Source organism: Nyctereutes procyonoides, unplaced genomic scaffold, assembly GCF_905146905.1.
Source record: "Nyctereutes procyonoides isolate TBG_1078 unplaced genomic scaffold, NYPRO_anot_genome, whole genome shotgun sequence".
Lineage (NCBI taxonomy): Eukaryota > Metazoa > Chordata > Mammalia > Carnivora > Canidae > Nyctereutes > Nyctereutes procyonoides.
In genome coordinates this window covers 5602655-5744879 of record NW_026575024.1, presented here as the reverse complement: position 1 = coordinate 5744879, position 142225 = coordinate 5602655, and the positions used below count along the sequence as shown (strand labels likewise).

At 53.7% G+C, this 142225-nt stretch overlaps 1 protein-coding gene across 2 annotated transcripts; it reads right to left on the bottom strand.

Moving 5' to 3' along the window:
• Positions 1–45638: 45638 nt before the first annotated feature.
• On the bottom strand, positions 45639–137262 carry BMP7 (bone morphogenetic protein 7). 2 transcript variants are annotated; one of them, XM_055346203.1, is made up of 7 exons: positions 136324–137258; positions 102787–102979; positions 74998–75146; positions 59533–59730; positions 51200–51276; positions 49586–49696; positions 45639–46247 (listed from the first exon to the last, which is right to left on the bottom strand). In XM_055346203.1, exons 1-7 carry the CDS (start codon positions 136739–136741, stop codon positions 46098–46100), a joined length of 1296 nt encoding a protein of 431 aa, XP_055202178.1. In that variant the 5' UTR covers positions 136742–137258; the 3' UTR covers positions 45639–46097. The 2 variants fall into 2 exon arrangements, with proteins under 2 accessions (XP_055202178.1, XP_055202187.1); XM_055346212.1 differs by lacking the exons at positions 45639–46247; positions 49586–49696; positions 51200–51276 and adding an exon at positions 57412–59285 and having other exon boundaries at positions 136324–137262.
• Between the last annotated feature and the right edge of the window lie 4963 nt (positions 137263–142225).

Here is a 142225-nt window from a genome sequence, read left to right as displayed (position 1 = left end):
CAGACTCCCTGTGGGGAGCCCAATATGGGACTGGATCCCAGGACTCCGGGATCACGCCCCGAGCTGAAAGCAGATGCTCAACCCCTGAGCCCCCCAGGTTCCCCTATTTATATGTTTTTATAATATGTGTGGAAATACACACATATATACATTTGTTGTACAAAACAGCTCCTTTCTTTATCCTTTAATACTTTGCATTTTTATTCATATTATCTGTAGAAATACAGACCTAAGTTTGAACCGCATGACATCACCAATATCCAGCTGTTTTGATCTATAACACGGCAATGCTACATCGTTTGGCCAAACACATAACTGGTTTTTAATGACTGGCTACTATTTCATTTTGTGACTATGCTACTTTTTTCTTTTTTCCTGTTACGTCCCCTGTCACTGGACATTTGAGGTATTTTCAGTTTGGGATCTATTCTGAGCCCCTACTATCCTGAATGTTTTTTGTGTTGCTTTTTTTTTTTTAAATACCATCTTTGTAAGTCAGCCCCATTATTTCCAGAGCTTTCCTTAACCATGTGGCTCTGCTGGGGCCACCAGAAAGCAAGGATCAGCCAGTGATACAAACTGATTCCAGCATTTGAGTGAGTTCCCTGCTCCTGTCGAGGAGAGTGTGGGGGTTCTGACCCCTTCACTCCCGGCCAGGAATCAGTCGCACCCCGCAGGCGACCTGAGCTGGGGAACGCCTGTCTGACCTGGGGCTCCAGGAAGCTAAGTGTTTAACACCTGCCCAGAAAGGGGCAGGTCCCCGTGTGATGGGGAAAAAGCAGGTGCCGGCAGCCTTGAAGGTTAATTTCCAAGTCTCCAGGATTGATGGCTCCCTCTCAGGAGCCCTCCATGGCTGCATGTGAACAGAGGCTCCCTGCAAAGGGAGCCTCCTGGGGCCTCTGACCCTACACTGCAAGCTGGAACCCCAGCCCCTGCAATCATTGCCAATGTGATCTGGCCCTGGAGGAGGACCCTGAAGACCAAGCCACCAAAGGCCAGTGGTCAGGACGGCAGGATACGCTGCCCTCCTCCCACAGCCTGGGAGAGGTCCCTCCCCTGCCCCCCCTACCTTTCACCCTGAGCTGGGGGTGGGTAGGAGGGCGAGAAGCCAGCAGTGGCTGGGCACCTGCTCTGTGCAAGGCGCTGCTTGCTGCCTCAGATGCCGTCTATCATCATTCTAGTGGTTTCTGAGCAGGGACTCCTGTTCATTGGAAGACTTTGGGTTCTGAGTGCCTTTGAGGCTTTGGGCCAGAGAAGGCAGGACCTGAGCTAGGGACCACTCCGCAGAACTTGGGGAGAAGAGATTGGAGCTAGAGGTTGGGGGAAGGTCAAGGCAGGAGGAGGCCAAGATGGGCAGGGATGAGCAGGGAAGGCAAGCGCTGACCATCAACCTGCAGGACCCGACACCCACTTATCCGAAGCCCGAAGGCAGATGCAGACTTGGCAGCGCCTGGGGAGCAACTTCATCACCCCACATGGGCTCTTGTTGGAGACAAGAATCTTGATTGGAAATGAACTAAACTTACAAGCTCACAGAAAGCTTGCGTCCACCTCCTTACAATCCTGGACAAGCCCCACCATGAGTCAGGCACAAATGTCATGCCCCAGAAGGACATGCGACGCTCTTTTTCCGTAACTCCACCCGCTGCTTCCCTGGGCCCCTCACTCAGTTGGTGTGGGAACTCTGTATCCGCCCTCGATGCGCCTGTCCGAGGCCACATCTGCACTCTGAGGCCCTTGCGGGGGGTGCCGTCACAGCTGGGGGCACACCAGGTCGCCGGCCGTCATCACCACAGGCCAGCACCCACTGGGATGGATGACATCACTCCCGCCCTGGGTCACAGGCTCTCAAAGGCAGCATCCGCAGCATCTTCATCCCTGTGTGTCCAGGCTCCCGTCTCTCCAGGGCCACTCTACCTGCCGCTGCTTCTGTGCATCCCCCGGAGACTAGGGGGACGGCGACTCTCCACCCAGGGAGCTGGGCCAGCTCTTCAGGCAGAGGTGGGGCCTCCGCAGAGGCACGGAGCCCGGCAGCCTCATCTCACCTGATCTGTGTGTGACCAGGACTAGCCAGGGTCCGCCACGGCTCTGGGTCCCACCCAGAGAGCACCTGCTGGGGCCTTCCTTCTCTGTCCTCGAATCCCACCCCGACCCCTCTCCGGGCCTCTGATACTCTGTTTTTAAGTTGGAGAACTTGGAGCTCCTCCAAGGAGGCAGACAGCACGCATGCTTCCCACCATCAGGTCCTGCCCTTCCGTGTCCTCACCCTGCGCCCTCCAGGGGCGACCAGGGACACGGGCTCATGCACACTGTATTCTTCCTATTTTGAATTCTGCGAGGATGAAAGCATTAAAGAAATTCCTAAGTTTTTGCAAATGGTTCCATTGACCGTTGGCATTTTGGAAGGCCAATAAGCCAAAGTGGTTAACCCGTAAGCAGGTGAGAATCACTTTACGAAAAGGAAAAGTCTGAAATACTGCTTTGCACGTAGAACCCAGGCACAGTCGTGTTTTCCCACAACAAAATAAAAGGCCTTTTGATTTAGCTAGGAGAAACTTCCCGCAAGTTTTTGAACCCGCACTTGAAAAACAGATTCAATCGCCTGACATTCTGTTCGAGTAAGCATTCACGGCTCCGTTTGCCGAGCGGGACTCCCGATCCCATGCGAAGATCTCAGTTACTGCTGCTCCATTCTTGCAGTTGCTCGGGCCAAAAACTTAAAGTTATTTCTGACATTCTCTTTCTCTACACCTCATATCCAATTAGCAAATCCTGCCAAGTCTTCCTTCAAAATATATCCCACAGGATGAGTTTGCAATTTGGAAATATCATTTGACAGTAAAGATGAAGCTGGTGGCTCCCCTCAGTGGCTTCTCATCCACCAAGAATTTTCTGTTCCTTCTGCTTCTAAGTTGGAAATATCTTTGGTTGTGACAAGGACCTTGATCTGGCTTAAGAAAAAGGTATTGGGGATCCCTGGGTGGCGCAGCGGTTTAGCGCCTGCCTTTGGCCCAGGGCGCGATCCTGGAGACCCGGGATCGAATCCCACGTTGGGCTCCCTGTATGGAGCCTGCTTCTCCCTCTGCCTGTGTCTCTGCCTCTCTCTCTCTCTCTCTGTGACTATCATGAACAAATAAATAAAATCTTAAAAAAAAAAAAGGTATTGGCTTATGCAATTGAAAAATGGAAGGGTAAGGGACGCCTGGGTGGCTCAGTGGTTGTGCATCTGCCTTCGGCTCAGAGTGTGATCTCAGGATCTGGGATTGAGTCCCACATTGGGTTCCTTGCAGGGAGGTTCCTTCTCCCTCTGCCTATGTCTCTGCCTCTCTCCCTCTCCCTCTCTCTCTCTCCCTCCCTCTGTCTCTCATCAATAAATAAATCTTAAAAAAATAAAACTTAAAAAAATGGAAGGGTGGGCAGCCCCGGTGGTGCAGTGGTTTAGTGCTGCCTGCAGCCCAGGGCGTGATCCTGCTGATCCTGGATCGAGTCCCACGTCGGGCTCTCTGCATGGAGCCTGCTTCTACCTCTGCCTGTGTCTCTGCCTCTCATTCTCTCTGTGTCTCTATGAATAAATAAATAAATAATCTTAAAAAAAAAAGTACTTGCTATAAAAAAAAAATGGAAGGGTAAGTCTTGCAAGGAAGCCTGGATCAGAAGCTTATATAACAACAAGATCCATTCTCTCTCTCTCTCTCTCTCTCTCTCTCTCTCATTGCTCCACTCTTCCTTGTTGGTTCTCCTCTCAGGCCCTTCCCTCATAGCAACAAAATGACTGCCAGCAACTCGAGAGCCTACATCCCCTTCAAGCTCTTGCTCCTGCTTGAGCAGCACCCACATCCCCCGCCAATCCCTGCAGGCAAGGAGCATACAGAGTCTCAGTCAGGTGCTCAGCCTTTAGAAAAAGGAGGGGCAGACAATAAGCGTTGCTCGGATCCTGCAGACTGAGATTGGGGGAACGTGGGCCCGCAGAAGGAAAGTGGGACACGGTCACCGGGGGGGAGGGCACGCCGAGGTGGGGCAACCAAACACCAGCAGCCATCACACCGAGGACGCTGCCCACCTGCCTCGGAAGGAGAAACAAGAGTCTCCAGCAGCCCGAGAGGCTCACTCAGTGCAGAACTGGAAACATTCCTGAGAACTGCTTTTTCCGAGATTCGGAGATTTTTCCGATGCCTATCACCTGCCTGGGGATCCTGCCTCCCAGCAAAGGTGACTGTAATTTCAGCCTTTAAAGAACGTCTCATGATAAGCAGGAGAGCAAAACAGCGGCCACGGCAAAGAGCTAAAATATTTCTCCTCAAGCCATCCTGCACTTCGACGCAACAGGAAAGCGATGCTTTGGCACCTGCTGCTTCTCAAATGAGTCTCCGGTTTACTGGGGTGGGTTCCCGAAAACTCTGGCTGAGAACAGCAACACCTTCTCCCTCCAGAGGGATGATGCTGGCGCATGGTGCTCATGGCGGGGGGTTTTGCTTCGGGTTGTGGGCCTGTGTTGGTCTATTTGGGATTGATGGTGCCATGTGGCAAAAGAGAGAGGACAAAGGTGGGTTTTGTAAAGACAAGAGGTGGTGCAGATGAATAGCCTGTAAATTCAATATCACGGGGCGGCGGGGAGGGGGGCTTGTGTGTCTCTCCGAGGGGCGCAGCAAGGTGGGGGGACCCTGAGAGTTCACTGCACCTGGGCCCCAGGCCACTTTTTCTCCACAAATCAGGTGTTCCATGTGAAGATCAAATGATGTAGAGCATGGAAAATACTCAGGTCAGTGCCTGACATCTAGTATGTGCTCAATAAATGGTGAGATTTAAAAAAACAAAATCATCCTTACAGTGAGAGTTAGACTCATGAATATGAAAATATTTCTGCCCCAGCTGCACCTAGACCTCCCCAAATTAATTCAAAATATTATATTTGCCAGATATTTGGGAATGAAAAACTGAACAATGGTATGAAAGTGCTCACAACCCAGCTAGAGAAGCCATTAATCTACATAAGGAAGAGCCGCGGAAGGGGACAGAGGTGAGGGGGATGGGTCTGGCACATTTACAGGTGGGTAGGGGGGAGGCTCAGATCAACTGAGTGGTGCCAGGGAAGTGGGGGGGGGAGCATTTGAGAAGTGAGGTCATGAATCGTGAATTGGATACTTGTCCATGTTCTTTTTAGAGATGCCCGTGGACATCAGAATGCCTTTTTAATAACTTCTGGTCCCTGGCCTGTGCTGCTCTGTGTGAAAGTCCATGCTGAGACTGGGCCACGAGGAGCCCAGCTGTTGTTAGGCCTACGCTGCTGATTGCTTTTTAACCCTAAAAAGGAAGTTAAAAAGGAGCAGAGGTGCCTTCGGTTTGCCTCAGATGATGGGGATCTGTTTTCAGGACACTCAGGGAGGTAAGAAATTCAGAGAAGAATCTTAAAAGCAGGCATCACAGCGTAAGACGCTTGCTTGGGATTCCAGATAACTGTAGGGTCCCAGTTATACAGTTTCCCACACAGAAATGGTCTTGTCATGACCCTAATTTAACGGGTCACCATTGTGAGTCAGCCACAGGCTTTCTCTTTTGAATGCTCCTTTTTGAGCTCCCTGGGAGAGATGAGCTGATTGGTCATCACCAACACCCAGGTGAGCCCAGCTGTCTGGCCAGGCATCAACGGCTTCTTTTGGGATCATCCTGAAGGCCTGTGGTAGATGCCATGATGTGTCTGGGATCCTCCCTGCAGGGCTGTTGGGGTGTCAATGGCCCATCATTCTTAGCTGAGTCCCTCTTTAGGAATTGCCTTCAGCCTCTGACAGTTACAACCCCCATGGTCAGGCCCTTTCTTGGGTGTCCGGTGTTTAGGGACTGGCCAGAGAGAAGGTAGAAAGGACCAGACCCATCGCCCTGTTCCTGAGCACTCTGTAGAGCATCCCCACCCAGAGCTCCCACCAGGGGTCAATGAGGCCTTCCTTGTGACCACCCTGCAGCCCATCCCACCTCCTCCCACGTACGTGTCTGTCCCCCCCACCCACCCACCCACCATGAACATCCTAAGAGGTTCTGAGGCACTAATTTTGTCTGAGTCTGCTTCCTCAGGAACCCAACCTGTAAGGATCCCTACTCCAGTTAGGGAGAGAGGAGCGGGGTTGCCGGATTTAGCAAAAAATAATTCAGGATTCTCAGGTAAACCTGAATTTCGGGTCAGCAGTGAATAACGTATTAGTATAAATACGTCCCCTGCGATATCTGGAGACATACTCATACTTCAACATTATTTATCGTTGATCTGAAGGTCAAATATTCTATATTTTATCTAGCAACCCTAGAGGGACTGTGGAGTATAGAATATGGGGTCTAGATCCGTCCAAGTGGTCCAGGTGCCATAGCACATCTTTAGAGCATCACGGACTCCTATTCTACATGCATGTCAGCTGGGTTCCTTTTGTGAGAAATACAATAATTCAAATGTGACCCTATTTTTACTTACAAATAATACAAATAAGTGGTGGTAATAACCACTACTTATTGAAGACTGACTGTCTCTGACCAGGTATTAAGCATTTTAAAGCTGTTAACCCCTCTCTGAACACATCTAAACTTCACGAGAAACTTTGTAAGTGAATGTATTAGGATCAAGTCCCACATGACTGACAGAAAACCCTGACTATGAGTAGTTTAAATAAAACTAAAATTCCAAGGCAAACAGTGCAAGAACTGGAACTGGTGGACTCCCACCCCTTCCCTCTTGGTCCACCCCGTGTGTGGCCTCCATTCCTAAGGTCACCTCATAGGCCAAAATGACTGCTGGAGATCCAGCCATTACATAAAATCCCAGCCAGACAGAAGGAAGAAGCAACAAAGAGGGGCACACACACTGCCAATGGACATTCTCTACATATAAGCATGTTGGTTTTTGCCCCCTTTGACAGAACTCAGTCACAGGACTTTGGTGTAAAACAAAACAAAACAAAACAAAACTGCAAAATACAGCTTCTATTTGAGCTGGCCACAGGTCTGGGTAAGAATCAGAGTTTTTCTTGCGAAGGTAGAAGGGGGGGAGAACAAAGTGAGAGATAATTAGCAGATTTTGCCATAAATAAATGTTATTATCATCCTCATTTTTGGATAGAATTGAGGCTCAGGAAGATAAAATAACTTACCCAAGGTCACTCAACTGACACCCTGCCCCCAGAGCCTGCATCTGTAATAACCACCATCCTATAATTGAATTTAATCAGACTTCATCAATGTCAATGATGTGAGCAGGATCTGCTCATTGGCAAACCCTGTTTTTAGAAATATAACATCCACACAAGTCACGGACATTCAAATATCAGTACTTTGTGAAACACCCCAATGATTGTGGCAAAGGCACAAACCCCAAGGCAAAAATGACACACACCGAGATACGAAAGAGGGAAGAGACTGCATTCACACAGATCAGGGATCCTGCCCCCGGAGAGGAAAGCCCGTCCCATGTCCCAGAGGTCAGCGTAACGAGGACAATTCAAAGGGAATGTCAGACGTGCTGAGGTGGCTGTGGTCTGGGCAGGGGATGCTTGAAATCAGTGCCCATCTATGTGGGAGCCCTTGGGCAGGAGTGAACACTGCGTGGCTCTGTGGGTTCAAGAAATACCATTCAACGACGCCCTGCAGTGTCTTTGAACCCCTGGGTCTCAGGGAAATGGCCTTGGGAACAAAAACCTTCTCCAAGAGAAATATTGTTTGTATTGTACGGTTGTAAAGTGACTAGCCCTCCCCCGACCCGAAGCAGAGGAAGGGAAATTTGAACCGTGTAATTTAGAAGCTGGGCTATACGTGGGAGGGCCTGACTCCCAGGGGGAGCCGCCTGGGGCCTCCACGGGCAGGTTCTAGAGGCAGAGCAGCTCTCACTATTGGGAGAAATGCTCTCTGACTCCACAACCTGCTGGGATTTGGTTGTTCACAAAAATCATGATTTCACAGGATGCAAAAAGTGGACTAGAGCTTCGAGACCATTCTGGCCTCTGAGTTCAGCGGGGTCCCATCCTGTTCATTTCTGAGCAAGCGCTGCCGGCCGAGCTGAATTGAAGGAGATGGGTGCTCTGCTGTGATGGACGGCTTCTGCGGGCACAGAACGGAATGGGGGCAGCCCCTGTGCCCTATGTTTCCTGGCCCTGAACTTGGCAAAGACTTTTATAGAGGAGGTAAACGAGGCTCTCTGAGGGAGGCCGACCGCTCTGAGCTCTTTGGTAGCTGAGTAGGAATGAGAGGCACCTTCTCTTGAATTCCGGTCCTATCTTCCTTTTACCATTAGCATTTGAGGTTGGCAACCGGAACCTTCTCCAGAGCAGTTCCAAACAGGCATCCACACCTCCACCCAAAGAGGAATCTCTCCTTCCAAGAAAATCTATTTCACTTTTCCTCGATTTACATTCGGGTCTGCGAGGGGCGGAGGAGGGAAGGGGGCAGGACAGAGGGTTTTGCGCTGGTAGGTTCGAGGCCCAGCGCACACGGGCTGCGCTTTCACAGGACATGTGAGCGCTACTCCCCCGGGTCGGAGGACTCTTATTACCCTGCCAAGAGCAAGTCTCCGTGCTAACCTGTGACCTCAGAGGCGTTGCTGTGCTCTTGAACACTCTCTTTTGATCACTCCCCCCAGAGCCGCATCTCTTCCAAGGCCTGAAGACAAACTGTTATTTTTATGGGGTCAATTTTACTCCCACCAGAAAATAAAACAAATGCATGACATTGTGTTTTGGGAAACCTGTGCAATTCTCGCTGCTGCGCCTCCCTTCAGCCGAGAGACGACACTCCTTCTCCGGACGGATCTGCTGGCCCCTTTCCAGCCGAGTGAAGGCTTCCTCCCACCGCCAGCTCGAGGGGCCCTGCCCTCTTGTACCCCCATTTCTCGTCCGGGTGTCACTCTCAGGAAAGAAAGCAGCAAGCCTGGATCTGGGTGCATCTCAACCAGGCCTGTGTGCAGGGAAAGGACGAGAAACTTTCAGAAACCTACAAGATATGGCTCTGGAAACAGCGATTATTGCACATCTCTTTATACCAGAGAGAAAACTGAGATGCTCAGATGGCGAATGCCACAGTGGCGCAGCCTTTAGGAGGCCACACTCTGCAGCCAGGACAATGGATGTGGAGGGAGCACATTCACTAACCTGGAAAGCCATTTGTTTTACCTCCAAAGGGAGGATTCATGAAGGAGACTCTGGCCAATGCTGCCGGGGCCCCTGTGTTCCCCCTGGGCCTTCAGGCTTTCGGGGCATGTGACCCCCCACCCTCCCCGGCATCCAAGGCTACCTAGCACCTGCGAGCACTCCCGGAATCACCCTCTGGCCACCATGAGGGGGGCACATGGCTTAGAGGGTTGGCCTCCTCACAGGTAATTCAGCCGCACATCCGATCCTGTCTCCCAGAGGCCCCGGCAAGACTGCCCCCCAGGAGCTGCCAGCAGGAGCCTCCTCACTCCGCCCAGGACATGGGGAGGAAACGCCACTCATATTAGTTTCCTATTGCTCCCCAAACAAACTACCACCAAATTAATGGCTAACACAACAATCATTTATTATTGGCAAACCGCAGTCCCTTCCGTGGGTCAGAAGCCCTCGGCTTGCAGCTCACAAAGCCCAGGTCCAGGTGTCAGCAGGGCTGCGCTCTGTGCTTGGGGCTCCAGGGAGGAATCTGCTTCCAGGCCCATCTGGGTTGCTGGCCAGTTGCTGGTGGCTGGTCTCCCTCCATTCCCTGCTGGACGGTGGCTGGGGACAGGTCTGTGCTCCTGGCCACTGCTTTCCACGTGGCCCCTTCTAGCAACACCGGAGAGAGCCCCTCCTGCCTCAGATCTCTGTTTTCCCATTCTGCCACATCTCTGACTCCAGCCAGAGAAAGTTCTCTGCTTTTAGGGGATCATGGGATTGGAGTGAGCCTACCTGAAAAACCGAGGCTAATCCCCCTATCTTCACATCTGTAACCTTAATCAGGTCTGCAAAGTCCAGTTTGCCAGGTGACATCCCGTACTCTCAGGTTCCAGGGACCCGGCTCAGGGCACCTCTGGGAGGCTGGATCACAATGCACTTCCCCGTCTCCTGTCTCAGCTCGAATGACTCTTTACTCAGAGTCACTGTGCTGAGGCCCAAAGGCAGAGGAATCAGGCCTGCAAGGACTCGATGGCAAAGACTTTCCTCCCCGACAAGAGCAAGCTGTGGGAGAAGAGCCTGCCTCACTCCCCTGCCCAGAAAGCCACCAGGAGATAGGACCAAGCATGGGGATGGTGGGCCTGGAGGAGCCCAGGAGGCCGCTGCTGACCTTAAGGCATCAAACCAACCCTGGGACCATCTGTCTCCAGATGACTGGTGGGATTACTAAATCTGTTATAAACTACGATGAGATGAGTGTTCTGTCCTTTGCCAATGAAAGCCCTTCCGGCAGACGGCATGATGGTTGTGATCACTGCTGATGGGTTGTTGTTCAGCACTCTCGCCCGTCTCCTTCACGAGCACAATATTCCTCCCCGCCCTGTTTGCTGTGGACTTGGCTGTGGCTGTGACTTGCTCTGCCTGGTGAACATCAGTGGATGTGACCCTGGCGGTGGCCTTCAGAGTGCTTACATGCTTTGGCTTGGCCCTTGTCCCAGTGATCCGCCATAAGAAGACTGTGCCCAGCATCACCTGCTGCCACTGGGCCTCCGAGCGCACACCTGGGGCTGAGTGAGACCAGTCCTCCCGCCGTCACCCAGCCCAGCAGACCCTCAGCCTGAAGCACAGGCCCCAGCAGAGCCCAACCCACCAGCCAAACCACAACCAACCCCGCTTGTTGTGCAAGCCGCTGAGCTTAGGACGGTGTGTTCTGTGGCGTTACCGTGTTGATACCAACACAATAACGAACATGCCAGAGGTCTGCACCCTTCCCTCTCAACAGGGCTCCCAACGTTGCGTAGAGGTGGGTGATAGAACTTCCCATTATGCTGGGGATCCAAGAGATGCCAGCCATTCGTAGAAGAGGATCCAGGGAACTGGTCGACTCTCAGCACTCTCCCCAAGCCACACAAGGGGGGCAGCTGTTGAAGAAATGCCTGTTGGGTGTGCTTGGGAGCCTCACAGGGTTTTTTTGGCTCCACAGTATCCAATATGCCTTGGGCTGCTCTGCCAATTGTGGCCCTGGGACCCAGGACCCTCGGAGAAGCTTTGCTCCAGAGATGCGGAGGGTGCTCATAAGGCCGGTGAGCACTGAGGGAAAGGAAGAGGGCTCGGCGGGTGCCCCAGGGCCCTGGGGACAGCCCGGGCCAGCTACCTACTGCCACGTGATCTCCCTCAGCAACACTCCAGGGACAGGAGGAGCCCGAATCCCTAAAGTGAGATTTCTGCCATCTGGCCTGCGATGGGGAGCTTGAAGAGAGATTCACTGCAGTCGGAGTGACAATCCTTGCTCACCGGAGACCTGACACGGGAGCTCACAGTCACTCCGGACAGGCAACTGACTTAGTCTCTGGCTTAAAGTGGCCGCTGGCTTCAATTCCGTGTCTCCGTTCCCACCGGGCTAAACCAGGGCCTGTGGGCTGAATCCCACCTACTGCCTGTTTTTGCAAATAAAGTTTTATTGGAACAGCCTTGCCCATTTGTTTACATACTGCTCAGGGTTAAAAGGTGGGACTGAATAGAGACAAAGCTGAAAATCTTTATCAGCTGCTCTTTGCAGAAAAAAGGTTGTTACCTCCTGCATCGGAACGTCCCTGCCTTTCCTACTTACCAGCTCCAAGTTCTAAAGCCCCCACCTACCGAACTGCGCTTCCATTACAGTAACTCTGCAGAGGCTTGGGGACGATGCAGAGCATTAACAGGAATAAAACCGGCTTTATAAAAGGAAACCAGACCCTTCAGTGGGCCAGGGAGCGATTTCCCACATACCACAAAATTCTTCAGACTTCCCCCTCCAATTAGCCAACGGGATGTGTCAGGGGCCTGCCTGGATCACACTACGCTTGTACCCATTCCCGTCCAAGAAAAATGACTTTTCCTCTTAAAGCCCGCACCCCACCCCCTCCTCCGAACGCCCCATGGTCCTCCCTCACCCCAGTGTTCCATAAGAGAGGCCGAAATGAGACGTCGCAGGGTTTGAGCAGCTCTGGCCCGACTCCACCCAGCCCCGTGGATGCCAGCAGAAATGCGATGTTTGTCTCTATTCACCACAGACAGAATCAGCAACTTGAGCCCTGTGCACCAGAAATGAATGGAAAAAGTGCAACCTGACCACAAAAGTATTATTTTATAAATAAGGCCCTTCAGTAGTGGCTAATTGGATACACATTTTGCAAGATTTGGGGAACATTAAAACTATCGTACTCCTGTTGACTGGCTGGGTTCAGATTACAGCGGTGGCCATCTTCTGCATGATGTCAGGCCCCAGGTTGCAAATTCTAGCTCAGAGACTTTATTTTTCCCTTAAGGATGTCCCTTCTCTTCCCCCCAGCCCTCAAAAAAAGGGGAGGGGGAAGCAGATTGATTTAGTGTATATTTAACAGCTCCATAAATCACTCAACATGCTTGAATCTCATCAAAATTCTACCAGAAGTGATTTTCCCTGAAGCAGATGGGCCTGTTTGGGAAACTAATTTGGCATGCTTTTATTTCCTCCAAATTTCAATGAGCTCCTACTGTGTGTCAGCCTACACCTAGCGCCCGAAGGCTCACCCAGGGGAGCTGTGTCCAATATATGGCTCTGTGTCCCGGAAGCGAACTGAATGTGTTGGAGGTAGAAGCTATCCAGGGGGACAGGAGCCAGGCTCCCAAGATCGAAGATCGTGAGACGCAGGTCACGCTCCCATTTGTTCTGAGGCCGTTGCAAATCCACACACTTCTCATGAGGACAGAAGATCAAATCCCAGCCAGGCACTGAGTGCCGTCTGCCCCGTGCTAGCACTCTGCGTGTAGCACAGGGACAGTGAAAGGGACCCAGGTTCATCTATAGCATGCAGACTGGAAGGAGGGGTGGCATGCTGGGGAGGCCAGAAATGGCACCCTGATTGTCTCATGGATGCCTCCAAAAGACTAGACTCCATGAGGTAGACACGATTATGGTATCCAGTTCACAGATGAGAAGACCAAGTGTCTCAGGCTTCTCAACATTTCCATCAAAATGCTCCTGATCACGCACGAAGAGGAACATAGAGGCTGGGACCCGGAGGTTTCCCAAACCCGCCTACTCCAAAAAGCAGCACTGCTCTGAAGTTCCAGTTTTTTTTTTTTTTAATTATTTATTGAGTTTTACACTGTGCTCTGTAATACAGTTTCTTTTAATATAAAAATGTTTCTAGTTGTCTATCAGTGAAATCCCACAAACTTTCTTTCAAAAAAACTTCCAAAGCAATTATCTTTCCCAGAGGATGTTTGTCTCTTTTGAGCTTTTCTTTTTTTTTTCCTTAGATTTTATTTATTTATTCCTGAGAGACACAGAAAGAGAAGCAGAGACACAGGCAGAGGGAGAAGCAGGCTCCATGCAGGGAGCCCGATGTGGGATTCGATCCCAGGAGCCCGGGATCATGACCTAAGCTGAAGGCAGATGCTCAACCACTGAGTCACCCAGGTGCCCCCTGTTCTGGGCTTTTCTGGCTCCTTCACTCACTGACTGTACCTGGAGGCTGAACGTGCTCCAATTTAGGAAGCTCGGCTGGAGAGCAGTGCTTGTAAACCAGTGGCTTTTGGGCTCTTTCGTTTGGTTTGGCATATATAGTATGTTTAAGTTTTCACCAAAATAAATAGATAATCCAGATTACCAGGTTCTCCTGAAAGATGGTCCTAAAACAGCCATCATGTGGCCCCGAGTAGTGGCAGCCCCTTCTGGCTGGGCGTCGGATCTGCAGTGTGCCGCAGTCCCCACCACTCCCTAGTGTCTTATACCTCAACTGAGTCACTGGTTTACACTTTCATTTGGACCTCCGGCAGCACCCTGGAGGCATTGAGGATGTGTTCTTGTCTTGCAATTACTGGTATTAGGGGTGCAAGGTGCTGATCCCCCCCAGGAAGGCAGAGAGGGCCACAGGAGAAAGAAAGCGAAGTCCATTCACAAAGAGCCTTGCAGAAGCATATCAACATAGAGGAAAACAACCCAAATGATGCTCAATGAAGCCTTTTTTTATTTTCCACTCTACCTCTGATGCTGCTTGAAGTGTTGGATGGGAGAAGTTCATTTCCTTTGGTAGGGGGGGTGGGGAATTAAGAAAGAAAGAAAGAAAGAAAACCAGAATGCTAAAGAAAAAGGCAATGTTTAATAAAACACGGAGGAATGACGCAATGGTGCTCGGAACCCTCGGGGTGGAGCTGTTAATTGCTTCCTTCCCCGGGATGCTGGTTAGCCCTTCTCTGGTGGACTTGGATGTGTTTGTCAAAGAAAGTATCAACCCCCCATAACTCTCCGAAATGATACAATACATCACTTGAAAGTAAGCTAGGATCAACACGTTGTTAACTGTTTGATCTCACAAGTCAGAATTAATGATAGGTATTTTGCACAAAGAGAAAAAAATGAATGTTAAAAGCCTATTTATGTTAACTAAAGACATCCCTGCAGCATCAGGGTTGAGTTGGAGGCGATTTCCTGCGGCACAGCTGTTCCACGTTTGTTAGTCTGCGGGTGGGTGGCAGCAACCGGTAATCAGAGCCAGATTGAGGGTGCAGAAGCTGAAATGATGGGGGGACAGGAATCTTCAAATAGAAAATCCCAGTGACCGCCTGGAAAAAAAGGGGGATCCCGCATTAGAATTCAGTATGAACGCCTTCAGAACTTTGGGGAGAGTAGAGGGTCAGTTTCTTTACCTAAAAAACGGACTTCATTTATCCGTTCTGAAAAATACTTAGAGCTTGGGCTGTGCATGGGGATCCAGTGTGTGTGGGGGGCAGACCAGGTCCTTATTCTCGTGGACCTCACAGTCTGGACAAAGGCACTTTAACCAATAAGGAAAGAAACAGATTAACAAATAAGAAAACTCCAAGTCATGATGAATTGAATACGATGTGCCCCCAAAGGGACCGAGATGAGCGGTCAGGGAAGGCCTCTCCGAAGAGGTGACACTGGAGTTGAGCCCTGAATGAAGTGAAGATAGGGTGAGCTAGGCAAACACTCTAGAACAGAACATTCTAGCAGAAGCTGAAGGCCGTGCAAAGGCCGGGAGACAGGAATAGGCATCGGGGTGTTAAAGCTGCTGCGGAGTAGCTCATGTGCTGGAACTAAGGGAGGGGGGCAGATGGAGAAGCCGGGACGACAGTGTGACGCTGCGGAGGCAGAGTCTAGCTGCTGTTCTGAGTATGAAGGCCCCATTCAAAGAGTTTGGGTAGGAGAGTAATAAGATATGATTTTCATTTTAAAAATTTCCATGGCTCTGGGTGGAGAATGGGTGGCTGGGACCAGGAGGAGCAATGTAATCAGGGGGATCGGTGTGGGTATGGGTGTTGTCCAGGCTGGGGGGAGGAGGAGGAGGAGGAGGAGGACTGCGAGAGCTGAGCCAGGCAGCCCAGGGCCAGCAGCCGCTGAGCCGGGCTGGAACTCAGGGAAGGAGGCGCCGGCAGCACTTACCTCCAGAGCGATGTTTAAGATGGTGGAGAGCAACTGCCAAAAATCTGACGAGTCAAAACGAACAAAGACACCATCAGTATTGCTGATTTTTGCTTCTGCTTTAGGTTCCGGGCGGGACAGGTTGGCAGAGCCCTGTGACCGATCTTGTCTTTAAAGTTTTGATAATTTTGTTCATCATGGATTTTTTTTAACATTCATTACTTTTTATCTTTTTTTAAAATATTTTATTTATTATTTCATGAGAGAGGCAGAGACACAGAGGGAGAAGCAGGCATCCTGTAGGGAGCCCTACGCAGGACTTGATTCCGGGACCCAGGATCGCATCCTGAGCCAAAGGCAGACGCTCAACCACTGAGCCACCCAGGTGCCTGATTTTCTTTTTTTTTTTTTTAAATACTGTATCAAAACATTATCTGGATGACTGTAGGTTTGGTGCGTTCACAGTCCGAGGACCTAAGTGCACTCCTGCAACTAAGCAGTCGACAAATGTTGAGTGATCTCTGTCCTTGCTGCGGTTCCTTGGCTCCTGGCGAGTGTGCAAGATCTCACCTGGCTGGCAGGAGACGCAGGTGCACCAGGGCTTCTGGAAGCTTCTTATCCCCCACCCCACCCCACCCCCAGCTAATGACCGAGGTGGAAAGGAGCAAAGGGTCTGGAGCCATGTAAGGCGCCCCCCCCTCCCCGCTCCACCCTGCCCCCCTCCCCACCTCCCCAGAGCTCGGAGGAGGGAACCTGCCAGGCTGCTGGACCTGTGCTGGCCGCCCACGAGTCTTCACCTGGGGCGCTCCTCAGTTATTCGGATGCTCAGGCCTCATCCCAGACCAATCGGTGAGAAGCCCGGGATCCGGCCCCAGGCCCCCCGAGGAGTCCCGACTTCCAACCAGATCCAGAAGGTGAGTCTGCGCAGTCCGGCCTTCGTGTGTGTGCGAGGGGCATGTCTGTGGACCTCCACTCTTCGACTTCCATTGCAGAAGGATTCAAGGGGGGGGTCCTCGGGGTACCAGGGCCTGCCCAGGCTCCGTGCGGGGAGCCGCAGCCAGGAGGACAGACAGACGCGCCAGGACGGCCCCTGGGGATGCTGCCCACCTGCCCGCCTCTCCCCGGCTCAGCCCAAACTGCGCAGAGCGAGCCTCTGATTGGACCAGTGCGGGTCACATGATGCCCCCCCGAGCCAATCAGCTGCGGCCACCCAGGCACCCTTGCGGCACAAACATGGCTGCGCGGGGGCCCGCTCTGCTGGGTGGACCTTCTCCGAAGACAGCGACGGGGCTTTGGGGAGGGGGCTGCTCCCAGCCTCTGCCCTTACAGCAGCGGTCGCTGCTCTCTGGGGAGCTGGAGGCTGGGCTCCAGGAGAGGCTGGGGCGTTTAGGGAAAGCCATTTCTGAGAGGTGAAGGGGAGCTGAAGCAGCTCTGGGCGGCAGCACGCCCAGAGGGTCGCCTCCTGGACCAGCGAGGCCCTTCTCCTGCTCCTTCCTCCTGGGACCGCGGGCGCCTCGCCCCGAGCACCGGTGATTTCCCCGGACTCGGCAGGTGTGCGGTGCCTGTCCCACAGAGGAGGCCTTTCTGGAGAGTCTTGGGGGCTCGAGAGGGCTTCGCGGCTGGCGGGTCCCCCGGGCGGTCCCCAGGCGCTGAGACCCAGAAGGCCCCTGGATGCTGAGGCTAGAAGGCCCCCGGGTGCTGAGCCCCGACGGTCCGCAGATGCTGAGGCCGGACGGTCCCCGGGAGCTGAGCCCCGACGGTCCCGAGACGGTGAGCCCCAGAAGGCCCCTGGATGCTGAGCCCCAGAAAGTCCCCGGGTGCTGAACCCAGACGGCCCCTGGGTGCTGAGCGCCAGACTGGCCCCGGGTGCTGAGTCCCAACGGTCCCGGATGCTGAGCCCAGAAGTTCCCCGGGTGCTGAGCCCAGAAGGCCCCCGGGTGCTGAGCCCTAGAAGGCCCCCGGGTGCTGAGCCCGGACGGTCCCCGGATGCTGAGCCCGATGGTCACCGGATGCTGAGTGCCAGACGGGCCCAGGTGCTGAGCCCCAAGGTCCCGGATGCTCAGCCCCGCCGGTCCCCGGATGCTGAGCCTGATGGTCACCAGGTGCTGAGCCTGGATGGTCATCGGGTGCTGAGCCCCAGAAGGCCCCCCGGGTGCTGAACCCCAGAAGGCTCCCCGGGGTGCTGAGCTGTAGCGGGGATTGGGGTGACAGTGTCCCACTTCTGCATCCCCGGGGGCAGGGCAGTGGCGGGAGCTCTGCACCAAGGCACAGGTGCCCAGCAGCCAGCTTGTCTGTCTCCAGTGCTCCAAACCAGGGCTGATATCCAAGATGGGTTCGAATTGATACGTCCTGTCTTGAGTTCATAATAATGTCGTTTTCTATTGCAAGGGATTGTCACCTGCATGAGTTTATGTCGGTGTTTTGCGGAGGCTGTTCTGGACGCGCCTGGTTGCGCACACGCCTGATGGTTTGGAGGAACACACGGAGACCGCTCTTTTTCTTTTACCTATATGCTGTGAACTGTATGGGAAAGAACCTAGCAAGCACAACAAAGTCGTGACTTAGAGGTGATTGCTGAGCTTGAGAGGAAAATGGGTATTTAAATGAGAAAAGAGAAGGAGGTAGAGTGGTTCTATAAAGTGTCAAATAATGATATAGTTATTTTATGGGGACAAGTAGAAATTGGAAAGGCAAGCGAGGAGAGTTTGGGGCACAGTTGTTCAGTTGATGGCCACAAGTTCTGGAGAATCCGTTGGGCGTGTGCTATTGTGCAGGTGACAAAGGAGGAGACAGAGGGAGGGCAGTGACAAATATGCATCTCAACCACACTTATGGTGATGAAGAGCCAGGGCCAGAATGCTGGTTTTTTTAAACTCTTGGTTCAAAAGTCTTGTCACCTCCTCTAAACTGAGAAGTCATCTTCATCTGTCACCCTAAAACGTGGATTTTTACAAACTCATCCCAATGTAGTGTTTCTCAATACTTCTCTCTAGAAGCAAACACAAAATCCTGTAAAGTGTGGTGATTGTCACTCTGTTCCCATTTTTCCTTCTTTAGCAGTGTTTCTCAACCAGAGGTGATTTGGCTCCCAGAGAACATTTGGCAACGTCCAAAGACATTTTTTGGTTGTCATGAATGAGGGTGGGGTGAGGTGGGCAAGCTGTGAGTACAGGCCAGAGAGGCTGCTGTACATCCTGCCGTGCACAGGACAGCCCACCCAGCAAAGGACTCAGCCCCAAACATCAATCGTGCCAATGTTAAGAAACAGCATTTTGAGAAACAAAATATAAAATAACCGTCTATAAAAATATGATACATCTCACTTCACAAACTCAAATCTCAGACGGAAGGATTAGAAATATGTCCCTCTGTTGTATTCGTGAAGCTTGCCCAGAAATTAACTGGTGGGTTTTTTGTTTTGTTTTGTTTTATTTTTGGCTAAAAAATAGAAAAATATTCTACAAATGGCAATCATAGAATAATACCTTTAATCAAGAGCTAACATTCATAGAGCCTTCATGTTGTGCCCGATGCTGGCCTGATGGCTTTGTAGGTAATCCTCACACCCACCTCATCAGGTAGGTGCAGGGGGTCTGGGGCACAGAGAGGTGAAGCCACCTGCAGGAGGCCACACAGCTCAGTGCTCTCCACTACGCTGTTACTCAGAACAGCATGGAGCCTAAATTGTAAAATTGTATATTTCTATGGGACACACTTTAATGATTTTCATCATTAAACGGGGGAAATGCCACACAAAGACTTTTATTTTTCCTGAGTTTGGTCTTGGTGAAGAAAGAGGACTCACTGCTGTTCCAGCTTATTCCCTTTATTGTGGTTATGTCACCTGCAGTTTCCCTGTTTGGCCTCAATTTCCTTTTCGTCCTCAAGTGCCATGTAAACTAGATCGGTGGAGTTCACGAAGAGGGCTTCTGTCCAGCCCAGGACATGTCGTCAGCTTCTCAGAGCGAGATTCTCAGGTTTGATGGCCTGAAGAAAGGAGTTCTAGAACCATGCAAGTCAAGCATCTGCCTCTAGGAAGCTGAATTCAGTGAGTCCTTGTTCCAGGCCGGGCATTGGGCAAACACCTCACGAGTGTGTCTCCACATCAGACCCAGCTCTTTGAGGGTACGTATTGTTTGGTTTGGGTTTTCATTGAGGTGAAATCGATATAACAAAATTCAGCACTTTCACCATTTTGAAGTGTGCAATTTGGTGTCTTTTCATGATTTTGTGTATCACCACTATCTCATTCCAGAACATTCTCATCACTCTCAAAAAAGAAGCCTCATACTCTTTAAGCAGTGGCTCCCTGTCCCCCCCCCCCAACCCCTAGCAACAGCCAATCCACTTATTGTCTCTAGGGGTTTGCCAGTTCTGGACATTTCCTTCAATGGAATTATAAAATCTGTGGCCTTTTGTGTCTGGCTTCTTTCACTTAGCGTCATGTTTTCAAGGTTTATCCCTGTTGTAACAGGTGTCAATCCTTGCCACATTTTTAGGGCTGAATAATATTCCTTTGCATGAGTAGACCACGGTTTACTTACCCGTTCATCTGTTGATGGGTGTTTGGGTTGTTTTCATGGTTTGGTTATTGTGAACAATGCTGCTGTGACCGAACCTTCATAGACACGTTTTTGTTTGAACACTTGCTTTCAGTTCTCTTGGGTGTATTGTTGAAGAGCAGAATTTCTGGGTCACCGGTAACTGTGTGGTAGGTATGGTGGCCAGCTGGCTCTAGAGAGGAGAAATCTGAGTCACAGTGTACACTTGTCCAAGGTCTCAGTAGTAAGCATTAGGGCTGGGATTTGAACCCAGGCCACAAGGGCCTAACCTCTGGCCTCCCCTGCCCAGCATAAATGAGGCTTGGGAGAAACTATAGATGAATCACATGACACAAATCCTCCTCTATTTTAACTTTTTTATTTTTCACTGTGATTTTATTTCCTTGTAAAAGTTCTGTGCTCATTACAACATCTCAAATGATTTTTAAGAGCAAATATATTTAAGAACATACACTTGATAGTCCACATGCTCTCACTTTTTAAAATAAATATTTTATTTAAATTCAATTTGCCAACGTATAGTGTAACACAGAGTACTCATCTCATCATGTGTGCTCCTTCATGCCTGTCACCCAGTTACCCCATCCCCCTCCCCACCTCCCCTTCTGTAACCCTTTGTCTGTTTCCCAAACTTATGTCTCTCATGGTTTGGCTCCCTCTCTAAGTTTCCCCACTCAGTTTTCCCTCCCCTTCCTTTATGGTCCCTTTCACTATTTCTTATATTCCACATATGAGTGAGACCAAATGATCATTGTTTTTCTCCAACTGACTTATTTCACTCAGCATAATACCCTCCAGGTCCATCCACATCAATGTAAATGGTGGGTATTCATCCTTTTTGGTGGCTGAGTAATATTCCATCATATATATACACAGTGTCTTTATCCATTCATCTGTCAAAGGACATTGTGGCTCCTTCCACAGTTTGGCTATTATGGACAATGCTGCTATGAACATTGGTGTGCAGATACCCCTTGTTTCACTACATCTGTATCTTTAGGATAAATATCCAGTAGTGCAATTGCTGGATCATAGGGTAGCTCTATTTTTAACTTCTGGAGGAACTTCCACACTGTTTCCAGAGTGGCTGCACCAGCAGTGCAAGAGGGTTCCCCTTTCTCCACATCCTCACCAACATTTGTTCTTTCCTGTCTTCTTAATTTTAGCCGTTCTCACCAGTGTAAAGTGGTATCTCATTGTGGTTTTGATTTATATTTCCCTGATGCTGATGATGAGCATTTTTTCATGTGTCTGTTGGCCATGTGTAGGTCTTCTTTGGAGAAATGTCCTGTTCATGTCTTTTGCCCATTTCTTGACTGGATTGTTTGTTTTTTGGGTGTTGAGTTGAATAAATTCTTTATAGATTTTGGATACTAGCCCTTTATCTGATATGTCATTTGCAAATATCTTCTCCCATTCTGTAGATTGTCTTTTAGTTTTGTTGACTGTTTCCTTTGCTGTGCAAGAGCTTTTAATCTTGATAAAGTCCCAATAGTTCATTTTTGCTTTTGTTTCCTTTGCCTTCATAGATGTGTCTTGCAAGAAGTTGCTGTGGCTGAGGTAAAAAAGGTTGTTGCCTGTATTCTCCTCTAGGATTTTGATGGATTCTTGTCTCTCATTTAGGTCTTTCATCCATTTTGAGTCTATTTTTGTGTGTGGTTTGAGGAAAAGGTCCAGTTTCATTCTTCTGCATGGGGCTGTCCAATTTTCCCAACACCATTTGCTGAAGAGACTGTCTTTTTTTACACTGGATATTCTTTCCAAGCAGCTCTCACGTTTGAGCTTTCTATCATCAGTAAATGCTGTATGGCACGATGTGCCCACAGAGCAACACTTGGGTCTAATCATTTTAACCTTTGGGAAGGAAGGACTGATCCTCAGTGGCCAAGGGCTGTGCCATTCCCATAAACATGAGAAGGGGGACCCTTGGGGCCTGAGCCAAGTCATCCAGGGAAGCTCTGTGCCCTCTGCAGCCCCTGAGGCCCAGCCACCAGCACTGGTGACCCTGTGCAGTAGTACCACCTCCCACTTTAGGGCAATACCATCTGACCTACATTTCATTCTCAGGAGAATGGCCCTTTTTCCCTCCCACTTTTTAGATGAGGAGACAGAGCCTCAGGCAGGTGAACTGCCTTGCCGAGTCAGAAGGAGGGGGCTGATCTGGGAGTCAGACCCAGCTCTTCCTGACCTGGAAGCCAGAGATGCATATTTCGTATATACTCTCTGCCTTTATATGCCTTAGCATATTGACTCACAGCAGTCCCAAGTGTAGATACTTTCATTACCCTTGTTTTGTAGCCAGGGAAACGGAGGCTCAGAGACAGGGAGTGATTTAACTGAGATCACTTGGTTAAAGATAGAGGCGGGCTTGAACTCTGATGCCAGATCTGAATCTCTTTTTATTATGAGAAAGTGTTTTCTTGCAATTCAGGTGTTCATGAAATGCCTCTTTGGCTTTCCATCGCAGTGTTAAAAGCTTCTAGGTTTCCACCTTGATTAGCCGGGTGGGCTTTGGTGTCATACAGACAGGGCTTGGTTTCAAATGCCAGCTCTGGCAAGTTGCTTAATGAGAAGTCAAACTAAAGAAATTAAAGCATGTGTGTTCCATGGAGAAATGACAAAGAAATAGCCAACTTGTCCAAGGAGCTTATTTGGTGCCAAAATCCAGGCAAAGCCCTTTCTCTGTATTAATTAATTTAATTCTCACAACAATCTTTTGATCTAGGTACTGTCATTATTCCTATTTCATAGAAGTGGAAGCTGAGGCCCAGAGAGGTCAAGTGACTTGCCTGAGGTCACCCAGCTCCCAACTGCCAAGGCTGGAATTTGCAATCCAAGCAACTTGGCTGCAGAGCCTGTGTTCTCAGCCACCATCGCTTAAAATCATGCTGTGAAACTACATCCACCAGCACGGAAAGCTCCATGAGTTCAGCTTGAAAAGTAGGTCACAAATCAGCACGGATGGGCCTGTTTATTTTAAATTTACGTGTAACACTATGTTTACTGAGTGCTGACTATATGCTGGGTGCTGAGGCTGGCACAGGGAGCGTGTTGTTCAGCTTAATCTCCAAACAGCCCTTAGAGGAAGGCGCCACTCTGGACGTACTCAGAGGCAGAACTGAAGACTCAGAGGGGTTCAGTCACTCAGCTGTGGTCACACAGCCCTGCGAGTAGAAGCCAGGATTCAGAGCCAGACACTCAGGCCTGCAGAATCCCCCCACAAGGATGCACTCACTGCCTGCTGGCAGGAGCTCTGAGCTCCTTCTCTGTGAGCCCGTGGCTGGCGGCTGTGATCTCTGGGTACCCGGCATGGCCCTGCATCACCCTCACTTTGCAAGATGCTTTTCAAAATATTTAACAGCACACAGTTGGAGGATAGTGCTGCCTGCCCTCATGTGCAGATGCTGCTTCCTTAGACGAGGAACTGAAGGGGGGCCCTGAGGTAATGGGGGGCCCTCAAGGGGCTCAAAGCAATGCATTTTGCCAACTTGCAGCTTTTTGCTGCAGCCCCGTTGAACACGGGCCTGTTCTTTTCCCTCAAGAGCCGGCTGGGTGCCAGGGCTTCCTGCATCTTCCCAGGAGCCGCCTCCAAGCCAGAACTCCAAAGTCCCTCCGCATGCAGAGCTAGAAGACAGAATCTGGAAGATGTTGGGAACGCAAACAGCTTTGGAGAAGTGGCAGAGGGGACACGGAGTGGGGACCGGCTCAGATGCCCACCCCGGCATGTGCAGGCCAGATGCAGGATGGGAAGCAGGAACCACATCAAAGTGGCAGGCACTCAGGCTGGAGTGGGAGGGGTCCAAGGAAGTGTACAGCATGGTGATAAAAACCCAAGCCCTCATGGCCACCACCATCTGCAGGCACAGAGCAGGGGCCAGCCCTGATCCAGGGCGACACCGAGAGTTTGGGCTCCTTACATCTTGGAGCTGAGAACATGGGCTGGTGTGCCAGCAGGGCCATGGCAGGGTTGCAGCTGCACCATTGCCAGCAAACGGGTGGGGCTGGGCCCAGCAGAGTTTCAGAGCCTGGGCTGTAGACCCAGATGGTGTGGATGGGAATCCCAGCCTGATCGGTTGCTGGGATTATAACTTTACAACAGTTATTTAGCCTCTCAGGGCCTCGGTTTTCCAATCTATAAATGGGCATGGGCAGCCCGGATGGCTCAGCGGTTTGGCACCGCCTTCAGCCCAGGGTGTGATCCTGGAGACCCGGGATTGAGTCCCATGTCAGGCTCCCTACAGGAGCCTGCTTCTCCCTCTCCCTGTGTCTCTGCCTCTTTCTCTCTCTGTCCCACATGAATGAATAAATAAAATAAAATAAAATGGGCATAATACCTAAACTACAGCATGGAGTCGTGGTGGAGAGGATCAGATGTGTTTAGCACAACATGAGGCACACGTAGGGAGTGCTCTGGGAGTCAGCACCCCCAGGGAGCAGCCCCCAGCTGCGGTAAACACCCCAGGATCCACATGGCTCTGGAGTGCGTGCTCCACACTGTCACCTGGGGGCCCCAGCAAGATAGAGGCCTGGCAGCCTGCCACTAGCTATAAGCTGTCCCTGTGCTGGCCACCTCCCCTCCGTGCCTGGTGTCCCTGCTCCTGGGCCTCCCACGCACCCTGCTTGCCTCACGCGGTCACTGTCATCACCATCTCAGGGTGGGCCCTGGGAGGAACTACGTGCATGGCATGGACCACAGCTAACATCACCCACCGTCCGTGCTGTGAGTCAGACCTCGGTTCAAACCCTGTGCTGCCACTTGCACGCGGAGACGCAGGATGAGCCAAGCAGGGTCTCTGAGCCGCCCCTGCGCATCTGTAAAATGCAGACGAGAATGGCAGCCGCCCTCGGGGTTCGTTTCAAGACTTGGTATGTTCCCTAGGTCGTGGGTCTGGCGTGGACCCTGGCACATCATCTCCGCTCAACAAGCATGAGCTGTTACTACTGTAGTCAGGTAGACGTGGGGCAGCACTCAGGGCGAGAGAGCGAGGTAGTCCCAAGGTCCTTTGTCTGGTTTCAGGCTCTGCTGTCGCCGTCTTGAAATCCATAGGAATTTTGAACAAAGCATTCTGTTTTGTCCATTGGACCCTGCTGGTTGGGTAGCCATCCCTGGGAGACCTCGTTGGGCCTCGGTTTCCTCGTCTGTCAGGCGGGGGTGACAGCAGAGTGAACTCTACCCTGCAGCAGTTATGTGGGATGGAAGTGTGGGTATTTCAAAGGGCGTTGCTAATAACAGACGAATAACCCGATTAAAACACTGGCAAAGGAGCTGAAAAGACATTTTTCCAAAGAAGATGTATAGATGGCCAAAAAGCACATGAAAAGATGCTTCGCGTCACTAGTGTACAGGGAAATGCAAATCAAAACCACAGGGAGATGGCTTCACACCCATGGCAATGGCTGGGATCCAAGACTAAAGCAGGTGCTGATGAGGATGTGGAGCAACCAGGACTCTTCCGGGCGGCCAGTGGGAATGGCTCATGGTGTGGCCAGCTGGCGGTTCCTCAAGAGTTAAAATATAGAGTTATTATGACCCAGAGATTCCATCCAGGGTACAGCCAAGAGAAACGAAAACATGTCCACATAAGAACTAGTACGTGGGTATTTACGGCAGCATCATTCACAGCAGCCCAAAGTGGAAACCCCATTACCCACCAACTGACGAGTAGGTGGACTGGTCTCTCCTACAAGGGAACATTATTCAGCCATAAAAAGGAGGGAAGTGGTGGCACTGCTGCAACGCGGATGAGCCTTGAAAACGTGATATGGGGACGCCTGGGTGGCTCAGCGGTTGAGCATCTGCCTTCAGCTCAGGTCTCTACTTCTCTCTGTGTGTCTCTCATGAATAAATAAATAAAATCTTAAAAAAAAAAAAAAAAAGAAAACGTGATGTGTAGTGAATGAAGCCAGGAGTGGGCCACATCCTGTCTGATTGCACTTGTGAGAAACATCCAGAAAAGAGGACGCTCTCTTCCCTCTCATAGACAGTGAGAGCAGATTAGTGGTTGCCAGGGGCCGGGGGTAGGGGAGGGACTGAGGAGTGCTGGCTGACCAGCCTGAGGTTTCTCTCGGGGTGAGGAAAACATGCAGATTCGCTGCCACGGATGCACAACTTTTAACACCTGAAACACTGACCTGTGTTCCTCAAGCGGCTGATTGTATGAATGGTATATTTGGGTACATTTTTGCAAATTCCATAGTGCTTTAGGCTGTTGGGACGATCCCAGCACAGTGCTCCTGCTTGAACGCATGTGCACGTACACGCACATCACACGCATGTACACACACACACACAGGCTCGCGGTCCTGGCTGCGCGTGTGCCAGCTGTATTCCTCGTGTTTATTCTTCATCTTTAGGGAAACACATCCACTGCCAAGTCCTCTAGGGAGAGGCCTCGAATAAATATACCATCCAGGAGGACTCCCTCCTTCCTGCTGCTTACTCCGTGCTGCATTCCGAAGCGGAAACAGAGGTCACAGAGTCCCTGCTGGGATGACGTGATGTGGGCCCTCTGGACCCTCCTTTGCACTTCCTGACCTTGCCAGGAGGTGAAGACCCCCTCCCCTTGTTTCAGGCTGCAGATGACAGAGGGCTCAGGGCCGTGGTGCCCAGCTGGGGGGCTCCCAGAGCAGTCAGCATTCAAATAAATTTATGGTGATTCCTGTGTGGTTGTCTTCTCTCCTCCTCTCTCTCTCCTTCCCTCCTTTCACCTTCTCTCTCCCGACATTGCTTGTGTGTGTGTCTGTCTCTGACCCTCCGATTCTCTCCCTGTCTCTCCCCATTTCTCCCCTGATTCTCATGTTTAGCGCCTCATAGCTGCAAGATGGCAGCTGAGCCTCCAGACATCACGCCCCTGTCCCAGGCAGGAAGACAAAGCAGAAGGAACAATAATCAATGCTTCAAAATATGTTTCCAGATAGTTGTTGACATTAAAGTTGGTGAATGCTTGAACCCTCCTTCTTTTACCTAAGCACCCCGGAATCGCCACCACTAAAAATAATTTTATATTTTGCCTGTGCAATATTGTCCTGTGTTCCATGCTCCAAACACAAACTAGGTTGTTCCCGGGCTTTTGTGAAATGGAAGTGAAGGACTGGCAGGGCCATGGGGGCTCAGAGGCCCAGAGGCTGGAGGCACAGAAGGGAGGGGGAGGGACTAGCTCAGCTTGGGGAGTCTGGGCAGCTGTGTGGGTTCTGGTCCCTCAGTCCTGCGGCCTCCCCGACACCTGCACTTAGCCCAGCCATACCGCATTTTCGAGTTCCTCGTTCATCGTTTCTCCCACTTCCCCCGATGATCCCCTCCCTCATCCCCACAGAACTGTGGGCTCGGCAGGCTGCGTCATTCTCCCCCTGGCGCCCTGAGCTTGAGTTCCTCCAGGACCAGGTGGGGGGTCGCTCCCACGCTGCACGGTCCTCAGACAAAGGAAGGGCTGTAGGGGCCGCCGCGGTGCATCCAGAGAAGGGCCTGGCTGGGAAGAGCTCAATTAATCGGAAGTCTCGGCCCCAGAGGAGGTGGAGAGAATGAGCGAGTCTGATCACCCTTCTCCTTGACCCCTTGCTGTTGGCATCTTGCTCTCCTCCGTGGTGACCCCCACAGCTTGAGGGGACTCCCCCCTTTAGTGCCCTTACAGAGCCTGGAGCATACCCTCCAGTGACGCAGGCAGGTGGAGATGCTTCCAGGTGACTGGCCAACTGGCCGGGCTCCGTCCCCCTCTCCCAGGACCTGCCGGGCAGATCCTTGCTTGGTCTGTGCGGGTTGTGGGGTACAGATGCGTCGGTACCGGGGCGGGGGGACGCAGGCTGCTAGTGGAGTTTCAATTAATTGTGGTCTCACTTAGCTGAGGCTGGCCGAAGGTCTGCTCTTTCCCGTGCCTTCTGTCTCAGGTGGTGGCACCCTACAGCAGGGTGGGGTCAGGCAGGTGCCTGGAAGAATGATAAAATTAGCCTGAAGATGGTGATAACACCCATAGTAACACCAGTCACTGCGCACTTAGGATGTTCCACAAGCACATGGGGTTGTTTTTCTTTATATATATATATATGTATATATATATTTTTTTTTAAAGAATTTATTTATTTATTCACAGAGACCCAGAGAGAGAGAAAGAGGCAGAGACACAGGCAGAGGGAGAAGCAGGCTCCATGCAGGGAGCCGAAGTGGGACTCGATCCTGGGTCGCCAGGATCAGGCCCTGGGCCACAGGCGGCGCTAAACCACTGCGCCACCAGCGCCTGTTTTTCTTTTTAATCTTCACAAAAGCCCTATAAAGTAGATGCTACAATTATACCCATTTTGCAGATAAGGAAACCGAAGCTCAAGGAGGCCAGCAAGTGGGTGGAGTTGGGAGTGAACTGCAGGGGGTCCACCATCAAGGCACCCACCCGCCTCCGTCTTGCCTCCCCCAGCTCCTCCTCTGCTGCTACCCTTCCACCTGCCCTCTACCTGCTACCCTTCCACCTGCCTTGTACTTTGTGTAAGTTAATTTATGCTAAGGTGTGAGTGACTGCTCAGCTCCACTCATCATAGCAATATTTGCCTTTTTAAGTGCCAGTTCTTCCAAACACGTGCTTAATCAGAATGTAGAGAAGCATCAACCAAATAAAAGGGGCCCCTCTCGTATGCCTGTCCCAATGGGGTGGGCTGGGGGTGCCAAGGAAGACCTGCCGCTCTCCACCCATCCACAGGCCCTATCACAGCAGAGGCAGTGAGAGCATCACCTCCAGCCCCGCCCTTGGCCGTGAGTAAGTCTTTCCCAGCTTTTTCACAGTGGCTGTTAATCTCCAGCCCTAACGACCAGACTGTTCCCCGCACTTCAAGGTCTTGTTTGGACTGGAGCAATTTTAAATGCTCTCTTATAATTACAGAGGTAGTGCAGGCGGGGGCTGCGCCGCCAGGAGGCCACTGGACTTGCACGTCTCGGCTGTAGCCAGCAATTTCAGTAATGATAGTCATGCATGCTGGTTATCTTTGGGGTTTCCAGAAATACAGGGACTTTTCCAGACACTCGTGAGTGTCTGTGATATGAGTGATTCGGTCTGCATCCTTCTCAGAGGCTGTGGAGGACTCACTCCCTGGATGAGCAGGGATGCTTTTTGTGACTGTTCAGGGAACACTGAGCTCAGAGGGGTCCAAAGAGTCTATGGGGGGAAAGATGCCCAGAAGCTAAAGCTGGAGAAGGATAGTTTCTCAGGATGGAGGGATCTCCTGGGATGCAGGCCTTTGAGTCTTAAAACCAAGAAAGTCCTGGGCACATCAGGAGGAGTTGTTCACCTTATTCCCAGTGAACTCAGGGAATCGAACATGTGTGTTCTCTTAAATTCCATCCAGATCCTAGGCTAAAAAGGTAACAAATGTTTAAATAAAGGTATAAACCTGGGCAGCCCGGGTAGCTCAGCGGTTTAGTGCTGCCTCCAGCCCAGGACCTGATCCTGGCGACCTGGGATCGAGTCCCACATCAGGCTCCCTGCATGGAGCCTGCTTCTCCCTCTGCCTATGTCTCTGCCTCTCTCTCGCTCTGTGTCTCTCATGAATAAATAAAATAAAATCTTAAAAAAAATAAAGGTATAAACCTAAAGAATAATAGGGATAAAAGGGGAACAACTGCTGATGAAGGACACCCACAACGTTCTCGGAAATGGAAACCAAATGAATGAAGACAACCCACTGAGCCCAGCAGAAAAGCTGCCCTCTGAGAAGCATGGGGTAGCAGAAGGCAGGCAATGACAAGAGGCCCAGCAAATTAGGCTCTGGATCTAGCCCTTCTCTGGAAGGAGATGGGAGGTCTACACTGCAGAGAGACGAAATTCAGGACTTGCCATAGCCAGGGATGTCACCAGGGAGAAGACAGGGCAACTGTGTTGTGAAAACGGGACACTTAAGTGCAAGTCAGTGTGGAGAACAGGGAGGCCTCCCTCTTCACCTGCCACAGGGACTGCCTCCTCATCAGAACCAGAAATCAAAACACACACACACAGAAAACAATGCAACATGGAGGAAACAAAGACAATGCAGAGAGAAGAAACTCACTTGAGAAGAAAACCAAAAAGCACAGTTAATATCCTCACAGAGATAAAAGACTGAATTTGTACAAGAAAGAAATGTGATTTTTTTTTCTTAAAAGAACTTTTGGAGAAGCAAGAATGTCCTTTTGTAAAACTGTAATGAGAGAGTCAATACAATCATTGAGAGATAAAAGTAAAAAAATATCCCTACACTTGGCGTAAAAACCTGGAGATGGAAAAGTAGAAGTCAGAGGCTCCATGGTGGGACCTGGCTCACAACTAGCAAAAGTTCTAGAAAGAGGCGATAGGATGGAGGGAGAAATTATCATAGCATTAACAATTCTTGGAAAACTGGAGATAAAAAGGACACGCCAAGTTTTCCCAGACAAAGAGGGGAAAGTTCATATACAAATGAACAGGAATCAGAATAGCACCAAACTTCTTAGCAGCAATCCTGGAAATGTTGCAACTCTGAAGAGCACGAGCCAAGCCTTACTAGGCCTTCAAAAGTCTGGAGGAAAATTATTCTCAAATGAGACATTTAATACTGGGCTAAATAATCAAAGTGTGTGATAGAATGATGTTTTTATATATTAGAAATTTCAAGAAGTTGCCTCCCATGTATCTCATCCCAGCAGCTCCTGGAGAACTTGTTCTGACCATACAATAGCATAAACCCTGAAAGATGAAGGCATGGGATCCAGGGACTGGGGGCCCACCGCAGGGAGGAGGCGAAAGCTCATCCCTGGGTGATGTGAGGGGAAGTTCCAGGCATGCATCTGGCCTGAAAGCCACTGCCGAGAACCAGGAATAACTGAAAAACCAAAACAAAAAGAAAGTCACCCAATAGATTACCTGATGTCTTTGTGTTGAAAATTTTTTAGAATTCTTTTGGAGAGCTGGAGAAAGACATAGCTAAAGGCACAAAGAAAACTGAGCAGATTATTTTCTAGAGGCAATCATAAACTTCAGGAAAAACAAAAGGTTGTGCAGGAAATGATGCCATAATATACTACATGGCCTCAAGGGAAACAGTGTTTCCATGGCCATAATTACATAAAAACTAAACATTCATTTCACTAAGAATTGGTATCAATAGATCAACAAGTTGTGGAGAGTAGTCTACACGTCGGGATAGTATGTGTTTAATCCTTATGTTCCATATGAGAAGTCAATGAATAATGCTTAAAATAGGAAGTCAAGAAAGAAAAGTATGAGCATATTTTTTTAGAAACACAAAGGTATATATGAGAAGAAAGAGTCAAAAGAATTTTTTAAAAAGTGGTTTCTTCTAGAAGGCACTAAGGTCCACATTGCAAGTGCTCATCAGGTGCCCAGTGCAATAAAGTCCAGAATGGTAGGTCCCCTTCTGTATCCCCACTGAGAGCAAGAGGCAGTGCTGGAGCTGGGGCCAGTCCACAGTTGTTCTATATTATAAACTTGTATTTGGTTTAACTTTGTATTTAGGGCAGCCCGGGTGGCTCAGCGGTTTAGCGCAGCCTTCAGTCCAGGGCGTGATCCTGGAGACCCGGGATCAAGTCCCGCATCGGGCTCCCTGCATGGAGCCTGCTTCTCCCTCTGCCTGTGTCTCTGCCTCTCTCTCTCTATGACTTTCATGGATAAATAAATGAAATTTTTAAAAAAAACCTTTGTATTTACCTGCATAAATAGAAATTAAATGTAAAATGTAACAAAAGCACAGTTTTCTATGGGAAGAACAAAAAACAGAAGAATGTATTGGCATACACATCTGCGAAGCAGGGGTGGTGGTGGCCTGCTTTCAAGGACAGCTGGATTCAGCAGCTCACGTGATGTCACCAAGGGCTGGGGTGGCGGACTCCAGTCAGTTCGCCTGGGACTTTCTCAGTTACAGCACCAAAATTTCCACCCTCGGAAGAAACTGGTCAGTCCCAGGCAACCCGGGACGGCTGGTCACTCTAGCAGCAAGGGCCCGGTGTTTCTGTTTCTCTGGCCTGCCTTCCACGGGGTCAGTGTCGTGCTCACATCCCACGGGGTGGCCCCTCGAACATTGTGTGGTCCTCTCCCCCACCAGGTGCCCAAGCCATTAACTTCGCCACTCCTTTTCACAAATTGCTACCCCGATTTTATTTTTAATCTTCCTATTTTTCATATGTTTCAGCTTTCTTGTCAAGTCTCCCACAAAACCTTTTTTGGGAAGCAGTCCATCTATAAATCCTAAATAAATAAACACATCACTCTCCTTTCCACAGCTGCCTTGGCGAGTGCGGTGTTCATGGTGGACCTGCCAGGCTTCCCAGGGGTGGGGACTGCCAGAGCAAAGTGGATTCTTGAGCCTGAATTATCAGGGTTGCTCACAGAGCGGTCAGTGAGCAGGACCACTGCCAAAACCCCTCTTCATGCTGTGCTTGGTAGGTGACCAGTGAGGTCACTTGTTTTTGTTTTAACTCATCCACATACAGGTTTGGGCAAGAGGCTGCTTCCCTGGATTCTGGTTCAAGTTCTCAGACGGTGGGCTCCCACGTCAGTCATGTTCCGAAGAGTGCCGGAAGTCAGAGCAGGATTTGAAGTGCGACAGACCTGGGTTCAAAGCCCTGCTCCCGGCTGTGTGACCATAGCAAGTGAGTTGCTCTCTCTGGGCCCAAATCCTCTTCCCTGGGGCCATTTCCAAGCCTGCCAAACGCCTCTGTGTGAGTAGGGGTGAGGTGGCCTTCTCGGTGGACGTGGCCCTCCACATGTTCTTGGGGGCCCGTCACAGCATCTCTCTTGAGGGGTGGACTGGGACAGTGGGTGGAGATGCCCGGACCAGCACCTGGCCACAGTGCACAGGTCAGCAGCTAGTGGAGAGATTTCCCCCCTCCTGTCTTGGTCCTGCCCCTGCCCCTGCCCCAAGACTTTTAAGGGCTTGTGCAGCCCCCTCAAATGAACAGATTCAAAACAAGATATTCCAAACTGAACTGAGTAACTCGCAGGACTGTGCAGAATGAAAAAGGTGGACATACCAGCCGTTGGCAAGGATGCTGGGCCAATGGGCCCCCCATGCTGCTGGTGAGGATTTAGTGTCCAGCCACCCTGGATGACAGTTTGGCAGAATCCACTCAAGCGAACGACTTGCAACTCCTTGACCCAGCCGTGCTGTCCCCTGGGAATAGATCTGACCGAGGTGTGGGCCAATGTTCACCAAAAGGCAGGGAGGAGAGGTCGTTCGTAGCAGCGGCTTCTCCTTCAACAGGAACTGTGAGCCACCAGACGGAAGGATGAGGAGGATTTGCTGCATCCACATAATGGAGTACGATACAGCGGTGGAAAGGAGCAGCTGACAGCCAGACACAAGGTAGGTGATGCTTACAAACCGAATGTTCAGGAAAAAAGGCCAGACCCCCGAAAACATGTATTATCCTATTTTGTTTGCCTGACTTTCTCTGACAGGCAAAACTAATTTGGGGGGGGGGGTAGGGGTGAGAATCAGGGCAATGGTTCCCACTGGGAGGTGAGGCTGTCCCACAAGAGGCCCCTTAGGGCCATGATGCTATTTCTTGATTTCTTTCCAGTGCAGACTATCCCTCAAGGTTCACTTGGTGAATATTCATTCTCGCAAGCTTATGCCCTTTTGGGCACTGATGTCATACTTCAGTAGGAAGCCCAGAATAAATGCAACGACATGCCCTTGACTGTGTTCCCCTTGTCCAGGGGGTGGTGGGGAGCTGGGCTGATGGGAACTCCCCTTGTCATCCTGTCTCAGCTGAAATGTCACCTTCTCAGAGGAGCCATCTCTGGAAACCTGTCCTAATGTGGCCAGAGCACCCCCCCCCCACCCTGCATAATTGTCCCGTTGTCCACAGCCGCTGTTTCTTGTGAGCCTCTTTCCGTGGTTGGTGGGCTGTCACTTGGTTTGGGACATCGGTTGATGGTGTCTAACCTGTGTCTCTCTCCCTGCTGCGTGCTCGTTTTCCAGGACAACAGGTGTCGGGCGTGTGGAACGGACAAGTCAGACATTTATGAACAGACCAGAGGAGTGGAAATGCACACAGTGTTTTACGTCCAGTGACAGAAGGTTGGGTTTCTACGTGATGTTTTACCTCTTCCCATGAGCTGCTGTTTATTTCCAAATCTAAGATTAGGAATAATCCGTGTTAACCACAGGCGCGTTCTGGTGATGAGCCGTACAGTAGGCAGCCAGACGGAGGCTTCCGGTGATGCTGCAGGGGGACAGGAGCTCACAGCTGGGCGAAAGCTAGAAGACATGCTGTCCCAGGCGAGTCCACCGAGCATCCCCGGCGCCCAGAGGCCCACTCTGGCTGAGGACACTGGCCGAGGAACAGTGCACCTGCTATGCACACGTGACTCCATGGGTGTCACGGACCCAGGGTGTGCCAGACTCTGCCACCCATGTCACGCCTGCACAATCAGGCCTCCGGTCCTGGGCTATTTATACCCCTGGAATGTCACCAGGCTGGCTGGGAAGCAAAGACCCTTGCGGTGCATCAAACCCACAACCGCCGCCCCCGTCTCAGCCCAGGACTTCCGAGAAGACCCGCTCAGCGTTATCGGCGGGCCCACTCCGAAGATAAGGAGCCCCCACTTGGCCCCACTAATGGTATTATTTTAGGGACCACTCTAAAAGGACAGGATGGGATGGGGCACAGGCGTCTGTCATCCTGTTCTTCATCAACAGGCTACACAAGAGGAGAACAAAAGCCAGCGCTGGTTTGGAGAAACCATCCTCCCCCAAGGCCACTGGGGGAGAAATCTGCTCCGAGTGATTATTTCCATCCCCCTCGCAGCCCCTCTGGGCAACCCACCCGCCCACAGGCCACGGCGGGACGCAGGGCGGAGGGGCAAAGCTCTGGGCTAGACGGAAAGTGTAAGAGGGCTTCTGCTAAAACCTCCTAAAATAGAGAGATCCCGGATCTGGATTTGGTTAGAGGGTCAGAACTCGAATATGTGAGTTAGAGGGTCAGAACTCGAATTGTTGGCTTTAAGGATTGAAACCATTTTTAATCAGCATTTCTATGACTCACTTAAGTCGGAGATGCACCATCGAGGGTCAAGGACAAAGGTGCAGGCCCCAGCAAACGGCGGTCCACGTGTGCACCCCCCCCACCTCGGTCCCCACCACTCCCACCACCCCCACCCAACACACGCACAAACTGTCCTTGGGAGTTATGTCATCTCGCACTCGGAGGCTTGCTCGCGGGCATTAAATAAGGCCGTGAATGTGGGGGAGCAGGTTCAGAGGTGTGGTTCCCAACTCCCCCGGCCACTCGCTGTCGCAGAGAGGACAGCCACCTGCCCGGATGAACGTCAGCGAGAAGGTTCACCGCTCCGTTGGCATGCCTGGGCATACCCGAGGAAACCCGAGGAAACTTCTCACTGACGATCCCAAAAAGTACCCACCCAGGGAGGCCAACTGTGAGACCCTGACCCGAGCCTGGATCTGAAAGGGAGGGATGCAGAGGGCCAGGCCTCCCCAAGTTCACGCAGCTACTGAGGGCAGACCCCGTCTGGTTCCAAGCCTGGCAATGACGGTAATGACGTGTATTCCTCAAACAAGTCAAGGAAGCTCTGCTGTGTGCCAAGCCCTGGGCTGGGCACTGGGGACAGTACAGTGTCTGAAACAGACAAAAGTCCTGGCCACGAGTAGGGCTCATGCACAAGGTGACCTGGGGCAAAGAACTGATGAAGCTTAGGGAACAGCAGGCCCCTGTCTGGAGGAACAGCCTTCCTGGCACAGGCTGGAGCCAGTGCAAAGGTCCTGAGGCAAAGCACGCCTGGGGTGTTGAGCTCGGAGGGTGTGCCGCTGTAGCAGAGTACAGAATGGGAGAGGGGGTGGGGTGAGGCGCGGAGGGCTGAACAATGTCCCCTCAAAGCTGTCCACATCCTAATCCCTGGAATCCGCGGGTAGGGTACCTCCAAAGAGGTGACCTGTGTTACTCTGTGCCAGCTGTTTTCACCTACCACGCTTCTGACACCAAATGTGGTGGTGAAGTGGGGGAGTCCCCCACACCAGCCAATTCTTCAAATCCTTAGACACCCACTGAGTATCCTGTGATTCCCTTCGTCCTGCACTAGTTACCGGGAGAGTGTGCAGACCCCCGGGGTTGAGGGCTCCCCCGGAGGCCACCCCACGCCCTTACAGCACCTGTAGGCCCCAGGAGTCACCTGTACTTCTGACCCACTGGCTGTGCGTCGGGGATTTCCACGACCCCCCCTCGGTCTTGACAGTCGGTTAGAGCAGCTCACAGAACTCAGGAGTAACTTTACTACAGTTTACTACAAACTTCCAGTTTATTCTGAAGTCAGGAATTGCCAAATGGAAGAGATGCCTGGGGCAAAGGGTCTTTGTGGGGAGAGAGGGACATAGAGCTTCCAGGCCCTCTCCCTCCCCAGCACACCCCCCTCCCCGCACCCCCCGTGTGACCTCCAGTGGGGAAGCTCCCCAGACCCCATTTTTCAGGGGTTTTATTGGATGTCCCATTAAGTAGGCAGCGTTGGGTAAATCCTTGGCCGATGGTGACTCCCTCAATCTCCAGCCCCTCTCACCTTGGAGGTCAGGGGATTGGGCTGGAAATTCCAACTCTCTAATCCCAGGGTCCCCCTCCCAATCCCCCCAACCCGGTTCAGGCAAGCGTCACCTCATTAGCATAAACTCAGATGTGGCTGGAGGTAGCTAGTTCTGGGAATCAGAGGACATCTCGAAAACCCCTCTTTGCATCCCTCAGGGAATCCTAGGGTTTTAGAAGCCCTGTGCCAGGAACTGGGAACAAAGATCAGATGTTTGTTTGTTTGTTTGTTTGCTATCATATCCCACCTTGCAGATGCGAAAGATGCTGAGATGGGGAGATTATCTTGGGTTAGGTGGGTGAGGCCAACATCATCACAAGGGTCCCTGTGAGGGAAGGAGGCGGATCGGAGAAAGATGTGAGGGGATGTGAAGATGCCACCCTGCTGCCCTGAGGCTGGGGAAGGGGCCACAGGCCGAGGGGTGACAGCAGGGGGCTCTAGGAGCTGGCAAAGGCCGGGGGCCCTCCAGTCTCTGGGAGGAACCAGCCTTCTGTGGCCCGAGAAGACTCCTGAACCCCAGAAACGTAAGGGGTAAGTTCGTGCTGCTGGAAGGCACTGGCTGGTGGTCATTTGTTACGGAGTCCCAGGAAACCGGGAGCAGGGCAGGTGCTGTGGGGCCTTTCGGGTTATTGGACTCACAGTGGAAGGTTCTGAGCAGAGGTCTTTTGTTTAACAGGATCACTCTGGCTGCGGCAGGAAGCCAGGCCCTGAGGTGAGTCCTCTGCTTACGTCCTGTCATTTCACGCCCTCAACGTCCCTAAGAGGTTATCATTACTATGCCCATTTGACAGGAGAGGAAGCCAGGGCTTTGGGGAGCTATGTGGTCACCACGTGGTCTTCGGGATGTGCCAGCTCGTAAGAGACTCAAATTCTCCCTTTACCAGGGCATTCAAGGTCCCATGGCCCCACCTGCTACAGGAGTTTCCTTCCGCCGTCCTCTGGAATAAATGCCAGCTGTCAACTGCCCCCTCACTGCCCCCGGCAGGTGCTCACCGCCCTCCCAACGAGGCAGGCAGTGCCAGAGAGTGGACTCGGTCTCCAGTCCAGCAGGCTGGACATCACGGGGCTTCTTCAGAACCTCTCTCAATCGGTGGCTCCCAGCCGGAAACATCGGTGTTCCCAGGGGATGTTCGCCAAAGTCAGGTGACATAAGTGGCTGTCACAACTTGGGGGATGCTATTGGCATTGAGAGGATGGGGGCCAGGGATGCTGCTGAGCATCCTACAGGGGCCAGGATGCCCCGCAGAGAGAATGACCCGCCCCAATGGTGGTGGTGCCGAGGCTGAGACGTCACCCGTCTGCCGGCCTCGTGTCTGTCCCTCGGGGTCTGTGGGGCACTATACGTGGTAATTCTGTACACTCTGTCTGCACACCCTTGTTACACCCCCTTCCTGATGCCCCCCTCAACTGGTCCTGATTTGAGTGCCTTCTGTTCCCCTCGGGGCCCCACACTGATCCCCACCCAACTCACCCCATGCTTAGCCCCCTTCCCTTGGTTGTCTATTCGCCCTGCTGCTCTCTTGGCTCGTGGGGCATGGGTCTAAGAGCATGGGGCCCTCGTCTCCCCGTTGCTCATGGGGTATCCTCGGTGCCCAGAACACTGGTCACAGCGTGTCGGTGCTCCAAATGTACTTGCTGAACAGCCAATGTGGCAAGGACCCAACTGGACCCCAGGCCTGACACCAAAGTCTTTTCTCCTCACCTGGCACAGGACAGCCCGGGGTGGTGGTGGTGGTGGTGGTGGTGCTCGCTTAGGAGGCAGGAAGAATTTCAGGACAGTGACAAAGACACATTGAACCCGACAAGGGGCCATTCGGAGCACAGAGCCCTGCGTAGCTGCCTGGGGCACGTGGCCCGCGAGGCTGGCCCTGGCGGCAGGAGAGTTTGTACCGTCTCACAGTGCCCGGTGTGGTGACGAGGTCTGTGGCCACACCTCAGTAGTCACAGCACGGCAGGCAGGGCCAGCTCTGGGCCTTGCACCCCATGGAGTTGGGGGGCCGGAGCCCCTGCTCCCCGGGCCACCCCCTGAGCCTGCTCGCCGGCGGAGCAGGCACCGCTCTCCAAGGCCAGGTGCACTTTGCCTCCGTCCAAACAGCTGTCGCAGCTCCAAAGGCTTTGGAGAGTTCTGTGTTTTTCCTCTTCTATTTTTATTTTCTCAAATCTAAGACCAAGAGGGGCCAGTGCCAGAGTTCTGAGGCCGTCTGAGCCAGGGTGAAGTGATCCACAGGCGCAGGGAAACGCGTCTGGAAGAAGTCACTGTAAGTATCCTTGGAAGGGATGGATAGACTTCACCCTGGGGGTGGGGCCGAGTCCTGGTAAGGACTGGGTCCCCTGAGAGAGGGTCCGTCCCGTCGGCAGATGCCCCTGGACTCAGGGCTAGGCAGAGCTGCCTCTGCAGGGCCCCATCTGGAAGCGCAGCTTTCATGGACCCCCCCAGCCTGTAAACAGCGCCCCCTGGAGGTGTGCAGGGCCCGGTTCATTAACATCCAGCCACCGTGAATGGTCTCCACCTCCCCAGTCATAGCGAAAGTGGGAAGGGCAGTTGGCGTACACAGCTCTCAGCTTGCCCCAGCTTTCAATGAGCTCAAATGCAAAGCGCTCCGTGTGCCTTGGGTGGGGTCCCCGACCCAGAGGGAGCACTCCAGAGCTCCTACCAGGTCTTGCAAAGATCCAGTCAGGTCAGTCCATCATCCTCCCCAGGCACATATGAGAGTAGCTCAGGCGTTGAGTGACTTTACAAAGAATTTGGGGACGACAGGTAATGATTCTGGGCACAACTCAAATGGTGCCACTCATTTGGTGGGGTAGGGGGCTTCTCAGGGGCAGGACCCTGCATTCAGCTCTAGTCATCACTCTCTTCTGGGCCTGCTACTTGCCAGGGACCTTCTGTGTACGTGGTTCCTCTCACACCCTCTGTAACCCATGGCTCCCCCAGATTTCTGCCCGACATATAATCATTGGTTCCAAAGATGAAGGGATTTTGCAGGTGCAATATGGGCCCCAAACCAACTGACTCCGAGTTAATCAAAGAGAGATTATCCTGGGTGGGTCTGACCTAAGCAGGTGAAATCTTTAGCAGAACAACGAACCTCCGGCTGGCTTTGAAGAACGAAGTGGCCACATTGTGAAAGGTCCACATGTAAAGGAGCTGAGAGTGGCCTCTAGGAGCTGAGAGTGACCTCAGCTGACAGACAGCAAGGAAAGGGGGCCCCCCCGTCCCACAACCGCGAGGGATTGAATTTAGCCAACAACCCGAATGAACTTGAAGAAGACTCAGGCTCCTGGTAAGAATGTAGCCACGACACGTTGACTGTAGCCTTGTGAGGTCCTGAGCAGAGGACCTGGCTACACCTTGCCTACACTTCTGACCCACAGAAGGTGTAAGATAATAAATGGGAGATGATTTAAGGCAACAAGTTTCAGTAATTGGTGTGTAGCGATAGAATTTGAATACAAACAGCTAACTACTTAGGATGTTCCAGCGTCCCTAAAATTCCGATGATGATAGAACCCTCACTGCTGATTTTAGACTATGTACATTGCCACCTAGAATAAAACACTAGAGTTTCCAGTCTCCCCTACAGCCGGGTGTGGCCGTGTGACTGTATTTTTGTTAATTGGAAGTGAATGGGCATTTTGTGTCTACTTCTTTAGGACGGCTGCTTGAAGGGAGCAGTCAGCCTAGAATATGGATATGATGGCTGGTGCCCCAACAGCCATGTTGGACTACGAGGTGGATTGTTGAGGATGGAAGCCATGAATTAGGATGACAGAGCAGAAAGGCAGAGACTAGATCCCAAATGGTACAGTGGAGCTGCCATCCTGACCTAGGACGGCTGCCTTTCAGACTGCTTTTAAATGAGAGGGAAACATTTATCTTATTTAAGCCCCTGTTATTTGGGTTTCTCTGTTATATGCCACTGATGCTAATTCTAAATAATCTAGGTGGGCACCATACCATCTCTCAGCTGAGAAGACCGAGGTCACAGAGATGGTAGAGAGTTGCCCACAGCGAGGGACCCACAGCTAAGTAACCGATTGCAGGCCCCTCTGCCCAACACACGCTGTCTCTGGACTCTGTGGCATGAGAATTCTCCTTCATTCCAAACAGGTATTTGTAAGAAAACAGCAGAGGTCTTCCCCTGAGCTGGTGAGCTGGTGGTGAGCGCCCTCTCTGCAGCCTCCACCAATGAATTTGACGAGGTGTCACTTCTCACCCCAAACACCGGGTGAGGGGCACCAGTGCTCACCCCACCTTCAGCCTCTACAGATGAGGAGGCGGGAGAGGTTCAACCGGGGCCTCGGAGCCTTTGCACATGCTAATGACTCAGGCAGAAATGCTCTTCCCTACAGTAACTCCATTGCCTTTCACGGGTCTGCTCTGTCCTTCCTTCGGGGTCTCAGCTGCAAGGGCCCCAAGCTGTCCCTTGACAGCTCCATCTGAGGAGTGTGGCTGCCAACCCTCACTTCCTCTCCCTGCCCACTGTTTCCTCCTGATACACATCATTACTTGCTGCCAGATCGCCCGCTGTCAGTGCCAGCTTGTCCATCAGGCACCATGGACACAGTGCCCGGGGCTCATGGTACCGTCAGGGGCCCACAAAATGGATTGATGTCTTCTAAAATCAGAAGGCAAGGGCATCTGGGTGGCTCACTAGTTAAGCTTCTGCCTCCGTCTCAGGTCATGATCCCCGGGTCCTGGGATCGAGTCCTACATCGGGCTCCTGGCTCAGCGGGGAGTCTGCTGCTCCCTCTCCCAGTACCCCTCCCCACTACTTATGCGTGTGCTCTCTCTCTAAGTAAATAAAATCTTAAAAAAATAAAATCAGAAGATAAGAAATGAATGTGATTCAGCCTGATTTCTGTCTTTTTTCCAACACCATCATAAAACAGAATTTGTATTATTTTGCATGTAGGAAGGGGTCCACACAGCCATGCTGTTTGTTTCCTGTGCTCCCCAGATGCAGGCTTCATTGGGCAGACGCCTTGCCTGGTCCTCATCTCCGGTGCCTGCAGCGGCACTGGCATCCAGCAGATACCAGGAATTAGTGCATGAGCAGGTGAGTAAAGGAATGCTTCTGGCCAGAGGGCGGTCGGGCTTTCTCCAAGTGATCGCTGCTCCTGTAGAGGGCTCCGTGGTTTGGCTGCCCTTGGCTGTGGTCACCCCTGTGAGTGGTCTCCCCGCCTCTCCAGGGCTGACCTGGCCTGGATCCCTGGGCCGCATGAACCCAACCAGAGGATGGTGGCTCCTGCAGCGTGTGGGCAATGGGTAGGAGTGGAGGGAGCCGGGGGTGGGCTCCCAGGCCCTTTGGCCAGCCATGGCATAGGGCAGGAAGCTGCAGCTCTCACACAACCAGCACGTCGGGCACGAGGCACGTTGTGTGGACCAGCTGAGGCTGGCTGGAAAGTTCTGTGAGGCCCCGAAACTTTCTGGTGGGAGAGGGGGACAAGGCCTTGTGAAAAGGACGAGAGGCTTACAGTAATGGATCGAATGGTGGCCTCAAAAAAGATCTGTCCACATCCTCATCCCTAGTACTTGTGACCTTATTTGGAGAAAAGGTCTTTGCAGATGTAATTAAGGCTGTTGAGAGCATCCTGCATTATCCAGGGAATCCTCAATCCAATGACAAGTGTCCCTCTAAGAGACAAACACAGGAAAGACACGTAGGCAGATGCAGAGGCCACGTGAGGACAGAGCTGAGACTGGAGTGACAACTGCCACAAGCCAGGGAAGCCAGCAGCCCTAGAGGCTGGGACACACATGGAAGGATGCTCCCCAAAGCCTCTGCACGGGGCACAGCTCTGCAGAAGCAGCTGGCCCGGCCACAGGCCCCACCCAGGGACGGAGCTCCGCGTCGGGCAAGGGCGGACCTCGAGCAGCGTGGGAGCAGTGGGGAGTCCCCAGGCCTGCACTGTGGTCCAGGAAGTCGGCATGGGTCCAGGGCCTGACGTGTGGGATTGGGAGGGTGGGGGCTGGGGTCCAGGAACTCCCACTTTCACGGGAAGCCCCAGCAGATCTCAGCTCCAGTGAGCTCGGCGGAGCCCAGGCTTTGGGGTTCAGTTTCTAGATCTAGTCCTGATTAGCTGGGACTTTGAGTAAATGCCTTCACCTCTCTGCACCCACTCTGTATGGCCAGTAGAGACGTCAGGCCAAGCAACAGAAGCAATGGTACCCGATGCTGGAGCTCAGAGAGCAGGTGATGAAAAACTGCTCCACGGTGGAAATGAGCAAGAGGTGGAAGGCAGGAAGGGAAACGTGAAGGCAAAAGATGAGGCTATGTGTGGTGCTGCAGCCACAAACACACGCGCCTACCGGGGCCGGGACAGGTGCCAGATGGGGAGGTGAGGCAGGGGTGAAGAACGCTTGTCCTCTTTGCTTCCTCCTGCAGGTGAGGCCCTCCCGACCTAGCTTGTACCTTCCCACTCTTCATAGACACACGGGACAAATACATAGCGGGCTGCGATGATTGTAACAGCAACGGACATTCACCCCTTCGTGAGAGAGGCAGCTGGGAGTAGTGGGGAGTGTGGCAACAACCACTCTTCGGCCCTAGCCGAGAGTTCCATGCAGGAAGGGGGCCCAGGGTAGCCAGATCTGCCCATTTCTCAAGAGAAGCCAGGATGGGGCTTTTTTTCATCCCCTACTTCTAGTTCTCAAAAACACGTTGGCCATGAATTCACTCTTTGAAGACATATAAACACCATACGGGGGTGGGGGGTGGAGTGGATAAGACACGTCTGCAGGCCACATCTGGGCCCCCCTCTTCCACCCCCGGTTTGTGGCTCTGGTCTTTGGCCTGGAAACAGAACAAAAGCTAATTTGTGCATCAGGACAGTGACAAGAGGGTTTGGAAATCACAGGCGCTGGAACTGGTTAGGAGCAGCTGCTTCACTGGGGCAACGGGGAAGAGCGAACAGTCTGGCCCTGGAACAGCTGGGGTTCTAACATCCTTCAGGTGACCTCAGGGTGTGCTTCAAAGCGAGCAGGAACCTGAGCTGTTGCTGCGAGCTGCACCACCTAATGCTGCTCTGTGCACGGTTAGGTGGTGGGCCCCTCCCTGCCTCCTCCAGGCCCCAAGGGCCCCTCCACGGCCTGAGCCGGGAGCCAACAGCAGCCCCCAAACCACTGAAATAATTCGCACTGGACAATGTTGGCTTTGGGGCCTGGGCTGCTTTAGTTTTGGGTGTACACTTCCCCCACCCTGCCTTTCTTTTTTTCTTTCTTTCTTGTGCCTCTATTTTATTGGGATGACTAAATCTTTAAACTATGTTAGCAGTAAACACAGCTAATTTACCCCCTGCCTCTTTGAAACAGCTGTTGACAGCTGCACTGTAATTCAATCAAGGATCTTTGTAGCAGAGCCTACCAAATTCCCATTTGTTGTTGGGTTCCATCTCTTCTGCCTGGAGCCCCACACAGCTGCACCAAATATTGATGAGCGCCCCTTTCTCCCCAGGGCCTGGATGATAAACAGTGTGTTAATGGTGGGGGCCCAAGCAGAGAGTTCTTAGCAAACCAAGAGAACTCTAACGTCCAGGAGTTGAGAGAAAAAACAACACACACTGACATACACAGCCCCAAGAATCAGAACCAAATGTCTCCTTTTTATTGAAAAGTCAAAACCCTTTTTATTTTGTCTATTTATACAGAAAATTTGCTGAAGACTGCTCTATGCAACAGCTGAAGGTACATTGGTCTGACCATTAATAAATAGTCTTAAATAAGAAAACAAACAGGCTGGGGGTAAGCGAACTCATCATCGTGAACAAGGGACCGAAGGAGGGTGTAAAATGAGCTTCTGATGGACATAAATAATTTCTTTGTTTTGTAACAACTATTTACATGTTTCAATGTACAAAGGATGCTAGCCAGGAGCCAGGTGGGGTGTAAGTGGTGAGAGACTCTACAACAAGGGTGAACCACACGAAAATCCCCAGATCTGCCAATAGATAAAACAAAGTTCGGCAAAAACAGTGACTGTTCCCCATTTACCAGGCAGAGTAGAGGCTGCAGCCTAAGCTACTGAAGAAGAAAAATAAAAGAAAATAAAAATGGGGCCCCAGTGTTTCTAGGAACCAACTCAATCAAAGTGAAGAAATGATTCCCCTTGGCCTGGGTTCCAGGGGCACAGTTCTCATCTGGATAACCCTGCTTTTTGTTCCCAGACAGCTCAGAGTTCTGCAAGGTCTGTGTTGCAGCTAGAGGCGGGGTGCACGGCATTTAGGGACCCGCTGGCCAAGGGAGGCTCATGCCAAGAGCCACATCAGAGATGGCACCTTTGAATCAGAATGCTCAGGACATCACTCTCAAAGCAGCTTCTAGATCCCTCCATTTGAGATTCACATCCAGCATACCCTGCACCTAGCAGATCTCCAACCATGCTATCTGCTCCTTATCTCAAGGAGCTGATTGTTTGCAGAGCCCTCAGTAGGGGTCTGCAAATGAACATAGGTGGCCACAGGGGCCCTGGTTGGAACCCAGAGTTCAGAATGCTGCTGCCAATCAATAACCAACAGGGGAGAAGACCTGGAGGAGGGACAGTACCCCTGCCCACCCCACCCTTATCTAGAGTGAGGTTTTGTTGGCACTTCTTTAAATAGGGCTGTGTTAGCTACAGTTCAGGGTCACGTTGTGGGTTCTCTCCTGATTGCTATCCCTTCCACTCTGTCATTCCACATTGATTTTTCTACCATGAGGAGGGCTGGAAAACCAATTCCAAATGTCTGCCGGTGCTTCACACGCCTATTTTAATTTCTGCCACCACACACCCAGCAAGGATGGAACGTATTTTTCCTTCAAAGTCAACACAACCCCTCCTGCGAGCAAAAATTTGCCCTCTCTCTTCCCGGTCAAATCTTGGATTTGGGCAAGTCTATGTAAACAGCAGGCCTCTGCAAGCCTCAGAATGAAACCAGAATGGAACGGAGAGGGGGGCCTCCCCTTCCTCCACCGGCCACGGCTTCTGTTTATGAAATCAGAATAAACCAAGAAATGGGGATAAATTGTTTAGGAAAATATATCTGTAACATCCTAACCATTTTCATTCATTCGTTTTATTGTGACATTTATTACAGGAACTTCCGTGTCAATTTTCCTTGCACACAGACACAAATGTGCCCACCCCTCGCCGTGCCCCCTTCCTCCCGCTGCTGGGTGGCCTGGCTGAAGGGTGCTCCTAATTACCCCTGGGAACAAGTCAGTGCACGGCTGAGACTTCACAACCAATGATCGTGGCTGGGCAATTTTTCTTTATATATTTTTTTTCCTTTAGGTTTTGCCTGCAGCAGCATGTAGGATCTTGTCCACAGGAGGCCGATGAAAACCTGATCAAAAGGCATTTGCCTCTCAAATTCCTTAATCCTCCTACGCCATTAAGATTGGGGACAGGGGCGGGGCAGGTCTCGCAAAAGGTGGTCACTGTGCTGGGAGGTGGGGGTTCCCAAGGATCCGGGAACAACACGGCCTCCCCAAGGGCCTGACCTCCAGGAGGCGCTAGTGGCAGCCACAGGCTCGGACGACCATGTTTCTGTATTTCTTCAGGATGACGTTGGAGCTGTCGTCGAAGTAGAGGACAGAGATGGCGTTGAGCTGAGTGGGGGCACAGCATGGCTTGGGCACCGTTTCGGGGTTGATGAAGTGGACCTGGAACACACATCGAATGGTGGCAGTGGTGAGAAGCGCTGGGTCACTGCTCCCAGCCTCCTCATTTCTGTAAGGAACGGGAGCTGCTTGGGCAAAACGGTGGCATGTGACACACACACCCCCACCCCCAGCAGAGACTGCAGGTGACACTTGCAGTTCTAGCCCGTGACACATAACCTCTGCTGCTATTGCACAGACCAGGGCACCAGAGCACACAGGTCTGGGCAGCACATAGCTGGGAAGCTAGGAGCCAGGTGGTTCTCTGCTGCGGGGCTGTCCTGTGCACTGCAGAGTGTTTCACAGCGTCACTGGGCTCTACCCCCAAGCAGCCAGAGGCACTCCACCCCCAACCGTGCCCACCAAAAATGTCTCCAGACATCGTCAATGGTCTCCTGGGAGGCGGAACTGCCCCGAGTGGGGAAGCCCTGGCTTAGACAGAGTGGGCCTGCAGGCCACATCCTGCCCCCCTGCCGGTTTGTCAATAAAGTTTTATTAGCATCCAGTCACGCCCATTCGCTCTGTAGTATCTGGGGCTGCTTCTGCACGCCAATGGCAGAGTTCAGCTGCCACAGAGGCTTTGTGACTCACAAAGCTAAAAATATTTACCATCTGGACTTTTTCAGAACAAAGTGGCCGACCTCTGGGCTAGACCTGTCCCGTCCAAGAAAAATACAATGCAAATCACACGTGTAATTTAAAATGTTCTAGCAGCCACATTTGAAAAGATGGAAAAGAAATTGGTAAAATTAAATAAGATATTTCATTTAATCCAATATTTCAAAAAAAAAAAAGACTTGTTTCAACACACACTTGCCATAAAGTATCTTTTTTTTTTTAATTTAAAAAAAATTTTTGGTACTAAGTCTTTAAAACCTAGCATGTATTTTAGACTGAGAAAGCATCTTGATTCCAACTGGCCATATTTCAGGTGTTCAAGAGCCACGTGTAAAAGCGGTCACTGTATTACTGTATTGGATAGTGCAGATCCAAATTATACTAGACTCTTCTAGCAGTAAAACCAGGAGGACAAAGTTGGGCAAACACTGGGTGGGACGTCAACAAGAAGGAAGAAGGTCTAGAGGGGAGGAATGAAGAAACACGCCAGCTAGCCGCTCGGGTTACTGCTCCTTCTCGCTCATAAGATTCTCTGCACCTTACAGGGGATGAGAGCTGGGGGCAAACAAACTCAAAAGCCTGAAGGGGCTGCGTAAGCACCCGTGGGTGCGCAGGGCAGGTGAGGAATAAAACAAGAGGGAATAGTGGAGGTTGGGGCGACCCGGAGGGCAGCTGCTGCCGCTGACCGGGGCCAAGCAAAGGCAGTGCGGTTGGCCGTGCCAAGTGGCCAGGACAGGCCAGAGACCTAGTTCTGCTGAATTTTTATGTGAAACTTCCAGGTTTCCGACGCACAACGTGTGCCAACTGAAAGCACTCTGTGGCAGCCTCTAGCCTGTGACCTCTGAGATAAGCCAGCACATGTTTTAGCTTTTTATTACGGACTGTTTCAGACCTTACAAATCTATACCGCCTCCTCCACCCTTGAATAATTTGAAAGCAAATCCCAGACATCAGCTCATTTCCTCTGTTTTTCACCAGGACTCCCAGCAGGCAAGGATTCCCACCCCCATCACCTTTTTTGTTGTTGTTGTTTCAGAGGTAGAATTTTGTGATTCATCAGGTGCAAACAACACCCAGTGCTCATCACATCACCTGCCCTCCTTAATGCCCATCCCCCAGTTACCCCAGCCGCCCACCACCCTCCCCTCCAGCGGCCCTCAGTTTGTTTCCTAGAGCTCAGCATCTCTTATGGTTTGTCTCCCTCTCAATTTTTACCTTATTTTATTTTTTCTTCCCTTCCCCCTTTTTAAACATGACCACAGAACTTCTTTTTCAGAATAATTAGAACACTCGTTCTGATCCCAGGGCTCTCTCGTGACACGCAGACTGAGTAGGTGATCAGGGGACAGCCAGGCTCCCGCTACATGGGCCATGAAGCAGGGGTCGGAGAGTAGAGGTGTGCCCTGGTAGCCTGGGAGACCCCCCTGGCACTCCCCAGGGGCCACCAAGGCAGGGCCTGAGGGGGCATGTGGGCACAGGGGAACAGGCCTGGGCCAAGGAACAGGTTGGGGGCATTATTCATTTCAATCCTGAGCAGGGCTTCAGAATTTACCTTCCTTTCCAAGGAAGGGCCTTGGAAAAGCATGGCTAAAAAGGAAGCCTCCCCTCCGAAGGGCAGAGCGTGGTCCAAATGAAAGGAACAGGGGAGCTTTTTCTCCAAGACATAACACGTGGGTCAGTACCAACTCTACCACTAAACCTTTAAAAGAAGCCAAAAGAGTTTCAGAACAAACAGAACTGTAGGACTGAGGGGATGGCCCTGGGTAATGAGCTCTCTGTCACCAGGAGCATTCAAGCCAGGGAAAGGCCTCAATAATGTTCCTGGCAGGGAGCTAGATAATCAAGATCCCTGAGCCTCAGATTCTAAGGCGAAGAGCCAAGTCCCTAATTTTTATCACGACTGATATTTTCGGGAGAGTAGTAAAAACCACTTCTACCAAGGGTCGCCAGGGCTGTGCATCCTGTTAAAAACCTATCTTCTTATCACACTGAACCCTCCAGTGACCCCATGGAAGTTTGACCTGAAACGGCCCCCGCCCTGCCCCACCTCGCTGTCCTCCTTACTCCTCTCCCGCATCCTCTGTTCACCTGATTGTTTCTCTCCCTGGAAACTGAGGCCCTGAAGGCAGGGACCAGGTCTGTGCTGTTTCCTGCGATGCCCTCAGTTCCCAGGGCAGGTTTACCTGCAGAAGATGCTCAGCAGACACCCTTGGATGGCTGACCCCCCAAAGTTCAAGGCTAGGAGGCAAAGACATGAGTTTGGGGAGTGGACAGGCTCTCAGGCTGGTCTGAACCCAGGGAAGCCCCGACTCTGGGGGGTGCGGGGGCACCTATGGGGGCCGAGCAGATGTGTGGTCAACTAAGAACAGCCGCCCAGAGAGGCAGGGCCAGGACTGACCTCGCCGTTAGCCACAGTGACCATTATCCAAGACACCTTTGGGAGCCCCTGAAACTGTGCTTATTTCTTCCAGAATGGGGAGAAATACATGAACTTTAGGGTCGGGGATGATACATATCTTTATGCCAATGCTGTTGTAAAATAACATTTTTAATCTCTCTCTCTTTTTTTTTTAACGGAGGAAGGGGCCTACTACAGGAGGAGTGCCCAGGGCCCGCGGAAAGTCAGGGCCCCAGCCTGGAGGAGCGGCGGGGCAGGGCCACCAGACCCTGCCGTCCCCCTCACCCAGCGGAGCACGCCCAGACGGCACGCAGGCCCCACTCACCAGCGTCTGCACGATGGCGTGGTTGGTGGCGTTCATGTAGGAGTTCAGGGGGAAGGCACACTCCCCCTCACAGTAGTAAGCGGCATAGCCTTCGGGAGCGATGATCCAGTCCTGCAGGGGACAGAGCATGAGCCCCACAAGGGCCTACCCTTCGTGCCCAAGCCCCCACCTACCCTGCGGCCCAGACTCGTGCTCCCAGAGGACAGAGGACAAAGACCCGGCCCACACCATCCCGGCAAGGTGGGGAGTGTCCTGCAGAAGCATGACAAATGGAGGACCCCCTTCCATGGTCCCTCACAGAATGCAAAATGAAGGAAAGACCACCCTGAGGCTGGGCTGGGCTGGGCTAGGTAGGCCCAGAACAGACACCTGCAGGGCCTTATGGGGAGGCGGCACAGACCAGTGTGACCAGGGTGGCTTCGACTCCAGCGCTACTAGGTGGTTACGTGTTGGCAGCTTGCTTCAAACAAAAGCTCCACGCCTCAGTTCACGGACGTGGGAGAAAGACTAATAACCCACAACATCGAGAATTAAGCGCCCATGTAGACGAACCAGCTCAGCGCTGGTGCGTGTGTGTGGCTCGGGGAAGGATGCACACGGCCACGTCTGCCGTTAGGGCTGGGTTAGCACCGGAATACTGCTCTAGCACTTTGTCCACCCCTCCCTGACTCAAGTCCATGGACTCTTCCCGCAGAGGAACTGGAGTCTGGGGCTCGGTTCCAGCACCAGGATGCAAGCACAGGAGCCATGAGTGTGAGGTCAGCACGGCAGGAGGGATCCACGCTGCCCGAGCGCAAGTGCTCTGATAGTGCGCTTGGGCATGATCCCCAGGGAATCCTCTGGACTCCCCCCACTGAACCACAAGCTCAATGAGGAGTGAACAACAAGACCAGTGGCCTTGGTGATCTCAACACCCCATTAGGACTATTTGAGCTCCACAAGGGCAGGCACACGGTAATGCTCCCCGTGGCACCTCCAGCACCTGGAACAACACCCGGAATGTCAGAGATACTCCTAAACAGTCATTAGACTGTATGACCCTCATGCCTGTCCTAGGATTCACTCTTGCCCTTCGCCCCATTCCATCCAAATGGTTCTGGAAGGAGCAGTCATGGTCCTATAACATGATCTCATCCCCCAAACAGCTGACTGGTTCAGGATCAAGCCCCTGACCCCAGGTAGGCCAATCAGTCCCTGCCCTGGGATCTGAATCATGGAAAGGAAGGAGGGACAGACAGGGTGGAGGGTTGAAGCCGGCCCTGCAGGCAGCTGAGTTCTAGTGCATGGGCCCCACCTGAGAGAAGTAGCCAGCCGCAGGGTGGAGATGAAGTTCACATGTAGCATGGGGCTTAGGGTTCAAAGTGTTTGGGCTCCTGGTTCTAGCATGAGTCTCCACCACATTTCTGCTCCTGGGTGTCATGAGGCATCCCTGCATCCTTAACCTCAATTCTCTACCCTAGTTAGGACACCTGACGCTGGAGTCCTAACTGAAGTAGATGAGAAACGTGACTCAGTGCACACATGGGACCCAGCCCCACTGCCTTGGGCGGGGGGCACAAGGAAGCCCACACCAGAGCCCCCACCATCGGGGCAGATCCAGCCACCCGTCCTTACCTGCCAGCCCAGATCGCGGAAGCTGACGTACAGTTCATGCTTCTTGCAGGCCTGCCTCTGGTCGCTGCTGCTGTTTTCTGCATTGGTGGGAGACAGAGGCACGGGGGAGAGAAAACACACACACATATTAAGGTTCCCTCCATCTAAGGCAGTGGTGTGAGCACGGCTGAACTCAGCTAGAACGTGACCTTCCTGACATGAAAGCCATTCCAGTACCTATAGCCTTAAAACTCATTTCCATCCCTAGCAAATGGCCTCTGCAAGAGGCCCCATCCCTCTTGCGCCATCTTAGCTCCTAGTATGCTCTGGATCCTTCTGTGGACATTGGCTTTTTTTGTACACGTGCGTTGTCTGGAGGCTGACCTCTGCCTGGGTTCCACATAGGAACCAAACTATAGCCACGTGCCACCATGCTGGCTGCAGAAGCCTGCTCAGGGGGGTCTGCCCCTCAGCTGCTGAGGCCAGCCCACCTCACGATGCTCACCCCTCTTTCAAAGGGCAAAAGGGGGCACTGCCAGGGCCTGGGACAAAGACCCCACTGCCAGGAAGAAATGCAGAAACTCACATCCCATTGACCTCCCAGAGAAACACACTACTTAGGTTTTTCTGAGGAGTGAAAACTATGACTGGGGTTTTCCAGAAGTATGTAAGGTTCGTAGGCATCTGCATTAGGGCTTGAGCACTTGTAAACATGTAGAAAGCTCTGCCCTCCCTCTCCCTGTCACTCTCACACAGACACACAAACACACACAGAGACAGACAGACGCGCACACACACATACTCTGGTGCTCCTGCCCCGTCTTCTACCCTGTAGCTATGGGGTTACAGGGATTTTTTTTTTTTTTTTCCTTACTCATGACTTGTCTTTCCTCCACCTAAAACTTTCTAGGGGCTTTCTATCATGCTTAGAGCAATGTCCCAACTCCTGCCCTTGGCCTGTAAGGCCCTATGTGGCCCTGATTCCTAAGCCACAGCCTTCTTTCTGTGCTGTGAATGTACTGTCAAGTCTGTTCCTATCAGGGCTTTTGCACTTGCTGTTTCATCTACCTGAAATGCTCCTTCTCGTAATCTTTGTATGTCTGGCTCTACTTGATATTCAAGCTTCACCTTGAATGTTGCCTCTTCTAAAAGGTTTTGGGAGGTAACCATTGGATCCCCAAGGCCCAGTGTCCACCAGTGTTTGTGTAGTTAACACACAAATATAGGAGACGTCAATGCCTCAGCTTCTGTGCCCTGCTGTGATCCCTCCAGGCTCAAGCATCCCAGAAGGTAATGAACACCAGTGGGTGAGGAACACAAGGCCAACTCTTTGCAGGATGAAGAGGAAAGCCAAGGAAATGAACCAGGGTTGCTTGCTCACCTGATTGCACTTGGGAGGCATCCAGATGCACCCAGATCCCCCTGCCTGGTCAGCTCTCTCAGATGGCCAGGTGAGTGGCCCTCCTTGGGCCTGGGGGGTCATGGCAACCCCAGCCATTGTCAGTGACTAGTTCAGAACCCAGGTCTGAGCTCACCAGCCCATATGTTATCCTTAGAGTGAGGATTGGTTCAGATAAGAACAACAACAACAAAAAGAACAAGTGACACAATCCAAGCCAACAGGACATGGGTGAAAGCATGCTGGGGGCTTCCGGAAAAAGTTTCCTTATTCCTAAGAAAGGCTCATGGGAAAAGATGCTCATCTCTTTCCCCTATTGCCTGGGAATAGAAAAGAAAAGCAGTAGAGCCTGATGACTACCTACAGCCACAGCCTTGAGGAGAAGCCAACACTGAACGTGGTGAGCAAGGACAGAAAGCCTTCACTGTTGAAAGTCTTCACTGTTGTTGACTTTCTGGATCAACCTACCCTCATGCCCACCCAACCCCGTCACTGTGAGCCAATGGCTTTTCTAGTGGTTGGAGCCACCTGATTGGTGTTTCTGAGACTTGTAGCCAAACCACGCAGTGTGTCCTACTTGGAAAGGTGCCTCCCAGTGTGGGGCTGATAGTCAGCTGGAGCCCAGCTGTAAACTCCAGAGCACACCAGCTCCCAGGTGGGGTCTGGCCAGGTAAGGGGGTGCTGCTCCGGCTCTGGAGTCAGACCCTGGTTCTCCTAGACCTTGAGATGCTCATCGGCAGAGTGAGGAGGAAGTGCCTCCAGGGAAAGCCGTGCACATTCCCATCAGTTTAGCACAACTCTCAGCTCATAGCAACAAGCTGCTGATTATTATCCTTCCAGCCCACCTGCCAGGGAAAGTTAAAACTATACACAAACTTCATTCCTACACACACTCTTTAACCATTTGGAGTAAATGACTGTTTTTTCCAAACCCAACAACATGCCACGTTGGGAAGAAGTGAAACACCCATCATCCATTTGCTGCTTTCCCCCAAGTCATAAGACTTCTATCTGTGTGGCTTCTAGGTTAATGAGAAACAGTAAGATTAAAAACAGTATTACTGAATTCCTTTCCCCAGACCTCAACTTCCCCATCCATGAAATGGGTGTGAGAGTGGTGTAGAAAGCCACCTGTGGTGACCATACACAAGTCAGGAAGCTTCCTCTGAGGACTGCTGGACAGTATGCTGTCCTGGAAGCCCTGGAGGTACAGCCCCCGGGCTACCCCAAGGCTAGGTACAAATCAGAAATGGGAAGAGTGGGAAGGAGAAACAGAAAGAAGAACGGGGTGGAGGAGAAGAAGACAGGGAAGGAGGGCAGCAGAGGGCACAGCGATCAGAGATGTGTAGGCCCAAGATGAGCGCCTGTTTGCAGCTCAAACAGGGGGTTCAATGCAGCTTCCACCTCCATCAGCCTCTGTGAATATCCCCGATTTTATACATAGTTCTACATCCATTGTGCAGGAAAGCAATTTTTAAAGATTTGCAACCAATGAGAAAAATGAGAAAAATTGATTATGACAGAATTGTGTGTGTCTTTATAGGAGGGATCCTGGCCCTCGGGGACACTCAGATCTCCTGAGGTGACCTCAGTGAGGGCGGGGTGGGCACAGTCTCATCCCCTGGGGGCCTGGTGCACCATCCATCCATGCATCCATCCATCCATCCATCCATCCATCCATCCATCCATCCAAGCATCCATGCATCCATCCTGGCATCCATCCATGCATCCATCCGTCATGCATTCATACAAACTGTTACTGAGTATCTACTGGTTTGCAGACGCTGTTGTAGGCATTAGAGATGCAGGTATGAACAGAGGCAGTCAGTAAGTCAGTGAGTAAATGTAAACTATATCCCGTGGAGATGGAGAGCAATAAGGTAGGAGAGGAGGCCGTGGGATGGAGGGTGCCAACAGAAGGCTCTTCTGAGGAAGTGATGTTTGTGTAAGAACCAAAAGGAAATAAGAGCCAGCCAGAGAGTCATCCAAAGGAGGAACATTCCAGGATGAAGACATAGAGGTAGGGAGAGAAGGGTGCCCTTCATGACTGAGAAGACCAGCAAGAACCCAGACAGCAGTGGCTGCTAACAGAGGGACAGAGAGTCAGGCACTAGAGCCTTCCAGGAATGAGAAGGCATGAGCAGGGCTCAGCAGTGGGCAGAGTGGAGGGGGCAGGAGGTCTACCTTGCTGGGGGCTGTGGGGGGATTGGGAGGACAAAGCAGCAATGGGGCATCTGGGGTCCCCCTTCCCTACCTCTGGGCCTGGCAGCCCAAGGGCTGAGAAAGGGAACCAGCTACAGAGGTAGCTGGGCCTCCAGAGGGCCAGGTGGTCATTGATATGTGAAGGTCAAGGGAGCCATCAGAGAAGAGCCCAAGCAATCTACCGGACCGTTTGCAATACTGTCTGTAACGCACCGAGTGGAAGTCCAAAGATGGTCCCTGTCGCTGAGGCAAGGCCCGTGGCCACAGGTAGCAATGTCAATGTGCAGGCCTCCTTCTCCCCTTCACTGCAGGGAGGTGGAAGGTAGAGGGGAGGGATGAGGAGCACCCCTCGGCCCAGTGAGGTGTGGAGCAGCCCCAACAAGACAGGATCGAGCACATTAGTTTGGGACAGGGATGTGGCAAAGAAGCTTCGCATCAAGTGCCAACATCGCTGGCTGCTTAAGGTCCTGAGTAAAAAAAGGATCCGAAGCTGTGGAGGCTCAGTGAGAAGATGCCACCATTGATTAGTGATGTCTACCATGAGCAGAGGGAGGGCAAGTATCGGCCTGAGTGCCACGTTTCCCAAACCCATCTTGAAGCAAAGCAATGATAATTGGCTTAATGTTGAAACCCAAGTCTGCGAGCAGCTTGCGAGGCCAGCTGGAGGTGTAAGTGGGGGCTGGACACAGGCCCTGCCACCAGAGGCCCAGACCCCCGCACGGCACCTCTGGGCCTCCTTACATCACGGGGCTGCTCCGGGAGAAAGGGGTCAGAAGTCCTGTTTCACGATGGCCTCGTATTAGCAGAAAGACTATGACAAGGAAGAGGAGATGCTCGAGAAGCAGACAGCTCCCCTGTCGCTCTGGCCTGGCCCCCGAAACCCACCCAGCCGCTCCATCTGCCTCCACCAGCCCCTGCCTGTGCAGCTCACAAGTTACAACCCACACAGATCACCTGGGGAAGACACCTAATTACCAGGGGGTTCGGGTGCAAATGTGGGTGAGGAGAAGAAAGTGGGACCCGGTCTCTCAACCCCAAGCCACACTACCTAGGAGTAGCTGAAAGCTCTGGGCCTGCAGGGAAGAGAGTTTTGCAGCAGACGGCAGGCTGGAGCGTGTGTCCCTCCAGCACATAAGGGGCTGTCACATGAAAGAGGATTCAGCTCGTGTGGCCCTACAGCAGGATCCCCAGCCATCTTCACATGAGGTAAAGCCCTTCGGGAGGGTGTGTATGTGTGTGTACACGCACGTTCAGATATTCTGCTTTACCAAGCCTGGGGTGCGGCTCGGGCCTTGGTATTTTTTAAAATTAAATTTCCAGGAACGGTTTAGATAAACTGCATAAAGGGCTGGGAAGTAGAAAGTCCCAGGAGGGGAGGCAGATTCCAGACAAGCCATAACGGCTGCCACGTGAGGTAGTGACAGCCTCATCCTGGGGGTTATGTAAATGGAGCGTTTGGCAAGGATGCAGGGGGGAAATCGGGTGTGGACTTCTAAGACTTTGAGGCCTGGTCCCTCTTCCTTCACTCCTGAGGTATACCTGATAGACCTCCAAGACCCTGGAGTCTGCTGGCATGGAATCTTCCAGCATTTTCTGCCTGGCTGATAAGGAAAGCCATTCAACTAGTCTCCCTCCTCTGACCCTTCCTCAGGACCCCACTCTGCTCCCCACCATTCTCAGGGCAGCCCCGCGATCATCCGATCACCCCTGCCCCCGCACCATAGCTTAGAACTGCAAAAGCTTCCAAATTTGTTTTGGTTGAAGTTCAAACTCAAGGTACGACTCGCAGGAGGACTCCTGATCTTGCTCACCTTGCCGGCCCCACCCTCCCCTTGTCCCAGACACCATGGCCTCTCTCTCCCCTTGAAGGAGCCCCGCTGCCTCCTGCCCTGGGCTTCTGTGCCTGTGGGTCTCACTCCCTGGACCCAGCCGGACCTCAGGGGCACCTGCTGGTCCCAGAGCTCTTGGCGGGGCATCTCCCCTGCAGTGTATCATGTGTCACTTCCTAGTCACCATCCCCTGACTCTCAGGCCTGTTAGTAAGTGTGTCTGTGAGTGGCAGCCACCCCCACCCGGCCTAGGCCTCGAGGGCGGACCATGGCTGGGCTCTCTGCATCGGACCCCAGCCCCTAGAGTCAGCCCAGGAAGGGTTTCCAATGCAAATTAAGGGATTCAGTTGGATTTTTGTTAGGGAGCATTTCAGACCCTTTCAAAAAGCCTAAAAAAAGAATGGGTCCAGGGATCCCTGGGTGGCACAGCGGTTTAGCGCCTGCCTCTGGCCCAGGGCGCAATCCTGGAGCCCCGGGATCGAATCCCACATCGGGCTCCCGGTGCATGGAGCCTGCTTCTCCCTCTGCCTGTGTCCCTGCCTCTCTCTCTCTCTCTGTGTGACTATCATAAATAAATTAAAAAAAAAAAAAAAAAAAGAATGGGTCCATTTGCCAGTACGGGATCCCACCAAAACCCCTGCATGTGAGCTTCAGGGCCACAGAAATCCATCCAGGGGCCCCTGGGGCCAGGGAACCCTGCTCTGAAATCTTCACTAACCACAGCAAGCATTCCTTTCTTCTCCTTCCAAAAAAAAAAAAAAAAAAAAAAAAAAAGAACAAAAATTTAAAAACTGGCTACACGAAGCCAAGGACGCTGGTTAGAAGGTTCATCTGGGGGTGGGGGCTGCTCGGCCACCTGGACACCAGATTTCTAACCACCATCGAGCACCTGCCCATGAGCCTCTCCGGGCCAGCCCCGGGCCCAGGAGCCGGCAGGGCCGAAGAGCTGAGCCAGCGGGCTCCTTCCTGCTGCAGACCCTCCCTGGCCTCGCCGCCCACCCAGGGCCCGGAGACGGCGCGTGGGCAGGCCGAGTAAAGCCCTCGGCAAACGTGTGGACGGGCTTCCTACGGCTGCTTCAGCGGATTAGCACAAGCACGGCGGCTGGAAACACCACCAAGGTATAATCTTCTAGCTCTGTAGTTCCAAAGTCTGACGCAGGCTAAATTCACGGCGTCGGTGGGGCCGTGTCCCTTCTGGAGGCTCCGAGGGAAATCCATTCCCTTGTCCCTTCCAGCTTCTAAAAGTCACCCGCGTTCTCCGCTTGTCCCCTGTACCTTATTCTCAGCTTGTGCCCTGTACCCCGCCTCCACCTTCAAAGCCGGCAACATCTTCCCTCTCCGCCCGCCTCTGGACTCCCACCTGTCCGACCCCAGTAAAGAGGGCTTCTCCCCCCTTGAGGACCCCTGTGATTACAGTGTGATATGGGCCCCCCTGGGCCGTCCAGACCGACCCTATTTTCAGGTCAGATGATAGCAACCCTCATTCTGTTGGAAACCTTGGTCCCCTTTGCCATGTAGTCACCAGTTCCAGGGACTAAGACAGGGACACCTGGGGACCTGAGGGCTCACCCCTCAGACAGCAGCACAGCTGGCCAATGTGAGGGGACAGGGCAGGTGGGCTTTCAGCCGCCAGGCTCCTAGCATCTGGGTGGTCATTTCTGCAGTCTGTTGGGAAATTGGTTTGCTGGTGCAGTTCATTTGTTTGCAACTTTCTTTTTGGTCTGGGGGAGAATCGAACTGCATCTTTGCAGAGGCAGCACTCAACGTGCTGGAGAACATGGCACAGGCCAGGGTGTGGGCATGGAGGCCTCAGGTGTACACAGTGCTAGAGGCTGGTCCGGGCCAGCCCAGTCCCCAAACTCATCCCAGCCTCCCCAGGCCACCAGATGCCAACACCAGAGGCCTGGTCAGCCTGGAGGTTAAGAGGACCATGTCCCAGTCAACCCCCGATGCTGGCACAAAGGTGGGCCCAAGCGGGGCTCTGCAAATGCCTGGTGAATTGTCAGAAGACATTTAACAGGATCGCTGGGGACGCCAGAGCCCACCAAGTACAGGCAGGTGCCTCCTGGCAAAACCAAAAGGGCTCTAATCCCAGGACTGCCACCTACTTGCTTTGTTGACTTGGAAAAGTTACCTACGCTCTCTGAGCCTCACTTTTGGGGAGGCCACCTTCCTCCGAGCCTCAAGAACCACAGAGCACCATGCACCCTACAAGTACCTAAACGTCTCAATCCCTGGAAGTTTCCTTGGAGGAACGCACCAGCAAACATTTTCTATTAATCTTAGAATAGCTTGCTATATAAATTCTACCTTTATTTTTAATTTGTTTTTACTTATATAATGATGCAACATGATGACAAACCTAAAAGTATCCCCCAAAAATACACCAAAAGGTCTAGTGCTCTTTTTTTTTTTACCTATAATAACAAGACATTTCAGATAAACCTGGAAGTATCCCAAATAATACACAAAAAACCCCACCACCACTCCCTCATATTTAACAAGTACTAAAATATTTTTCACTCTAAGAACAAAAATGAAAAACACAGCAAGCAAACTCCCCTCATGTCTCCTCCTCTTCACTCCCAAGAGCAGCCTCCCTGGGGACGGCGGTGCTGTGTTCCGCTCCACGTCTTTCGAGCTTTCTTTCAGGTATTTGTGGCCATCAGTTCATCTACCTGGGAATTCACACAACTGGCATCTTGTCATACTGATGCTTTGCTACGCGCACTTCTCACTGAACTTTCTACTTTTAAACGGTGAAGGCGGTGAGCTCGGCGCAGGATGGGATTTTTGGGGTTGGCTCCCTGCCGTGTCAGCTGGGGGATCATTGGCCGAGCGGAGTCACAGCCCTATGGGGGTCCTGCTAGGGCCCGTGGGGTCCCCAGGGTCTGCACATCAGCCCCCGCCCCGCCCTGCACATACCTGCGACGTTGGCCACCCGCAGGGCTTCCTGGTTCTTGGGCGTCTTGGAGCGGTTCTGGCTGCGCTGCTTGCCGCCCGTGGAGCGCGTGCTGCGGAGGTGGACTTCCGTGGCCTTGAAGAAGGCCACCATGAAGGGCTGCTTGTTCTGGGGCCCGTGCCGCCCGATCAGGCCCGCCAACTTGGGGTTGATGCTCTGCCCTAGACCGGAAGCAGCCAAACGCACAGATGGATTACGGGAGAAGCGGTTAGCGGGAGGGGCTGCGGGGACACGAGCTCGTGGTTCACCCCTGCATCTGCCGCGCTCCCGCCAGCGAGGCCTGCTTCGGCATCTACCCTGGGCCAGGTTGTTCAGGAGCTCGGAGCACAGCAGGGAGACCCACGGAGAAAAGCTCCTGTCCCCCGGGGCGTGCGCGCAGTGCAGTCAGGGCAGGTGGGCTGCCCTGGTGACAGGTGTGCAGGGAGAGAAGCAGGAGGGAGAGGGGGCCAGCTGAGGTTTGCAGGACTCGGGCTGGAAGTTCCACCTACAACCTGTTGTCCAAAGCGGGACATGCGATCCACCCAGTATCAAGAAGCGGGGGAGCCCCGCTTGTGAGGGGTGGGAGGTGGGGATATTGAAGCAGCAGCAGAGAGACCAGCCGCCTGGTTGGAGCACAGGCTGGGGGGAAGCGGGGAAGCAGGAGGGCTCCACGGGACAAATCATGGGGGACCTCGGGGAGCACAGATAACAGACGGTCCTGTGGGCAACAGCACACGCTCTGCCTTTATTCTGTTTATGGAGTCAAAGTGTCACACGCAAATCCATGTCCCCCCAGAACCTCAGGACGTGATGTTATTTGAAAAGAGCCCCTTTGTAGATATAATTAGTTATGAGAAGGTCATACAGGACTTGGGGGTGGTGGTGCACACCGATACACACCGAGGGGGCCAACGGATGCCAAACTCCAGTGGGGCTGGGAGAGGCAAGGAAGGACTCATTCCTCGAGCTTTCGGAAGGGGTAGAGCCCTGGGACTTCTCCAGTCCTCGGGGAGGACGGAGGCCTGCTGCTGTGAGCCTCCTGGGGGGGCCTTTGTAGCTGCCCTGGGGGGGCACTGAGACGGCTGCCTGAAGTGGCAAACGGTGGGGTGAGCTGCTGAGCAGCAGGCACCCGGGGCAGACAGTGACGGAGCACCCCAGGGCCGGGGGAGGCCAGTGGGCATCCCGGGAGAGGAACAGGGTCGGCCCCGGGTGGCGGGGAGTGGAGCTGGCCGGAGACAGATCCTCGGTGCTTCGTTTTTCAAATCCATCCTAGGAAATTTTTTTTAAAAGATTTTATTTATTTATTCATGAGAGACACACAGAGAGAGAGAGATTGAGAGAGAGAGAGAGAGGCAGAGGCACAGGCAGAGGGAGAAGCAGGCTCTGTGCAGGGAGCCTAACGCAGGACTCGATCCCGGGTCTCCAGGATCACACCCCAGGCTGGAGGCAGGCGCTAAACCGCTGAGCCACCCGGGCTGCCCCATCCTAGGAATTTATGTCGAATGTTTGTTTTGAGAGAATTACAGATTCACAGGAAGCTGCAGGACAAAGTGTAGAGGGACAGGCCCAGCTGCACCAGGCGGTCACACAACAGACCTGGGTACAGGTACATCCCGGGTGGGAGGCAACAGGCCCTGGACCTACTTTGGGAGAAAACGCTGACCGAATTTGCTAAGGGGCTGGACAGAGAGGGTGTGAGGAGGTGCAGAGTCACACCTGACCTTCACGCTCTGGGCCTGAGCACCTGGAAGAAGGCAGGTGGGGAAACTGAGGCAGGGGTAGGGGCGGGGTGGAGAGAATGAGCCGGGGAGGGGAGGGCGGAAGACAGAACGCAGGGTGGTTTAGTGGCCGCTGTTTGCCACGTCCACCTGTCCCGAGGGAAGCTGGCAGGTGGGCAGCCTGGGTGCGGCCCTGGATCCAGAGGGAGACGGACCTGGCACCAAATGTGCTCTGGCCTGGCGCCCGCCTTCCCGGGTTCAAGTCCTGCCTCTGCCACTCAACACACAGACGCTTCTCAGAGCAGAGCTCTGCACGTCGAAGCGCCGGATAAACGCTGGCTCGGGGAGGCGGGCGGGGTCCCCCGGGGGAGCTCACTGGGGACAGCGTGTAGCTGGATGAGCCCTGAGAGGGCTGAGCCCGGGCACCCCGCCCACCCCCCTCCGCTGAGAGGTCAGGGTTGCACCGGGGAGCCCAGTTAGGGAGGACCTGGGAAGATCGGGAAGGTGCTTGGGGAGGAGGAAGGAGGACCCCCGGAGGATGTGCGGCCCTAGAGACGGCGAGGAGGAAGCAGACGCAGCCAGCCCCGCGTCCTGTGCTCCGCGGCTGGGGGGCAGGACGGGAGCCGAGGACAGCCCGGCCGCTCGGCCCTCGGCCAACATGCAGTTAACGTCAGGCGCGTGGTGATGAGAACTCCGAAGAGAGATGAAGCAAGAGACAGGGAGGAAGCCGGTCTCACTCACGAGAGCGCAGCTCAGAGACGCCCAACGGGCTGCCCACGGACGCCCAGCTCGGAAGGGAGGACAGAGCAGAATTTGAACCCAGGCCGCGTCACTGAGACACAGAGGCGCGACCCCAAGTGGGGTGAGGGGGTCAGAGGCCAACGAACACGGTGCTCTGGGAGGCCCCGGGCCGCCCGTCCACATCTGGAATCAACTTCACCTGGAGCCCCCGCCCCCCCCAGGCCCCAGGCCCCGACAGGCCCAGGTCAGCAAACCCAGCCTCCCGGGACCTCATCGGCACCACGGGGCTCGCTTTGGTTTTTTAACAGCTAATGTTTAAGAGCGCAAACTTCCTCCATCCACCACGGTTTCACCTTCACCCCCTTGAACGTTCTCGGCTTGCCTGCATTCTTCAGCAAGGGTTTCCTCGAGTTCATGCATTTATAATTCGAACGATTCTATAAAAGAAGCCATTAAAGCTGAGCCCCTAGGAATTGTATCTTGCCCCCACCCCCACCTGGAAGGCTTTTAGGGCAAAATAAAAATGCCTGGCCCGAAAACCTGATGCTGTTCCAGATACAGTAAAGTCACGTGCTGCGAGGGCTCCGTGCAGCCCGGCGGGGGGGGGGGGGGGGGGTCGGGCCGGCTCTCGCAGCTGCTCACGCAGCCGGGTCCAGGGACCCAGGGACCCACAGCCTCGGCTGACGACGGGTGGACAGGGTGGGGGGGAAAGGAAAGGAACTTCAGGGGGTTTAAACTCCCATCTGCCGCCGCCCACCCTGTGTGGGCCAGCAGAGGTCAAGTTGGATGCTGGGGCCTCCACGGCCTCATCTGTAAAATGGGGATGATGCCACGTGTCTCACCCGTGCCCCCGTTCCCTGGCACCTACCTCAATTTTCATTGTGGCCTCTGTGCCTTAGGGGACCCCACTCTGGCCACAGGGTCTAACGGACAAGAACTAACCCTCCAGCTGCAGTGACTGGCTGGACGGGCACGTGACCCAATGCAGCCAATGAATGGAAGAGAGGTTCCCTGGACGTTCAGCCTTCAAAAGCAACCTTCTCTCTCCCTGGACAAGACGGAGGGAGGAGGAGTGGACGGAGCCCCAGAAATGGCCACCAACTGGAGACCACGAGAGGGTTACATTTTCAAATGGGGCTGATTCCTTCAAATGGAAGAGCAGAGACAGACCCGGCATCGCTGGTGACATCGCTGAGCCACTGGATCAAACCAGTCCTGAAGCTCGTTTCTTGCCCCAACCACCAAGATGAACAAACCGCCGTGACTGTTTAGTCTAAGCTGCACGCACGTGTGCGCAGTTCCTCGTAACTGGGACCGCACTGTGACTGCTGTTTCATATAAACCCGGCCTTTACGCAACACACGGTGGACGTCTTTCCACATCAGGGAAACACACTGACCTCATCCCTCGTGGCCACAGAGGAGCCTTGCATCTGGAATGGCCTTTACCTCATCCTCTCCCACCGACGGACATTTAGGTCACGTGTCCCAGGCTTGAGTGACCACCCTGTTATCGATCCATTGGTTCATTTGGTGACTACCGATGGACACCTACCGTGTGCTGGGCTCGGAGCCAGGTGCAGGTGCAGCAGTGAGCCAGGGCGGCCCCCCCAAGGGCCCCCAGGGAAGGAGATGGGCTCGGGGATGCGGAGTATCGTGTCTGATGGTGGTGATGGCCACGAAGCAACAAGGGCCGGGTCGGGGGCAGGGACAAGGGAGACTGGTCAGGGAAGGCTTCCTGGCCACAGGAGTCCCGGGGAGGAAGGTCCCCATGGAAGGAAGGGCAGATGCCAAGACCAGGAGATAGGAACACATGCGGCGTGTTGGAAGAACGGGGCAGGGGGACCAGAAAGGGGGGGTGATAAGGCTGGGTCCCTGGGGGCCTTCGTGGGGGCCCTGGATCACATTCTAGGTATGACGGCAGCCTCAGAGGGTCTGCAGAGAGGGACAGGGCCAGATTCCAGGCTGAGAGGCCCACGTGGCCTGGCGTGTGAGGCAAACGAGGTCCCTCCCACCACGCTCTGCCCCAGAGCCCCGCACTTTGGGCAGCTTCTCTGGGTCCTGCACATATTTTGCCGCCCTCCCACAGCCCAGGGATTCAGGGCAGGGTGGCCGCCTCCACCCACCACCCCGGCATAGGACAGGGCTCTAAGACTGGCCAAAGCACCTTCACCGAACAGACAGTGGCAACACAGTGGCTCGTCCCCGGCACCGGGCACTCGGGCGTCGGGGGCACTAGAGGATGTGCAGAGAGGTCCCTGGAGCACCCTCTCCGAGAGTCCTGATGACCAAAATTGTCTCCACGCACTGCTTAGTGTCCCCTGGGAGGCCATGTGTCCCAGGTGGAGAGCGAGGGCTCTACACATACCCTCCCCTAAAGCGATCACAGGTCCTGGACGGACCACGAAGGAAAGTCCTTGCAGTCAGGTTTTCAATGCAAAACGCTAGAGACAATGTGGCATTTCTATCAAGACAACGAATGGACCAGACACCTAAATAATTCATTCATCTCTTTACAAAATATTCATGGTGCACAGGCCAGGGCCCAGGACTACTCTGTACCCTGGAGGTTACAACGAGAATGATACAGGCCCAGGCCCTGCCAGGCCCCGGGAAGGAAGTGCAGAACGAGACAGAGCAACGTCACATCTGGGAGAAAAGACATTTAAATAAAGCCTATGCCAATACATGCGAGTATGTACATGCGTATGGTTTATTTTTGCTTTAATACCCCCAAAAAGGGCCGAGAAGGGTTTTAGTGAAGGAGAAGACATGTGAGTTGTCTGGGAGAAGAATTTCATCTCATTTTATGGTATCACAGGATATTGGCTTTACTTAGCGCGTGCAAGGGCAAGTATCTGTGTCGAGAGTTTGTATCTAAACGTCCGGGACGAGTATCACCGAATAGGGAGCCAGGCCACACGCATTTGGCAGAGGGATCGAGGTAGGAGAAGCTAACAGATCATGGCAAGGAGGAACACGAAACGTAATACTTTAACCGTAACTTCTGTATCTTCAGGGAAGTTGGGAAAGATCTACAGTCTAAGCTAAGAGTTAACAGGTTAAAAACAACCGAAACCAAAAACCTCACCTGAAGATTTGCCCAAGAACAGGGTTGCCAGACTTTGCAAGTAAAAATACAGGATGCCTGGTTAAATCTGAGTCGCAGAGCAATGCATAATGTTGGCAGCGTGTGGGGCACACTTACACTAAGTAATTACTTGTTGTTTACCTGAAATTCAAACCTCACTGGGGGTCCTGTATTTTAACCTGCCAAGAGGGGTTCCTCAAGCCAGGAGAGAAAGGTCTTCCCGATGGATCATCAACACTGATCCCCCTGCTGGGTGCAGCAAAACATGATGGTCCGGGCATCTGGTCTACCCGGGAGGCAGGTAAGGGGGCCCAGGGCGATGGCTTCACTGGTTTCTTCTTTAGTAGAACCTTTAGTGGGCCTCTTGGAGGTATAGATTTTACCTGGTTTTTTTAAATTTTATTTTAATTTTTAAACGAACATATACAGATGCGTATACAGATGTGAGTCTTCACAAATGTATAGACTGATATGATCACCTCCACCAAGACGCAGAACGGCTCCAGCACCCGCAGAACTCCCTTGAGCTGCCTGTTACCTCAGTGCATCGAAACTGGAGATGCCTCTGCTTCCCAGGGACACATGTCGACGTCCGGAGACATTTTTGGGAGATTTACAACTCGAGGGAGGCGCATCTCCATCTAGCGAGCAGAGGCCAGGGATGGTGCTAATCATCCTACGATGCTCAGGATGACCCAACAGGGAATGAGGCAGCCCCAGCGGTTCAACAGTGCCGGGGTAGAGAAACTCTACCTTGCTTAGACCTGCTCCTGGTCCACTCCCGGCCTCTGGCAACTACTGATCCGTTCTCACCCCCATAGCTTTGCATTTTCTCAATATCTCATGTATGTGGACTCCCACTGTCTTCCGCTTCAGCTTACTTCAACCTGGATGTCTCTGAGATTCCCCTCTGGGGTCACAGGTTCCAGCAGCCCGTTTCCTGGTTGCTGACTACCCTTCTGTAGTACGGATTTGATCCAGTCGCTGAGTAGTAGTCCGCAGTGTGATCTGACCTGGCTCGTTGATCCAATCAGCTGGTGGACGACACCTGGGTTGCTTCCAGTTTGGACGGTCATGAACATGAGGCACAGTGACCACCAGGTTTTGCGTGAACTTGTGTTTCCCTTGCTGTGATGGAAAGCGGAAGTGAAATCCTTCGTGCTGCTTATTTCCACAGCCTTTGCACACTCCAGGTGCCCGCCTGTTCCCGAATCACCACACCTGCTGTCTGTAGAGGCCGGCAAAGCTGTCTGAGCAAGACTCTGCTCCACTCCGGAGCTGAGCGGAGAACGTCCAACCCCAGGAGTGCTCAGGGAGGCAGAAGCGGCTGGTTGCGGATGCACGCGCCATGCCCAACCCCTTTGTCCCTGGCCCTCCTCCACACAAGGAGGCTACAAACAGACCCTTCCCAGTCCCCCTGCAGCTCCTTCTAGGATGGGCGCTGCAGGCCTCTCAGAGATGTCCTCCTCCCCCAAAAAGGCAGGCGGATGGAAAAAGCCTTGATCTAGCCCCCCTGCTTCCTTCTTCCATGCTTGGGGATGTGGAGGCCAGCATCTTGCCAAACGTGATGTGATGAGTCCCAGGACACAATGGGAGGCCAGGAGGAAGAAAAAAAATCTTGACTGTTGTTGATTCTGTAACCCAGGGATTGGCAGGCGACACCCTGCAGGCCAAATCCATTCTGTTTTTGCAAATAACGTTTTACTGGAACGCCACCTTGCACACTTGTGCACACGTTTACCACCTGCTTTCACGCTCTAATGCCACAGCTGAGGAGCTGTGTGAGAGGAGCCTGACCCACCAAGCCTAGAACACTTGCTGACACTTTATAGGGAAGTGTGCTGACCTCTGCCCTAACCGACCCCGGACCCACATACCTCCACACCTGTAAAGGAAACCATAATCGCCCCGAGATAAGACGCTTTTATTGTCTATCATTTGCCGATGAAAGTATTGCTGGCAGAGTGGGTTCTAGCCACTGCTGGCTCACGATAAAGATGAGAAGTGACCGTTACTGAGCGTTTGCTCCGAGCCAGGCTGCGCTGAGGCCATTCCATGTGTGGCTGCTCCTGACCCCACACTTACAGATGGGGAAGCTGGCTCGGAGCTATGGACATAACCACTAAACCATCGCTGAGTCCAGGTGGATTGAAACACAGGAAGGGAAAGGTTCCCGGGGCATGGATGTGGCCGACTACAGAGCCTCCAGGGAGGGACTCCCCGAGGCGTGAGGAGGAAGGTCTTCCAAGAGGTGAGCGGCCCGCGGTGTGGCTGGGGACTCTGGGGGCGGAGGGCGAGCCGGTGCCTCGGGCCACTGCTGGCGGGCCCTGGAGCGCAGCGAGCAGAACCAGCACGCCCAGCCCAGGGGACTCCCCAGGAACAGGCATGGAGCCCAGATGGGGCCCCTCAGGAGAGGAGAGCACAGCCCAATCAGGGAAGGCGACATCTCTGTTTCTTGGGGTTTGTTTATTTTCCAGGCCCCGAGCCGCTGGCTCCCCCGTGGAGGCCCGCAGCACAAGAATGCACTTTGCTGAGTGTGCAAAACACATACATTGCAGCCACCTGTCTCGATGCTGCAAGGCCCAAGTGACAAGTGACAATGGAGTTAACGCTTGGGGCATCTGCTTGGCCCCAGCGACCCCGTGTTGTCCCAGCCGCGGTGGCCCACCCAGCCCTGAAGGACCCATCCCAGCCTCTGGGTCATCATCAAGGCCTCCTCTTTTCTCTCGCTCGGCTTCTGGACAAACAGGATGTGAAGCAATCGCAAGGGCGAAGGCACCTTGGAGCCAGCTGCGCCGTGGGCGGGATCCCTCGCCAACCTCGGCTTTACGGGGCTTAGTCTCCCCAGCTGCCGTGGGCGAGTGGCTCACCTCCCAGGCCCGTCCCAGCCGCTGCAGCCCAGCCTCGCGCTGGCACAGCATCCGCCCTCGATCCTTTAAATGCCTCGCAATCCCATTCAATCCCATCTGGGATGATCAAGAGACGGACACGTGCTCTCGCGCCCGAGGAGGGAAGCCCGAGGCTCCCTCTGCGCCCAGACGTCCAGAACACACGTGTCCGACTTCAGGAAGCAGACACAGGGTGGGTGGGAGGAGACGGGGCCCTCCCGGTCTGCGAGCAGCAGCCCGACGCAGGGAGGCGTGAGGTGGGTCAATGAGGCCGCCGGCTTGTCCTCTTGGATCGGAGAGGTAGGGCTTTTCGACTCTGACTGATTTCTTCTCTGGACAAAGGAGAGGAGGGGGACCCTATAAACTAGGACAAGATGCTGAAGCCCTTCTCTGGGGGACAAATGACCACGTCTGCAAGGGCAAAAGTGTCTCCAGCCCAAAGCGGTGTCTTCACCTCCCCGTAGCTTTGGGACGGAAGGTGACACCAGGAAAACCATGAATGTTGATCTGGGGAGCAGCTGGAAGTCCTTGTGAGGACCCCAGAACTTGTCTTCACAGCCTCATCCGTGACCTGCAGCATACGGTCCCGCCACCGTCCACCTTCCTATGAGAATATGGGTGCTGTGACAGCAAAACCCTGCAGACCTGGGCCCCAGGGCCTGCAACGATCCCTGGCTCGATCACATGTTTGTTGAGTGAAGAAACGTGTTTCCAGGACAGGCGGAGAGGCTCTCCACCGTAGGAAGCTGGTTCTAACAACCAGGTGTGGGGCGGGGAGAGTCCGGCGTCGCTCCGCGGCCCGGGGTGCAGGGCCCGGGGCCATCCTGTCCGCAGGCACGGTGCCCAGGCCCGCGGTACTTTTAAGGGCCCATGAAAATGTTTGTCTCTTAAAATCCGAAGAAAACTTTTGAGGGTTGTGGAAAATGTTTTAATTTTTAACCCAGCCAGGATTATGTTCATCTTTATACCAACATGGTCATAAAACATGGTTTTCCTTTTTTTTTTTTTTTTTTTTTTAATGGAGGGAGGAACCCACAAGAGTCAAATGCAGCCCTGGCCACTTCTGTTAGCCCTGCAGGAAGCCCACTGTCTTCTGGGTTTTTTTCTCAAACCCCTTCCTTCCCAGGCAGGAAGCAGGGTGCTGTAGGGTCCTGAGCGGTCTGTCCGGATGGCCTGGCCGTGCACCCAGCAGGGGCTCATAGAATACACACCACTCCCCAAGCCTGGTCTCTGCTGACCACACTCCTCGGACAGGGTTCCAGGGAAGAGTGAGGTTGGGGGGCTGGAGTCAGAACCCCCGGTGAAGCCCAGGTCTGCCCAGGGCACCGGGCGACTTCAGGTATGTGGCTCCTCCTTCTCGGCCTGGGTTTCCTCATCTGCTAACGTGTTGATGCTAACGGCTGTGCTCCCCGGGCAGGTCCCCGCGAGCACAGAGCACGCTGACGGCAACCAGGAGAGTAACAGGAAGCATGCGTGAGCGTAGACAGGGTGCCAGGCCCAGGGCGCAGCATTCCACGGGAATTCACTCTTCTTCCCAATTATGCACCCGCAGAACAGATGAAGGGACAAGGCATCGAGAGGCTGGACCGACTGCCCAATGAGCAGGGCCTGGGCCGTTGGCTCTAGGGTCCGGGTGGGAGCCGCTGGCCCGTCCCTATTGTGCACAGGAGCCCCAAGCCGGCACCCTGGGCCACGGCCACAGCCCCCCTGCCAGCTGGCTAGCCCTCCACTCCGGGGAAGCCAGAACGTGTCTGCACCCCACCATTCAGGGTGCCTCCTGTCTCCCACCGGCCCCCAGCAGGGAGCACCGCCTGCGCGGCTCAGGGGCAGCTGCCTCTCCTCTCTTCTGTACAAAGGAGAAGACAAGCAGACGCCAGCCCTCCTTCCCACAGCGTCCTGTCCTCCGATGAGACAATGCTCCCCGGCTGGCTCCCGATGAGCCACAGGTGCCCGGAGCGTTTATGGGCTTCTCCCCCGCACGGCGCTGGTGGAGCAGAAGCCCCGGTGTCTCCCCAGGGGCCCCGACAGGAAGGCGCAGCTGCAGAGGGAACAGATGCTCGCCTCCTGGGTGGTCTCGGGAGGTATCCGGAGACCCGGGGAGCAGGAGGCTCGCCTCACACCAGACACCAAACTTCTCAAAGACGATCTGGGACATCTGAGCCTCACTAGGACGGAAGCAAGCTCAGCAGCGTAACCGTCATCAGCATGCCCATTGTATGGGCGTGAAAACAGAGGCCCCCGAGAGGGGACATGCTCCATATTCTGGGAGCCACCCATCTAGTGGCTGCAAGATGCTGCCGGGGTCTGGATGAGGATTAGACGCTGTACGTGACTCAGGGCCCCTCCCCGTCACCTCGCAGAGGGGGCCCTGGGGCCTGGGCACGGGCGCCACGCCCGGAACTCGGCTTTCCCAGGTGCAACAGGAGGCAGGGACCTGGCTGCTCCTACAGGCCACACGGCCGCGGTGTACCGGCACACGGAGCCCAGCACCCACGGGCACGGTGGGGCGCTCAGCCTGGGCACCGTCTTATTAGCAGCTACCCCAAAACACGGGGCAAGGTGTTGCCGGCGTTGTCAGCCCTGGGTCAAGACCCTGAGTTATTCAAGGAGCCTGTGAGAAAAGGCAGCTTCCTGGGCCCAGTCCTCTGGGACCCGGCAACAGTGGGTCTGGGGTGGGGGCCCAGGAGTCAGTCCGCTCAACAGGCCCCCAGCCACCCCACCCGGGGGCTTCTGATGGACACCGGGGTCGGAGGGAAAGCAACGCATCGCCAGGAGCCCGTGGTTTCAGAAACGTTGGGTTTATGTGCTTGTCTCATTCCCAAAAGGATCCTGAAATTCATACCCCGTGAGCCATTGTACGCTTTGCACCTTTCGGATGGCCCGAGTGGGTAGGCCTTCCCCGACCCAGGCCACCAGGCCAATCTTGCTGCTCCGACATGCACCATGCCCGGCCAGAACACCCAGATCCTTGGGTGGCGGTGGCAGCCGTGCCCAGGTCCATATGCCCCCGGGGAGGAGATGGGTCCTGAGTCAGGGGTACAGCTTCCGATCCTTGGCCGGACCCTGAGCAGCATCGTATGTGCTAGGCTACGCTCCCCCTAGATGAAGGGGGATCCCCGGGTGGCTCCCGGAACGTGGAGCCGCACACCTCTGTCTCCTCTGCTGTACCATGAGGATCTTACTGGCAGCACCTGCCTTGCAGCCCCCAGGGTGGGCATGACAAGAGACCACAGCGTAAAGCACTGACTCTGGGCTCAGTCGCTGGCCCGAGTGGAACAATTAAGCTCTTCACCCATGAGCTCATCTGATCCTTCACCACCACCCTGGAAGGTGGAAACTATTATTAACCCTACTTTCCAGATGAGGGACATTTAGGTGACTCACCCTGGATCATGTGGGTAGAAGCAGTAGAGATGTGGTTTGAACCTGTGAGTCTAGCCTCCCGAGCCCAAGCTTTAACCATCGGGCTGTACCATCTCAACGCTAAGCCTCACCTACATTCTGGGGGCAGAGGAAGCAGAAGCTGGAGGAAATGAGGGCACAAAACCCCGGACTTTGGGGGAGAACAATGATGCCAAGCCTGACACCTGGGGAACCGGCTTGGGTGTCACTTAAGAGAAAAACTAAACTCAGGCCACCCCAAGCCAGCAGGGCAGACAGCTCAGAGAAGCATAGGACCCGTTAAGGTCAGGTTGGAAGAACGAGACAAGATCCACACATCCAGGGAAACGGTCACTCCCCAGAGAGGAGCCAGGTCTACCCGAGACTCCTTTTTACCTCATCTCCAACATGTTCCTCAGGAACTTGTAAGTAAAAAGAAGAGTTGAGTGACTCTATTGCCAAATAAGTTTAGAATTCCTCTATGCTATGTTCCCCATCAGGAAATCCACAATGGACGTTGACAAAATAAAGGTTCTGATAAGTTCTGTAGAGAAACCTGCTTAGTTTATCCAACCTAACACTTTCTTTCTCACACTTAACTCATGAATGCTTGTTCCCTTTGCCCCTGGGACACCCATCGACACTTCATGGGACACAGTTTGAGAGATTTTGGCATACAACAGGGACCGTACATTTGGCCCATAATCATCTGAAAATAATATTTTCAACTTTGTGGACCACAAAGTCTCTGTCCCACCTACCTAACTCTGCTGCAACAGCATAAAAGCAAAGCCTAGACAATGTGTAAATGAGTGTGGCTGTGTACTAATAAAGCTTTATGGGCACCAAAATGTGAACTTCATATAATTGTACGTCATGAGATAGTCATCTTCTTTTGGTATCTCTCACCCATTTAAAAATGTGAAGACTGTTTTCAGCTCCCAGGCCACAGTAAATCAGGATGCAGGCTGAATTTGGTCCCCCAGGCATATAGTTTGCCAACCCGATACAGAACAACAGAAAATTCTAGCATTTCTGGGATCCCCCTCCCCCTTTAGGTGTCACGGAAAGAGGAAAGAGGAGGGGAGAGAGGCTGAATGCTCCATCAGTAGAAAGAACAGCCTGGAAGCATGGTCCTAAACTCTGCGGCACCTCCCACATGGTGCCTGGCCTCAGGCAAGCGTCAAGTCCAGGCGGCAGCTCCGGACCAAAGCAGTGGCCTCTGATGATAGGAAAGAAAAGAGTCTGCAAAGCCCACCAGTGATAAAGCAAAGGTAAGGGGGATCCCTGGGTGGCTCAGCGGTTTAGCGCCTGCCTTTGGCCCAGGGCGCGATCCTGGAGTCCCGAGATCGAGTCCCACGTCAGGCTCCCGGCATGGAGCCTGCTTCTCCCTCCTCCTGTGTCTCTGCCTCTCTCTATTCTCTCTGTCTATGATAAATAAATAAATAAATAAATCTTTAAAAAAAAAAAAAAAGCAAAGGTTAGACAATTTAGCTGCTTTGCCCATATCCATTTGGTAAAACCTGGCATTAACCGTAGTAAAAACAAAAAACAAAAAAAACTAGAAAGTGGCAAAATATTTGCAGCTCCAATCACAGAGGGCCAGATATCCTTAGAATATAAAGAAGAAAGGGACCCTTGCTCCGCCAGAGCAATGGGCAGAGGGTACGAGCGGATGGCGCGGAGGGTTAGCTCCGGGGAGGGCACCCAAGAAAGGGCCCGGCCTCCCACCGCAGACAGAAAAGCAAAGCCCAACTACAAGGTCCCGTTTGTCGTCTCCCTGGTCACCAAGGATGGACAAGTCCAGGCACGGGTACCGTCCAGGCAGGGGCAGCAGGTGCCCCCGGGTACACTGGTGGGGGCGTGAATGGGACCAGCGCCGAGGAGGGCGGACTGACAACATCTCCCCAGACGCACAGACAGCGCCCTTTCGGGAATCCAGCCCGGAGCTACACTCACGGGGACGGCGACGTATGCCCTGAGGTTCCACTGCGGCTCCGTAGGTAAGAGCCGAGGACCCGAGAACACCTCCCCGCCCTTCCCAGGGGCCTGGAGAGGTCAGCGCGGGCAGCAGGGGCAGTAGAAGCACCACCAACACCATTAATACCAAAAGCAACAGCCCCGGTTTAGGGCGTGTGTCCTCGGCAGCAGGGGCCACACTCCGCCTCTGCTTCTCGACCCTCTGCCGACCCCAGACCCCCCAGACCCGCGGACTCAGAATCTGCACCTTAACAAGCCGCCCGGGGGATGCGTATGCACTAGCGAGGCCGCAGCTTAAAAACTCTGTGTTTTTAAATTCAGAAGTTTTAAGCTTCTGTGTTAACTCGCCCCATGGCAACTGTGTGTTGGAGTTGAGGAGGCTCCGAAAGGTTAGGGAAGTTGCCCAAAGTCACACAGCGAGCCAGAAAGAGACGCTCACCCCGCAGGGACACGAAAACACAGCGGCCTCTGACCAAATAGGGCGGCTCTTCAAGGGCTGCAAAGGGCCGACCCTCGAGGTAAGTTGTCAGGTACAAAAAAGCAGGGCGGCCAACACCGTATATACTTTGCTGCTACTTACAGGAGGAGGAAAAAAAAAGGAAGGCAGACTCCATATGCAGTTGTTTAGACACCCAGAGGGCAGCTCTGAAAAGATAAGCAGATTGATAACCGGGAAACAGCAGCTGCCTCTGGGGGTGGAAGCGAGCAGCGGCAGAGGCAGCCCCGGGGAGAGTCCACTCTTGCACGCATCTGCAGCTTGCATTTTGAGCCACCGGCAAGTTTTACCTACTCAAAAATAAATGTGTTTTTAGTTTGGGTTTTTTTTTTTTTTTTCCTGAACGCTGGTGTAAGGAAGAAGCTACCCACCCCAAAGCCATCCCCCACTTAATAAGAAACACACTTTGGGGGAAGAAAGGGATGCAAGCGGCTCCACCCTAGCTCCGGCTCATCCTCTGTCCTCCCTCGTGGGAGCTGGTGGATGCCCAGCAGAGAGTGAGTGGAAGGCATAGGGCGACGCAGGCGAACACTGGATTCTCCAGGTATTTGGGACACAGAACCACATTCAGGCTCTCTTGGAAGGGGCTTCAGGCCTGGTCCAACGCTGTGGTCCTTAACCAGGGGCAGTTTTGCTCTGCAGGGCACATTTGGTAACATCTGGAGATGTTTTTTTGGGAGATGCTACTGGCGTCTGGTGGGTAGAGGCCAGGGATACTGTTAGACATCCTGCCACGCACGGGACACTCAGGGTGTCCTCTGTCTCCCAGTTGGGGCACCTGGGTCATTGCGTCTCAAATGGTTATGCGTTCAGGCACCACCTGGGGCTCCAGTTAAAATGCTGGTTGTAACGCAGCAGGCCTGGGATGTAGCAGAGTCTGCCTTTCCGAGAGGATGCCAACCCTGCTGGTGCAGGACCTCACTCTGCACAACGAGGCTTCACCCAACCCGGCCTTGGCCAACTGTGTAATAATCTCTTGCAAAGGGGGCAGGTGCTACTTTTGCTGGGGATCGAAACGCTGGACAGTGAGTACTGGTGGCGGGGGGGGGGGGGAACACTCTTTTGATGGAAACAAGCATGAGCTTGCTGAGCCCCTGTGTGAATCCAGGAGCACAGACTGCATCAGAATCAATGGGGTGGCGGCCGGGGACCTACCGTCCAAGGTCTCCACGCAGAGCTGCAGGCCCAGGTTGTGTCGTGGGTTGACCACCCAGTGGTTGCTGGTGGCTGTGATGTCGAACACCAGCCAGCCCTCCTCTGAGGCCCAGAGGGTGCGGCTGTCCAGCAGGAACAGGTCTGACTCCCTGCAAGAAAGGAGGAGAGACACAGGCTCCAGGTCAGCAGGGCGTGGCTTGGTCACCCTGTCACCAGACAGCTGCTGCTGGAGAGAAGGAGCATGTGGAGTAGGGGAGGCAGGAGGAGGTCCCCTGGGCCCCCAAAAGTGGCTGCATCAGAGCAAGATCCAGGCCTGAAGAGCTGTGATGGGAAAAGGGGGTACGGAAGTGGCATTAAGAGATACATAGAGGGGACACAGAGCTGCTCCGAGGCAAACTCACCTTCCTACTTGTTGGGGGCACACCAATGGACAGGGTACGGGAAGGCCAGAATTCACAGCCTCTGTGTTGCTGGGCATCTCAGGGAACGGAGGCCCACATTTGTTAGATTTCTCACCATTTGCCAGGTACTGCCCCAAGTATTCTACACACATTATCTCATTCAACCCTCACGACCCTATGGTTTCGTGATATTATCATCTCCATTGATCATGGTAAAGCCATGATTGCCCCAGGTCATTGAGCCAGGAAGTTACTGAGTTGGGGTGTGAGCTCAGGTCACTGAACACCAGTGCACATGATCTTCATTTCCATGACCTGCAACTTCTTCATAAGCTCACCAAGCAGTAGGAGGTGAACTCCTAGACTTTACATTTTTATGAATAGAGATAACTCTTTAATACTCTCTTCCTCATATTTTGCAGTAGTAAAATGGGTAAAACTATAACTGATGTTATGGTGGATGGAAGATGGATGGATGAGTAGATGCATGGGTGGATGGGTGGGTGGATGGGTGGGTGGATGAGAAGATGGATGGGTAGGTGGGTGGATACGTGGATAGGTCAGTGGATGGATGGATGGATGGACAGGTGGATGGGTGGTTGGGTGGGCAGATGGATAGGTGGATGGGTAGGTAAATGGGTGGATGGGTGGGTGGATGAATGGATGGGTGGGTGGGCAGATGGATTAATGGATGGATGGATGGATGGATGGATGGATGGATGGATGGATAGATGGATGGGCAGAGAGATGGATGGGAAGGTGATGGGTGGTTGGGTGGGTGAACGAATGGATGGATGGATAGACGGATATAGGTGGGTGGGTAGTTGGGCAGGTAGATGGGTAAGTGGATAGATGGGTAGAAGGATGGATGGGTGTGTGGATAAGAGGATTGATGGGTGGGTAGGTGAATAGGTAGATAGGTGAGTGAATGGATGGATGGATGGATGGATGGATGGATGGATGGATGGACAGGTGGATGGGTAGGTGGATGGGTGGTTGGGTGGGTAGACGAATGGAATAGGTGGGTGGGTTGTTGGCAGGTAGATGGGTAAGTGGATGGGTGAATAGAAGGATGGATGGATGGATGGATGGACGGACAGGTGGATGGGTAGGTGGATGGGTGGTTGGGTGGGTAGACGAATGGAATAGGTGGGTGGGTTGTTGGCAGGTAGATGGGTAAGTGGATGGGTGAATAGAAGGATGGATGGGTGGATGGATGGATGGATGGATGGATGGGTGGGTGGTTGGGTGGGCAGATGGATAGGTGGATGGGTAGGTAAATGGGTGAATGGGTGGGTGGATGAATGGATGGATGGGTGGGCAGATGGATTAATGGATGGATGGATGGATGGATGGATGGATGGATGGATGGATAGATGGATGGGCAGAGAGATGGATGGGAAGGTGATGGGTGGTTGGGTGGGTAGATACCCAGGTAGGTGGATGGGTAGGTAGATGGGTGGATGGGTGGGTGAACGAATGGATGGATGGATGGATGGATAGATGGATATAGGTGGGTGGGTGGTTGGGCAGGTAGATGGGTAAGTGGATAGATGGGTAGAAGGATGGATGGGTGTGTGGATAAGAGGATCGATGGGTGTGTAGGTGAATAGGTAGATAGGTGAGTGAATGGATGGATGGAAGGATGGATGGATGGATGGGCAGGTGGATGGGTAGGTGGATGGGTAGTTGGGTGGGTAGATGAATGGATATAGGCGGGTGGGTTGTTGGCAGGTAGATGGGTAGGTGGATGGGTGAATAGAAGGATGGATGGATGGATGGATGGATGGATGGATGGATGGATGGATGGGTGGGTAGATGGATAGGTGGATGGGTAGGTAAATGGGTGGATGGGTGGGTGGATGAATGGATGGATGGGTGGGCAGATGGATTGATGGATGGATAGGTCGGTGAATTTTTACCTTCGTTGTAGTAGAATTCTAGAACAAGGTAACATCTTGTGCAGTTTTACTTATAAGCATTCAAAGTTTCAATATTTGGAGTCCTTCAATAATCAGTTAAAATATTTGAGCCCCCACATTGTGCCAGACACTGGGGTACAATGGTGAACAACACCTAACCAGCCCCTCCTCCAGGGCACTGACATTCTCCATCATACCTGGAGTGACCTAATTTTCCTGGGAATTATGGTGAATCCTCTCTGCTCACACATAAAGGCGTGAGATGTAGTGGCATCTCTGCTCGAACTTATCGAGCACTTCCTGTGCGTCAGGCTCCGGGTTGAAATGCCTGACCAGCATCAGGTCAGCACTGAGTCCTTACTACAACTCTCCGTGGTGGATAATAGTATCACCTGTGCCATCGTGCAGACCCCAAAACTGAGGCTCAGAAAGGCATAGCTGTCTGCCTGGGGTTACCAGGGGTCACCGCGTGCGAAGACACAGTCAAGGCTGGACTGAAATCCAACCAGACGACCTGCAAGCCCAAGCTTGCAACCACCCATGAACACCATTCTTCTGGACACTTCCTTTGCTCGGGTGTAACTGTCGTCATTTCAGCAAGTCAAACTCATCGTAATATAAGCCATTAAGCCATCAGCTGGTGCCGAGGAGCAGATGCCCCCTTTGCCAGGCACACATCTCCTATTGGCCTCGGTCCCTGAATCTCCAGTTACCAGTCATCCCCATTCAACTCTCCTGTGTGGCCCGGACACTCCTTGTTTGTGAGGTCAGCAGAACTGTAATTCTGCAGCGTGGTGTGCTGTAACACACTGACATCCACCAGTCCCCTTAACGGGAACAAGACTCGTGAGAAGTCCCACGGAAGAGAAATCAGTAATTTCAGCCAGTGTCTCACATTCGCTGTAACGCAGAACCCACTGGAAATGTATGGGGAGGTGAACAGGTCACCCAGAGAAGCCTACACAGGGATGGAGAAGCAGCCTCGGAACAAGACGGGAGCCACGGCAGGTGTGAGGACATGGGGCTGTGTCATCCAGCAGAGCCGTGGAAGGCAGGACTGGAGTTTGATTTCTCTCTTGCATCGCTCTGTCCCAGAGTCCAAGAGCGGGGAACCTAGCTGGCTTGGACAAGTTGGTGCCCAGCCTGTGGCCATGGGAGGGCAGGGCACCCCATGGTGACGGACAGCCTCCCCGGGGCCACAAGACAGGAACATAAGGGTTATCTGCATCCACGTCCCCCCCAAATCTCGCTTTTTAGGTCATACTCAACAATGGCCAGAACCTGACTCAGAAAAAAACCGAATTCTATCACCAGTGTGTGTGAATGGGCCGCGACCGCTGACCTGGCCAACGGCATGCAGCCCAACAGCACAGGCCTGCCACGCTCGAGTCCCCGATGGGCACGCTCCCCGCTCCCGTACAGGGAGATGACAGGCGCCGGGGCGGCCCCGTTAGAGCCACAGGGACCTTGAGGACCCTCCCTCGGCCCGTCGCGTCCTAACTGAGTAACAACGAGACGGTCTTTGACGACCACGCCACTTCAGCTTCGTCCCTGTACCCCTGCCAGGCAGCCCGACAGCTGGCGTGGGTGGGGGACGTCCACGCAGGTTTCGAACTCACAAACAGGAGTCTCCCGCCGTCTTGGTCTCCGCTCTGCCGCGGTGACTCCCGGGCCGTGGCGCGCCGCCAACACTGTCAGAGCACCAGTCAGCTGTTCGCAACAATAACAGGCGGGGAAGGAAGCCCGATCCACATCAAAACAGCTCCCCCGCGCAGGCAGGCTCCCGGGGCCCTCGTGGGAAGCGTCCACACCGCAGCACAGAAGTCGCAAACCTGGGTGGTGGCTTTGCTGGAAATTGTTATTTGCAGGAAAATGTGACCAGATATCTGGATAAGCCCTTATGGGCAGTAAAACAAATAGTAACTGAGGGCCTCGGAGCAGTGAACGCCTTGCCAAACGATACTAAACATTCTTATTACAGCCGTGACACCGCGCGCCAGATGTTACAGGCTAACGTTGACTCATCCCGTGAATCAGCGCAGCGCACGGCTCCCCGCCCCCGGGGCACGGTCTGCAGTCGTCCCAGGCCTGCCTGCAAGAGGCCGAAGCACCGGGGCACCGGGGAAGGGCAGCCTTGGCCAGCCGGGGAGCAGGGGATGCTAGCACGGGCTTTGCTTCTGCACCAAAGGTCCGGCCACGAGGCCAGCACGTCCGCAGGGATGGGTGGGAGAGGGGGGGCCCTTCTGGCTGCCACCTAGCACACCTCATTAGAGCACAGCGGTGAGCACGCCCAGGAGGAACCAGAGGAGCCCCTTGTGATGTGTTCCTTACCTTGGACACCTTGGCCTCCCAGACCCAGCCCAGCTGCGAGCGGAGGCGGGAAGGCTCCGGGTGAAGGGCCCCACTCTCCCACCCCCGGCACTGCTGGGGATCCGGGTCTTTCCTCGCATCAATCCTCTGGGGCCCCCAACGGTAAGACTGTTGATGAGCACAGTGGGCTCCAGAGAAGCAAAGCCAAGCATCCACGCTCAGTGGCCTTGTAAGGGACAGACCCGGGCACAGCATCGGAAGTCTGACCCCAGAACTTGAGCCCGTGAGCACTGTCACTTCCCTGCCTCACCTCACTCCAAAGAGACACGGGAGGTGGTGAGATCCTGCGTGATGCAGGATACTGTCACGACACTGCATGGAGCAGAGAAAATACTAGATAGGTGTGAGGTGTGGGTGGTGGGGGAGGGAGGAGGGTAGGTCAAGTCAGTGGATTCCTGGGCCTCAGTTTCCTCCTCTGTAAAATGGGGGTGATGCCACCTTCCTCAGCAAAGGGGGAGACCCAAGAGAAGGCCAGCTTGGCAGCAAACTCTCAAGGCTTCCCGGGGCATCTCTGGAGTTACCCAAGCCACGCAAGTGCTTGGTGCACGTTCCCTGCTGTGGATCTGTCTTCATCCCCAATTTTTTTTAAAGATTTTATTTATTTATTCATAAGAGACACACAGAGAGGCAGAAACACAGGCAGAGGGAGAAGCAGGCCCCATGCAAGGAGCCCAGTACAGGACTCGCCGGGATCACGACCTGAGCTGAAGGCAGACACTCAACCACTGAGCCACCCAGGTGCCCCGGCCCCCGCTGTATCATGACTGCCTAAAATCCACACGTCAATAGACTAACTATCCACTCGCTTTGACTCCAAAGTTCATCAGACAAGTATACTAGGACGTTCAGAGTCATAGACTTTCTGCAAATAGGGCCGCCCACAATTTCCCCCACCTTGGCACCCAACTAAAGCTCTCCCATAAATCACCAGGGTCTGTTCCCCACCTCTGAAGTCTGGGCTGACCTTGCAACTTGCTCTGATCAGCAGGACCCAGTGCAAGTGCGGCCCGGCTACGTCCAAGGCTTAGCAGTTCCATGTTTGCTCTCTGGGAGGCCACAGCCGCTGGATCAAGCAATCAGACTGCTGTGCTCATTGAGAGACAGCATGAAAGGGGGCAGAGGCCATGGGGAGGAGGGTCTAGAAACAGAGAGAGAAACCGCGCCAGCCCCCAGACGAGGTGCCTTCTTGGGTGTTTCTGACCCGGCCACACTGCCAGCTTCATCAGTGACCACAGCAGACACCGCGGAAAGTACAAGAGCCTCGCAGCTGAGCCCTGCCCAAATTTCTGAGCAACAAAATGACTGCTGATTTATCCACTGTGTTGTGGGTAGTTTGTCCCTCACAGGGACAGAACCCAAACCATAGTTACACTGCGTAGTATAGGAAAATTGAAAACCATCTCCTGGGAGAAGGTTTTACCAGAGACACTGGTAAAAACATGGTGGTACCTCAAGTGCCGCACAGCTGCTTGTTCCAAGGACCCTACAAACCAACCCTTCTGGACGAGGGGGAAATCAGGTACCAAGCGAAATGGTGTTGTAACGCAGAAGGTGTAACGCACATTTCTGGAGAAACGCAAAATGCTAACGGCGAAAAAAAGGAAACAAAATCTGAGCCACGTAACGTGCCTTAAGAATTTAAACAGGAATGTAAAAGCCTTGGGACATCTGGGTGGCTCGAGGGTTGAGCGCCTCCCTTCAGCTCAGGTCATGATCCTGGAGACCTGGGATCAAGTCCCACGTTGGGCTCCCTGCAGGGAGCCTGCTTCTCCCTCTGCCTGTGTCTCTCTCTCTGTGTGTCTCATGAATAAATAAAATCTTTAAAAAACAAAAACAAAAAGAACCACAATAAGGTAACACCTCACACCACCAGGATGGCTAAAACCAAAACAGACAGTAACAAGTGTTGGCAGGGATACAGGGTAGCTAGAGCGCTTGGACCTTTCTCACGGGAATGTGAAACGGTGCAGCTGCTGTGGACACTAGTCTGGCCGTTCTCCAAAAGGCAAAACACAGAGCTACCATTTTGGGGTAACTTTACTACCCAAGAGAAATAAGAAAATAGATCTGTACAAAATCTGATCCACTGATGTTCAGAACAGCATTATTCAAAAGTGGAAATGAAAAAAAAAGTGGAAATGACTTAAAAATCCATCAACCGATAAATGGATAAACCAAGTACGGTAAATCCACACAATGGGACGTTGTCTGGCAGTAAGAGGGAACCTGCAACCACATGGATGAACTCTGAAATCATCACGCCGAGTAAAAGAAAGCAGACACCAGACCACATGTGGTGTGATCCCATTTATAGGAAATGTCCAGAGACACAAGAGAGCTCAGCAGTTGCCAGTGGCTGGGAGGGTGGGAGCTAGTGGGCACGGAGTTTCCTTTTGGGCTGATGAAAATGCGGAATAGTGGTGATGGTCACGCAGCTCAGAATAGACTAGAAACCACTGAACTGTACGCGTTACAAGGGTGAACACTACATGGTGTGAATCGTACCTCAATAAATCTATTATTTTCTTAAACGGATAAAGCCAATGTAAGCCTAAAATTTAGAATGCAGAGCCGTTACGCTAACGATACGCTCAGGCTTGCACACCTACGTGCCAAAGGCCTACGTGCACACACCCGGCGTCTGAGCAGCGCTCCTCCCTGCACCGTTGCCCTCGGCACGGCATGTGTTCATGGATACCGCCCCGGCGCAGCTGGCACCTTCTACCTCTGAGGGAAGCAAGGTCGACACGGGCAACACGTCCCCAGGCTCTAACCGATCTGCGCTGTGAACCCGCGTGGGGCGGTGGGCCCGGCCCTTGGCCCCCCTTCCGTGGCTGCGGGACCCACTCCCACCAGGCCCACAGAGGAGCAGCTGAGCCGGGATGCGAACGTGGCCTCCCTGCAGCCCCTCCTGCTGCTCCCGAGGAGAGCGGCAACAGCCAGACCCCGAAGGTCAACCTCGCCCTCCCGAGACCCAGGCGGCCCTGAAGCCCTGCTGTCTGCGAGGCGTGAACCGCCGGTGACCCCGACGTCGTGGCACAGAGGGCTGTTAATGTTTAACCAGTGGCCTGGGAACAGGGTGTTGCTGGGGCCTGCAGCCTCCTCCTCCTCCCAGGGACAGCGCTGAGAACCACTGACATCTCACCCACAGAGAGAAGCGGGAGCCACCACCAGAGCTGCCTTCCAGCGCCTCACGGCCCACCTCCTCTGGAAAGTTCCACCACACCAGAAAAGTGGGTATTTTTAAGTCTCCAACGTGGGAAGGTGGAAAGTCCTTTTTTTTATCCCCCCTCTGGCTCCTTAGGAACTATTCAGAGCCGGTGATCTCAGGGGCCTTCACCACGACCCACTCCCAGAGCAGTAGGATCCCTCGGGGGACGTGGGGTGCCAGCCTCGGACCAGGGCCTCAGAGAGAGCAGCACGCCCGACAGTACGACCCTGGAGCTGGCAAATGGCCAGCGTGGGAGCCCGAGGATTCCCTGGCCCAGTGCGCTGCTGGCAGGAGCAGGGGCCACGGGAAACAGACCCCGGCGCCTCCCCCAGGGCCCGCTGCCTGTCCCCGGACCGAGCCCCTGTCCTGCAGCCATGTGGGGACGATGCCTCCTCCCGCCTCCGGCCAGTGGGTCCCCGCAGACTGAGGCCTTCAGAGCTGGCCTCGGAAATCTACTGCCACTGCTTTAACTTTCAGCTCGGGAGGCCAGACCTTGTGCGTGGGCCACTGTGGCCACACAGGGATAGCCCGGTCTGGGCCTCAGTCTCGGGGGGTAGGGAGCAAAACAATCCCGCCATCCTAGCCTGACATCCAGCTTGACTGTCCCCCGGGGGCTCCTCAGACATAGCCTGTCACCTTCAAGGAGCCCACGCAGCTGGGGTTTGGAAGGGCCGCATGGGGAGGTGCCCAGGGTCTCTCCCCTGGCAGCCAGGGCGCCCAGCACCCCAACACCGAGGCCTGGGGAGCTGCTGTGCCACCAAACGTGGGTGACATTCTCTCACCTAACCCTCCCTCCTCCAATGGGCTACATACGGTCGTGGTGACCATAAGAACCCGCTTTATAGATGAAACAGTGGAGGCACAAATGAGTTCTGAAAGTGTCCCCAGCCGGTGAGTGGCAGGCCCCAGACAGGCAGTGACGTGAAGCCAGCCTTCCCATCGGGACCCCCAGCCAGGAGTCCTACCAGGGGTTCGAGGGCATGGAGAGAATCGAGGAGAATGTGGCTGGCCCAGTGCCAAGTGGCACCCATCAAGGAAAGAGAAATGAATTTCAGGATATTAGGTGTGCAGAATCTCACACACACACACATGGACATGGACACGGACATGGACACGGACACACACATCCCCGATGCCCATGTCCGAATCCCCAGAACCCATGACTCGTCAAGGCAAGCGGGCTCTGCAGATGTGATTCAGTTAAGGACGCGAAGCTGGGAGATGCTTCTGGGCTCTGCAGGTGGCTCCGTGTCATCCCCAGGGTCCCTACAGGGCAAAGAGGGTGACATGCCAACCAGAGATGAGGTGTGAGGACAGACGTGCAGTCACAGGGACGTGACTGCTAGCCAGAGGCCGTGAGCCAAGGAATGGGGGTGGCATCTGGGAGCTGGCAAAGACAAGGAAACGATTCTCCGCCGGAGCCCCCAGGAGGAGGACAGCTCCCGACGCACCGCCGTGTCACTCCTGTGAGGTCCTGGAACTTCCCGCCTGCAAAGACATAGGGTAGCAGCCGGGGGCCGTCTCGAGCCACTGTGTTCGTGGGGATTTGTCACAGCAGCCAATTCATTCCTGAAACCAGCCCCGGACACCCTCACCCCGCGCCAGGCGCTCTGCGCGGAGCCAGACACACCACGGCAGCCCTGGCGGGGCCCTGACTCAGGAGCCGAGCGCACCCCACAGTGAAGGCAGTTCGACCCGATGGGGCGGCGGGAGGAGAGGAAGGAGCCCTCCAGGGCAGCCGAGGAAGGAAAGGCCTCAAGGGTCTCCTGAGGCAGCCCAGAGGGAGGGGCGGGCCGACCCCACGCAGGAGGGCACGGGGCGTGCGAAGCAGGGCAGAGGCGAGGCGGGTCCGGCCACGGGAAGGCTCAGGTCCCAAGAGAACCGGGAAGCTGGGCGGAGGCTCCACGCAGGGGTTACCAGCAGGTCCCCCGCCCGCACCCCTGCTCAGACCCTCACCCTCACCCTGGGCTCCCTGGAACCCCGCAGGGCCCGACGCTTTACTAAAACTCCGCACGCCAGGGACTGCGGCTGGGCCTCGGGGACAGGCCCAGAAGACACACAGCAAGAGCGAGTGTGCCGGGGAACCCCGAGCTTCCCGGGCTGACGGATGTCGCGGAGGCACTGCAGGTGTCCTGCTGGTGGGGGGGGGGGGTCAGGCCGGGAAGCCCGCTGCCGCCGCGCCCCTGGCTCAGACCTGCCCCAACAGCGGCCCACGGGGCCCAGGAGGAAGCTGGTCCCGGCTTGGGAGGACCCCGGGGCCCCAGCGCCTCACCTGGGGCTTCTGGGAATGCCCTGCCCTTCCTCCTTCGTCGCCCAAACCGCCCCTGGCCTCTCCGGGGCAGGATCGCGAAGTCGGGGAAGTCCGAGGCTTTTTTTAAACATGCTTTCTTTAAGACGACGCAGATCCAGGAAGGCTAAAATTAAGTCATTTGGGAGGAAGGTGGAAAAACACACAAAGCGGCAAGATGCCCTCCTCCCACGGCCAGAGCATGAGTCGCCAGCCCCCGGGCTCCCCACCCCAGGACCGTCTGTCTGTCTGTCACTCTCCCTCCCTTTCCTGCCCCTGCCCCTCGCCTGGGCGTTCACTGGACGGTCAACAACACTCCTGTCCACAGGTCGTCGAAAGTCAGGAGGCAAATCAGCAGCCAGCAAGGTCTGGGCCTCTGGTTCCTCACCTGCCGAGGAAGGGTTTGGAGTTGACCAAGTTCTAGAAAATGCCTCCATTAATCGGACACCCAAGAGAGGAAAATGAGAGGGTCAAAAATCAAAAGGCTCCGTGTTCAAATAAGGAGGCAATGCACCATCGGTGCTCCTTGAGAGACCTCATAATGTGCATTAGCTCCTTTTAAAGGCTCTGAGAAGTCCTGCTGCAAAGAAATGTCTACTCTGGCCTTGGCACGTGATAAGGAGGCTTTCAAACGTGTGTGTGCACCTGGGTCATGGGGGGCAGGGGGTGGATGAGGAGGAGCAGAGCGAAGAGCAGGCTTTTCCCTATCGGGGATGGAAGAACCACAGGAGAAAACAATCACGAGTTCTGAGTGGAGCCCAGCATCCTCTTTGTGAAGAAGCCCCCAGGTTGGTCCTTGGGGTCACACTTGGGTGGGCAGGGACGTAGGCATTATAACCCAAGGCTGTGGGTCTTAGGGGAGTTAAGGTGGAGTGACCCTGGGCAGGCCAACTTCTATCCTGCAAGTTCTTTTATTTATAAAGTGGGGGTGACTAGGAGGATTGTTCTAAAAATGGAGTAAGTGGGATGATAGTCACGAGGCCACAGCAGGGCGGAGACCTCAGAGTCAAGGTTAGTCTTCCCTCCCCCTCCCCCAGATGTAAGCAGCCCCAGCCCTCAAGCAAGGAGCCCACAACCAGGATTTGACCCTCACTTAAGAGGATCTGACACCCCCAGAGCTTGCTGATTCCCGCAGTCCCCGAGAGGCAGGGGCTAAGGCTCAGGGAAGCCAGCAGCACTCCTGATGGTGGAGGGGGGCTGCCACCTGGAGGAGCCCCGGGGGGCGGGTCCTATGCCCTCCCTTCCTGAGCCAACCTCCCCAGTCCCCAGCAACCGGCCAGGGCTCTCAGAACCTCAAATCCTGCCTTCAACCATCTATTAGCTCTTAGGATAAAAAGCCCGAGCTCCCTAACATGTTTCCCTACTTCCCTGGCCCCCCGTCACCCCACGGGCTGCCCGCCCGGCCCCACTGCTTCAGCCCCCCGGCCTCCCGTGGGGCGCAGCCTCCGCACACACCGTCACTCCACCTGCAGCACTGTTCCTGGTCCATTTATGCCCAGCACGCCGGTTCCTCGTCCAGCTCTCCCAGGAAGCCTCCACTGACGCCCCGATGGGCACGTTGTCACGGGACACGCTCGGGGCCTCTCCATTCCCGCACCCAGCCTGGTGTCTAAATTTGGGTTCCCCCTTTTCCTACAGATCCTGAGCTCCCAGGCCACAAGAACCGGTCCCGCTTTGCTATTGCCGTAGCCCCAGCACACGGCGTCGCACAGAGGAGGTCTCGAATGTACGTCGAGTGAAGGTGCCAGTGCCTTCAGAGGACCCCACCAGCCTGGGGGGTCAGCGGGGGCACGATTCTGGGATCACGTTCTGCAGTCCGCATTAGTAAAAGACGAGAACCGATTTTTTTTCTTAATGACTCCAGTGTTTCCAGCAATGGATTCACCCCCACGTCCTGGGGCCTCGGCCCACTGTGGGGCCCTGGTCACACCAGCTGGTCAGTCCCAGGCCTTGCGCAGCGCCCCCTGCAGACCCGCCCCTGCCGGCTGACCCAGGCCGACCCCCAGGGGGAGGCCGTGGGGGCTTCACCGCCCCCCAGCTTTGCACCCTCAGCACCATCAGCAACAGCTCCCTATGGGCACGAGTGCGGGGCGCCAGGCGGGGGGACCCTGAGAGACAGGAAACCACAGCCGGGCAGGAAGCCAGTGGCAAATTTACTTCTGGACCCAACTCTTATTCCCCTTTGCTTTGGGTTCCAGAGTCTGGGCCCCAGGGTTTCCGGAAACTTGGGGGGTGTCCCCCTCATTCCATTCAACCCGGGCACAAACCACACGACACCGGGAGACCGGCAGCGAGCCACGCCCGTGACCCCCATGCTGGGGAACATCTCGGGGGTGGAATAGAAAGGCCCCTGGGGTCCCCCCCAGAAAGCAGGGCTGGCGGGAGCGGGGGCCGCCGTGGGGCTGCTGGGCGGCCGCGGCCGCGGGGGTGGAGGCGGGCGGGCCGCGCCGACGGCACACTCATCCTCCCGGACCTGCCCTGCTCGCCCCATTTCCTCCGGCCTCCAGCTCCAGACCAAAATAGAACGAGGTGAAGTCGGCCTCTTTCACGCACACTCAAGGGATAAACAAACCAACACAAACACAGCTTTCCTGCTGGGTCATCTTCCCTCCCTCCCGCCTCCCGCCCTCTCTCCTCTCCTTCTCTCTCCTTCTCTCTCTCTCTTTTTCTTAAAAGAACCACAGGCTGTTTTAAGACTCCGAAGCCAGAGGCAGGAGTGAAGCCGGCCGACGTCGGGAAGGGAAGGGAACCTGGCGCGGGCTTCGGGCAATCACCAACCAAAGTCAAGGTTTTCAAAAACAAAGGTCTGGGGGATCCCTGGGTGGCTCAGCGGTTTGGCGTCCACCTTCGGCCCAGGCCGCAATCCTGGAGTCCCGGGACCGAGTCCCTGGAGCCTGCTTCTCCCTCTGCCTGTGTCTCTGCCTCTCTCTGTGTCTGTCATGAATAAATAAATAAAATCTTAAAAAAACAAAACAAAACAAAAACATAAAGGTCTGACCCTGGGCCCTTACACAGAAGACTGGTGGCCAGAGGGGAGGCTGAGGAAGCTCTCGGGAAGCCCACGCCGGGCCCGGTGCTCGCGCCCCACGCTGCTGAGCCCCCCGACGCCCCCGACGGCCCTGCCAGCTGGACCCTCCATCATGCCTTCCATCGTATTTTGGGGACCCCCCCAGCTGCTGAAAGTGGATCCTGAGTTACTTAAGTGCAAGTAATCTGAGAAGTGACCCCAGAAACCCCCTGGAGGGGAGAGGGAACACGAGGCAGGGATGGAACAAAGCCCCAGCGGGACACCGTGTGCATCTGGGGCTCACACCCCCAGGCCCCCAGGACACGGCATGAACCCAGCTCAGCCTGGTGCTTCCCACAGTGACAGGAGGCTGCGGGATTCATCTCCGGGGCCCCTGACCACCAGCAACGGAGGGCTGCTCCCCGGGGCCTTGGCTCCTCCGCAGGCTGCACACATTCCCAGGGTCAGAGGAGACCCTGGGGCAGGAGAGGCCAGTGCTGCGCGGGAGCATCCGGGTCCGGCCATCTCACGGGGGAAGGACGGCCTCCGTCCAAGGCCACAGCTGGCGAGGCCAACATGGCAGGAGTCACTGCCCCCGGGGTGGCCAGCAGGGGCCAGAGGAGAAACTGCTTCCAAGACTCAGGGCAGGGACACCCACCCCAAACGTGGTGCCAGCGAGAGGAGACAGTGACAGAGAGGAAGGCAGCCCCCCTTTACTGCCCAGGAAGCAAGACTGTGGGCATCACAGGTTTTTCTGGGGATTCAGGCTCTGGAGATGCGCCTCCTGGACCCCCGATGGAAGAGGGATCTGAAGCGGGGTTCTGTCGGCAAAAACTTTCCAAAGAGAACCCCCATTTCCTTTCCTTTGACAAGAGGTTTCTCCGGAGGCTCCTGGTTCTGACAATCCCATCTGACTCACGGACCATCCTGCCCTTCCTCCTCCACTCCCCCCACCCCTGTGGGCCCAAACCCCAAGTCAAAGGTTGAGTGCTAACCCCTAACCCCACAACATCGAGGGGGAAAAAGAAGTCTGCTTGGGGACCCAGGTATCATCTTTAAAGAGTCCTTAATTAGGTCCTAAAGAAGAGTTGGAAAAAAACCCATTCCTTAAAAGGCTCTTATATCCATTCATCTTTCAATGGACCCCGAGGCTCCTTCCACAGTTTGGCTATTGTGGACATTGCTGCTATGAACATTGGGGTGCAGGCGTCCCCACGTTTCATTGCATCTGCATCTTTGGGATAAAGAAGATGTGGTTTACGTATACAATGGAACATTCCTCAGCCATTGGAAATGACAAATACCCACCATTTGCTTCAATGTGGATGGAACTGGAGGGTATGATGCTGAGTGAAGTAAGTCAATCGGAGAAGGACAAACATTATATGTTCTCATTCATTTGGGGAATATGAATAATAGTGAAAGGGAATAGAAGGGAAGGGAGAGGAAATGGGTAGGAAATATCAGAAAGGGAGACAGAACATGAAGACTCCTAACTCTGGGAAACGAACTAGGGGTGGTGGAAGGGGAGGAGGGAGGGGGGTGGGGGTGAACGGGTGACGGGCACTGAGGGGGGCATGACGGGATGAGCACTGGGTGTTATTCTGTATGTTGGCAAACTGAACACCAATAAAAAATAAATTTATTATTAAAAAAAAAGGCTCTTATAATCCAGTCTTCACTCAAGAAGCAAAACCATTTGCTCTATGCCAGGCCCTGGAGGGTGGGTGAAAGCGCCAAAGGGCTACATGGTGCTCCAGGCCAAGGGCCTAGTAGGGATCTTGACTCCCAGCTGTCCGGGTTCAGAAGACAGAGAGATGCCACCGCAAGGGGGGATCTGGGCTAGATTTTCAAGTAGGCAAGGTTGTGGGGGCACCTGGCTGGCTCACCCAGGACAGCACATGGCGCTCGACCTTGGGGTCAGGGGTTTGAGCCCCACACTGGGTGCAGAGGTTACTTCAATAAATAATAAGTAAACTTAAAACAATAAAATACAAAGAAAATATAAAATACAGAAAGAGTCAGATTAAAAAAAATAATAGGGATCCCTGGGTGGCTCAGCGGTTTAGCACCACCTTCAGCCCAGGGCGTGATCCTGGAAACCCAGGATCGAGTCCCACATCACGCTCCCTGCATGAAGCCTGCTTCTCCCTCTGCCTGTGTCTCTGCCTCTCTCTCTCTCTGTCTTTCATGAATAAATAAATAAAATTTAAAAATAAAAATATAATAATAATAATAATAATAATAATAATAACAACAATAATAACGTAGGTAGGATTGTGACAGACCAGCAGCAGTGGGAGAGGGTGACAGACAGATGCTCTGTGAAAAGCTGGTTTGGGGAAGGTCGTCAGAAACAAGCAACGTCTAAGAAGGTCAGAGGGAGAAGTACCTAAAGGGACATGACCACGGAAAGTCATGTGGTGTCCTGGATGGGATCCTGCAACCGAAGGAAGGCATTAGGGTAAAGACAAATCTGGATAAATTGTCCAGATAAATTACTGACCTTAGTTAATAAATAACAATGCATCATCATGGGTTCATTTTTTATAACAAATGCACCCTACTAATGTCAGATGTTAATGGGAGGAGCTGGTTACAGTGAGTATGGGAATTCTCTGTACTAGCTACTCAGTTTTCCTATGTCTAAAATTTCTAAAAAAAAAAAGAAAAAAAAGAAAAAAGTCTAATAAAAAGTAAATTATATTTTTTTAAAATCTGGTTTGGGGGTATTGGGGGTATAGGTGTGGGAATTAAACTAGAGTAGAAGACTGGACAGACAGGGAAATGGGGCGAGAAAAGCAGTGGCCCGAAAATGAGGGGTCTCCAGAGAAAAGGGGGAGTGCAAATGCCAACCTGGCCACACAGGAGGGCACGCATGCAGGCACGCGTGTGTAGGTGTGTGTGTGCATCAATGTGTGTCTGTATATACGTCTATGTGTTTTGTGCGTCTGTGTGCATGACTGTGCGTGTCTATGCGTGTGTGCATGTCTGTGTGGGCGTGTGTGTATGTGTCTGTGTATCTGTGCACAGGAGACAGCTGGAAATGAGGCTGGAGCTGGACTGTGCGTGGTGTGCCCTTGGACTCAAGTATTGGAATTTCAAGGTATAGATGCAAGCTATTCAAGTAGAGCCACATTTTTTTTTTATTTTGCACTGGGTCTCACTAATGACGTGGCCAGTCCCAGGCACTTGGTTTTTTTTTTTTTTTTTAATTTTTTTTATTTATTTATGATAGTCACACACAGAGAGAGAGGCAGAGACACAGGCAGAGGGAGAAGCAGGCTCCATGCACCGGGAGCCCGATGTGGGATTCGATCCCGGGTCTCCAGGATCGTGCCCTGGGCCAAAGGCAGGCGCTAAACCGCTGCGCCACCCAGGGTTCCCCAAGGCTTTAACAATGAATAATAACAGCTACAACCTGTAGGATTCCAACCACAGGGCACCCTGGAGAAGGCAAAATTATAAATAAAATAGAAAGATCAGTAGTCACCAGGGTTTGGGGAAGGGGAGGGATGAACAGGGGGGCCCAGAAGGTTGTTAGCGCAGCACAAATATTCAATATGACATTACAGTGGTGGATACAAGTCATTACACACTTATCCAAGCCCAGAGAATGGATCCCAGCAAGACTGAACCATAAGGTAAACTATGGACTTGGGGAGATGACGACGTGTCCGTGTGGGTTCATCCACGGTGACGGTTGTTGCACGGTGGCTGAGGATGTTGACAATGGGGGACATGACACTGTACATGTGCGGAGCCAGGAGGTAGAGAGGAACCCTGGGGTACCCTCTCCTCAGTTCTGCTGTGAACCTAAAACTTCTCTTACAAAAAAAAAAAAAAAAAAAAAAAAAAACACACATGAAGACTTCTAGTCTCAACACCTGACCTGGTGACCTGTTAGGGTCGGAAATGGGAATCTCTGTTTTTCTCTCTCTCTCTTTTTAAAGATTTATGTATTTATTTAAGAAAGATGGAGAAAGAGAGAGAGACAGAGAGAGAGTGTGTGTGCAAGCAGGAGGAAGGGCAGAGGGAGAGAAAATCTTGAAACACACTCCCTGCTGAGCACAGAGCCCGACACAGGGCTCGCTCGATCCCAGGACCTGAGATCATGACCTGAGCGGAAGCCACCTAACCGACTGAGCCATCCAGGCGCCCTTCTGTTTTTCTCTTTAAACCTGTTCTCAGGTGGTCCTGATGACGCCTCAGCTTAGGCCTCATCATCCCAGATGCTGGGACAGAGAGAAACCCGTGAGCAGGTGCTTTAGAGGGTGGACAGCGGTCAGCACGACGAACAGGAAGGTGGTGAGGACTTCCTACTGCAAGCACGCATCAGAGCGACACCATCCCCCGAGGCCCCAGAACCCCAGCACCGCAGTCCTCCTACTTGGCTGCACGTCTCCAGGGAGCCTCCCCCCACAAGGTGCCAGCACCCACGTCACCCGTCAGCACCCAGAGTGGAAGCGCCTGGGGACTGCCATCCGTCTCCTCCACTCCAGCGCTTCTCAAGCAGGGGACGTGTGACCATATCCGCAGATATTTTGGGTTGCTGACACTTGGCAGTGACATCGTGGGCAGAGAGGCAAGGATGCTGCCCGACACCCTGCAGCGCACAGGACCCCCAGCTCACGCGGCGATCCCTGGTGATGCCGCGGCGTGTCCGTCTTGCCAAGCCTGAGAAACCCCACTGATGGCGGTGGAGGAACTAACATTTCGGCGCCTTGAGCCCTGGCTGGGTCAGGGGTGCAAACCTACCTCCCAAAGGCCCTGCAGGAGGAGGGAGCCACAGTCCCCCTCCTGAGACCCTAGGCGGCCCGGCTGCCTACCTCTGCCCACTGCCTTCACTTCCCCTCTGCCGGGAATATTTTCTAATTACTCACTTGCACACACGGTCCTCGTCGTGGGCTGAGCTTCCAGGAGGCCTGACCCGAGCCCCGTGGCCAGCGGGCTTCGCTCCACGGCCACTCACTCGGCCGGCAGAGGCTGCCTCCCGGCGCAGAGCGGTGCTGAGCACGGGGCAGGGGGGAGAGCCCTGCCCCATGAGCAATGCCTGCCTTGGATCCCGGAGGGGGAATGAGGCCAGATGTCGGCTTCCCTTCCTCCATCCTTGGAGTGGCAACGTGGAAAGCCGTGGGCATTGTGCGGCTCGGGGGAGGGGGCGGAAGAGTGGTGCTGACAGGCTGGCAAGAGGACAAAGCAAGGAAGAACCAGCATTTGCGAGAACCTTGAGCGTTTGCCCAGACGCCTCCCTCCGCCGTGAACTTGAACCAACCAAGGACTTCCACAAGCACGGGTGACTCCTTTCAAACATCGTGACTCCTTCCCCATCCTCGCTGAGTTCATATTTGAGCAGGCCCTTCACTTCCCAGCTACAGATGACCGCTCGCGACCAAATTGAAAAATATTAATTCTCTTTGTCTCCTGCCAAAAAGGCTAAAGCAATTACAGGCCCTGATATGAAACACAGATGTTAATACATTTGGAAAAACAGGCTCCTATAGGCGAGCAGAGGTCCAAGTATGAAGTGCTTTTGGAATTAAAGCGCCAGATCAAGTTATACAGCCAGCCCCCAACGCGAAAGCCATTCTCCCCGAAATTCATTCCAGTGTAGGAAACCCAGGGCCACGGCACACACGTTGACATTTCCCTTATTTGCAGACAAGAACCAATCCACCCTTGGGTACCCACTGGCACACAGCTCTAAATAATATAATTATAATCATCACAGGGAAACTTCCCTAAGATCGAAAAGTATTATAATTACGGGCAATTTTCACTTTTTTGGAAATTGGGCTCAAATGCCGAAGAAAGACTGCAAACAAGGCATTCTCAAGTTTCAGTTCTGGAAGAGAGAACACGCTGGAAGGTTTGCCGGGACGGAGCCGTCCGGGGCTGGAGGCGGTGGGGGAGTTTCGAGGCAGGACCAGGGCTCCTTGGCCGTCACTCAATCAGACAGCAGGTAACTGCTGCTTGCGTCCTGGGGCCAGGGGACAGCTGCACGCAAGAGGGAGCCTGGTCCCACGCGTCAGGAGGCCCACGCCCTAGAAGGCCCACACGCTTTCCTCCAATCACACGCACAGAGGTTTTACTGAGGGCCTACTGTGTGCCAGGCTCCAGGTACAAAGACTAGGACAGTGGGCAAAACGCAGCCAACTCCTGCCCTTCGAGGCACCTGTCCCTGCTCTGCCGCTGGGCAACCGTCATCGTCTCTGCAGCTCCCACTCTGATCTTCTGAGGCTCAACCAGGGTCCCCGACCCACCCAGCTTCCAAGTGGTGGAATGGGGCTGGATCCGGGGTTTCCAGAGCCTCTGGTCCTTCCCTCTTTGTTACACAGGATCGTGGAATAAGCCGGCCAGGTCTTTTGTCTTCTCTGCCTCAGTTTCCTTTCCCCCACCGTTACCCAATTCCCAGGATTGCCACGAAGGAAAAAGGAAGATGTGTATCTGCCAGCCAAGGAAGAAAAACAGATGGGATGGGAGAGAGATGCAAGCTTCCTTTCTTTAATCCCTAAGCTGGTACCGTGACTCAGTTTCCCTGTCTGGGAAAAGAGGTGGGGGGTGGTACGTCCCTCGGGGGTGCTATAATGGGAGGGACTGCATGGCTAGTACTCAAGGCTAAAATTAGCCCTGTCATCATCTCTGTTCGAGAAGACCCGTGTCTTCTCTCCGTTGGGACAGGTGTCCTCACGAGGGGAGGGTGAAGGTCGGGCCCGTGAGATGATGGGCATCGCCCAAATCGCCGCAGATGCACAAGCAGCAGCCCTGACCCGCAGGCAGGTCTGCAAAGGGACCACTTCATGGGGATCGTTGCACACCTTGACCTTGGCGACCAGGTGTGAAGCCCACGTGGAGTGATCAGAAGGGGGCAGAGGCGGAGGAGGGCCCCTGGGTGAAATCGTTTGTGTCCTCTCGCAGAACGACCACTGGACCCATCCATTCACCTCAGGAACCCTCCGTGCCACTCAGCTGCACCGTCCACAGTCCTCGAGCCCTGGGAGGACAGGCGTGTGCACCCCCAGGGAGCGGATGAAGCGACTCATCCAAGGTCCCTCAGATCCTCAAAGGAGCAGGGAGGGCAAGGACCAAGTCCACTCTGGGCAGCTCCGAAAAAAACCAGTATCAAGGTGACACCGGGAGCAGTTACATCAGAATTCCACGGGGACCCTGCCCCCCCCCATCTTTACTTATTACCTGGTTTGAATTCTGCCTCCAGCGTGTGACCTCAGGAGGGTCACTCAGCCACTCGGTGCCCCCAGTGATCCCATCCACAAAATGGGAGAGTATGGACCTGGTCAGTCATAGGCATTTGACCAATGGAACCTGTCACCACTGACTTCCTACCAACCCTATTCTCCCCACAAAGTCAGGCTTGGGATGAATTATGGAAGGAAACAGAAGCACAGAGATCAGAAAATCCACCGAGGCCCACCAGTCAGCCTCAGCCTGCAGGACCCGAAGCCAGTGGTGCTACCTGGAGTGGACAGTCCCTGCCCAGCGGTTGTCCCTGCTTGCAGGCTCCCTGCAGGGTGCTCCTTCCGGACATGGGAGAGGATCCAAGGGGCACCAGGGCCTCTGCTCCCGCCCAAGCAGCTCTGAGCTGGGATTTGACAAAGGTGGTAAGGAAACGTGCCAACGTGTCCTTGACCAGGCTGCCCTGGGCATGCTCTCCCCTGACCTTCCAGAACATTCGCTGGTGCCAGGCAGCCAGCTGCTCCCTCCCTGCCCTTTGAAAAGGCTACTAGGATGCTGAATCGGCCACTCCTGGGAAAGCAGCTCAAAACCAGAGCTCCCACCCTGAGGCTGAGGTGTAGCAGTGACACGAGCAAGGCAGGAGACCAGAACCCAGGCACTTAGGCCTTCAGGAATGGCAGAAAGGTTCCAGAAGCTTCCGGAAGCCTCTGGAGCCAGAGCCCAAGGGGACCCCTACCCTCACCCAGCCCCATCCCTGTGCTGCTGAGATTGTCAGTCAGGGCCTGGACTACACCTGGGCTCAGTCCTGAGGAGAAAAACAGTCATCTTTGAGAGACCAGGTGAGAGGGAAGCCATGGGGGCCTGGACTGGAGGGGATCTGTCCCCCTCCGTCTCTCAGGCATAGAACACGGCTCACAGATGGGGGAGAAGGGAGCTGGAAACTAGTAAAAGGAAGCCCGGCCCCGGGCAGCCCGGGTGGCTCAGTGGTTTAGCACCTGCCTTTGGCCCAGGCTGTGATCCTGGAGTCCGGGGATCGAGTCCCGCGTCAGGCTCCCTGCATGGAGCCTGCTTCTCCCTCCTCCTGTGTCTCTGCCTCTCTCTCTCTCTCTCTCTCTCTGTCTCTGTCTCTCAAGAATAAATAAATAAAATCTTAAAAAAAGAAAGCCCAGCCCTGCCCCCAAGACTCTGACATATCAGGAGCTTTAAAAGCACCCCCCCACCCCGCCCCGCCATCCCACCCCCGGTGATTCTAACCCACAGCCGCGGGTGAGAACCAGAGCTTGACCAGAGCTTGGGAATCTCAGGCGAGGAAATCGGTACAAGTGAGAAGCTCCATGGTGCCGCCATGGCCGAGAACGTGAGCCCTGGAATCCCAGAGACCCGAGGACAAGATCCAGCTCTGCCACTTTCCAGCCACGTGACCTCAGGCAAGTTACTCCCTCTCCCTGAGCCAGCCTCCACACCTGGAAAACGGGGACAAGTCTTGCCAGGATCCTTTCCAAGGCACATAGGGAAGCTGAAGGGCTCGGCACAGTCACATCCAGAGAGCACCAAATGACGACAAGCCTAGAACACAGTGGCGGGGGGGGGGGGGGGGTCCTGCTGTGTGACCGTGTCCCTCTGCCCAGACATGCTCCCAGTGCTGAAAGTCAGAAAAAGTCCAAGTCTCGCTACCAAGTCCTCAACTTGCACTTAACACGAGGGAGACAGGGGCCACTGACCTGCGCCCTGGAGCCGTCCTGGCTCTCCCAGTAGATCTCTGCTCCCAGCACCCACGCCCCTTCTCCCCTGCTTCCAAGGGTGCAGATCATGAGGGCATCCCCTGGGAGCTTGTCAGGAATGCAGAAGCTCAGGCCCCTCCCCCCCACCCCTGCAAAAGGAGGACTCAACCTTTTCACCAGAACTATCAATCTTTTCACCAGATCCCCAGGAGCCTTGTCACTAAAGTGTTTAAGGACAAGGATGCTGCTGGGCATCCTCGAGAGGAAGAGATAAGAGCTGTGGCAGGTGTGAGTGTTCTGGGGGGGCCGGGAGGTCCCGGGGAGGGCCACTGGGGGTGACACAGCCCCACTTGGCAGCAAAGGGGCACATGCTTGCCTCCTCCCTCTCCTGGCCTCCAGCTGCCTTGGCAAACAGCCCTTGGCCCCCACTCCAGCCCGTCACAGGGACAGCTCCTTCTTCTTCAGTGACTCAGGCTGCGGCTGATCCAACCGTGGCCCCAGAGACCACTCTGAGGTCACCCTCCTGGCAACCAAAGTCCGACGCTGACCGAGGGCCATTTTTCTTCCAGCTGCCCACATCCCCTCGACCTTGGCAGTGACTGACAGCCTTTGAGCAGGTTCTGCTGCCCTGTAGGCCTGTCCACTTTCCATGAATGAAACTGGTTAACTAACGCAACTAGGCCCGAGCTGGTCCAGCTGGAGGCTCGGGGTTCAGAAAAGGAGGGAAGCCTCTGCTCCCTCGCCCCCCCACCGCCTGCTCCCCCGGCAAGGCCACAGAAGCCAAGGCCCCCAGCCCCACTCGTCCCACAGCCTGCCAAGGGCGGCTCCGGCGGCCTCTCCAGCTGTCCGGGGCCACGCGGTGAGCAGGGCCCGAGGGCTGTGGAAGGCCTCCAGCTCTGCTCATTATCGGAATTTAATCTGGATTCCGAGAGATCAAGAGGACTTGGTGGAAAGTGGCTGCCACAAGGGGAGAGATGCTGAGGCTAACCCAAAGCCAGCTAATCCCCGGCACCCCAGAGCCTTCCTGGAGCTCAGGCATGAGGCTCGCCAGAGAGCCAGATGTCCCAGCTCCACACAGCTGGGCGGCTGGCAGCAGCAAGGGCCCAGACCCCTCAGCAGAGGGAGCAGGCTGGCCGCACAGCAGGGTAGTGGGGACAGGGTCTGGGATCCTCTGCGGATCGGCCTGAAGAAGATGCATGTCCCCTCCACCGCCCCCCGCCCCGAGTTGGGGAAATGCAAACAAGGGCCCCACTGCCAGAAAAGTTTAGGCCTTCATCCCCACCGGAGACTGCAACACAAAGACATTCAGCAGAGATGGGGGAAAGCACTGCTGCAGCCAAAACCTGGAGCCCCCCCACCCCCATTTTCCTTAGAAGGTTTCTGCATTCCCTGTGATGATGGTGATCACGGTGAAGAAGATGGTGGGGGGAGGGTGATGGTGGTGATGGTGACAGTGGTGGTGATGGTAGTGTTGGTGTGGTGATGGTGAAGATGAAGATGATGGTGAATGTGGTGATGGTGATGGAGGTGGTGACTATGGTGGTGGTGGTGGTGGTGGCCGTGACTATGGTGGTGGTGGTGGTGACAGTGGTGACACTAGTAACAGTGAACCGTTACTGAACACTTACTATGTTCTAAGTAAGCATGTTAACCCATTTTATCCTCACCACAGCCCTGGGAGGTAGATGCAGTTATTATCCCTTTGTACAGAGGAGGAAACTGAGGCTCCAAGGGTCACGTGGTGTCAGGATTTGAATCCATGCTCTTAATAGCCAGGCTATCCCACCTGGGGAATTTATACATCTGAATCATTTTGCTTCTGGACTAAAAAACAAAACAACCCACCCAGAAAAAGAACATAAATAATTTTTAAAAATTGTTTGACCTTTTAATTTCTGGAGAACAAAGGCCTTGCCTCTTTCTTTCGGGTATAAAAAGGAAATTCAGAAATCTAAAGACAGCAGCCCCTTCCTCGCCCCCTGCTCCCTGCCTCTTTTATATGTGGCTCCTGCCATGTTATCTCCTCTGCCTGAACATGAGCTGGAGGGTTGGGGCGTGGGTCCGGTTACTTCCGCTGGTGCACAGCACATGGCAGGTACTCAAACATTTGCCAACAATGGACCTGGTCTCCCAGCAAGCCAAATGCCCCCAGAGTCAGGAACCCAAAGCAAGGCTCACAGCCCCAGAGATGGCCTGTGGCCAAGCTGCTCCCTGGGGACATCCTATTAATTATGCCCACCTTGGCCACCTGCCAGGAGCTGCCGACAGCCGCCCCGCCCATCCTTCTCCCAACCACAGTGACTCAGGCCTTCTCCCTCCCAAGAGCCTCCGGATCCACCCCATGGAACTAAGACAGGGGGCAGCAACCTTAAACCATGATGAGACAGGTGCCCACGATGCCAGCAGGTTGACACAGGCAGAAAGACGAGCAGCTGATGGCAGCCCAGTGGGGAAGCCAAGGCTTGAGTTTCATTAAGCAAGGACTCAGTAGCTCACCGCATCTGGGCACCATCATGTCCCGCTGTCCTCCCTATGACCCGTGCTTGTCCCCACCTTAGGACCACGGCCTTTGCAGTTCCCCTGACACTCTCCCTGTTCTAGCCCACGCCCCATTGCCAGATCCTTCTGGTCACTCAAACATCCCCAGCTCAACAAGGCCATCGATGACCAATCGCTTTATGAGGCCAGCTGGTCTCCTGGCTTCCTGCCCATCTTCTTCACCCCCTGTTCTGGGTTGGATCGTATCCCCTAAAAAGACAGGCTCAAGTCCCACCCCTGATACCTGTAAATGTGACCTGATTTGGAAAGAAGGTCTTTGCAGATTAACTGAACGGGTGAAGGAAGATGAGGTCTTCCAATGCAAGGGAGAAGTTCATGTGAAAGTGCAGGGCCACGAGGCAAGAGCAGAGAATGGACCCATGTGGCCGGAAGCCAAGAGCACCGATAACGGATGGCCGCCCCCGGGAGCTGCAAGAGGCAGGAAGGACCCCCACCCCCCACCCCTCAAAGCTTTCAGAGGCAGCACTGCCCTGCCAACACCTGGACTTCAGACTCCTGGCCTCCAGGACCAGGGGAGGGCACAGCTCTATTGTTTTCAGCCACACACCTCGTGGCACTTGGTTAGGGCAGCCCCAGAAAGTGAGATCACTCCTCAGCCACCGTCTTAGATGAGGCCCCCCCTTCATGACCCGCGCTTGCTCCTCCCCACAGCCCAGTTCCCCAGCCAGCGCTGGCACGTGGGTGCTCAGGGTGGTGAGGTACACACATCGCCAGGATCGCGCGTCTCTCCCCTGATGCAGTGGCCTCTGTCCCCCACAGAGGAGGTCCCGTGCCTGTCCCGCCAGGCTGGCCTGACTCAGTCTCTGGTGTTGTCCCCAGCGCAGGGACCCCTCACGAGAAGTGGCGGCAGCCCAGCCAACCCCAGCGACCAGTGGCCAGTCAGGGCAAACACATTCCTGCGTGGGAACTTGGAGAGGGCCGTGCAGGTGACACCAGCCAACCCTGCAGCTCTGTTCCGCCAAACCCACAGACCCACTCGGAGCAGCCACATTCCTGAGGCTAAGCCTCTTGATGGAGACTTCTGAGGCAGGTGTGGGAGCCTGCCAGGGGGGTGGGGAGCCAGCAGGGCTCGGGGTGTGCACAGCGGGCCAATGGAGTGCTATTGACGGATTGCCTCTGGGCACCTGCCTCGCCTCCAATGAATCAGCCTTCAGGAGAAAAGTCAAACATATGTTTTTGTTCAGGATTCCGGGGGGATCTATCAGAGCACAGAGCCAACATGTGTCACACCCCAAGAAGGAACTCGATGCTTCTTCCTACCATTGGGTCTGGGGGCCAAGGCACAGATGCCAGGGTGCACTGGGGCATCCGAGTGCCTACGGTAAGATTCGGAGGTGACTGCCACGACCCTGTGTCACTCCCGGCCCCCGACACCACACCCTCCTTCCCGGTACCCTCTCCTCCAGGAGGGTCTGCTGCTCCCCCCTCTCTGTAGGGGGAGTAGGGCAGCGCATTCGAGTGGCGGCTCTGAAATGCAAACCCAGCTGGTGCTAAGATACCATTTGTTGCCCATCAGACTGACAAAGACCAAAACAGTTTGATAAGAGAGGATGTCGTGAGCACGCGGGGCATCGGCCTCTCTTAGGTTATGGGTATAAACGGACCTAACCTCCAAGCACAGCCGTTCAGCGAAATCCATCAGTGGCCAACACGTGCACCCTCTGTCCCCACGATTCCATTTCCAGCGCTGTATGTGACAGACACGCAGCAGTGTGACGTAATGACAAAACCAACGGGCCGCCGCCTGCAACACAGAGACACGGGGGACCCACCGGGCACACGCGGGGAACTGGCTGCGGCCCGCCTCTCGGGGAATGCGTGGCAGCTCAAGGACAAAGGATGTTCTCTGTGAACCAACACGGGGTCGCCCAGGCTCACTGTCAAGTGCTCACAGCAAGATGCAGGAGGGAGGATGTGACGAGATGCCACCTGCAAAACTACACACGCGCACAGACGTTCGCCGATTTGAGGAACCCCGAGGACTGGGGTGGGGGGAGGCTGCAGGGGATGGGGCTCGGAGCCCAGAGCCCGTCTTATGCAACAATATCTTGTAAAACACATAGTTCCTGTAGGACTTTCTCAAGTCCTAATTCGGCCGCTTTCTCTCTGGACGGTGGTGACAGGCGGATGACACACCTGTGCTTTGAGCTCTTAACTCTCCCGCGTCACAGATGAGTGCCACCCCCCAGGGCTACTGGGAATACGAAAGCAGCTCACAGCTGCAAACGCTCAGAAAGTGGGGCTTGGTGGTCTTAGTATTTAAGACCACCCCTGACACGGTGGCACTCGTGAAGGAGGTGGTGACCGCTCCTCTGTCCCCAGGGCGGGAACGGGTCCCCATCCCGGCTGCCAATGCGAGGACTGTCCCTCAGGAGGCGCCCACAGCACCTCCTGGCCATGAGTTATGGAGCAATGGCATCGGGCGATGACACGAGCCGCCCCTGGGCAGCACCGCCGGGAACACAGCCGCGTCTGGAATGCACGATGCTCGCTCGATGCTCCAGCCCATCCAGCTGGGGGGTCAGCTCCCCTGGCCTCTCGGGAGACCTCGACACTAAAGGGTCTCAAGACAGTAAAGTCTTTCAACACAGGATCTGGGTTCCTGGCCTTATGCTTCTTAGAAAGCCGAGTTCGTTCTCTCTCTCTCTCTCTCTCTCTCTCTCTCTCCCCCGGGGTTGGGAGTTTTAATCCCATTTTATCACCAATGGCCGCCTTCACTGGTTGCCTGACATCATGTTTGGAAGCGAGCAATTGGTAAGAGGCAGACCCTCCACCAAGAAATGTTTCTTCCTCTTCCCTCTCCCCATCTCCCCATGGCCCTGAACACACGCAGACTCAGACCCCCCATAAATACCCACACAGGCTCGCCTGGCTGGCTGTCCCCTTTTCTAACTCAGTTTCCTGATGGGGAGAGTCTTAAGAAATAGTGACCTATGCCATCAACGTTCTTGAACACATAGGTTCGGTGTAGGGCCTGGCCCGTGGTCGGTGACCATGACAGAAGCAGCCCTGACCGCCCCTGCCCAGCCCAGCCCCGTCCTCTGGCCATCGGCCCCTTCCTCCTCTGCAGCCGAGGGCAGCTCAGCATGCCTCCCAGGCACCCGGCACGGTACCCACCTGCCCAAGTGCTCCTGCAGCACCTGGTAAACGCTGATCCGGAACGTCTCGTTGTCGAAGCGCTCCCGAATGTAGTCCTTATAGATCCGGAATTCGGCTGCGGTCACAGCTTCCCCCTCTGGGATCTTGGAGAGATCGAACCGGAACTCCCGGTGGTGGTAACGTGGATAGAAGAACTCTTTGTCATGCTCCACTAGAAAGGGGAAGAAGACACAGCGACACCAGGAGCTCATTAGTAACTGCCTTTTAGGGCCCTGGCTCAGAGTCAAGCCCACGGCCACAGGTCCCTAGTGCAAGCTGCCCCTTTCCTTGCTGCCCCCACTGCAGCCTGGACAGTCATGGCCTCAGACCCTGTGGTCACCTTGACATCGAGAGGAGTGACTCTGTATCAGCCCACTGGGAAGAGTGGGGCACTGACCAAGCCATCCCGGAGCCCCTAGGCAGACCCGGGTTAGTGGGTGCACAGGCCTGGGTCAAATCCAGGGTCAGCCACCAACTAGCTGAGAGGTAATCTCCCTGGACCTCCATTTCCTCATCTAAATATGAAGATATTGGGGCACTTGGGTGGCTCAGTCAGCTAAGTGTTAGCCCTCAGCTCAGGTCATGGTCTCCAGGTCCTGGGATCGAGTCCCCATTCAGGGTCCCTGTGCAGTGGGGAGCCTGCTTTTCCCTCTACCTCTGCCTCTCTCCCAGCTCATGCTCTCTCGCTCTCTCTCAAATAAATAAACATCTTTTTAAGAAATAAAAATAAAAATGAGGATAATAATCCTGCATGGGTTATGGGGAGAGCTAAGTAACCTAACTCACATCAGCAGCTTAGCGTCTGGTGGGGCTCGACAACTGGGAGCTATTAGGAGTGTAGACAGACCTCACTCTGCCTATCAGGGGGTCCCCGGGGCCCAATGATGCTCAGCCCTGGCTGCATGTAGGAATCGCCGTGGGGGCTTTAAAAAAGTAGCAACGCCCTGTCCCAGTGGTGAGCTGGTAAATATTTAGTAAGCGGCTCTCTGGGACCTGGTCTGTAGCATTTGCCAATTTCCATCTTGGCAGATTTCAAGCTACTGATGTGAAATCACTGACGATGGAGGTGGGAGTCTACCACGGGGGGGCTCTAGCTCACGGCTGTGCTCACCCCCCCTCTCAACCGACTGACTCAGTACCTTTGGGGAGGGGGCCCAGAGACCTCTACTCCTTAAAGCAGCCCAGATGTTTCTAACAGCCAGCGGGGTTTACAACCACAGCCTTAGACTAAAAGCAGAAAAAGGACTGAATGGCAAGGTTGGGGGATGTGGCTTTTGACAGTGACTTCTGGAAAAAATAAGCCCTTCACCTTTATACTAGCAATGACTAAGAGATTATGCCCATTTCGTCGATAATAAATGTCGAAATGGACATAAGCCCAAAAAGAGTGTTCCTGGGAGGGGGCCTGTGGTTCCCAAGGCTCATGCATCCACTGGTCCAAACTGGAGCCGTCACGTTCCGGAGAGAAGCAGAATGGCCAAGTTCAGGCAGGTGTGTGGCATCTGCAGATACCTTTCTTCTCCTAGGAGACAAAGCCCCATCTCTGCTTCCTGCCTGGGGATGGAGGGAGACCAGAGACACAGGGAAAACAGTGGGAACAGCGTTGCTGGAAGAGAGGAGAAACCCGCTCAGCTTCAGTTCCAGCTTCGGCTCAATGAGCCCTGGAGGCTCTCAGGCCGGGTCAGGGTTGCCAGAGCTGCAAGCAGGACATGAACGTCTTTGAGGAAAAAGGGTTCCCAACACTGGCAGCTCCAAGGCCCCTCCTACAGGCCGTCATTTAAAAAAAAAAAAAAAAAAAGGCTGTTTTAAACCTTAATAATAGTTCCAAAAGATACTGGGATGAGGGCAGTGGTGTTGACAAGTTATCCACTCATCAGGCTGTTCCCTGCTGGGCAGAGAGGGGGCAGGTGAAGTCCTCAAGGCCAGGGGACTCTGGCCGGGCACAGGAGAGACCTTGCCTCTGCAGAGATCTCAGGAGGGTGACCTCTGACCTTCAGCTGCTGGAATCTTAGGGCCCTAGGAATGACCTCTTCAGAAACCGTCCTGTGGTCCCTGCAGACACCACCTGTCCTCCTCACTTGCTCTGTGCTCAACACCCACACAGAGCACTTGCCTTCTGACCCAGTCTAAGAGAAAGGCTGAGCTGGGGACAAAGAATGCTGATAGGGGCGTCACCCATGCCCCCACTTTGATTTATGCAGAAGGCAGGGAGGAAGGCATCTTTGTGACCGTCTCTAGGAAGTGCAGCCCACTGGGGATCAAGCAAGCCTCAGGAGGGGACCTCAGAGTGAGGGGGCACAGCAAACAGCCTTGACTCTGTCACTGTGGAAATGCCTGAAGCCAGTCCTCTGTCATCCTTCTAGCTCATTCAACCTTCGGGTCACCCTAGGAGGGGAACGCAATGCCATTCGTAGGGGATGCACCTGAGACCCGAGAACCCAAGAGGTGTTGAGTGGCCTGCCCAGGGCCAAAGAGCTGGGACTCAAATCCAGGCCCCACCAACCCCTAGCCACTTAGCAACTCAATGGCTGAGCCAACAGCTCTGCAAGAGCAGCTCCTCTGCTTGTTGTCAGAACATTCTCATTGCGTGCGGGACAGCATGCATCCGGTGCGCACACAAACTGCATGCGTGCGGGTCTGCACATCGTCAAAGCGAACCTACCATGGAGCCTCCTCCTGGGTCAAGAACCAGAACATCGCCAGGCCCTCTCATCTCTTCCCCCAACTTCTCAAGCCTCTGGTTTTGCTTGTTTTAGAATATCATAAACAGGAAATAGTACGGCACGTATTCTTTTGCACTTGGCTTCTTTTACTCAACAGTGTTTGTGTGGTTCCTCCGCATTCCTGTGGCTGCTCATCCATCCTTGCTGCTGTCTAATATTCCACACTTGGATTACCCCACAATCCACACGTCCATTATACAGCTGGTGGGCATTCGGGTAGTTTGCATTTGGGGGCTTTCAGAGCAGCACGGCTCTGAGCATTCTGGTACCCGTGTTCCCTGCATCTTGGAGAATGTGGCTAGGCACCCAGAGGTGGCATTGTGTGTGTTCACGTCAGGTCACACTGCCAAGTTCTCCCCACATACCGCCCTGGGGGTTTTTTTTAGAGTGTGCCAGGAGGATCCCAATGGAGAAATACAAGTCTGTCCTATTAAGGAGAGGGGCACAATCTGGGGACCCTCCAAGTGCTTTTCTGAAGTGGACTGGGTGAGGACAGTAAGACAGCAACCCCTGGAGTATGGCCCTGCACCCCAGCGAGCAGCCGGTGTGCACCCATGCAACAGGCCCCACTTGCGCTCCCTCAATAAGTGAGCTTCCCATGAACACCCCAGAGCTGCCCCCCAGCCCCACCACCCTACCCAATCTGAGGTCGCCAAAGACCATCTCATAACCAAATGGAAAGGTTATTTTATGGCCACCATCTTGCCAGACTTCCAGGTAGCAGCATGCAACACTTGGTTCTTCCGGCCTTCGAAAACCTCGTCTTCCTGTGGCTTCCTGTACTGTGTGAACTGCTAGTTTCTCCCCGTTTAAGTCCCACAGAGCAGTGGAGTAACAGGGGAGCATTCCACAGGCCACCCCCCTGATATGGGTGGGGTGCTGATAGATCACACAAATAAAGTCACCATTTCCAACCATCTGCCTCTGCCCTCCCCCAGAGAATGGGGGTGCAGAACCCCCAGTTTACAGCGAAGAGGGCTGAAGAACCCAGAAGTACAAAGAAGCTGGTTCACGGAGCACCTGCTCTCTGTTGGGTCCCGCTCTGGGCACTCTCAGCCATCATCTGGCAGAGCCCGGTGAGGCGGGATTGATCCCCATTTCACAGATGAGGAGCCTGAGGCTCAGGGACGCAGGTGACCTGCCCAAGGTCACACGTTAAGTGAGTGGCTGGGCTCTGCAGCTTACACTCTTGACCTTTACACTTTCTGGAGCCAGGTGCGCTCTTGGTGTGGTCTCGGCCAAGTTGGTTGCCCTCTCATGCCTCCCCTCGCCCCAGGATGATACTGGCCCTTTCTCACCGAGCTGTACAGAGTCGGCCCTTACGGCACTGTACGTTCATGTTTGCCTTTGTCTCGGGGCCTCTCAAACAATGAGGCGGGAGGATGACAAGCAGTGCAGAAACCTCATGCGCCAGTGGGTATTTGCATAGTTGGGCTATGACAACTGTATTTGAAAAATACCACAGTCAGACCAAACAATAAAGAAATGTTTGAATGAGCACGACATTAACACAGGTGCAACCACTGAAGTCACACCCAGTGAGGAAAGAAAACACTGATACATAATCACAGAAATCAATCTGTTCCTGCAGGTGTGTATATGCATAAGATTAAATGTATCTTAACTGTTAGGACAGTTAAGGGATCAGGGTTATGAGGTTTCTTTCGCTACCAGGACCTACGCAGAGAGTGGCCAGCTAAATTTCTCGCAAACCTTTCTGGGCTCTCTGGAACAGGCTTCTTCTGTAGGAATCGCCTTCATTAATTATTTTAAGACAATGAGCAGAAACGAACCGCGTCGGCCTCCTGCTCTTCCTGAAACCACATCATCGCGGGTTCTAAAAATAATTCTGTAATTTATCAAAAGACAGAAGAGTCATTTTTTTAAAAAGAGCAGTTCGTGATCCGAAGCCCAAAGCAAAGTCCCACTCTCACGTCTCCGAGGCTTCCACTCTCTCCAGAAGCCTCTCCACGGCATGGAATCCGCATCGTTTCAAGGTCAGGGGTCAGGACGGTTCAACGGTCACCAGAAAGTAGACAGAAGCAGGTACTTTTAGGGAGAGAACACAGCTTTACGCTTCCTTCATATGCTACCATACTTGATTACCCAAGACTCGGGTTTTTAAATCACTGTCTAGAGCTGATATATCCCTTTGTCCATAAAGAGAAGCTTTCTCAAGGCGATCCAGACCCTAGGAATCCAGCTCTTTCTGCACCGCCCTTAACATTCCAGCACCCCACCGGCTAAGCAAGCTCACAGGCATTAACGAAGACTTTCATCTTCGAAAGATTAAAAGAGCCCAAATCCCTGAGACCAAAAGATAAGTCCCAAGAAAATGGATTCCGGAAAACACCATCCTGACTGACAGCAACCAGCCCCCCAAAGCCCAATTCTAGCGTCCTCTTACAAAAGCCTGGAATAACCCCAAAGCAGGTCCTCGGAGGGGTAATTCTGGGATGGAGAGTGTTCCATAAAGGGTAGAGGCAGGTGGGAACCAGAAGCCGCCTACCAGGGTGTCCCTCTCATGACCCTAAGCCTGCTCCTCTGTGTCGCCCAGAGGTGTTTTGCCTCCTCTCAGCATTTGGGCTCGTCTTCCCACCGACGTTACACAAAATGCACAAGCATACCTCTCACTAAGTTAGTGTCCTCGGAACAAAGGGGTCATGGCAACCGAATGCAACTTGCCGTGTAGACTTGTAAAGGGCAGCATGTATTTATATAGTACCTGAGCACAGGGTGGACACCATAAAATTAGGCATATGAACTTCCCAGCATATTTATACTTACATCCATACATAAAAATACACCCCAGAATACAATAAATTCTTACAAGTGCAAGAACACAGACCCAGGAGGTATCCTATTTCTCCTCCATAGGTTCTTTTGCGCCAGGGCCCAGCCCGCCCCGGTGGGCAAAGTGGCTGTAGTACAGCTCAGTTGATGTCACAAGTGGGTGCTGTGACCGTACCATGTCTTTCTCTTGGAAAGCCTCATGGGGCTCCCCCGGTCAAGCCCTGTGGTCCCAAGGAGCTGCCATCATGTCCCTTGACCCCTTTCTGCGGAGTTGCGGGAACAAGCCCCAAACGGGGCCAAACATGGGATTTTATTTTACTGGACCTTGGTGGGAAAGAGTCTGTTTGTTTTCTCTGCCCTGAACTCTAAGGGTATAAGTCGGCCCTGTGGGCAGCCACGCACCACTGCTGTGCTTCTAGAGAAAGCAGGTGTGTGGGAAAGAAGATGCCAGGCGGAGGGGAGCAGACATCAGCCTTTAGGAGAGAAGCCGTTCAGGTTTGATCCTCTGGGCCGGTGATCCCCATCCTTCCTAAAGTTTGGGGTTTCAATTCTTCCCAACTGTGAGTCATGGGGGGACCCCTCAAACAAGTCCCCTTTATGCTAGCTGGCATCAGGTTTTGCAGTTTGACAGTTTGCAACCTACCCCTTGCAACCAAAGCAGTCCTGAACAAAATAATCATGAGCCCAGTTATACTATCCCACACCCGGAAATGGAACCCAGGTAATAGCGGTTCTTTCCAGGTGACCACTTGCCACGAAAGCTGCGTTCTTCAGATCTGGATAATTTCCAAACACAAGATGACCCCCCGATCTGGCTCTGCAGGAGCACGAGCAATGGCTGACCCCATCGTGAACCCCCAGTGCCCAGCACAGCCTGACACACAGTAGGGCTCCATGTCTATTGGATTGAATATATTATTCTTTGTGTAATTCCCTTCTAGTCTTTAAATAACATACATACTGTAAAGCGTACAGATCGTAAGTGTTCACAAAGCTCGATTAACTTTCTCAATCCAAACACACCCAGAGCTGGAAATGGTACATTCATTCCTAGAACTGAAGATCTCTCCACAAGGCCCCTCTCGAACACAGGCCCCACCTCCCCAAAGGTGACCAGCATCCCAGCACCCTGACCCCACAGACCCAGTCCACCTGCTGGGTGCTAACCTCCTGTGTCTGCTTCCGTCACTCAATCTCCCCCTGTGCAGTTGCGTGAAGAGGTGGATCATCCATTTCTAACTGCTGCATAGAACCCTGCTGCATGAATAGGCCACAATCTATTCTTGGATGGGCCTCTGGGCCGTTTCCAGCCTGGGGCTGTTATAAACTGTGCTATGAGGAACGTCCTGAGCATGCCTTTGGGCGAACATGTTTCTATTGGGTGGACACTCTGAAGCAGGACTGCTGGTCACAGGGCGGGAGTGTGCTCGTCTGTAGTGTACGCATCTGTTTCCATGTCAAGCATTTGATGGTAACGGGGAATGGGGCCAAATGAGACACAGTCCCTAAAGGAACAGTTCATTCTAGTTTATTTTAGTAAACCTCAGTGCGTCTGTTTAGGTAGGAGGGAGTTCTTCATGGGGAAGATGTTGGATGCAGGCCTGAGGAAGGATGGAGGTTGCCCAGCCCCAGAGAAAAGGCAGAGGAAACAGACCGGCCCGAAGAGCTCCAGTTACAAACCTTTTTCATGAGGATGAGGCTCTGGGAATCAAGTGAGCCAAGCAGAGTCCACAATATAACCAGAAGCTAGAACTGAGCTTTCAAGGACCCTTGACGGCTTAAGATCCCGTATCCCAGAATCACATCCCAGCCTGATTGGACTCTAAAGCCTCCAATACAGGCTTCCCTTCTTTTCTCCATGGATGCAATTCATGCACATGCCAGAACCAGGGGGAGCTGACAAGGCAGCTGTCGGAAGGCGATTTATGTTCCCACTGCTTTGGGGACGTGAGCCTCGATGGTGGCTCTTCGTTCCTTCAAAGATTTACATGGCAAGATGCAGGAGCTTGACAAAGCCGCCAGGGGCATGCCATAGGCTGGGAGCTCTGGAAAAAGGACAAGACGTATCCAACTACTCTACCAGGAAAATGTTCATTTGCTCGGTAACAGGAGGGTTGACACACTCTGCTGCACACTGTTACAGAAGAGAGGACGCTGTCCTGTACCCACAGGGAAGGAATACCCCATAAAAGTCTAAAATGATACATGCCACCAGGAAAATATCTCCGCGTCTCCTCACACCCCACTGTGCTCATTCCACAAGCACTTCCTGACACCCCCCCCCCCCCCGCTGCCACCACCAGCAAGGTGGGAGAGCCCTCCGTCGTCTTGTGAGGGAGAGCGGGGATGAAGACAGATGAGAGCCCAGTTAGATGGCAGCTGTCACCTGCTGACCCCTAAGCTAGCTAATGGCTACTGTGTTTTCAAATCTATTCTTTTTTTTCTTAAAGATTTTATTTATTTATTTGATAGAGAGAGAGAGCAAGCTTGGGTAAGAGGGAGAGGGAAGAGAATCTGAAGCAGACTCCGCACTGAGCACAGAGCCCGACGTGGGGCTCAATCCCACAACCCAGTGAGCATGACCTGAGCTGAAACCAAGAGCCAGACGCTTAACCAACTGAGCCATCCAGGTGCCTCTCAAATCCATTCTTTTTTTTTTTTTTTTTTATTTATGATAGAGAGAGAGAGGCAGAGACATAGGCAGAGGGAGAAGCAGGCTCCATACACCCGGAGCCCGACGTGGGATTCGATCCAGGGTCTCCAGGATCGCGCCCTGGGCCAAAGGCAGGCGCTAAACCGCTGCGCCACCCAGGGATCCCTCTCAATTCCATTCTTAATTGTGGTATAAAATAGACCTAAGATTTACCATCTTAAGCATTTTTTGTGTGTAGTTCGGTTGTGTTAAATACACTTGCGGTGCTGCACAACCAATACCCAGAACTATTTTAATCTTGCAAAAGTGAAACTGTATGCGTCAGACAAGCCCCTCATTGTCCACCCCAAGCCCCGGCACCCACCATTCTATCTTCTGTGTCTATGAATCTGGCTCGTCTAGGGACCTCGTACGAGAGGTCTTTTCGGGCCTGGTATATGTCACTGAGCATCACATCCTCCAGCTTCATCCACGCAGTAGCAGGTGTCAGGATTCCCTTCCTTTTCGGGGCTGAATAGTATTCCATTGTCTTATAGACCATATTTTGTTTATCTGTTTATCTGTCGATGGACACTCCGGTTGCTCCTACCTCTGGTTACTGTAAATAATGCTCCTGTGGACATGGGTAGGCAAATGTCTCCTCCGAGCCCCGCTTTCAATTCTCTTGGGTGGTGGAACTACTGGACCACATGGCAATCCTATTTTTAATTTTATGAGGAATGGCCATACTGTTTTCTGTAGAAGCTGCACCATTTTACAGTCCCACCAACCATGCGCCAGGGCCCCAAGTTTTTTCCACATCCTCACCAACAAGTACCGACCGGTTATTTTCTGATGTTTTGTTTTGTGTTGATAGTAGCCACTCTCCTGGGGGTGAGGCGGACAGTCACGATTATAAAGGCCCTCCCACCGTCCTGGAAGCCACATCACATGCGTCACACGCAACATCACGTGGAATCCTTATAAAATCCCTGCTCAGAGGCAGGCATGTGAGTCGTGTCCATCTTACAGATGAAGACACTGAGGCTCAGAGAGGCAAGGTCACTTCCCCAGAGCCACATGGCGGGTCTGAACACCCACACGGGCTTCCCCGCTCGGCCGTGCGGACTCTCTCCCCGACACCGGACACCGCCAACATCCCAGCCGTGGAGATAATCACGTAAGGACAACTCTGAAGGACATCGAGCTCTTGGCCCACAAGTCACACTGACAACAGCAATCTCCTTAAAAGCTGCACTCCGTAAAGACTGCACGGGACTCAGGTCTTCGGATTGTAAGTTTTGCGCCTGCCCAAGGCCAGAGTCGCCCTCGAGGGAAGGTGACAGCTTGAAGACGGCCTAGCATTAACCTGTCTCCCCATCCTCCCTCCGCAGCCCCCCACATCAGGGCGGGGGGCAGGGCCCTGCCGGGCGGAGGGCACACAAGCAGCATTGTCTCCCCTGCCCCCCGTACTGCCGCTTCAACTCTCGAACTTTCCACCAAATACTTGGGCTGCCAACGAGACCACCTGGAGTCCCAGCGCCGGGCGCTCCGAGAGGGTCTTCGGAGACACTGCCTCCTTGTTCGATGCCCAGCGACGCAGGCGCGGAGGCCAGGCCGCTGGCAGGCCAGGCATCTGTCATCGGGGCCGCGGCCCAGATGTGGGTGGGGGTGGGGCCGGGAATCACTGTACCGCAAGATTAAACGCTTCAGTGTCAACATGTGCGCCGCGTTGCCCGAACAATGTTATCATTGTGAATTGAATGGACCAAAGGGTTTAGGGGATGGGGTGGAGAGAGGGGAAAAAAGATGGGTTTAATTATCTCTAGGGCCGAAGCCAGTTGTTTGCCTAAAAAGACCCAGACGCTGGTCGAGCTGAAAAGAAAAATGGGCTGTAAGCACACGCGGATCCTCCGGCCATAAACCGAGGCAGCCCCCCCTCCTCCACGGGCGCCCAGCTCCGCGGGGGCAGGGCCCACCCCAGGGCCCCCTGGGTCCCCAGCTCATCCGCGGCCAGTTGAAAAGGAGGGAGAAGAATGGAAACTGGCTACTATTTTCAGCTCAACTAGTCATTGGCAACCGGGGTGATCTCGTCCTCCCTGCCACCCCGCCGAGGGGTGTTGGGCAATGCCTGGATGCATTTCTGTTTGCCACAACTCCGGGGGGGGGTTGCTACTGGCGTCTAGTAGGTGGAGGCCAGGGACATTGCTAAACATCCGGCAGTGCACAGGACGGCAGGACGGCCCCCCACCGCAGGGAACGGCCCAGCCCCCACTGTCAATCATGCCACGTGGAGAATCCCCGAGCAGACAAGCGGATCAACCTCAAGAGCGCCTGGAAACCTGCGTTTGCACCCCATCCGGGCTCTCAGTGAGGTGGGTGGGTCCCCAGGCTCACTGGGTCTCAGTTTTTCCCTCTATAACAAAGGGATGGATTTGGGGCGCCTGGGTGGCTCAGTCAGTTAAGCATCCGCCTTTGGCTCAGGTCATGATCCTGGGGGTCCTGGGATCGAGTCCCACTTTAGGCTCCCTGCTCAGTGGGGAGTCTGCTCCACCCTCTCCCTCTGCTCCTCCCCATTTGTGTTCTCTCTCTCTCTCTCTCTCTCTCGCAAATAAATAAAATCTTTAAAAAAAAAAAAAAAACAAGGGATGGATTTAACTGGTGTCGCCCCTTCCCCATACTTCTATTAGGTTGTACCAGAGAAAGTCACCAACACTCTATCAATCTTGACCTGTATGGTGCAGCCTAATACCTCCAAACTTGGATTCCATATCTGTGCTTCCAGCATGACAGCCACTAACCACGTATGTCGATGAGCACTGGAGACGTGGCTTGGGTGGCTGGGAACGGAGTGTTCACCTCTATCCTGGTGTGATTCTCTGGATCTAAATGGCCACATGAAGCTAGTGGCTCCTGTATTAGCACAGATACACAACATTCCCATCATGCCAGAAAGTTCTACCGGACAGCAATGCTCTACAGTATCAATGTGCTGGCTTCTTAGAGCAACAAGATGATACATAGAGCTTACTGCAAACCAGGGTCTGAATACACGCTCTCAGAGGCACAAGAGGGGTTCACCCCACCCCATCCCACCCCAAAGACACTGTAAGAAATGCCATGGAAGCTTGGAGCTGTGCATGAGGGCTGGGATGGAAGCTGGTGACTCCGTGGCTCTCAGTTCTGTCCATAAACAGGCATGACGACCCCTGCTCTGGTCACAGGACCCCGGGGAACCTGTCACTTGGTGAGTGACATCGTGATGGATAATCATCAGACACACCAAGTTCAGGAGCCCAGGGCAGGGGCTTTTTGCTCCAGGTCCACCCTGAGCACCCCAGCCCCTTCCCTCTTGCTGGGCTGGGCTCAGCCTCATGGTCACAGCCCCACAGGGCCGCCGTCCCTTAACATCCCCTCCCTGCTAGCCCATCCTGTTTCCCTCCTAGAACTTAACTGCTCTGATTATCTTACTGATTGGCCTGCTGACCTATTTCCGGCCTTCTCTTCTAGGTTTTACCTCCAAGAGTACAAACTGAGCAAGGGCATAGAATAAAGCAGGTTTCAGCCGTGGAGCTACGCTGGGGTGAGAGAGTCCCGGCTCCATGGCCCATCCAGGGGGCTTAGCAAGTTACTTCTCATCTGTGAAATGGGAGGATGATCATACTTATTTCATCAGGCTGCAGGCTGTTGTTGGGTTAAAACAGACAAGGGATTTGCAAACACCAGCGTGGTCCAGAATCACCTAGGAGCTTGTCAACATAGAGACCCCTGGGGCTGACTCCCAGCATTTTGAATCCAGGGGGCCTGGGGTGGAGCCTTCAAAACCAGCATTTCTAACACACTCAGGGGATGCTGATGGCCTGGGTACCCCACTCTGAGAATCACTAGAATAGAGGCTGTCTGTGGAGTCCCGGGAGGTGGACGTGAGCTGTCACTATGTGGTTCTTCTCCACTGTTCCATCTGCTGGACTCACCTGCCTAGCACTTGGCAGAGTCTGGAGTATCTCAGTGGAGAGCCTTCAGAAACGTCCCCCGCAGGTCCCCTCGCCTCACTCAGCTCAAGGAGCTGGAAAACTGGGGCCTCAGTGCACAGGGCCTGATGGCCTGGGTTGGAGCACAGGCTCTGTCGATCACCAGCAGGGACTCAGGACAAGTTACCCATCTTGGGGAGGCTCAGCTTCCCTCCTCTGTAAAATGGAGACATTAAGGGGCCTCCAGTTTTGGGGCCTTCTAAGAAGTCAAGGACACAGAGGCTAGGAATCACGGGACGTGGGAGGGGGGACACATGTGCCTTGACCAGAGCAGGCCCCAAGAGCGGCCGGAGGCAGGGAGGGAGCTGCTGCGGGACAGGAGGGTGCCTCTCCAGACCTCCCCCCAAAGCAGCCAGAGAGATTCCTGGGTCAGCTGGCAGGCACAGCTGGTTTAAGGTATTTTTGAAGCAAATCAAACCAAATGAGAATTTATAATCCTTCCTGAGGTCTGGGTTCCATCAAACCCAAACTCATTAGGCCCGGGCTATACAGGTGCAGCTATGGAAGAGATGGGTCTGCGTTTCCTCCTTGCCGAGCTCCCGTCTCCCTTTCAAAATAAGAGTTTCTCTAAAGCCCTGCACTTGGGCCAAAACACCACAGAGCCATCTGCACTCAGGATAGTGTGGAGGTGTGCAAAGCCTGTGCCAGGGGCTGGCGGGCTGGTTCGCTGGAAACCAGCAATCTTCAGGAGCCTGATGCATTTGATATTCAAAGTTCTTTTTTTTTTTTTTTTTAGTTTATTTTTAAGTCATCTCTACACCCATCAAGGGGCTCGAACTCATGACTCTGAGATGAAGAGTCGCATGCTCCACCGACTGAGCCAGCCAGGCAGCCCGACGTTCGTATTTTCCACCAGCTGAATGAACTTGGATTCCCAAGCCGAACTACGGAAATAGCCTCCACATCGCAGCCTTGTCCTCTGAACCTATTTCTAGTAAGGGAAGGAGAATCAGCAATCAAACCAAAGAATGGCTTCGAAATCTGCGGCATGTGACCAGGAGAGGTGCAGACGGCTTGCAAAGTGAGTCTCCAGCTTGCATGACGCAGTTCTAAATGGGGTCGTCTTATAAATCACTGGAAATGACTCACAATTTAAGAGAATTCCTGTGCAATTACACTTTTTTTTTAAGATTTTATTCATTTATTCATGAGAGAGGCAGAGACAGAGGCAGAGGGAGAAGCAGGCTCCCTACGGGGAGCCCCATGCAGGACTCGACCCCAGGACTCCGGGATCACGCCCTGAGCCAAAGGCTGAGCCACCCAGGCGTCCCCCTGTACAATTAAATTTATATAAAGCTTAAAAACAGGCGAGGCTCATCTATGCCATTACAAGACAGGACAGTGGGCGCCCTTGGGGAAGAGCACAAAGGCGGCTCTGGGAGCCGATTGTGTCCTGTTTCTGGATTTGTGCACCGCTCTGTACACATTTACACGTCAATAAACAGTGTAAGTAGCAAATGTCGGCTGGCTTTATCCACCTTCAGTTCAACATAAAAAGTATTTGTTCCTCTATCTCCTCTGTTGTGAGAGGTATGATCAATGTCATGGCAGCTCTTTGGGGGAAAAAACTACCTTTATCAATGTTAAGACGTTTTGGTTTCAGAAACAATGATAATCAAAGAAATGGGGGTTTGATGCCTGAAGCAGACATTTATGTGGCCTCCTACTGCCCTCACACAGGACCTGCCCACTAGCAAAGCTGTTTACTAACTGGCTCCAAACCCAGCCTTTGAGCCTGAGGAGCACTTCGGGATCAAGTTTAAGAGGCAGGGCTCAGGAACTGGATCTCTGAATTTAAATTCACATCCTGGCTTTATATCCTAGGCCAGCTACTTTACTTGTCCGTGCTCTGTTTTCTGGTCTATAAAATAGGGAAGGATAAGGATGGCCTCCCCCTGAAATGGTGGTCACGAAAATTCACAAAGTTAATTTAGGTAAAGAGAACCAAGGGTGCTTGGCACACAGTAAGCCCCTAACAAATGTTACCTACTTAGAGGATCATCGTGATGGCTAACACTGCTCTAGCTGAATAGTTGCTATACCCCCAGGCCCTCGAACCACCGTAAGGGACCAGAACCTGACTCCCAGCAACCTTATTTACGTAGCGTGATCTACCTTCTAGACCCAACTGATGTGGGCATGAACATGTGATTCACTGTGCCTAAGAGTCTCTCCCCAGAAATTTTAGTTGAGTTAAAGAGGTTAATCATGTCATCAAGAAGCCAAGTTCTGGGACCCCTGGGTGGCTCAGTGGTTGAGTGTCTGCCTTCCGCTCAAGGCGTGATCCGAGGGATCCAGGATCAAGTCCCTGCTTCTCCCTCTGCCTGTCTCTGCTTCTCTCTCTCTCTGTCTCTCATGAAATCTAAATAAAAAAAAAAGAACCTGGGATCCCTGGGTGGCGCAGCGGTTTGGCGCCTGCCTTTGGCCCAGGGTGCGATCCTGGAGACCCGGGATCAAATCCCACATCGGGCTCCCGGTGCATGGAGCCTGCTTCTCCCTCTGCCTATGTCTCTGCCTCTCTCTCTCTCTCTGTGTGTGACTATCATAAATAAAAATTAAAAAAAAAAAAAAGAACCCAAGTTTCTTGTCTTTGCTCTGCCATTGTCTCCACGTGATATCTAATCCCTAGGCCTGTTGCCTCATGATCACAAGATGGCTGCCACGACTCCAAACATCACATCTTCACAGAACCACACTCAAGGCAGGAAGAAGAAGAAGAAGAAGAAGAAGAAGAAGAAGAAGAAGAAGAAGAAGAAGAAGAGAGGAGGAGGAGGAGGAGGAGGAGGAGGAGGAGGAGGAGGAGGAGGAGGAGGAGGAGGAGGAGGAGGAGGAGGAGGAGGAGTACAGAGAGTTCTGTTTGCTCAGCTGTCACTCATCTGAAAGCAAAATATTTTTCAGGAGAACCACCTCCTATCCCATTCCTCCCCTAGCAAATTTCCTCTCGTCTCTCACTGGCTAGGACCGCATCCTGTGGCCATTCCACCCTGCTAGGGAAGTTGGGAAAGCAAGTATGTGGCTAGCCAGATAGTTGTAATTACAAGTTGCTGTGGGTGGCCTTCTTTCTCCCAATCGGCAGAGGAGCAGAGGAAGCCAGTGAGGCAGAGAGGCAAGAGGGGCTGTTCACTGACAGATGAGGGACACGGACAGAACAATACTTGGATTCTCTACGGACCTGCAGCTTGCCGGCATGCCCTTTCCTCCGGCGTGGGAATGCACTGATTTCTTTTCCCCCCCAATTTAAGCTCGTTTGAATGGATTTCTTTTGCCAGCAACCATAGAATTCTGTTTCATGTACTCTTGTTCACACCAAACACACACCGCCCAAAAAATAATCCCTGAAAATACCTTCTACTTCCTTCTCCTCTGATCATCCATTCTTTTTTTTTTTTTTAAAGATTTTATTTATTTATTCATGAGAGACACGGAGAGCAAGGCAGAGACACAGGCAGAGGGAGAAGCAGGCTCCCTGTGGGGAGCCCGATGTGGGACTCGATTCCGTGACTCTAGGATCACACCCTGGGCCAAAGGCAGATGCTCAACCGCTGAGCCACCCAGATGCCCCTGATCATCCACTCTAACCGTGAACCCAAGGATGCGCTCAGACCCTCGCACATTACTGCAATCTTGCAAACCAGCAGAAGCAACCGGGAGCCCAGAGCCCACCTGCTGGAAGAAGTAGTTTCAGGCTGTCCATGGGCACCCGAGGTTCCACCGGGACGGGCGGACCTTCCTTCCAGGCAGCCCCCCTCCCTTGGCTTAGCAAACCACGAGACGCACATTCTTACGGCACCTTGAGGATCTCCATCTATTCGTCCCCTACCCACAGGGAACAGGAGCCTCCTCCCCAGGGGACGACGACGACGCCTGACCTTCCCGGGTCTCTCCTCAAACACCTGGGGTCCCCGTCGAAGGAGATCGGGAGGGCTGAGCTGGTAAAGTTTGTTTTCAGCAAACAACTGGCTGTTGGGCTGGAATCCTCTGCTGCCCTAGAAGTAAGGACCAGAGGGTCGTACACACTTAGGGGTTTGAGTTCAAGAGAAGCTCAGGGTCTCTCCTCGGGCTGCAGGGGGTCTGAACTCATGTCAGCACACCACCAACCTTCCGCCCACATTCGCGAGCCGCACTCTTCATGTGGACACCAGAAAGGAGCCGAGGGCCTCTGTCTGCCGTACAGAGGAGCAAAACCACACGTGCAAAGAACTCATGTAAATCCAACTATTCGGCAACAACGACGAGAAAGAGAAACAACCTAAATAATTTGGGTGTGGCTACCCTGCGACCACCTCCCACACACTTCTCCCTCGCCCGCCTCCCACTGTGTTGGCCAGAGGCCAGTTTCATCCCTTCCCACCCTCCCTTGCAGCAAGAGCTGGCCTTACCAACCAGCTGGGCTCACAGGACTTGAGAACTTTTCTAGACACTTGTAGGCAATGAAGAGCTAGGCAAGCAAGGAGAGCTCTTTGAACCCACCCCCTCCCTCCTGCCTTAAAGGTGCGATTATGTGAGGATGTGATGTCTGGGGCTGTAGCAGCCGGCTTGTAACCATGAGGTAATGGGCGTGAGGAATTCCAGGATGGAAGCGAGACATAAACCTCATGGATACCGAAGTGATATCACTGCGCTATGACTCCAAACTTGGAATCACCCCCCACCCCAAAGTCTTGCAGTTATAGGAGATAATATGTTTTTAATGCTGAAGCCACTGTTGGGCAGGTGTGTTCTGTGATGTAGAACACGTCCTAAAGTAGACGTCTAAAGCAGGGAGCAGGCTCTGGGAGGCATATACCTCACAGCATCGCCCGTCCCTGAGGGTGATGCTAGTGGTTAAAGGTAAGCATTTGGATCCACTATGAATCGTGAACCTCAACCAAGGACATGACCTCAGGGGCAGTGGAAGCAGCAGCAACGTGCCCGACCCCCAAGGAAAACTGGCTCTGGGATTCCACACAGAGCCAGCGTGTGTCCATCTAGCTCCAATGTGGCTTCTGAAGGGATTTTTTTTTTTAAGATTTTATTTATTTATTCACAAAATACACACAGAGAGAGGCAGAGACATAGGTAGAGGGAGGAGAAGCAGGATCCATGCAGGGAGCCTGATGTGGGACTCGATCCTGGGACTCTGGGATCATGCCCTGAGCTGAAGGCAGACGCTCAACCACTGAGCCACCCAGGCATCCCTGAAGGGATTTCAAGGGTAATTTCCACTCTGCTCAACTTCTGTCCAACCCACTAGCTACAGCCTAGCCCCACAGGAGGGGTGACTGCAACATCACAGGCCTCTTGTCAAAGTCTGCAATGGCGGGTGGGACACAGCTGGGGGGCTCAGTCGGTTGAGCATCCAGCTCTTGGTGTTGGCTCAAGTCACGATCTTGGGGTCACAGGATTGAGCTCTGCACTGGGCTCCACACTCAGAGAGGAGCCTCCCTCTCCCTCCCTCCCTCCCTCCCCCGACTCGTGCTGTCAAATAGAAAAAAAAAATAAATATTAAAAAAAAATCTGTAATGAGAGTTGTAAAAAAAAGAGAAGTATAATTTTTAAGCTGTGGAGTCAACCTACAGAAATGTCATCTTGGATACAAGGGCCCAGGCCAGGTTGAGAGAGGGATTCACAAGTCCCCCAATCCCACACCCCGAAGAGCATTGCAGCTGGCAGACCAGTGAGCGCATCAGGGGCTAGCCCATCACCATGTTCACAGATGGGCCTAGAAGAGACTACAGCAGATGGGGCTCCAGAGGCAGCCCCAAGAGCGGCCCCCGTTTGCTGAGAGCTCCCTGTTACTATCTGGCTTGGTCCAGGGGCACTGAGCTCTGAGCCACGCCGCCTTACAGGAAAACTGCTATGGACTGAACTGTGCCCCCCAAATTCACGTGTTGAAGTCCTAACCTCAAAATGATGGTATTAAGAGATGGGTCTTCAGGAGATACTAGGTTTAGACGTGGTCATGAGCATAGAGGCCCCTGCAAAAGTTAGTGTCCCCCCAAAGAAGAAGAAGAGACTGAGGACACCTGGGTGGCTTAGTCAGTTAAGCATCTGCCTTCAGCTCAGGTCATGATCTCACGGTCCTGGGATCGAGTCCCGCAGCACGGTCCCTGCTCAGTGGGAAGCCTGCTTCTCCCTCTGCCTCTGCTGCTCCCCCTGCTTGTTTTCTCTCTCTGTCCGTCTGTCTGTCTGTCTCTGTCAAATAAATAAAATCTTTTAAAAAAGAAGAGGAAGAGATTGGAGCTCTGGCTCCCAGCCTTGTGAGCATGCACGCAGCCAGTCATCTGCAAGCCAGGGAGAGAAGCAGATCCAACCACGCTGGCAGGCTCATCCCAGACCTCCAGCCTCCACAGCCGTGGGAAAATACATGTCTGTGCTGTAAGCCCCCGGGGTACGTGCTCTGTTCTGGCCCAAGCTGACCAAGGCAGAAACTGAGGCCTTGAACACCCTTGTGTCACCCGCCTGAGGTCACACATCAGTGCCCAGGGACTCAAAGCCAGATGGACCTGCTGTCCCCAAAGATGGACAAGAGACTGGTCGTGCCCCACCTCTGCTCTCCTCGCAGGTAGTAGCAAATGTGGAATCATGCTGACGGCTGGTGTGGGTAGGACCTCATTTAAGATGAAGAAATGGGAGACGCCTGGGTGGCTCAGTAGTTGAGCATCTGCCTTCAGCTCAGGGTGTGATTCCGGGGTCCCTGGATGGAGTCCCACACGGGGCTCCCTGCAGGGAGCCTGCTTCTCCCTCTGCCTATGTCTCTGCCTCTCTCTCTGTGTTTCTCATGAGCAAATAAAATATTTTAAAAACTAAGAAACTAAGATGGAAACAAATATAAATAAATAAATAAATAAATAAATAAATAAATAAATAAATAAATAAAACTAAGATGGAAATGCCACCCCACTAACTCTGACATAAATGGGATTCAGGAAAAAAAAAAATAAAAAAACAAAAAAAAGGTACAACTTTACTGTGGATTTTTCAATAATTAATTAATTAATTAGGAATAGGCCAGTCCCCGGTAAAGTTTATAAATCTGAGGGGTTGTTTGTGCCCTAAGCTGGTGGGCACACGTAGAGCTGGGCCTGATGATGGTTCGGTGTTTCCTTAAAACTCTGCCTCGATAAAGACAGATTGTAATGGGCAAGAGGCAACTTTCCAGTATAACAGGATTGGTCATACGAAAACCAGCTTCCTGGTTTATCTCGTGTCCGGGTAACACAGTTGAGCTTCCGGCTTCGCCACGGGGTATCACAGCTAAGGGTGGACCACCCTCAACCCCAACCCTGCAGAGCTCAGCGGTGGGACACACGCACACCCCGCTGTCACTCCCAGAGCGAGCCGGCACGTGTCCCACTGCCCTGGACGCCCAGAGGAGCTGCACCCAGGCCTGGCACCTGCAGGCCACTCCCCCTGGTCCAATGTTCCTGGGCACCTGGCACCTCGTAGGCACTGTACCTGGCTCTCCTGCCTCCATGCAGGGGACCCCACAGCTGCCCATAAGGCAGGCACCAATATTAACACAAAGGAGGAAGCGGGGACCCAGAAGATAATCACCTGCTAACAAGTGGCAGAAATAGGATTTAGAGTCATGGGGTCCGACCCCAGAGCCAGGCTTAACTACCACCTGAGATGTTTTAAGAGAATTAAAGAAAAAAAAAAAAAGCAAAAAAACAGAACATGGAGATGAGGCTACTAGGACCAAGCAAATTTAGGAAGAGCCACGCACTGAGCTCCAGCACCCTAGTGGGGATTCACGATGCAGGCCCCATGTTACAGATGCCGAGAAGCCATGAGAGCAGCAATCTGTTTAAAGCAGTTTCCTCGAGCTACAGGAGCCCCTCTGCACATCCAGGAGGACACAGGGTGCACTGTGTCACTGATCGTCCGCAGAGGGGCAAGGAGGGCAGGTAAAATCAGGCTGTTTAAATTTTTATCCCTTCCCAGGTAGGGGGTCCGGGCAGTAAGCAGGGGTCAGCAAACTTCTCTAACGGGCCAGACGGTAAGTATTCCAGGGCTGTGGAGAACCTGGCCTCTGCTGCCGTGACCTCCCTCCCGCTGCAGGGGGAAAGCAGATGCAGATGATACATCAGTGAGCATGTCCCAATCAAGCCTTACAGATGCTGGAATTTGAATTTCATCTAATTTTCAAATGTCATGAAACATTATTCTTCTTTTGATCATTTATCACCCTTTTAAAAATTACGTAAAAACCATTCTTGCTCACAGGCTGTGCAAAAACAGATGGAGGTTTGGATTTGGCCCGTGGGCCGTGGTCTGAAGCCAGCAGCTTTTTTCTCTGCTCGGAGGAGCTCTGGCACTAGCTGTGATGCCCTTGCAAACACGAGGCTTCTCTGCTGCCCCCCCTCCCCCCGCCCATAAGTTACCTGCCCACAGAGAACAGGTAAGAGAGGTTATTGCCCTAATTGCTCCTGAGGGACCAAAAAAAAAAAAAAAAAAAAGGAGGGACCATTTTTAAGTGTGTCTTTAATCATCTTTTAGCATCAGGGAGCAAAAAGCATTGTAAAACCATTTTGGTTCCCAGGACATGATGCTTCTCTGCAGAGACGGGACCTCCATCTTCGTCCCAAGGGTGTTTCGAACCCAGGCAGGCCGTGATCCCAGGACAGGGCTCACATTTTGATCGCGATCTGTGTTCCTTCCACCCGGAAAATAATCCATCAGTCTAGAAATGCTGGCTTCCCCCGTTCACTGCCATGGCCAGAGGGTTTGAAGCACAAGCTCTCAAATCAATTGCCAAGTTTGAGGAAAGTCACCCTCAACCGGCGGTTTGCAACTGGGGGCAGTTTTGCTCCCCACCCCTCCCTCACCCCGGGGACACTGGCAACGTCTGGAAACATCCTTGACTATCCCAGCGTTGGGCTGGGGTGCCCCAGGCATCTGATGGGTAGGAGCCAGGGATACCGCCCCACGTCCAGTAACACACAGGACGGCTCGCACAACAGAGAACTGTCTGGCTAAAAACGTAATGGTGCCAAGGCTGGGAAACCCTGCCCTAAATCTGCCTTTAAAAAGCCATCTCCCAGGTCGTAGGGTGTTTGAGCCACAAGAGACCCAGAGACTTCTGGATCCCCTTTCCCATCCCCTCCTCCCCCACCACCCACCAAGTATATTAAGACAATGAGGAGCTCAGGGTTCGAGTTGGTATAAGGCAAGTAGCTTCATTTATTGTTTCCTCCTAAAGGAAATGACCAACTGGTGCCTCCACCCTATAAACATTTACTAGCCCTGGAAGGTTCTGAGGCCCCACTGCCATGTTTAAGGGCTTCTCTCTCAACGAATGTTAGGTCACGTCAGTCCGACGGTGGAACCTGAGAAAGGGGAAGATGATGGGGGCCTTTTACAAAGTTCAGGACCAGGAGGAAAACCGAGAGCCCTAACCCGACCTCCCCACCCCGTCTCTTGCGCTCTCATAAACGAATGTCTGCTTCACACCGGGCATCTTATGAACAGAGGCAGCAAGCGTTTTAAAGGTCTCGGGGCTCGGCTGCACAGGGTTTTCATTTGCCAGCCGAGTCCCTGTCCTGCGAGTGGGTCTGCAGATTGATGGGTTATTGGCCCTTGGGGCACGAGACCCTGAACACACTCCAAGACTGGGTCTCCGGGAGGGTTTCCCGGTTCCTTGGGGTTTGTGGGGGGAAAAAAAACATAATCACAAAGAAGGCGGAGGAAAAGTGTAACAAGCATCCGGGTGCCCACAACTGAGCATTAACGAGAGTTAATATCCTGGTTGTATCCTTTGCCGATAAACTCCTTGTTTTAGAAGAACTTTAGATTTACAGAAAAGTTGCAAAGATGCCGCAGAGATTAGGAGCAGCCTCGCCAGCTTCCCCCAGCGCCAACATCCACCAGAACCACGGGACACTTGTCAAAGCGAGGAAGTGCACACCACTGTTCATTTCCACTTACTATTAACTAAACTCCAGATTGTTTTCTAAATTGCACCAGTTTTTCCACTGCTGTCCATGTTCCGTTCCAAGATCTAATCCAGGATACCACATTGTACTTCCTAATGGCTTCTTAGTAAAAGAAAGAAAAACCGTGAAGGGAACAGTCCGAGTTTATTTAAAATTTCTCCCTAATTGCATCCCACGCCGTGCCCCCCTACCCCCTTCCGTCTCCCTAGAGGCAGCTGGCCTGAGTCCTGCTGCCCGTGTCACGTTCCCCTGGTGTGATCATGTATGTATGGCCCACGAATGACATATAATATTACCTGGTGCCCTCCTGAGTGTGTGTGTTTTGACACAGGGATAAATGGTTACACCCTAAGCGTCCTTCCACAACGTGCTCTGTCCCTCTTGACAGTGTCTGGAATCAGTATTGATACCTCAGAAAGAAGTCCTTCCATTCCCTTTCTGATTTATTATAAATTTACAAATAAATTTATTACAAATCTATTTCTCCAATCTCCTGTTCATGGGCACTTAGATCATTAATGATTTCACACTGTTACAAACTATGCAGTATTTATTCTGGTATATCCATGGTCTTTTCTATAGTGTCTTGAGGTATTGCTATGAAAATGCCAATCTCCAGCTGCCTCTGGAGTTTTCCCATCCAAGGGGGGTGGGGTGTCTGTAGGAGCCCCAGGACATGGCACTCGGGATGGGACACTCAGCCCAGACTATTGTTTGAAGTCAGAGAGATGGAGGAGGGGGAGTTATGGTAAACGGGATGGAGACTGAAAGAGAAAGGTAGGGCAGCCCCGGTGGCGCAGCGGTTTAGTGCCGCCTGCAGCCAGGTGTGATCCTGGAGACCCGGGATCGAGTCCCACGTCGGGCTCCCTGTATGGAGCCTGCTTCTCCCTCTGCCTATGTCTCTGCCTCTCTCTCCCTCTGTCTCTATGAATAAATAAAATCTTAAAAAAAAAAGAAAGAGAAAGGTATACACTGCTCACCTCTATCTTCCCCTTCAGGACCCCAAGCCACAAGGTCAAGGGCTCGGCATGTGCTTCAGTGCCCTCAACACCACTGTCCTTGTGTGCCCCCCCCCCTTAACCCCCATTCACACACATCCCTGGGACCAGGAGGAAAGAGTGTATGGCTTTACCTTCAGCAAGAGCTGGGTTCGAGGGACACCTGGGTGGCTCAGCGAGTGAGCGTCTGCCTTTGGTTCAGGGCGTGATCCTCGAGTCCCAGGATCGAGTCCCACATCGCGCTCCCTGCATGGAGCCTGCTTCTCCCTCTGCCTGTGTCTCTGTCTCTCTCTCTCTCTCTCCGTCTTTCATGAATAAATAAATAAAATCTTAAAAAAAAAAAAGAGCTGAATTCGAATGTCAATCCCACCAGTTCCTTGCTAGGCAAGTTTGGGCTCCCACCAGTTCCTTCCTCCCTAAAATGGAAATGATCCCACTCGCTTTGCAGAATACCGAGAGAATTAACCGAGAAGCCCCATAAAGAAGGGTACCACAAATCCATCACTGCTACGGAAAGATCTCAACCCTCCCACTTTATCACTATGATTTATTTCAGCGACGCATGTAGGTAACGAAGGGCTCTCTGAAGTCCGTTTCTAGATTCAGCCCTGCAAGATTCTTTCTGCCTGGATCAGGAATTGCCGCTGAGGGCCGGGAAGAAAAGGCAGCAATCCCATTCAGGGCAAGACTTCATGACGGGGCAATCGCCTGCACGACCCACACAAACGCCAGCCAGGACCCGCACCTCTCCAGCCAGGACCAGAGTCAGCCTCCTCAATTCTCTGGGTAGTGAACCGGACTAGGGCTGAAGCATGATTTTTGCTGAAAGACCAGTCCCAAAGAGGCGAGTCATTTTACAAGTGGGAATAGAGAGAAGTGGTTATTCTTGCTGAACTATGTGAATACCTCGGTGATGCAGAAACTTCTAGAAACACTGGTCTCCAGGATGGAGGGGCAAGCACGTGGGGGGATGCTGGGGGGATCTGCTGGGATATGGGGAAAATACTACAATCATAATTATAAGTAAATTTCAAGGACTGAGGGACATCAGGAAAGGCGGAAATTCATAATGGAGCTTCGACAAAAATCTCAGCATTAACTGGTGGATGAGATTGAAAAGAGAGGACCCCGTTGCAGCCAACAATCTCTGGGTTCCATTTCCATATTCTTCCCGGGAGACAGTCTTCCTACCATAGTGTGGCAGGCACTGGTCACATTTCCAGGGCTCCTTCCAGGGCTTCCCTCTCCAAGCCCAGGTTGATAGTTTCCCACCCACCTCTGGGCAGATGTGACTACCCGACTAGCTCTGACCAATGAGATGGGAGGAGAAGTGGGGCATTCACGTCCAGGTGGAAATTTTAAAAGCCCAGGCACAAGTCACAGAGGCTTTCCCTCTGACACGGTGACCGGTGACATTCGAGAGGGTGTCACCCCATCAGCTAGGGGACCTGAGCACCCTCCCACCTGGCCAAAGTGCAGAGGCCCCTACCAACCCCACAATGGAGCCATAACTTTATACGAGAGAACAAACCTCTGTGGCTTTACCCCACCAAGACTGTGAGGTCTTTGTTATCACATGATGACTTCATTTGTCCCACACAGACAAATGAAGGATGAAAATAATCAAAACGTAGGACCAGGCCTTTAGCTCGCTGATCTCACACTGCCGAACCACGATTTTGAAAGACATCAAATTCTATCCATAACATTAACTCATTTGTGAGGGCAAAAAAATTTTTTGAAGATTTCATTTTATTCATTCGTGAGACACACAGAGACAGAGGCAGAGACACGGGCAGAGGGAGAAGTAATAGCTCCCCCACGGGGAGGCCAACGCACGACTCGATCCCAGAACCCTGGGATCACTACCTGAGCCAAAGGCAGATGGATGCTCAACCACTGAACCACCCAGGTGCCTCTGTGAGAGCAAAACTGAATGTGTCTTGTTCATTAAAAGCATAATTTTGTCTGTCTTAATAATGACCAATTAGTTAAAATGTGATTAACATTCAAACTTTTATCTTGAGTGCCTCCTCCTTAAGCTTATATTTTAGTCTACATTGTATAAAGTAAGAAAACTAGACTACAGCAGTAGGATTTATTTCTGTTTAGGGCAAGGCCCCACAAACTTACTGGCAGGGATGAAATCACAAAGCATTTAGAAGATGCTGCCTTAGAACAAACACCTTCAACGCATCCATGCACACGAGTAGCCAATATCTGAGCACCTCCTGTGCCATGAGAATTTGGCGAGGCAGTGCAAGAACAGGATAGTAAGAACGTCTGAAAAAACAGTCAAGAAAGGAGTCCTTTATCAAAGGCCAAACACAAGTCATTGAAACCACAGAGTAGCTCACTTGCCTCTGTTGGCAACGTTACATTGCCGGGCAGATGAGCATTGGGACGGGGATAGAATCGGTCTAAGCCGACTGTCACGCTAAGTGTTTAGATTTTATTTTTTCATTTTTTTTTGCAAACTACATAAAAGCAACAGAGAGGCTGGCATTACAAGACAGTACAGGCCTAACTCTGATGCTTAAAAACACGCAAGTCCTCGATTTTGGAAACAGTGCAAGTTTTCATTCACAGCCAAATTTAATTAAGCCAGACAACAAAAGATTGGAACTTGAAAGCTACTCTGGGGAGATAAAGATGTGAAAGAATAACACGTGACCTCAAAGATGCAGGGAAACCTAATACTCACCGAGTCAGATTTTTCAAACAGTACAGAAAGAGCTGAAGGGAATTTACGGGAAGCCTTGAGTGATTAAGCCCACCCCTTGTCTCGGGCCCTGGAGACATTCGTCCCTCCTGCCCCCCCAACCCCCCACCCCCAGGGTCTCCAGAGGCTTCTAAACGCACTGAATCCACATGGGGCTTTGTTGTGGCCTCACCCCAGCCGGGGGAGTTGGGGGGCAGCCTTGCACCTGCTCCAATAAAGAGTGGGGAGGCTGTACTGTTCTGTTAATGAATGCTTTGGGCTTGTCACTCCCTTGAAGGAAAAGACAATTTGTACTTTGACCATCTTCCAGAAGGGGTGGGAAGAAATACTTCAGTCATGTGCTTTTTCTTTTTCTTTTTTTTTTTTTTTTTTGAAATTAAAACTTTTGATTTTGGAATAATTTTTGACTTAGAGAAAAGTTGCAAATACAGTACAGAGAGTTCCCGTATACCCCTCACTTTGAGTTTCAGTTTGCCTAGTAGTAAAATTTCTAAATACCTATAGATGCTAAAAGCAAGGGAAAGAGCATTATACTCATTTATCCTCAAATAAGTTTGGTGTTCTCTTTTTAAAAAAAAAAAAGATTTTATTTATTTATTCATGACAGACACAGAGGCAGAGACACAGGCAGAGGGAGAAGCAGGCTCCCCGCAAGGAGCCCGATGTGGGACTCAATCCGGGATCCTGAGATCACACCCTGAGCCAAAGGCAGACACTCAACCGCCAAGCCACCCAGGCGTCCCTAGTGTTCTCATTCAAATTCCAAAGATCTCTGAAAGAGGGAAAGGTGTGTGCAAATACACATTTTGGGGGCCGTTTTTTTGACATCTTCAAAATAACGTGGGTGGCTTAATCTCAATATTTTAAGATTAAGTATTTAAAAACTGCTATTGGAAAAAATAATGATAAATTAAAAAAAATTAAAACTGCTATTGGGGGCACCCGGTAGCTCAATCAGTTAAGACTTGGACTCTTCGTTTCAGATCAGGTCATGATCTCGGGGTCCTGAGATTGAGCCCCATATACCTTGCACTCAGCAGGGAGTCTGCTTGAGAGTGTCTCTCCCTCTCCCTCTGCCCCTCCCACTCATGTGCTCTGTCTCTCTCTCTCTCTCTCTCTCTGTCTCAAATAAATAAAATGAAACTTTAAAAACTGGTATTTGGACCGGTATAGCAAAGTGAGTAGTGACGTGGCCACCACAATAAAAACGAGAGCTACGATTTATTGTGCACCTACTGGTGCGAGACTCTACGCACGCATGTTATGATTTTGGCTTCATGAGGGAGGGTTTTATTATCCAGCTTTCTCTGAGACAAACTCAGAGACGTCAAGTAAGTTGTTCAAGGTCACACAGCTAATAGGCACCCACAGTGGAAACAGACACATGGATTTAAGCTGCCTCGAAAGAGAATCGCTGTAGATGCCGGTCCATTCTCCCTCGCCAAGTCACACCCTCGGCTGTCACCGAGAACTTCCGTTACACGGCAGTGAAGCCCCCCAACCCCCCACCCCATATATCACCCAGAATTAGCTGCAAAGTGTCAGGAAACTTGGCCAGGCAGCCCCAAGCATCAGCGAGGGCTGGAAGCCTTCACTGTGAAGCCCTTTATAGAAAGCCGCAGTTGGCAGCCCCCTCTCCTGCATGGGAACAAATTAACATTGGCATTCCAAACACAGGAAAGGAAGGAAATTGGAAACACAGTTTATACTTGGCCAGCCCTTTGAAATACTGTACCATGCTACCGACATCAATTAATGGAAAGCAGGGTTGTGCTGAGAGGCTCTGGTTTGGAAATGCATTAACACACGTTAAACATGTTTGTACAGGAACCGGATTATAAGCACCCTAGCTCCAAAACAATAAAGCAATTACCCTAAAACTGGTGCTCTCCGAGTTGTCATTAATTCAATCCACCCCACGCGGATCAGCAGAGGCTTTGCGCGGCTCCCAACAATGCCTTCTGCCACAAATGCTGAAAGGACGCATCGCACATGCACCTCCGAGCTGCACATAAGTAAGTGTCAAACTTCATGCGCTCCTCGCATCCCCCCCAAATCATAAACACTCCACTGGGGTGGGGGGGGGGGAGACGCGCACAGCTGCGGCCCTGGGGTCTGTCCCCGCGGCCACTCCACGCTGGGTGCGCGCCATCTCTCGCCCGGGGAAGGTCAATGACCAAATATCTGTTCCAGATTAAGAAATACCAAGTCCCATTTTTGTCAAATATTATTTGTCAAGTGCCAGTCGCTGCAGACCCCAGAATTCAATTGCAGCTGAACACACAAGCTAATACCAAACGGTTCACATAAGAGCCGTGGTCATACGTGGGATCGTTTGCAGTGAAGGAACCCCCCCCCCTTCCTCTATAAACTGTTTCAGGAACTGGAAAGAAAAGCATCTGAAGCTCTGGAATAAATAAAGTACTGTGCCTTGAGCCGCCCCGTGCAAAAGCCCCAGCACGCCGGGAGCGAGGACTTAAAAGGACCAAAAAGGCAAGTGCCCGCTTCACGATTTTGTAAGAGTGCCCGAGAGGAAAGATCGTAGAGGATGTGGGTGATTCTCGACGTTTCTGGCTCGCGACGAAAGCATCGGCTGGTTGCTGGCCAGCCCAGCCTCCCCCCGGGGCCCTCGCCCACGGCTGTGCCCACCTGCGTGGGGCACCCGGGGTCCAGGGGACGTTCCAGGCGCCCCCGCCCTGCTCCCGTGCCCCGGTGACGTCACCCTGCAGCCCCACGCTGCTCTGGGACCCATCAAGTCCGAGCAATTTGGGTGTGTAAAGCTAAATGTGTTATCATTTTCACCACAAATTAACAGTTTCTATGTAAATATTGGTATTTCCTCACCCCATGAAGGCGAGAGGAGGCAAAATGGCACCGGCGCATTTGATTTAAACTAATTAAAAGCAGAGGGTCATGCAATTCAATATATTGATTTTACCAGTGGGACTTAAGTCTTTTATAATAAGTGTACACAGCTGCAGCACTCTCCCACCACCACGTTTTAAAGGCTAATCCTCGCATTCCTTCTGACAATAACATGACAGGTCCCACACATCCCTGACTGTGCCCTAACCCCGGTGACACTGCCAGAGTGCATTAAGGCGAAGCGTTGCAGCAGCCTGCCAAAAACAGTGTGTCGACAGCCCCCAGCTAGGTCTGAAGAGTGATTGCAAAAAAATTAACATGGCCAGCCATTCGGGCTCTCCATTCAAAATATTCATCCGGCAAAATGGATGGGCAGGCTGGGGAGGGTGGGGACTGGGGGAGCGTTAGGACACTCTGATGCTTGCGATGGGCCAAATATGACCTTACCCAATAGGGAAAAAAGATATTAAAGCGATAGGGGTGATCAATCAACTTAGATGGGACTCTCCCCGGAATGAAGTCATCACTTGCCTCTGAGTTCAGCGGACATGTGATATTCGCTCACATTGCAGGCATTCCGGCGGTCAGGGGATCGGACAGCAGCTGTGTTTATCTCGCGGAGGTCTGATAGCCCTACTACGCGATGAAAGGCCCCTGAGCCGCGGCTCACAGGCCCCTTCTTCTCTCGGGGCATTCACAGAATCATCCCTTTACTGCCCGGAAATCATCGATCTTTATCTGGGCCGCCTCCCTTGCACCTTGGATGGACCGCTCCGCAACCAAACAGAGAGGCCCGGAATAAAAACCGAAAACAGCCACGCAGGCTGGCATCCGGGGCTGGGCCTTAACCTGCCTGTTTTCCAGAAGGCAAATATAAAGAAGATCAAAAAAGTTCAAATCTGGGTCACATACATCCTTGGGAAGGGAGGGGATGGGGGTGGGGGAGGGGGGAACAGATCTTTGATTTAAGAACCAGGAAAGTGAGGTTTAAAAGAAGTGATTTTGAAAGGGTTGCTAAAAACACAGCTGTCGGTGCACTCCTCTAGCGAAGGCGCTCTGCAGCGAGCAAGAAAGCAGGGGGAAAGCCTGTGTGACATCTATATTAACCTCTGGCTGCTTACCAGTGAGGGCCGGCGCTCCAAGTGCTGGAATGTAGAACAGCCCCTTCCAAATTTTAACACAAGCCAGGTTACAGCTGCAAATGCCTGCAGCCCATGCTCCCTTCACGAAGCACTCCCTGAAGGAAATTTTTAAACTGTAACAGAATCTTTTTCTAATACTCTACAGTGGTAGGGCCTGTAAAGGGGCAAGAGGAGAGATCTTAATGCCAAACACTTGTCAACGAAAAGGACAGCCAGATGGTATAAAGCAAAGACTCCACAGCCTTCTCACTGCTCTTCGGCTACATTAACAAAAGCCACTTTTGTACACCGAGTCCGATAATGACCGGCTTCCAACTCCGTATTTTTTTTTTAATTTAGCTTCGAAGATTAAAACAAATTTGGTTCTTTCATAACCTGGTCCAGAGAGGTACATGCATCACACACCCCTAATGCCAGCCGGCTTCTTTTTGAAGATTCCAAAAGGAGCTGCTGGATTTCTCCAGGGGCGGGGGGGGGGGGGGTGGGGATGGTTAGGGGGCTCTAGCTGATTTGGTCTGCAGAACTCACGTTGCCTGGGGACAATTTCAGAGAGGGTAGCCTGTTTTGAATTCCAAAATTAAGGCTACACAGAGGAGTCGGGGGCTTGTTAATCCAAACCAGTTTACAAATCTCGCCATTGAACTGAAGAGGCCCGGGCTGAGAAGAGGTGGGTCTCCCTCCGTGGCTCAGCGAGCATTACACGGGGCTTCATGGGACGGGGCACTCTTTGTCACAAGGTGGGGTCTGAAGTCCTCATTCTCAGCACCTGGTTTTGTCGTACATTCTCCTCTAGCTCCCTCTCTAGTTTAGATCCCGCTCCGCCTGGCAAAAAGCTTGAATTCCAAGGAGGAGGACTTATAGGAACAAAAACCAGTTTGGCTGCAGACAGAAGGAAGAATAAAGGCACCAGGTCTGCAAAAGCCTTCAGAATCTGGTCCGAGGTCCCCCAGGCACGGCAGGACCAGCAGCGCTATGTGGCGGAGGAAGGAGGGGGCAGTAGAGAAAGTCAGCCTCTCCCTCAGCAGCCCCCCCCGAAGTCGCCCCAGGCCTCCACCCCCTCCACGTGTTACCAAGTAAGGGTCTGATATGGACAAATGACATTTTCTTATTATTGGATAAAGTGTGAGACTTAATGCACCTTTAGAAAACTTTGCATGTTACAGATCAATTATGATTTGCAGTCCAAGGAAGAACAGTTGTGCTTCCTTAGCAAACTTAGCTTCCAGATTGGTCTCCTACGCACTCCCCTCCACCGCCACTACCATCCCGAAGCCCCTGCCATACAGAAATCCCCAAGCCCCGGACAGAATGGAAGAGACAGGAGCTTTACTCGTCCCATGCTGCTGCTGAGCAGAAAGAAAGGCCACCCTTAAAGTGCCTACAGGAGGAGTCTTGCCAGACTGCAGGCCAGGTCTTCACCCAACCAATTACCTCGAGTTTTAGGGACAGCTAGGGAAAGAAAACAAGACCAGTGCACACTCTGTTAAAAGCCACTGCACCATCTAATTTGGAGTGATGTTCCAGAAAGCACGACCTGAGAAAGTCAGGACTGTCCCACAAAGCCCAAAGCCAGCCCGACTGATTAAGAGGCTCAGACAAGCCGGTCTTTGTCCTTTCAAGATGAAAGAAATGGGGCTAACGGGTTGAAAGGTGTGTGTGTACAGCCAGAGGAGGAGAACCACCCAGCTATGGCCTTCCCAAACAAGTATCGGCTTGCTCCCGCCACCGAGGGGGAGCAAATAGCTCTGCCCCAAGGTTCCCAGAGGCACCCAGTCAGCAGCCTCCTCCTCCTCTGGGGTGGGGGGAACCCCGGCCACACTGCTGGTCCACAGAAGCAAGGTGATTTTTGGCACTGGGTTTGCAGAAGCCAGGGCTTACAAATGCCTTTTTAATGACCCCAGCCTGGCCCTGAAGGCCACCACTGGGACCTGCGGCATTCACTGGGACTCGTGGGTGGGTACCCAACAGGACAGAGGATACCATAAATCCCTCGCCAGAGAAAGGGCCTAGTCCCAGCTCACCACCAGCTTCAGGACACTATAGAGTGTGTCCTGCTTTAATTTACATATTAATTCATATATATTCATATATGTGTGTAAGTCTTTCGTTTCTGGTATAGGTCACACACACACACGTTGCAAAAAAAAAAAAAAAAAAGAATCACACGGACAAAAGTGCAGACAATGAAAAACCAGAAATCAGACCCCAGCTCCCACTGCCCTGCCCCACCCCCCAGTAAAACCTATTTCCAGTTGGCGGTGTCTTCTTCCAGGGGGGAACAGATGATATACAAGCGCCTACGTAACCTCACCGATCTGCACCTTGCTCTTTTCCACCTCATACATCTTGGAGATTGTTCTAAATCGGGACATATGGAGCTGCCTCCTTCTAACTGGCCGCTTAGTATAATTTAAACTTTCTTGAAGTTATTTTGGCATCTGAACCTCCCACCCCTTTCTCGCTGAAACTCGTTGCACTATTTGATTTTTGGCTCTTATGAAGGGCAGACGAAGGCGACCCGGGCCCTCGGGGACCTTCTCGGCAGCTGGGAGCATCAGGGTGGGTCCCCGCGCGCCCCGCGCCCCGCGCCCCCAGCGAGGGGCTCCAGAATCACGGCGGGGGTGACGCGGCGTCCGTGGGCGTGACTCTGCGGTCTTGATCCCGTTCGGATTTTCGCCGCAAGTAGAATGAAATCGGCTCAGGAAACAACGCTATCGGGGCGTGTTATCTCGGAAACCAAATATTTGATCGCCAGCCCTGCAGCGCGCCGCCGGGGGTTAGTTTGAGCGAGCCCGGCGGACGTGCGTGCACGGATGGAGGAGGAGCCCCCGCGCCCCCGCCGCCGCGCCAGCCTCGGCCCCCACCCCCCAGCCCGGGCCCCCGCGGCTCGGGTCGTCGGCGAGGTCCCCCGGCCGCCCCCCGCGGCGGCTGCTCCCAGCTCCCGCGCCACTCCATCGCCAAAAGCCGTGGTCTGCGCGCCGCACGTGATAAACGCTGAAAATGGATTGTGCCCGCCCGGGACCTATCATTAAATATTTAAAATAGAAAGCTCGCCATGGCACCGTTTCTTCCCCAGCTCCCGCCAGGAGAGCTGAGAGCCAGGGGGCGCCGGGCCGCACCGAGGGCGCCCCCCCCCCGCCCCGAGACGCAGGCGGCGCGCGGCACGCTCGGGCGGGCGCACCGCGAGGGCGCAGGTAGGGCGGGCGGGGCGGCGAGGGGGCGCGGCGTCGGGGTGCCAGGTCCAGGCGGGGCCCAGGGGGGCCCCGAAAGGGCGGGAAGGCGGCTGCGCCCCGCGGGGCCCTTTAAATCCAGGTAGCCGGGGCGCGCGGGCCGGCACAGCTCACATGACCCAGCCCCGCGCTTTGAACTGAGCCGCGGCCGGCCCGGCGCCTCCAGCCCCGGAGGTGCGGCCGCCGACCTGACCCGGAGGGGGCTTCGGAGCAGCCCTCGCGTCCGCCGAGCCCCCCCCCCCCCAAGGCCGGACGAGCCCGGGCCGCCCTACCTGGGGGGCGCGCACAGCTGGGAGTCCGCCGGGGCTGGGGGTCGGAGCCCCCGGGGCCGGGCGCTGCGCTTCTGCAAAGGGCCGCGAGCGTCAAGATGCAAGCAGCGGCCCCCTCCCCGTCCCAAAGCGCCCCTGGACCGAGACGCTCCCCCCACCCCCACCCCCACCCCCCGCCTCCTGCCCTCACTCACCGAGGTTGACGAAGCTCATGACCATGTCGGCGTCGGTGAGGAAGTGGCTGTCTTGCAGGCTGGCCAGAGGGGGGCCCTGGGTGCTGAAGACGGCCTTGTAGGGGTAGGAGAAGCCCTGGCCGTCGGGCCCGCCGCCCTCCTCCACCGCCATGGCATTGTACAGGTCCAGCATGAACATGGGCGCCGAGTTCTGCTTGCCCTGGAGGTGCGGGCGCGGGCGGTGGGGCAAGCCCAGGATAGAGAGGATCTCGCGCTGCATCTCCCGCCGCTCCTGGCTGCGGAGGCGCCGGTGGATGAAGCTCGAGTGCACCTCGTTGTCCAGGCTGAAGTCGGCCAGGGCGGAGCGCAGCAGGAGCAGGGGCGCCCAGAGCGCCACGAAGCTGCGGGGCGCCGCGGCGCGCGGCGAGCGCACGTGCATCGCGCCGGCTCTACGCGCCACCCGGGCTCCGGGCCCCCGGCTCCGGGCCCCGCGCCGCCCCAGGTGGCGGAGGGGGGCAGGCGGCCGTCCGCGCCGCGCCGCTCGGTCACTTGCTGCAGACGGGCCCCGCTGCGCCCGCGCCAGACATGGCCCCTCCCCGGCCGGCTGCGCTCTGCCCGGACCCCCGCCCCCCGCTCGGCGCTGGCCCCGGGGCCCCTCGCCCCGCACTCGCCCGGGCGCACCGCGGGGCTTGGAAACCGGCTGCAGGGAGCGAGCGGGCGGGCGGGCGAGGAGGCGGGCGCGGGTGGGAGGAGCAGCCAGCAGACCCAGGAGCCGGGGAGCGAGCGCCGGAGAGGCGGCGGGCGGCGGGCGAGCGCTCCTTCCTCCCGCTCCGCTCGCGCTCTGCCCTCGGGCGGCGGCGCCCCGCGCTCTTCCGAACTCCGGCGCCGGGAGCAGGGGCCCCGGGCCGCTCCCCCAGCCGCGCGCGCCCTGGATCGCACGAGAGGCCGCCTCGGGAGCCCCGGACTGGTGCGCGCCGGGGCCTGGGAGGAGCAGGCGGAGGACGGGCTTCCAGGGGCCCCTCCCGCGCCCGCGGCCTCCCACCTGCCCTCGGCCCCGCCCTCCCCCCAGCTGCGCCCAATGGGTTCATTCATTCCTTCTAGGGCGCTTTACAAATATTTACCGAGTGCCCACGGGGTGCCCGGCGCCCGGCCGAGCGCCGCGGGGATGCGGACGGAGGAATCCGAGCCGGCCCTGGCCTCTCCGGGCTCGAAGTCGGGACAGGGAGGGAGGAGGCCAGAGCGACCCGTGGGATTCGTTTTGGGGCTGAGGTAGAAGAAGATGAGGGAGGGAAGGAGGGAGGGAGGGGCGCGGCGCGGCGCAGCAATCGGGAAGGCTTCCCGGAGGAGGTGACCCCGAGCCCCTCTCGCCCCTCTGCGCCACCAACTCGCCGTTTGCTCCAGCCACGCGGACCCCGCCGCGCCTCCCAGCACGAACCGCTAGGCTGTCTTTGCACTTGCCATTCCCTCTGCCTGGAATCCCCTGCCCTTTAATCCCTCCCACCCCCATCTGCGCCTAGCTCCGGTGGCCTCCACCTCCCCGTGCCACTTGGGTGCCACTTCCTCCCAGGTCGGGAGAGAGAAGGTGGCCTCCCCTGCTGACCCCTGTGCACATTTGTCTTCTTTTCTCTAACTTCCCTCACCGTCTGCAATTGCTGTTGGGGTTACTGGCGCCTCCCTTACCGTCTTGTGTCCCCCACCGGAAACAGAGGTGCCGCCTGGGGAAGGGGGGAACAGGCTGGCGCTTTCTCGGTCTCCTCTGTACTCACAGAGCCTTGAACCCAGGTCCCCGTAGCCGCCTGCAGCTGCGCAGTGTTTGAGGAACGACTGTGTGGACTGCAGAATTTCTCCCCACCTCCTCCCCTGGGGGCCCCGGCTTATTTCCAAGCACTCTTCAGCTTGACTCTACATACCAGGTCCCGACCCCACCCCTGGGCCCTGCCGGCAGTGTCTGGGGAGCAGGCGGCCACCTTCCATCCCGGTCCTCCTCTGAGGGCCTGTGCCCGAGGTCCATCCCGCCAGCATCCTGAGCTGCCTAGAGCCCAACACATCCTGCCATGGACACAGGCACCCCGACAGCCTGGAGCATGCCTTGAGACCTCCCGTGAGTTACTGCTCTTCAGGAACCCCATTCCTTCACTGCAAAAATGGGAGCAAAACAATGCAAGTGAGGCCACAGGTGAAAGTGCATCCTCGCCTCCTTCCCCTTCTGGGGCTGCCCCCACCAGGCAAATCCACAGCTCGGGGTTCCCAGACGATGGGCTAGTTGGAGGGTTGCCACAGGCAGCTTGGGATGAAAGGTGGATGGCTGACTTGGGGAGACGAGGGTTGGCAGGAGCAATCGGGCCAAGCCTCACTGGGGAACAGGAGAAAGCTCCAGGATTGGCAGAGAGAAACCTGATCTTCTAGAGTTTTCTGGAACAGAGCTGGTTCTGCCCTGCAGCCCTCTGGGGGCTTTTGGACAAGATGGCAGTCTGAGGGGTCACGGAGGTTGATAGGTGAGGCCAGAAGGCGGGCAAGGAGGTGAGGGATGCAAGGTTTGCAGGTCATGCCCATTCATATCACAGGCTCCCACCCGTTACTGAGGCCCCGATGCAGCAGGTCCTGAGCGCCCTGACCCTGGGCTGGGCCTCTGCCCACCTGTCAGTCGAGGCACTCGGGAAGCCCCGTCCACTTGCCCTTTATCCATTAACTCCTTCCTTTCACAACAATCAGTGAAGTACTTCCTGGGTGGCAAGCAGGGTGGGCTTCATGGGCGTGCCACCCGTGTGGACGCCCAGGCTGCCATGCTCAGAAGGGCCTCATGCTTGGCTTATGTTCTGCTGCGTCCCTATTGCCATTCTTCCTAGCCTGTGAGCAGAGGGCCCGTTTTCACTTTGCACTGGGCCCTGCAAATTATGTGGCCCATCCTGGTGCCAAGCACCATGTTGGGCTGGAGGGCACAGAGGTGAGGGGGCTCGTGTGGCAGCCTCTATCACAAAGCTGGCTTTCAGCCCAGAGGACACAAAGCGGGAACCTGAAACAGGATTTGGGGGTGGGAAGGGTGGCAATGCCGTCCCTCGATTTTCTCAGGGAAAGAGGAGGTGCCGGAGCCCGGCAGCAAAGGGAGCACAGGAGGGTCAGGGAGGAAAGACCCGGATGGGCATCATGGTGGGTGGGAAGCCAATAGCTCAGGGACTTGTGGGGGCACTCAGAGGGGTGCTGGCTGGCCTCCCGTGTCCATAGGTGAGCGTGCCACCCATATCATCATGGCCTGTGATAAGCAACAGGGATAAATCAACAGGGTGAGGGAGTAGGAGGTGGGAAGGGGATCTCCTGGAGGAGACCCATTGCCCTGAGTCCTGGAAGAATGAGGAGGACACAGCTTCCCCAGGGAAAGGCCTCCCAGGCCCAGTGACCAGCAGGTGCACAGACACCAGGCTTTGTTGCCCTGAGCTGCCCTGTGCCCCCGGAGCTGGCCTTCCAGAGGCAAAATCACTGCAACTGCCCTGCCCCCTTCCAACACCAGCTGAAATGAAGGAGGTTACTTGCTTCTGGAAAGCAGCCGCCTTCTCTGCTTTTTAATCCACTTTCAAGACTTTTGGGGCGGATTTTTGTCAGGCAAGGGAGGCTGGTGCCACCAGTTTACATATGAAGACAGCTGATTGGTCAGCATCCACGTTATTCCCACCACCACCCCCAATCACGGGAAGGCCCTGAAGCAAGGATTATAGTTTACCCCCTGTGCATCCCACCTGAGCCCATGGGAGCCTGGCACACAGCAGGTGCTCAACAAGTATCCATTGAATGAATCACAATAAGCACAGCAGATACCTAAAGAGCACTGCTAGGCAGGTGCCAGGCTGAGGTGCCTCCCAGGCCCCTCACTCCGAGCCCCTTCCTCTGGGATGCCATCTTTTCTTATGCAAGATGAAGAGAAAACATGTTTTCCATATCCATATTCATGGAAAAGATAAGATTCCCTTTGAATTCCCACAGCCCCATTTAGGCTTATCTTTCCTGTAATCCATGCTGGAGGAGGGGTCTCTGTTTTCCCTGCCTCCTGCCCCACAGGAGTGCCCAACCCTGCACAAGGCCCTCAGGGAAGGCTTGCTTGACTTAATGAATGAACGAACCAATGAATGAATGCAAACACACAGGCAAGAAGTATCTGGCTGGGAATACAGCAGATGCTGCTTTGAGAGCTGAGGGCACCAGCAAACTCTTCGAGATTGTTTAGAGAAAGTTGGGTGGGGGCTAGCAGGCAGGCCCTGGGAACCTTTCCGTCTGGTTTCACACCCCAGGCCTGCACTTTTGTCTCAGAGATTTAAACTCTCTGAGCTTCGGTTCCCCCATCTGTATAATGGGAGGCTATTAGCACCCCCTCTCCTAGGGTCACCTGTCTCCTAGGGTTGCCAGGAGGATTTGGAAGTTAAATCAATTCGCGTCAAGTGCTTTGCAAGGTGCCTGGGGCAGAGAAAGCATCTGGTCAATGTTTGTTACCATCTGGGTGAAAAGGAAAATATGTTAACAGGAAAGCCTTCTAAGTTAAAAATGACAATTCTTCACGATGGTCTGCTTCTTGGCCACACGAAGAAAAACACATTTATCCTGACTCGGAGAGGTCCAGAGCAGGGGTGAGAGCAGGAGAGCAGAGTGAGCGGGAGGCCGGGACTAGAGATGAAAGGGCAGGGCTTGCATTCTGTCCCCCTCATTGTCCCGCCACCCCTCCCCGTGCATGTGCATCCAGGGCCCCGGAACCTCCCCGGGGCCTATCTCATTTCCCAGCAGCCAGCGCCCCAGCCCCCACCCCGGTCGTGGCTCTCCACCGGGGCACCCAGCGCTGGACTCCCAGGCCTCCGTAACCCGATCTGCCCTAGTCTGCTCCACACCTGGGGCCGGCTTCAGCCGGCTGAAAGACAGCCTGGAAAGCTGAGGGGTATCATTGTGTCTGGCCAGCCCAGCCGAGTGTCCACACCCCGCGCTCGCCGGCCTCCCAGCACCGGGCCAGGGGTTTTCATTTCATACATCATCAGTCACATCTTGCCGAAGCGATTTTGACCAAGTCAGCATGTGTCTCGAAGGCAATAAAAAAAAAAAAAAAAAAAAAAAAGAACAGAATCCTGCTGACGCTCCCATTCGGCAGGAGGCAGGGAGCCCATCCTCACCGGCAGGACTCTGGTACCACCTGTCCTGGAGGAAGTTCAGCAGGCCAGGGGGCTCCCTGCGGGCACTGTCCCCAGCCAAGGCCATCTGGGAGCTGAGAGCTGACGACGACGGACCGGGGCCTCAGACCCCAGCAGGGAGTAGGGGGCCAAGAGCCTCCTCATGCACTGGCTTTAAAATCCTCACGTGCAAATCCTTGTGTGCGTGTCCACTTGCCCTGGAGAGGAAATTATTTTAGCACACCTGTAATGAAATGTTGCTTTCCATGCAGGTCTTTCACTGCACTGGACATACAGACCCAACTTGCTTAGTCTGGGGTTTTCTTTGCACAATTTTTTAAGCAGAGGAATAAAATACTAAACTTCTTCAATTAGTCTTACATACATGTGGCAGTAGCCACAGTTCCAAATGGGAAATACAGACACGGACACACACACACACACACACACACACACACACACCCCAGAGAAAGCTGATCTCTGGATCTCTGAAACAGCTAGGAGGAAGCTTGGTTTTATCAGGAGCGTGGCTTCTATTTCTCCCTCAGTCAGAGGAGCTGGTTTTGAGCATTTACTAATCCCGGTTCAGCTTCGGAAGGAGCCCTTTCCTCCTTCCCCCAGTCGTGAGTGAGAGCAGCTGACGAGTTTGAAGCCAGGCACCTGCTGCACCCTACACCGCCTCAGCCCGCATCACCCTCCCGCATGCAGGGTGCTGCTCGACCTCTCTGGCCACAGAGCAGACCGAGATTCTGACAGCAACTTGCCCAATGTCGCACAGCTCA

Excerpts from the sequence above, each read along its gene's own strand:
- BMP7 (XM_055346203.1), bottom strand. The coding sequence starts at position 136,741 with ATGCACGTGCGCTCGCCGCGCGCCGCGGCGCCCCGCAGCTTCGTGGCG. Across the intron at positions 102,980-136,323 it reads CATGAGCTTCGTCAACCTCG|TGGAGCATGACAAAGAGTTC; the intron begins GTGAGTGAGGGC and ends TCCCCTTTCTAG. Across the intron at positions 46,248-49,585 it reads ACGCCATCGTGCAGACGCTG|GTCCACTTCATCAACCCCGA; the intron begins GTGAGTGGGGCC and ends TGTGTGTTCCAG.